At 38.4% G+C, this 144,179-nt stretch overlaps 1 pseudogene; it reads left to right on the top strand.

Annotated features, from left to right (window-relative positions):
* The first annotated feature begins 66,304 nt into the window (after positions 1-66,304).
* LOC133048021 (uncharacterized) lies at positions 66,305-129,079 on the top strand (annotated as a pseudogene).
* Positions 129,080-144,179: the final 15,100 nt, after the last annotated feature.

Here is a 144,179-nt window from a genome sequence, read left to right as displayed (position 1 = left end):
CCCTGTCTCATGCATCAAATCTGGACTAGCGATCTGTTTCACAAATGATAATATACATGTTTCCAAGCTAGTCTCTCAAATCATCCCACCCTCACCTTCTCCCACAGAGTCCAAAAGACTATTCTTTACATCTGTGTCTCTTTTGCTGTCTCGCATATAGGGTCATCATTACCATTTTTCTAAATTCCATATATATGCATTAGTATACTGTATTGGTATTTTTCTTTCTGACTTACTTCACTCTGGATAATAGGCTCCAGTTTCATCCACCTCATTAGAACTGATTCATGTGCGTTCTTTTTAATGACTGAGTAGTATTCCATTGTGTATATGTACCACAACTTCTTATCCATTCATCTGCCAGTGGACTTCTAGGTTGCTTCCATGTCCTGGCTATTGTAAACAGTGCTGCAATGAGCATTGGGGTACACGTGTTTCTTTCAATTCTGGTTTCCTCTGTGTGTATGCCCAGCAGTGGGATTGCTGGGTCATATGGCAATTCTATTTCCAGTTTCTACTGTTACTTCTGTGGCCAAAATCCTTGTAGAAAGGATCATCCTTTCTTGGGGAACTCCCTTCAAATTTTGTAATGGCCAGGGAACTCATTTCACCAATCAAATGCTTCACCAGGTATATGCTATTTGGCAAGTTTTACAACACTTTTATTATGTTCACTACCCTTAATCTTCAGGGCTAATCAAACACACTAATGGTATCATTGACTCAGTTGGAAAAATTTGTAGAGACTCTTCAAATACTCCAGCCAAAAACACTGCCAGTTCTTCCCAATCTCTGGTCTGCCCCTTTTGGAATCCACAAACTCTTACCCTTTGACTCATGACTAATAAAAGTAGGATATGCTTCAATGTTGCAAAAGTGTAATTGCTCCTGTTGAGAATAACCAAGCTTAATTAAATACAGCATACTCCAGGGAGATTATGAATTTAAATACCACACTTTGCAACCTGGAGATTTTGTCTATTGGAAAAGACACTTCTAGAAAGACTCTTCAATCCCATGGGAAAGGCCTGTATTATTAATCAACCTCTGTGCCACAAAACTCCAAGTATTAGACTCTTGAATCCATCTAAATAAAAGCACCAAACCCAAGCTAAACTTGTATACCAACTGAAGACCTAAAAAATAAATTCTAGGAATTGAAGCAGAAGATCACTGAAGGAGACAGCTAATCCAAGATGACCAAACCAGGCTTGTATACCCTTTTCTCACCATTGCTTCTTACTTTAGTTCCTCACCTCTCTTTCTTGGCTCAATCTATTGCAAAAAGTATAAGCCTTTCTGACCATTGGATCTGTCAGCAGAAACTGATTTGTTTACGATGTCAAAAATAATCTTGCTCTTACCTGTAACAAATTACTCCCTTGTCTGTTAATTATACTCAAAAGCCTATGGGTATTACCTATCAAGGAAAGCTGACATGGCCAGAAGTCAAAACTTTTTCCAGCCATTACCATATGAGTTCAACTAAAGCTCTGTGTTTTCCAACTGTTGCCTGACAGTCCATAGTCCTCTTTAGGTGATTGCTTTCAGGTTTGAGCTCCTGGTTTGGCTACTATACAAACAGGGGTCATTATTATGCTCCTCATCTGCATATTTAAGCTTTATACCTATTGCCTGTCAAAGCTTTGCAGAAATGACATACTCAACAGGGTGATGCAAGACCAGAATTTTGAGACGATCTCCAATACTTCTGACCTTGATAAAATATAGGCCATGGACATGAAATGCTTGAGAGTTCTCCCTCTTAGCCTCCTTGTTACTCAAATGTGGCATTAAATTTCCAATCTGTACTTGCCCTGTAACGTGGGACATAATATCCAGGAAAGGTCCCTCCTGGTCAGTCAGTTCCATTGCTCAGTTGTGTCCAGCTCTTTGCGACCCCTGGACTGCAGCACACCAGCCTTCTCTGTCCATCACCAACTTCTGGAGTTTCCTCAAACTCATGTCCATTGAGTCAGTTATGCCATCTAACCATCTCATCCTCTGTCATCCCCTTCTCCTCCTGCCCTCAATCTTTCCCAGCATCAGGGTCTTTTCCAATGAGTCAGTTCTTCGCATCAGTTGGCCAAAGCATTGGAGTTTCAACTTCAGCATCCCTCCTTCCAATGAATATTCAGGACTGATTTCCTTTAGGATGGACTGGTTGGGTCTCCTTGCAGTCCAGGGGGCTCTCAATAGTCTTCTCCAACACCACAGTTCAAAACCATCAATTCTTTGGTGCTCAGCTTTCTTTATGGTCCAAGCCTCACATCCATATATGATTACTGGTAAAACCATAGCTTTGACTAGATGGACATTTGTTGGAAAAATAATGTCTCTGCTTTACACTATGCTGCCTATGCTTGTCATAGCTTTCATTCCAAGGAGCAAGTGTCCTTCCTGGTGCCAAGGGACAAAATATAATTCCACTAAAAATGGATATCCTGATTTAAATAGTTGATGCTTTCAAGAAAAGATCCTGATCAAAAGGGGAAAATGTAAAAGTTAATAAAGGTAACCTCATTTAAAATGGATTCAAAACCTCAATGAGGTGCCATTACAAGCCAGTCAAAATGGCTGCTATTCAAAAGTCTACAAGCAATAAATGCTGGAGAGGGTGTGGAGAAAAGGGAACCCTCTTACACTGTTGGTGGGAATGCAAACTAGTACAGCCACTATGGAGAACAGTGTGGAGATTCCTTAAAAAACTGGAAATAGAACTGCCATATGACCCAGCAATCCCACTCCTGGGCATACACAACGAGGAAACCAGATCTGAAAGAGACACGTGCACCCCAATGTTCATCGCAGCATTGTTTATAACAGCCAGGACATGGAAGCAACCTAGATACCCATCAGCAGATGAATGCATAAGGCAGCTATGGTACATATATACCATGGAATATTACTCAACCATTAAAAAGAATTCATTTGAATCAGTTATAATGAGATGGATGAAACTGGAGCCCATTACACAGACTGAAGTAAGCCAGAAAGATAAAGACCAATACAGTATACTAACGCATATATATGGAATTTAAAAAGATGGTAACAATAACCCTATATGCAAAACAGAAAAAGAGACACAGATGTACAGAACAGACTTTTAGACTCTGTGGGAGAAGGCGACGGTGGGATGTTCAGAGAGAACAGCACTGAAACAAGTATACTATCAAGGGTAAAACAGATCACCGGCCCAGGTTGGATGCATGAGACGGGTGCTCAGGGCTGGTGCACTGGGAAGACCCAGAGGGATGGGATGGACAGGGAGGCGGGAGGGGGAATCGGGATGGGGAACACATGTAAATCCATGGCTGATTCATGTCAATGTATGGCAAAAGCCACTACAATATTGTAAAGTAATTAGCTTCCAACGAATAAAAATAAATGGAAAAAAACTTTTTAAAAAAATGGAGTTAAGAAGCACTGAAGCAGGCAGCCCTCATACATGTTATAACTCACCACAGCTTACAGACCCTATCAGGGGAAAAAGATTTTCTTCTAACCCAGCAACAAGCTGCCCACCAGCGGCAGTCAATTAAGAGCCACCACAGTCCTCCCGAAATCCTTCTTCTGCTCTGTGAAAAGCAAGCCCCTCTCCTCTGTTCTCCAGACTTGCCTATGGTTTGCTTAGCTTGCTTGAACCAAATTGAAATTCCTCTACTATTCCTGAATAAACTCACTTTGTTGGTAAAATAACTGCCTCTTTTTTTGAAGGTAAATAATACTTTTCTACAAAGAAATACTTTCCTCTAGGCCCAGATTATGTACTGGAGAATCCTACCAAGGTCCTAGGAAGAAATAATATCAACTCAACAAATAATACAAATTCAACACAAACTCTTTGAGGAAGCTGAAGAGAAGGAAACACTTCCACCGAAATCAGATGAAATCATTACAAAAAAAATAAAAATACTCCTCATGAAAGAAAATGTAAAACTTCTTAAATTTTTATGAAATCCAATCCAGAAATAAATTATATAATACATCATGACAAATTGAGTTTTATCCTAGAAATGCAATGTTTGTTAAACATGTGAAAAGAATTATATGATTATATCAATAGATATGGAAAAAGCATCAACAAAATCCAACATTTTTTTATGAGCATGAAAAACAAACTCTTAGCAAACTAGCAATAAAAGAGAACCCCTACTAATAAAAAGCAGACCTATAGCTGATATCATACTTGATGGTGAAGGCTGAATGATGTCCCCTTAACATCAGGAACAAAACAGTGATGTTTGCTCTGGCCATTTCTATTCAACATTGTACAGAAGCAATAAAATAAAAAGAAACAAAAGGAATCCAGATACGGGAAGGGAACTATTCACAGGTAACATGCTATATATGCAGAAAATCTTATGAAATATGCATAACTATTAAGCATAGCAAGTCAATATGGTAATTTTGCAGGATAAAGATCAAATGCAAAAGCCAAATGAATGTCTGCATATTAGAAACAAGTAGAATTTGAAGTTCAAAAAATAACACCTAAAATAACAAATTATGAAAGTTTTTAACATCAAAGTTAAAATCTTTTTCTCTTTGTAAGGCGTTGTTTTAAAAAAATGAAAAGATAAGGCGTAGATGAGGAACTGAAGAGCATTTTGATGAAAGTGAGAGAGGAGAGTGAAAAAGCTGGCTTAAAACTCAACATTCAAAAAACTAAGATCGTGGCATCCGATCCAATCACTTCATGGCAAATAGATGGGGAAAGAATGGAAACAGTGACAGACTTTATTTTCTCGGGCTCCAAAATCACTGCAGATGGTGACTGCAGCCATGAAATTAAAAGACACTTGCTCCTTGGAAGAAAAGCTATGACCAACCTAGACAGCATATTAAAAAGCAGAAACAGTCCCTTGCCAACAAAGGTCCATCTAGTCAAAGCTATAGTTTATCCAGTAGTCGTGTATAGATGTGAGAGTTGGACTATAAAAAAGCTGAGTGCCCAAGAATTGATGCTTTTGAACTATGGTGTTGGAGAAGACTCTTGCAAGTCCCTTGGACTGCAAGGAGATCAGACCAATCAATCCTAAAGGAAATCAGTCCTGATTATTCATTGGAAGGACTGATGCTGGTGAAGCTCCAGTACTTTGGCCACCTGATGTGAAGAGCTGACTCATTGGAAAAGACCCTGATGCTGGGAAAGATTGAAGCGGGGAGGAGAGGAGATGACAGAGGATGAGATTGTTGGGTGGCATCCCCGACTCAATAAACATGAGTTTGAGCAAGCTCCAGGAGTTGGTGATGGACAGGGAAGCCTGGCGTGCTACAGTCCATGGGGTCGAAATGAATCGGACAGGACTGAGCTACTGAACTAAACTTGCTTTATCTATGATCCAGTGAATGTTGGCAATTCTATCTCTGGTTCCTTTGCCTTTTCTTTTCAGTTCATGTACTGCTGAAGCACAGCTTAAAGATTTTTTAGTATAACCTTGCTAGCATGTGAAATGAGAGCAATTGTATGGTAGTTTGAACACTTTTCAGCATTGCCTTTGTACGGTGACAGAGAGTAACTAGATTTATCATGCTGATCATTTTGTTATCTATAGAAATATCAAATTACCATCATGCTAACTAACATAGTGTTCTAGGTAAATATAAGTCAGAAAACAAACAGAAATTCATAGTAAAAGAGATCAGATTTCTGGCTAACAGAGGCTAAGAGAGGGAGTAGGAATCAGAGAAAAGTAGTCCAAAGGTATAAACTTCCAGCTTATAGAAAAATAATTATTAAAGAAATAATGTGCAACATGCTTAATATAATTAATACTGCTTCTGTCATATGTGAACATTATTAAAAGTTATTAAAAGAAGCTATAAATCCTAACTTCTCATAACAAGAAAAAGTTTTTATTTTTCTTTTATTTTGTATCTGTATAAGATGGTGGATGTTCACTAAAATTATTATGAAGATCATTTCCTGGTGTATGTAAATCAAATTATTATGCTGTACACCTTAAATGAATAGTGTTGTATATCAATTGTAACTCAAGAAAACTGTATGCAAATTATACCTCAATAAATCTGAGTTAGATGATAGATAGAGGAAGCCAGCAGACTGCCCTGCAAAGTGGTCTCCAAACTCACTTTGTTCTGGCCCCTTCAAGTTCAAGTTTGAGGACTTCTGGCAGCATTTCCCTCGTAATTCACAAAGGCTTATACTTGGAGCTGCTGGGCTGGTATCAACTCTCTATCAGGCAACCCCAACCTGGCAAAATGCAAGTTTTCAAGGGTATCTTTCTGAATTCATTTAGAATCAGAGGGTTGACTGCAAAATACCATAACTGCTAGTTTTTAAATGAACCACTGTTTCCTCAAGCAGTTCTGTAATTTCTGACGTTCACTGTGAGTCCTACTGAAACAGTCATCATTTTATTATTCTAGTACCTTTGTTGAAACGGTAAAAAATATATACTTTTCATAGATGGGCTTCAAATGGACAACCGATTTCTTCCTTTGCCTTTTCTTATTTTGTTTCTAAAGACTCTGGTGAAGTTTGAAACATCTGACTTCCGTTTGCAAAGGCTGACTTTCTTTTTAATTCTCTCCATTTTTGTAAGTCTTAAGAATAGTCTACTGCTTTTATATGTGTATTTCCTTTTTATATTTTAAATGATTTGCCTAATATTTTCACAGCTACTCTTGCAATGTATTATTTTTAAATTAAGAATCTTCTGAGAGAAGTAAAGAAAATGCAAACTTTCTCTACTTTGTAAATGACTTCTTTGAATATAGGATCAACATAACCATGTAAGTAAATATTAAACTGCAATTATCAACAAAATTTTTAAAAAACAAACATAAGCAGAAAATAAACAGCAAAATTGTTAGCAGCATGTATCACATAAAACAATTAATACGTGACCCAATAATCAGTAATTATGAGACATACCATTATGATAGAGTTGAAGAGGGAAATAAAATATTGACTTCAATCCTCAGGAGGCTTGAAATCTGAATGACGAGACAAAATAAACATTTAGTCAACATTTAGCATAATGTGTCATTTCACTTTATGTGATTCAAATTTGCATTATATGAATCCATCTGAGGAAAAAAATGTTTCATCCGCATTTTCCCAGGACATATATGAAGAAAGTTTCTGCTTTTTCACCTCACCGATCAGAAACTGGCATAGAAAAAGATATGTAAAGAAAGTTTTCTACCAAAATGTTATTCTCTGTGATACATAAAAAAATTATATCAAAGCTAATATGAGTAATGGTGAAGTTTCTTTTTCAGTAATTCTTTTAAATTTAAGTAAAAGAAAATAAATGAATTGTTTTAGAATTTCTTAAAATTGTTTGAAAATTCTATGTCTGTGTGAATGTAACAAATATATTATTATTGACATATAGTTAACATGTAACATTATGTACATTTAAAGAATAAAAATCTGTTGCAATTACATACTGTGATTGTCATTGTAGTGATAACACTTGTATCATGTTCCATTATTATCCTTTTTTAGTGGTTGGAATAAATAAGTTCTAGTATCTTAGCAAGTTTTTTGATTATAATAAAATATTTGTGTCTATATTCACCATGTCATGCATTAACTCTCTAGGGCCTATTTACTACTTCTTATAAATTTGAATCCTTAAACAACATTTGTCCCTGTAGAAAGGAATGACAACCCACTCCAGTATTCTTGCTTGGAAAATTGCATGGACAGAGAAGCCTGGTGGGCTATAGTCCATAGGGTCACAAAGAGTCAGAGCAACTAAACAGTAAACAACATTTGTACTATCTCCTTACTTAAAAAAAAACAAAAAACTCTTCATGATTACCCTTTTACTGTCTGTTTTTTTATGAGTTTGGCTTTTTTTTTATTCCACGTATAAGTGATACTATAGAGTAATATTTGTCTTTCTCTGCCAGACTTGTCTCACTTAGCATAATATGCTCAAGGCTCATTTATGTCATTGCAAATGGCAGAATTTCCTCCTTTTCTCATGGCTGAATAACACTCCACTGAATATACACACCACATCTTCTTTATCCACTCATCCATTGATTGGCACTTACAGTGTTTCTGTATCTTGGCTATTATAAATATACTTCAGTCAACAGAGGAGTATATATATTTCTTCAAAATCCTGTTTTCATTTCATTTGGGGATATACCCAGAAGTGGGATTGCTGGATCATGCTAAGTCGCTTCAGGTGTGTCCAACTCTTTGCAACCCCATGGACTGCAGCCTGCCAGGTTCCTCTGTCCATGGGATTCTCCAGGCAAGAATACTGGAGTGGGTTGCCATTTCCTTCTCTGGGGGATCTTCCCAACCCAGGGATCGGATCACATCTCCTGTGGCTCCTGCATTGCAGGTGGATTCTTTACTGCTGAGCCACCAGGGAAGCTCCCTGTTGGAACATATGAAAGATTTATTTTAATTTTCACTGCGGTTGAACCAATTTGTGTTCCCACCAAGAGTGTACAAAGATTCCCTTTCTTCACATCCTCACCAGAACTTATCTCTTGTCTTCTTGATGATAGCCATTCTCACAGGTATGAGATGATGGCTCACTGTAGTATTGATTTGCATTCTCCTGATGATTGGTGATGTTCATATTCTATAACTATCTAACATTCAAAGGTCCTAAAAGACATTAAATAAGACTTATTTCCTCTATACAAAGAGCATATAAAATAAAAAGGTCCAATAGAAGCTCTCACAAATCAATAGTGTTTGTTTGAAGTGACTATATAAAATGATGACTCTTTTGGGATAGGATATAAACAAAATTTATAAATATATAGATGAACAAGATTGGAAGCTTGAAGTTCAATTTTGGGAGCAATGGATAGGAGAAAATAAGTCAAGAAATAGATTGAAAATGAATAATGAGGAGAGAGGCGCTTGCGTGGCACACTGCTAATTTTCTACATGTATTAATTCCACTAGAACCTTGAAAGCAGATACTATCTCACTCATATTGGTTTCTTAGCGATGGGCATGATACCTGGTACCTAATAGGAATAAGTACCCGGGACAATGACATACTTTCTTGTTTTCTTTCTCTCTCGGACCTAGATTTGACAATCAAATCCAGAATAGAACAGGGAAACATGTGGTGGGAGCTTAGGCAAATGAAATAAAATGAGTTATCTTTTGTTATGATCTTAGTGTTTGGAAAGTGTTTCATAATAGACCAAAGCAGCTTTCTTTTTGAAGACGTAAAGTAAAACATTCAGAAACCAGCAATTTCATGGTTTTATAAAAGTGTAATTAATGATTGGCAAAGTATGAAAAGGAGTCACGCTGCTTTACTAAACGTGTGTACTAGTGTGTTAGCCGGGTAACAGTTCCGTGCGCCCAAGTGACCCAGCTCCAGGCAGAGGAAGGCCTGTGCCCCTCCTGGCCTGGCCCAGAAGAGCCTCTTACATGCATGGATTCTGCTTTTTGGAGCACTTCACAGAGCTAATTCCCGCTCTTGGCCACCGGGGCTAAGACCACCACAGCAGTTGGAAGCCGTGCATGGAAGATGGTTGAGCCTCTGTCAGTTTGGGTTATCGATTCACCCCAGAGACGATTTCTGGTCTCTCTGACCAGAAGAGTCACCTCAAACTGCTATATGAGCAAAAAATAGACTTCTATTGTGTTTGAGCCACACACATTTTGAGTATATTTGAAAGGGCACCTATTATTAGCACAAAGTACTACTCTTTAAATACAACTTGAATATCTGCCAGGAGTTAACCAATTCCTTTTCATTCAACAGCTCTATTTTTCAGCTCCTCATCACAATAGTTACAAAGGATAAGGGAATTTGTAAAATATATATATTTTTTGTCACCAATAACTTCTGAAACCGATTGGAAAAGGAAATAAGCAGACAGTGCCAATAGCTGGGGGATACAGGAAGATCCCCTGGAGAAGGAAATGGCAGCCCACTCCAGTACTCTTGCCTGGAAAATCCCATGGACAGAGGAACCTGGCGGGCTACAGTCCATGGGGTCGCGAAGAGTCGGCCACGACTGAACAACTTCACGCTCACTCACTCACAATCTTGTATGCTGTGCAAGCACAAAGGAGGACCCATACAAGATTGGGGGTTAAGAAGGTGACAGATCAAGGAATGTTTCTGGGAACAGGTGATATCAAAGCTATATTTTGAAGGATGAGTAGGAGTTAGCCAACTGAAGAAGAGGAGAAGGGCATTTGAGGCCAAGGTTCCTGTCAGTTAGGCAACATAGTAGGTTTGGGGAACAATCAGTCATTCTGAAGGCCATGAGCCTGGGGTGTGGAGGCAGACCTTGAATGTGAAGAAAAGGCAGCTTCCAGAGTAGAATTGGGGCACCCGTAGCTACAGCAGCATCTATAGTTTATGTCTGAAATGGCAAAATGCAAGTAGCTTTTGGCACTAACCATGAATAGGTCACCTGCAGAGGGAGGATCCAGTATCTGACCAAATGTTCAGAAGCATCAAGCACATGTAACTCCCACACACTCTCCAGTCAGGGCAAAAATGCAACAAGCAATATAAAGTTCTGTGCAAAAGTCACTGTAGTTTTTACTTAGTTTTCTTTTTATTTTCCCTTTTTTGTTTTTTTTCCTTAAATTTTGTATAACATATCAGATCAAATTATTTTGATGCATACCTTCATTTGCTAAAAGAAATAAAATAAATAATTTTATCTATTTGCTACCAAATTATTTCCATTGGCAGATATGTGGATGCAAACAAATCAATGTTAAGAATATTTGGATAACTTGTGCAGTGAATAATAAATACAGTAACATTTTCCGTCAGAAAAATCATTTTGTTTATTCCACTTTAATTATTTGATGCTCCAGGAGATAACATACACGGTATGCAAATGCATGAAATATCTATAAGAAAGAGCAAAAGTGATTGGGACTTAGAAGAATAAGATCAAGCTCCTCTAAACTCTCATTATATATGACAGATTGAGGATCATGCACATTGTTGGTAATGCCATGGTTGTAGGGTGTTCAGAATGTTGGTTGACTTTTCTCTAGTCAATTGTCCCTAAAAATTCCCGGTTTTGTTGATATTTTTTAAAACCTGCTAGTGCTGTTGCCATTTTTCCTTTGGCATCAGTCTTTGTGCTGTCTGTTCTGCAGGTCAAGAAGCAACAGTTAGAACTGGACATGGAACAATAGTCTGGTTCCAAATGGAGAAAGGAGTACTTCAAGGCTGCATACTGTCACCCTGCTTATTTAACTTATATGCAGAGTACATCATGCAAAATGCCAGGCTGGATGAAGCACAAGCTGGAATCAAGATTGCTGGGAGAAATAACAATAACTTCACATATGCAGATAATGCCACCCTAATGGCAGAAAGTGAAGAAGAACTAAAGAGACTCTTGATGAAAGTGAAAGAGGAGAGTGAAAAGGCTGGCTTAAAATTCAACATTCAAAAAACTAAGATCATGGCATCTGGTCCCATCAGTGCATGGCAAATAGATGGAGAAACAATGGAAATAGTGACAGATTTTATTTTATGAGGCTCCAAAATCACTGCAGATGCTGACTGCAGCCATGAAATTAAAAGACACTTGCTCTTTGAAAGAAAAGCTATGACCAACCTAGACAGCATATTAAAAAGCAGAGGCATTACTTTGCTGACAAAGATCCATCTAGTCAAAGCTATGGTTTTTCCAGGAGTCACATATGGATGTGAGAATTGGACTATAAAGAAAGATGAGTGCCAAAGAACTGATGCTTTTGAACTATGGTGTTAGAGAAGACTCTTGAGAGTCCCTTGGACTGCAAGGCCATCCAGCCTATCAATCCTAAAGGAAATCAGTCCTGAATATTCATTATAAGATTCATTTATAAGATTGATTATAAGATTCAGATTCATTCATTGAATCTGAAACTTCAATACTTCAGCCACCTGATGCAAAGAATCGACTCATTGGAAAAGACCCTGATGCTGGGAAAGACTGAAGGCAAGAGGAGAAGGGGATGACAGAGGATGAGATGGTTAGACAACATCACTGATGTGATGGACATGAGTTTGAATAGGCTCTGGGAGTTAGTGATGGACAGGAAAGCCTGATGTGCTGCAGTCCATGGGGTCGTAAAGAGTCGGACATGATTGAGCGACTGAACTGAACTGTTCTGCCTCTGTGTCAATACCAGTGAGTTTACCTTGGAAGCAGAAGGACAGACAGCCATTACCAGCAGATCTTCTTGAGAGCAGTGAAACAAAGAGAGCAGCCTTGTCCAGGAGTTAATACAGAACACATTTAATAAAGAAAAAAGAAATGAAATGAAAGGGGAGTAAGAAAGAAAAGAAATCTCATTTCCTATTGTAAACTTCAGAAGAACTTTCAGACTCACTACTCTGGGTGGATTTGGTTTCAGAAAACAATAAAAACAAAGTATAACTGGAGATATCTAGCTTATAAACAAACAACCTGCCAAGAGAGTCTTCCAAGTTCATTAGATGGAAAATCATCCTTCATTCTTGGAGATGAAAAGTATGGTCTTCTCTAAGGGACAGCTGTAACCCACATGTATTTTGCTAATCACGCATAGCCTTGAAAAGAATCTGAATCTTTTTCCTTAGTTTTGCCACGGCTTCTTGGCTACCACCTGCTGTATTCCTGAGGCTCACCCCAGGAATTCTGTGGCCCCATTTCTTTCCTTAATAAATGTTTTTCCCAAGCCCAGAGATGAAAGAGCCCCTTTTCTGAGTGTGTGCAGAGCAGGTGGTAGAGGCCTCTGCAGCAGCTGCAGGGGGCTGCACTTCATGTCTGAAATGACAAAATGAAGCAGCTGTAGGCCTCTTAGAGGTCTTTTGGCCCAGAGTACAAACAGGTCACCCTGGGAAGTGAGCGCTCTCATTGGGTTAAAATGTTCTATGTTCCCCTTTTGACAATCACACACATTCCACACACTGCTCTGCTCTGTCGTGTTTTTTAAAAAAACACTGGTTATGTTCAAAGGCAGAAAGAAAGAAGAAAAGCAAAACTTCCCATTAGTAACACTGACATTCAAATATCCACCATTTTGGTCATAGGGAAAATCGTAGTGGTTCATTTTATTTCACCTAGCTGGACGTCTCTATGCAAGAAAAGCAGAACCAATAATTCTTTTTTTAATTCTTACTATTTTTTTAATTGAAGGGTCATTGCTTTGCAATGTTGTGTTGGTTTCTGTCATACAACAACATGAATCAGACGTATTAAATACATCCTCTCCCTCTTGAGCTTCACTTCCACCTCACCCTCATCTCACTCCTCTAGGTCATCACAGAGTACCGGGCTGAGGTCCCCTGTTACACAGCAACTTCCCATCAGCTGTCCATTACTCATATGGTAATGTACATAGCCCAAGGCTACTGCCAATTTATCCCATCTTTTCCTCCCCCATGCTGTGTCCACAAGTCAGTTCTCTACATTTGCATCTCTATGCCTGCCCTGCAAAGAGGTTTACCAGTGCCATTTTTCTAGATTCCATATATCACTTCACAATGATCAGAATGGCTATCATCAAAAAAAGAAAAAATCTACAAACAATAAATGCTGAAGAAGATGTGGAGAAAAGGGAATCCTCTTGCACTGTTGGTGGGAATGTAAATTGATAGACACTATAGGGAGCAGTATAAAGGTTTCTTAAAAATGTAGGAATAGCCAATAATTCTAAGTCTATAGAAATCCAGAGATAGTTCTAACAGTGACCTAAACATCACACCATCCATAACCTGAATTGTTACATGAAGAGATGATGTGATCAAGTGGGAAATGTACTAAACTAAGAAATCCACAGTGGTTTCCCTTGAGCTCCATTAACTACCTGTGTGGCTTTGAGACTGTCCTTTAAAATCTATGAGCTCACACACATATATATGGAATTTAGAAAGATGGTAACGATAACCCTATATGCAAAACAGAAAAAGAGACACAGAAGTACAGAACAGACTTTTGAACTCTGTGGGAGAAGGTGAGGGTGGGATGTTTCGAAAGAACAGCATGTATATTATCTATGGTGAAACAGATCACCAGCCCAGGTGGGATGCATGAGACAAGTGCTCGGGCCTGGTGCACTGGGAAGACCCAGAGGAATCGGGTGGAGAGGGAGGTGGGAGGGGGGATCGGGATGGGGAATACGTGTAACTCTATGGCTGATTCATATCAATGTATGACAAAACCCACTGAAATGTTGTGAAGTAATTAGCCTCCAACTAATAAAAAAAAAATAATAAAATAAAATAAAATATAAGACAAAAAAAAAATCTATGAGCTCAAGTCTATAAAATAAAGGAGTGACCATTTTTACCCAAAGAAATGCTTTGTTAAAAAGTCAAGAAAAGTAGGTAGAACAAAAGCTGAAATTCAAGCTATTGAAACATAACTAATCTTCACTTTTATTGAAGCTCTTGACTGTCAAGCTTCATGTTTCTAAATATGGTTAAGACCTAGAGATGACATGGAATTCGTATACTATACTAGATTCCTGTTAACAAATTGCATTTGCAAATAAAGGTTATGTTTAACAAATGAAAATTAGTCAAATCCTGATATCAATTTAAAATGTCAAAGGGTGGAGGAGAAAAATCAGATCTCCAGGTAAGAGAAGTCAAAATATAGAGGCGGAGGAGGAGAAGGATAGGAGGAAAAAGAAAATGTTTATTTGGGGCTAAAATTAAGTTAAACCACTATGCCATTTGAATACCTTAGAATAATAGTTTTCAAAGTATATATTCTCTGGACCAGCAACACCTAGGTACCTAAGAGAAATTTATATCCTCAAGTTACACCCCAGAAATTGGTTGAGAGACTCTTTGTTGATACAACTTGAAGGTGATTCCGATGCACAATGAACTTTAAGGACTACAACTAAGTTTTAAGTTCTACTGTCTAATCCTAAGACTACTACTGTAGTGAAAATGGGGTGGGTTTAACTAATGGATGTTAAGTGTCTTAATGGGATAAAGAAATATTCAGGAATGTAAGGAGGATGCAATAAAATGATTATTTTGAATTACATTATTTAAATGCATATCCATGAGTAATAAAGTATTTTGAACTTGTAAGAACAAAGGCATGGGGAGAGGGGAACTGGAGAGACACGGACCTCCCTAGAGCTTGAACACCAGGATCACCCACCGGGGTCCTTTTTCTGAGCTGGGCGTGTCTCTTTCTCTCTCACCCTCTGAAGATTTTTTGCCATAGTGAGCCCTTGTACTGACTGGAGTATTTTTATGTCCTTCAGTTGAATCCAGGTGGGAAAAAATGCTGAGAGACATTAGATTTAAAAATATCACCATTAATAATAAATTAAAATAGCTGCAAATTATTCAATACCTGTTTTGTACTAAAACCAGCACAGAAACCTTTAAATTTTTTTAGTTTCAATTATTATGACAAATTCTTACAACAAATTAAGCATTATCCCCATTCACAAGTTAGTAAACTATGATGTGGGAAGTTAAGTAAATGAAACAGGATTCGCACAAGGTAGCTAATATGGTTTGGATTTGGGGAGCCCAGTGTAGAGCCTATATCCCTTTCTCAGAAAATAGTGTTTGGATTCAGTAGAGCACTTATGGCTACAGACGTAGAATCGGTCACCACTGACCAACAAGTAGTGGAAGAAAGTAGAGAAGAGACAAGAAGTAAGGACAGAAGTCTGTGGAATAACAACACTTATGGGACAAGTTTTGGGTGACAAAATTTCTTGGTTTGGTGTTTCCTAAAACAGGGGACTTTAGATATTAAACTTGGTATAGTTCGCAGCAAAATAGGATAATGGGTTACCCTACAAGTGGCAAAATAAGAGACAGCAAAAAATAATGGGAAGGAGCAACTGGAAAACCAAAGCAGGTAGCATGGTGTCACCAAGACTGAATGAGGCAACACAGAGCATCCAGAAAGAGTAAACTCTCATGAGTCTCACAGGCTTCAAAGAAGATGGGAAACACTAGGAGGGCACTGCAAGCCTTCAGAGGGCATTTCAAACAGGTGGTGGTGGCCAAAGTCAATTTGTAGGTTTGAAAAAGAAATGGTTGATGACAAGAGTACTAAAAAGTTGATAATTATAGGAAAGAAACAGATATGCATTCAAACAGAAGAAGATTGCAGGCTGTATGTCAAGGATTGGGGAGATACAAACACATTTTTAAATCACAAGGAAAGAAAGTAAAGACACTAGTTCATGTAGGATCATCGGTCAACGATCCTATGTGCAGGGCAGCAAAGGAGACACAGATGTTAAGAACAGACTTTTGGACTCATTGGGAGAAGGCGAGGGTGGGACGATTTGAGAAAATAGCATTGAAACATGCATATTACTGTATGTAACATAGACGACCAGTGCAAATTCGATGCATGAAGCAGGGCGTCCAAAGCCGGTGCTCTGGGACAACCCAGAGGGATGGGGTGGGGAGGGAGGTGGGAGGGGTTCAGGATGGGGGCACACGTGCATACCTGTGGCTGATTCATGGTGATATATGGCAAAAACCATCACAGTATTGTAAAGTAATTCTCCTCCAATTAAAATAAATTAATTAGTTAAAAGAAAGAGACTAGTTCATGATGCTGGAGATGAAGATTCATGGCTAGGGTGACGCACCATGAGAGATAAACATAAGCAACCTCATACCTTTTGAAACAAAATACAATGTGTCCTTTGTGGCTAGGCTCTGTGACAAGTACAGTTGACCCTTGAACAACAAGGGTTTGAACTGCGTACGTAGGTCCATTTATATGCAGATTTTTTTTTCAGTAATAACTACTACAGTACTACATAGTCTGCAGTAGGTTGAATCTGAGCTCACTGTACATTTACTTATTCTGTCACATTAAATCCTGGTGGAAGGAGTCAACCACTTACTCTAAAAAGAATTTTATTTGTGATTGGTGGTACCATCTAAAAGTAAATATGTGTTTTCTTGAGAACTAAAATAAATAAATAAACCAAAGAAATGTACTGTACTAGAAATATTTTCACGTTTCAATTGGTTTTCTTCACATAAATTAACAAAATTCTTTCTGATTTTTGCCTTATTTATATAAATAATCATACATAAAGTTCTTAGCAAAATTGCAATTTCCCCTTCTATTCACTGGTCAACGTCTAGAAGATTTAATCCTAACTGTAAATGTCAGTGTCACATTATTTTTAATCCATTTCAGCTTACAGCTAAACAGAATCAGGAAGAGTGAGTGACCTCAAAAACACTTTTTTTTGGTCTTCTAGTTCCACCCACTCCAGGGGAAGGGGTGGCTGGTAGCCACTTTATATTTTTTAAATACCTTTATCCTTACCTAAAATTATTTGTTGAAGTATTAAAGCCTTTGCCACTTAAGTTCAATTTATGCTTTATAGCTACATTAAAAATGAAATTATTTCATCTGTGAAAAACTATGGTCATACCCTTAGGATAGTGTCAGAACTATAAAAGTTCACCAAAAAGAACTCAAATAGAAAGAATCCATAAAATACACAACTCAGTGCAATTTTTGGCACAGAGCAGGGGTTAAACAAAGGCCAATTCTCCTCAGCTTAGAGATAGATTTACAGACTCATTTATAAAGCACTTTTACACAGAACCAATAATTTATTTTAGTCTTTGTTCCCAAACTCATCAAAAAGTTCACTAATTTTATAGAAAAAAGTCCTTATCATTTTTTTTTTTTCTGGAGAGATTTTTTTCCTGTTTATATTTATACACCAATATATCTCATTCTGCCAAATCAACAGTTTAAAGTATTTTAGATTGTCCTATTTGTCAGTACTATAAGTTTTGGACTAATGGTCATAAAAACCATAGAAAATAAGTATAATATTCGTTGAAAATGGTTTGGGTTATTGCTAGCATGGTTAGCATAGTCAAAGCTACGGTTTTTCCAGTAGTCATGTATGGATGTGAGAGTTGGACCGTAAAGAAGGCTGAGCACTGAAGATCTGATGCTTTCCTTCTGTGGTGTTGGAGAAGAGTTTTGAGAGTCCTTTGGACAGCAAGATGATCAAAGCAATCAATCCTAAAGGAAATCAACCCTGAATATTCATTGGAAGGACTGATGCTGAAGCTGAAGCTCTAATACTTTGGCCACCTGAGTGAAGAACTGACTCCTTGGAAAAGACCCTGATGCTGGGAAAGATTGAGGGCAGCAGAAGGGGATGACAGAAGAAAAGATGTTGGATAGCATCACCGACTCAGTGGATATGAGTTTGGGCAAACTCGGGGAGATAGTGAAGGACAGGGAAGCCTGGCATGCTGCAGTCCATGGGGCCGCAGAGAGTCTGACACAGCTGAGGAACTGAATTGAACGACAAAAGCATGGATATAGGGCTTGGGAATAGTTAACACATAATATTGTTATAATGGCAGTGGTAGTAATGTCCCCATTAAATAATACTCCAAGTTATAATAATCATACTGCTAAATTAATATGTTACGTTATTAACATTTTCTTCTTAGTATAATAGTTCAAAAGAGCTAAATGTCTGGATCTAAAAATTCCACAATATTTTCTCCACTGAATTGTGCCAAAAATGGGAGAGTTAAGACCACACAGAGCTACAAAGTTCAACTGCAAAGTTCAAAGAATCAACTAATGATTAATTCATAAGTAAAGTCAAAGGACATGTTTGAGTGTCATTTTTATACAATAGGCTAGTTTTTTCACTGCTAAAACTAATTTGACTTATTCTATATCCTAAAGGGAAATACATAACAATTTATCATTTAAATGATAAGTACCATGACACGGCTCCTTTAAAACTTCACCTGTTTAATTTAATGTGGTGTATAGGCAGTAATTTCTCTTGACTATTGAGAAACTTGTATGCAGGTCAGGAAGCAACAGTTAGAACTGGACATGGAACAACAGACTGGTTCCAAATAGGAAAAGGGATACATCAAGGCTGTATATTGTCACCCTGCTTATTTAACTTATATGCAGAGTATATCATGAGAAACGCTGGGCTGTAGGAAGCACAAGCTGGAATCAAGATTGCCAGGAGAAATATCAATAACCTCAGATATGCAGATGACACCACCCTCATGGCAGAAAGTGAAGAAGAACTAAAGAGCCTCTTGATGAAAGTGAAAGAGGAGAGTGACAAAGTTGGCTTAAAACTCAACATTCAGAAAACTAAGATCATGACATCTGGTCCCATTACTTCATGGCAAATAGATAGGAAAACAGTGGAAACACCGGCTGACTTTATTTTCTGGTCTCCAAAATAACTGCAGATGGTGATTGCAGCCATGAAATTAAAAGAGACTACTTCGAAGGAAAGTTATGACCAACCTAGACAGCATATTGAAAAGCAGAGACATTACTTTGTCAACAAAGGTCTGTCTAGTAAAGGCTATGGTTTTTCCAGTGGTCATGTATGGATGTGAGGGTTGGACTATAAAGAAAGCTGAACATTGAAGAATTGATGCTTTTGAACTGGGGTGTTGCAGAAGACTCTTGAGAGTCCCTTGGACTGCAAGGAGATCCAACCAGTCCATCCTAAAGGAGATCAGTCCTGGGTGTTCATTGGAAGGACTGATGTTGAAGCTGAAACTCCAGTACTTTGGCCACCTGATGTGAAGAGCTGACTCATTTGAAAAGACCCTGATGCTGGGAAAGATTGAGGGAAGCAGGAGAAGGGGATGACAGAGGATGAGATGGTTGGATGGCATCACTGACTCAATGGACATGGGTTTGGGTGGACTCCAGGAGCTGGTGATGGACAGGGAGGCCTGATGTGCTGTGGTTCATGGGGTTGCAAAGAGTCGGACACAACTGAGTGACTGAACTGAAGAGTGAACGTTACATTTTTATTTTGAAAGCAAAAAATAACAAAGCGTCTTTTACTTAAATGAGAGAAGACTAATGCATTTTGCTAAAGGATACTTTTACTACATGTCTGCTAAATGTCAGGTTGAGACGAAACCTCTCTCTCCCTCCTGCTATTTCCTACAGTCAGCCTGAATCTAATACCTAACTGCCAGTATGTGGTCAACAAAGAGAACTCAGAAATTAGTGTTCTTTTAGTGAGGTGCCATACAAAGATATTCACAACTCTGAGAATTACAAACAACTAATTTCATATCAAAAGCTGAGTGCTGAAAAAGTGGTGCTTTTGAAGTGTGGTGTTGGAGAAGACTCTTGAGAGTCCCTTGGACTGCAAGGAGATCCAACCAGTCCATCCTAAAGGAGATCAGTCCTGGGTGTTCATTGGAAGGACTTAGGCTGAAGCTGAAACTCTAATACTTTGGCCACCTCATGCGAAGAGCTGACTCATTGGAAAAGACCCTGATGCTGGGAGGGATTGGGGGCAGGAGGAGAAAGGGATGACAGAGGATGAGATGGCTGGATGGCATCACCAACTCAATGGGCATGAGTTTGAGTAAACTCCGGGAGTTTGTGATGGACAGGGAGGCCTGGCGTGCTGCGATTCATGAGGTCACAAAGAGTCAGACACGACTGAGTGACTGAACTGAACTGAACTGAACTGGACACAAAAATATAAAACCATAATTATAGTTCAGTCCCTCAACACCTCCGACTCTTTATGACCCCATGAACTGCAGGACATCAGCTTCCCTGTCCTTCACTGTCTTCTGGAGTTTGCTCAAATTCATGTCCGTTGAATCAGTAATGCTATCTAAACTAAAACATCATTATTTGTAATTAAAATATTGTATCAGAGAAACTCTTTGGTCTTCACATTTCAGTCTTACTTTTAACGGTTTGAAATGTTCAAGTTAATGTTGCAACTATCTAAATAGTAAAAGATTGGAACTCTGAGTCTATAAATACAGAATTATGTCAGTGAAATAGTTTACAGACTAAATGCCTTAAAGAGATTATAATCCAGATGTACAGAATATTTTAAAACTCTCATTTCTACTAATGCAATAGATTTCAACATTTTATTTATTCTCTATAGTCATTCACCTATGGGCTTCCCTTGTGGTTCAGTGGTAAAGAATTCACCTGCCAATGCAAGAGACGTGGGTTCAATCCCCGGCCAGGAAGATCCCCTAAAGGAGGGAATGGCAACCCACTCCGGTATTCTTGCCTGGCAAATTTTCTTCCATGGACAGAGGAGCCTGGAAGGCTACTACTGTCCATGGGGTCACAAAAGAGTCAGACACAACTTAGCAACTAAACAACAACTATAATTAAATAATTCACACTATCATTTGTTTAACAGGACCATTGTTTTCTAGCCACTATGATCCGGGCTAAGTGGAATGAAGGGGCACACACCACCATTAGGAAGCCTGGACTGGCCGGAAACCCAGAATAACAACCAAAAAAAGCATAATATTTAGAATAAAAAGGCAACCTATCAGAAAAGCCATCTGTATATATAATTGAGCTAAGTGAAGTCCTCAGCTAGGAAAAATTATGGTTAGGAATTTTGCTAAACAAAAGAAGCATGTGTGTTATATTACACCCTCTCCTCCAAGAAACAAGTGTCATAGAACATCAAAGCTGTAAATTTTCATAGGTATTTTTGTTAGGACACTAAATTATTTTAATATTTTGCAACTCCCATCTGTTATAAATCTTAGAAAATATTCACTGGATAATCCTTTTTTTATTAATGAAAGAGCTGCCAAAGTAGCACTAATTCTCAAAACGATACTACTGAAATACCATAAAATCTGTTATGTAAAAAATGCTTATTTCCCTATACTTCTCCCCAATCAGTAGAAAACCTTAGGAATTAGTTAATGCATTGCCATAGTAGTGCTAAGACAAGAGGATTTACATTTATCTTTCTTTCTCTTATAGGAAAGGACTGAGTTTTGGAAACACTCTATCATGGCTCTTTTCATGGAAGAAAAAATCATCTAGCATCTGATGTGGTTTTTGGAGTTTATTGTTGTTGGTCCTTCTCTTTTCAACTTGCCTCTCTTGCTATTTAATTATATCCTGGACAAATCAGTTATTCTTCTTTCTCTCCTTGAGTCTTTCATGCAAATAACTATATGTTGTCCCCCCTCTAACAATTGTATCCTATCTCCCTCGTGAAATTTAGTTTATCAACTGACTTTGCCACTTACTTTGTTATTTATTTTTCTTCTTCTTCAGACTTCTTGTAAGAAAAGTGGGGGAAAGTCCTGAAATGTTTCTTCCAATCTGTCTCTGGAAGTGAGACCATTATATTTAGATAGAGCATAAGATATAAATATTTTTGCAGCCAAACTTGTCAATTACTTTCAGACATTTTTAGAGCAATAAAGGGCTCAGCATTGCTCTGAGATCAACCCCAGACAAGCTAACTAGTGCTGATGAAGTAACCCAGTGTTTCAGACAGCCGAGAAGAGCTTGGATTGTAATCAATTCACCACTATTTCTTCGTGTGTCCCAAGGATGTCATATTCTAAGCTCATCCCCTTAGCAAAATAGATGCTAATAGATTTAGAATCTGCTCAGGTCTGAAGGCTCCCTGGCCCACCCTCTGTCACAGGTTTTCCGTGCTTGTCTCAGGGAGGACACTCCATTTCTTTGCTGTCTGGCTTACTCAAGGAAGCTGACCTCACTTGGGTTCTCAGTGTCACAAATCTTAGCTCTTGTGTTATTTAAAAAATTTTTCATATGTAGCTGATGCCCTGGGTGCCAGCCATACCACACTTGAAATATTTGTCCCCTTTCCTTCCCCCTAGACTTCATCACTGCCAGGATTAGGCAATTTTCCTTCTGTCCTTTGCAAACCTCAATTGTAAAGGGTTGGTCGTACCTTGTCTGACCTCTTCGTTATACCCAACCTCTAAAAAACAGCTATTCAGGTTGTCTTCCGGGCCCTAAACCTCTCTGAAAATCTCTCTTTTTTGCCTCAGTGGATTCTGTTGGGCCCCTGAAGATCCACTCAGCTCCATCCTATTCCAACTTTCCCCAATCTTCTTTAGAAAATTTGACTTTTATAAACCATAATAACCTGACTCCTCGGTCCTCTAGCTCTCAATTGCTTGGGCAATGGAGCGTATAATAGCCCCAGAAAAATGCACCTCTCAGATCTTAAACTGAAGGGCCAACTGGTGCATTCTAAACTCCATCACCCCACTTCCCATGTGCTAATAAGGCAGTCATTGGCTATAGAACCTAAAGGAGGTGCATGCCTAAAACACCTAGAATTCTTCTGATGGATGGTTTGACTTGAGGACTTCCCAATGGCATTTTCAAGGCTTTATTAAAGCTGCATCCCAGTCTGACTTTTCCTACTAAATCTTCCTTCTTTCCCTCTCTCTATAGGTGTTAGATGGTGGTTTAATGACTCACAGCCTCCTCCAGCTCCCTCGCTATTTCTCTCACAGGCATTTCCCTGATAAACCTACAGCATGACTAATTCCATTTTGATGTCTGCTTCTTGAAGGTTCTGAACCAACATAGAGGATAAGAAGAGAAGAAGACAAGGGTACTCATTTCCCTGAGCTCGTCCCTGTTGGGTCACAGGTTGGAAGCTCCTGTTGGGTTGCTCTCTCTAACAACTGCAGGTATTCTGGGTTCTGGTAACTGCTTAGTCAACTTGTTCTTTCAAGGTAACTGTTTCATCCTGTTGCCAACCCTGGATGCTTTACCATCCCTATCTTGTCCTGTCTTTGTCCCTTTATTAAACTCTCTTCAATCGACCTCTCCTTTCCTAATTTTTAAATCTTATTTTATACAAAGATATGTTTAAGTATCTTTAAATATCAAAAATAATATAAAGATTTCCCTTATACCTTTCACCCAGATTTCTCAATGTTCAGCACCTTATTTATAGGTTCTTTCTCTCTCTGTATAAAACTTTTATTGCTTTTCTCAGTATCTAAAAAACATAAGTTAATGCTTGATGACCTTTTTACCCTAAAAATACAGTGTATGTTTCCTAAAAATAAAGAGTAAGGACATTCTTTTACGTATCCATAGAATGATTATGAGAACAAGAAAAAATGAGCATTAATGCAATATTTTCTAAACTGTATATCTTATTCAAATTTTTTCTAATTGACCTAATAATATCCCCTGTAGACAAAAAAAAAAAAAGGAGAAAAATATCCTGAACTAGATTTGAACTCAGAATAATACATTGCAAATATCACTCTCTTTGCATGCAGCATCTATTCTCTTTTAGGATTCTAAAATTTATAGTAATTGTTATCAGGACAGGCCCAAAGAAATGAAACTTCAAAATTGGGTTTTAGAGTAGGTTTGCTTACATGTTTAGTAGGCATATAGATAATCTTATTTCTTGGTTGGTGGGTGCTAAGTTGCTTCAGTTGTGTCCAACTCTTTGAGACGTTATGGATGGTAGTCTGCCAGGCTCCTCTATCCGTGGGATTCTCCAGGCAAGAATACTGGAGTGGATTGCATACCCGCTTCCAGGGGATCTTCTCCACTTAGGGATCAAACCCATGTCTCCTGCATTGGCAGACAAGTTCTTTACCACCTGGGAAGCCCCGTGGTGGATTGCAGACATTAGGAATCCTGGCATGGAGTAACCTCATGATCACCCAAATTATCAGCAGTGTTGTGGAAGATAGTGTAGGTTGAGACCAAGTCATTGACAAGTGACTGGAGTGTTTAGTTGCTGTGATGATAATGACCATTATAAAAATTATATTATGTGATAGCTTCTTCTGGTAATCTTGGAGAACATCACAGGGCAAAAACAAATTGAAAACTACAGAAAGGTCTAAACTTAGGAAGCTTCCATAGCAGCTTTAAAACAGTTTCTGTATCCCAGCAGATACAGTCAAAGATCAATGCAAAGTAGAAAGAAGAGGCAAGAAAATGTAAATGAAAATATGAGATATTTAACCCAACAGAAAATAAATGAAATGAAATAATTGCTTTATTGGCACATAAAATTTTATATTTGACAATCATGGATAAAAAGATAAAAGGATTTTCAAAAAATAAATTATTTAAAAATCTCCAAATACAGAAGGATAAAATTAAAAATGTACTAGGAATTAATAACAAGATTTTAACCATTAATTACTGTAAATCATAAATCAAGATTGATATTCTAATTAATAAATTGAAGATAAAGACAAAAATGCTAAAATTTTGACAAAATGAAAAATCATTGAAAATATAAACTAGAAAACATCAGCATAAACTGAAGAAATCCATATTATGTGAAGTGAAATTCTCACTGTTCACAGATGACATGATCCTGTACCTAGAAAACCCTAAAGACTCTACCAGAAAATTACTAGAGCTAATCAACAAATATACTAAAGTTGCAGGATATAAAATTAACACACAGAAATCCCTTGCATTCCTATATACTAACAATGAGAAAACAGAAAGAGAAATTAAGGAAACAATACCATTCACCATTGCAACAAAAAGAATAAAATAATTAGGAGTATATCTACCTAAAGAAACAAAAGATCTATACATAGAAAACTATAAAACACTGATGAAAGAAATCAAAGAGGACACAAACAGATGGAGAAATATACCGTGTTCATGGATTGGAAGAATCAATATTGTCAAAATGGCTATACTACCCAAAGCAATCTCTAGATTCAATGCAATCCCTATCAAGCTACCAACAGTATTTTTCACAGAACTAGAACAAATAATTTCACAATTTGTATGGAAATACAAAAAACCTCGAATATCCAAAGTAATCTTGAGAAAGAAGAATGGAACAGAAGGAATCAACCTGCCTGACTTCAGACTATACTACAAAGCCACAGTCATCAAGACAGTATGGTATTGGCACAAAGACAGAAATATAGATCAATGGAACAGAATAGAAAGCCCAGAGATTAAAAAAAAAAAAAAAAAAAAACTTTTTACTGACTTTAAAACATACTTTTCTGTCTCACAGACTTGGGGAATGAACTTATGGTTATGAGGGGAAGGTTGAGGGGATCAATATTTTGTAGCAACCTGGATGGGAGGGGAATTTGGAGGAGAATGGACATATGTATATTTATTGGCTGAGTCCCTTCACTGTTCACCTGAAACTATCACAACATTATTAATTGGCTATACCACAATACGAAAGAAAAAGTGTAAAAGAAAAACCATACTTTTCTGAACATTAAGCACATTCACAATAACTGACATAACACTGTGATCTTTGATTTTGATAAGTTGAATGTTTTGTCTTGCTATTATGAAACAGTTGATTAAAATTTTTACAGGAATTATTATAACATGTTAATGTCACATCATAATTTACAAAAGCTTTTAAAATAATTTAAAAGAAACAAGTGTTTAATAAATTGAATCAATTTAGTAAATGTTGTTAATTTAGTTTTTTCAAACTCATTTTAAGCTAACTGATTTTGAGCTTAGCACTTGATGCTCTGAGTGTAATAAAGAGATTTTATGATCCCCCCAAAACCCTCAATTTTGCATCAGTTCTGTGCTGCTTTGGGCTATGTTTACACAAATTCTAAACATCTAGAGGTGTCAATAAAACAATGGTTAATTCTGAAAAACATGTCAAAATAGTTTACTGCTAACATTGTAATAAAATATAGGAATTCCATAGGTTTCATCCAAATTTTCACTTTAATACACATAAATTCAGTCAAGTGTATTTATTAAATTCTAATGGTAACAGCTGCTAGAAGAAAAAATGTCCACATGATGAGGAACAAAAGGAAGAGAAGAAGAGAGAGCATGAGGAAGACGTGAGGAGGAAAGAGATGAGGAGAAATGAGGAGACCAAGGAGACTGATTTCATGTGGGCTTGGAAGGACCGCTGTCACTGCATTTGGTGACCTCAACAATTCAGTGGTGATGCGATCACTCACCTAGAGCCAGACATCCTGGAGTGTAAAGTCAAAAAGGCCTTAGGAAGCATTACTATGAAAAAAGCTGGTGGAGGTTACGGAATTTCAGCAGAGCTATTTAAATTTCTAAAAGATGATGCTGTGAAAGTGCTGCACTCAATATACCAGCAAATTTGGAAAACTCAGCAGTGGCCACAGGACTGGAAAAGGTCAGCTTTCATTCCAATCCCAAAGAAGGGCAATGCCAAAGAATGTTCATACTACTTCACAATTGCATTCATTTCACAAGTTAGCAGGGCATGCTCAAAATCCTTCAAGCTAGGCTTCAACAATGTGTGAACAAAGAACTTCCAGATGTACAAGCTGGATTTAGAAAAGACAGAGGAATGAGATATCAAATTGCTAACGTCTATTGGATCATAGAAAACCAATGGAATTCCAGAAAAATATTTACTTCTGCTTCATTGATGATACTAAAGCCTTTGACTATGTGGATCACAAGAAACTGTGGAAAATTCTTATGGGAATACCTGCCCACCTTACCTGCCTCCTGAGAAACCTCTACCCAGGTGAAGAAGCAACATTTAGAACTGGTTATGGAGCAGCAGACTGGTTACAAATTGGGAAAGGAGTATATCAAGGCTGTATACTGTCACCCCGCTTATTTAACTTATATGCGAAGTGCATCATGTGAAATGCCAGGCTGGATGAAGCTCAAGCTGGAATCAAGTTTGCTGGGAGAGCAATCAATAATCACAAATAAGCAGATAACACCATCTTTTTTTTTCCATTTATTTTTATTAGTTGGAGCTAATTACTTTACAATATTGTAGTCATTTTTGCCATACATTGACATGAATCAGCCACAGATTGACATGTGTTCTCCATCCCGATCCCCCCTCCCACCTCCCTCTCCACCCCATCCCTGTGGGTCTTCCCAGTGCACCAGCCCTGAGCACTTGTCTCATGCATCCAACCTGGGCTGGTGATCTGTTTCACCCTTGATAGTATACATGTTTCAAGAGAGATAACACCTTCTTAATGAAAGAAAGGGAAGAGGAACTAAAGAGCCTCTTGACGAAGGTAAAGAAGGAGAGAGAAAAATGTGACTAAAATTCAACATTCAAAAAACTAAGATCATGGCACCTGGTCGCATCACTTTGTGGCAAATAGATGGGGAAACAATGGAAACAGTGACAGACTTTATTTTCTTGGGCTCCAAAATCACTGCAGACAGTGACTGCAGCCATGAAATTAAAAGATGCCTGCTCCTTAGAAGAAAAGTTATGACCAACCTAAACAGCATATTAAAAAGCAGAGACATCGCTTTGCTGACAAAGGTCAATATAGTCAAAGTTATGTATTTTCCAGCAATCATGTATGGATGTGAGAGTTGGGCCATAAAGAAGGCTGAGCATGGAAGAATTGATGCCTTTGAGTTGTAATGCTAGAGAAGACTCTTAAGATTCTCTTGGACAGAAAGATCAAACTAGTCAATCCTAAAGGAAATCAACCCTGAATATTCACTGGAAGAACTGATGCTGAAGTTGAAGCTCCAATACTTTGGCCACCTGATGGAAGAGGTGACTCATTAGAAAAGACCTTGATGCTGGGAAAGATTGAAAGCAGGATGAGAAGGGGACAGTGAAGGATGAGGTGGTCAGATGGCATCACCAATTCAATGGACATGAGTATAAGCAAATTCTGAGAGATGGTGAAGGACAGGGAAGCCTGACATTTTGCAGTCCATGGGGTCACAAAGAGTCAGACACAACTGAGTCACTGAACAAAAACAGCAATTCAGTGAGATGTTTAAGGCAGTTATAACTTTAGTTTTCAGACAGGGAATCAAAAGCTGAATGAATTTAACTTGCCAAAGACTATATAGAAAGAGAATAACAGAGTCAGAATTAAAAATCAGGCCAAGTCAGAAGTTTCTTGCTTGGTTGGTTGCTTAAGTAGCATTTGGACCTTAAACCTCCATCTTCATGTATGGCTTCTAACTTTACAAACCGAACATGTGTTTTGTTTTTCTTTTTCTTTTCTTAATCTTCTTACCTTGAATTTAACTCAGAAAACCATTATATCTACTACTGGGGGCATGAATCCCCTAGAAGAAATGGACTAGCCATAATAGTCAAAAAAAGAGCCTGAAATGTAGTACTTGGATGCAATCTCAAAAATAAAAGAATGATCTCTGCTCATTGCCAAGGGAAACCATTCAATATCACGGTAATCCAAGTCTGTGGCCCGAACTGTAATGCTGAAGAAGCTGAAGTTGAACGGTTCTATGAAGACCTACAAGACCTTTTAGAACTAACTCCCAAAAAAGATGTCCTTTTCATTATAGGGGACTGGAAAGCAAAAGTTGGAAGTCGAGAAACACTTGGAGTAACAGGCAGATTTGGCCTTGGAGTACAGAATGAAGCAGGGCAAAGGCTAATAGAGTTTTGCCAAGATTACCCATTGGTCAGAGCAAACACTCTCTTCCAACAACACAAGAAAAGACTCTACAAATGGACATCATGAGATGGAAAACACCAAAATCAGATTGATAATATTATTTGCAACCAAAGATGGAGAAGCTCTATACAAGTCAGCAAAAACAAGACAGGGAGCTGACTGTGGCTCAGATCATGAGCTCCTTATTGCCAAATTCATACTTCAATTGAAGAAAGTGGGGGAAACCACTAGACCATTCAGGTATGACCTAAATCAAATCCCTTATGATTATACAGTAGAAGTGACAAATAGATTCAAGGGACTAGATCTGGGAGACAGATGAACTATGGATGGAGGTTCATGATATTGTACAGTAGACAGGAGAGAGGCAGCAAGACCATCCCCAAGAAAAAGAAATGCAATAAAGCAAAATGGCTGTCTGAGGAGGCCTTACAAATAGCTGTGAAAAGAAGAGAAAAGAAAAGGAAAGATATTCCCATTTGAACATAGAGTTCCAAAGAATAGCAAGGAGAGATAAGAAAGCCTTCCTCAGCAATCAGTGCAAAGAAATAGAGGAAAACAACAGAGTGGGAAGGAATAGAGATCTCTTCAAGAAAACTAGAGATACCAAGGGAACATTTCATGCAAAGGTGGGCTCAATAAAGGACAGAAATAGTATGGGCCTAACAGAAGCAGAAGACATTAAGAGGAGGTGACAGGAATACACAGAAAAACTGTTCAAAAAAGATATTCATGACCCGGATAATCACAATGATGTGGTCACTCACCTAGAGCCAGATATCCTGGAATGTGAAGTCAAGTGGGCTTTAGGAGGCATCACTATGAACAAATTTAGTGGAGGTGATGGAATTCCAGTTAAGTTATTTCAAATCATAAAAGATGCTGTGAAAGTGCTGTACTCAATAAGTCAGCAAATTTGGAAAACTCAGCAGTGGCCACAGGACTGGAAAAGGTTAGTTTTCATTCCAATCCCAAAGAAAGGCAATGCCAATGAATATTCAAACTACCACACAATTGCACTCATCTCATAAGCTAGTAAAGTAATGCTCAAAATTTTCCAAGCCAGGCTTCAGCAATACATGAACCGTGAACTTCCATATGTTCAAGCTGGTTTTAGAAAAGGCAGAGGAACCAGAGATCAAATTGCCAACATCCGCTGGACCATCAAAAAAGCAAGAGAGTTCCAGAAAAACAACTATTTCTGCTTTATTGACTATGGCAAAGCTTTTGGCTGTGTGGATCACAATAAAATGTGGAAAATTCTGAAAGAGATGAGAATACCAGACCACCTGTCCTGCCTCTTGAGAAACCTGTATGCAGATAAGGAAGCACAGTTAGAACTGGACAGGGAACAAGAGACCGGTTCCAAACAAAAAAAGGGGTACGACCAGGCTGTATATTAGCACCCTGCTTATTTAACATACATGCAGAGTACATCATGAGAAACGCTGGGCTGTAGGAAGCACAAGCTGGAATCAAGATTGCCGGGAGAAATATCAATAACCTCAGATATGCAGATGACACCACCCTTACGGCAGAAAGTGAAGAAGAACTAAAGAGCCTCTTGATGAGAGTGAAAGAAGAGAGTGGAAATGTTGGCTTCAAGCTCAACATTCCGAACACTAACATCATGGCATTCAGTCCCATCACTTCATGGCAAATAGACGGGGAAACAGTGGAAACCTGGCTGACTTTATTTTGGGGTACTCCAAAATCACTGCAGATGGTGATTGCAGCCATGAAATTAAAAGACGCTTACTCCTTAGAAGAAAAGTTATGACCAACCTAGACAGCATATTAAAAAGCAGAAACATTACTTGGTCAACAAAGCTCCATCTAGTCAAGGCTATGGTTTTTCCAGTAGTCATGTATGGATGTGAGAGTTGGACTGTGAAGAAAGCTGAGCCCCAAAGTATTGATGCTTTTGAAGTGTGGTGTTGGAGAAGACTCTTGAGAGTCCCTTGGACTGCAAGGAGATGCAACCAGTCCATCCCAAAAGAGATCACTCCTGGGTGTTCTTTGGAAGGACTGATGCTGAAACTGAAACTCCAATACTTTGGCCACTTGATGCGAAGAGCTGACTCATTGGAAAAGACCCTGATGCTGGGAAAGATTGAAGCCAGGAGAAGAAGGCAATGACAGAGGATGAGATGGTTGGATGGCATCACCGACTCAATGGACCTGAGTTTGAGTAAACTCCGGGAGTTGCTGCTGGACAGGGAGGCCTGGCGTGCTGCAGTTCATGGGGTCACAAAGAGGCAGACACGACTGAGTGACTGAACTGTCTGAACTGACTGACTGACCTTGAATTAGAGTCAGGGATAAAAAGAAAATCCATTTTAGGCTTCCTATGGATCCTGAATTACAGAGCTTTAGAAAACATTGTTAGACATTCTGGGTTCTCTACAATCAAATGCCATGCTCTATACTAATCCCACCTTTCATGAAATTTCAGTGGAACACCCACCTGCAAAGAAGTGCATGAGGAAGTTTTGACTCTGAAGTAGCCTTGACCATCCCTAAGAGTCCCAGTTCTGGAGTTAGATGCCTAAACCAGAACTCCGCTTCAACTATGTGGCCAGGGCAGGTGACTCAGCCTTCCTGAATCTATTTTCCTACTCTAGGTGAGTATATAATAATATTACCAATATCACAGACTGTATTGGGAATTTAGTGAGTTATAAAACACTTATTCTCTCTGGCACATAGTAAGTACTCAAAAGTTTTAGCTGTTAGCTCTGCTCTAAAAGGGAAATGTTTTAATTTTTGTCTGGAAGAACAGGCTAAAATCTAATACCATGTAATTTCAAAAATATACACTGTTAACAGACAGCATGCAAAGTTCATTCTGTTCCAAAAACAAGTAGGTAAATCTTCAATAATACCCATATCACACTGTGCTCAAACACATGGAACATATTACATACGACCACTTGGATTATAGGTTTTCTGTTGTGTAAGAGTGCCTGAGTGTGTGATTATAGACATTCCTTTTTTTCTAATCCCATCTGCGTTATCGTCTGGAGAGTGTCATCAGTGACATAGCTTAGAATTGAGTCCAGATGGAAGCAAAAACATTTACTGGTCTAATGGAGGAAATGCCATAAGAGACGAATACTTAGTGTGAGAGTTGGAGATAGGAGGTTCCTTTGAGACCAAACCAACTTTAGATACTTTGCGGTATAAATTTCACCATTCTTTCCATGTCCTACCTTTCCAGTTATTACAAAATATCTAATTCCCAAACCTAGGAAGGACAGTATTATTAAAAATGAATAAATAACTCTGGGTTATTACCCTTATGTCTTCATTGATGGGACAGGAAAATAAAGACTTCTTAGAATATTGCCTGTAAAAGCAGAGACTGGGGTTTTAATATGAACAACAATCCATGAGAATTGGACATCAGTAAAAAACACAACCCAGTACTTTAAAAAATATAGAAATATTTAAAGTGCTATTCTATCAGTATGGTTACTCTTTAACCATTTCTTAAGCAATGTGGTAAACTGACCACTGTTTACCTCTACTTTGTGAGTACATGAACCAGTACATTTCTCAATCCCTTGGTAATTAGGCAGAGCCATGTAACTAGTTTCAGCTGGTAGGCTATGGGCTAAAGTGTTATGCTTCCATCTCTGACTTAACAAATGACCTAACTGAGGGTGCAAAGCTCTCTTCCTCTCCTCACCTTCTCCTTGAGTTCAAGAGCGAAAACTGAAGATGGTGTAGCCTCTATCAGCCAAGGTCCATTGAAAGCAGAGCCTCCCACCAACCTACATGGGGATGCAGCATCACTAACTTATGTTAAGCCACTGAGATTTGAGAATCTTGTGGTGATGGAATTCCAGCCGAGTTATTTCAAATCCTAAAAGATGATGCTATTAAAGTGCTGCACTCAATATGCCAACAAATTCAGAAAGCTCAGCAGTGGCCACAGGACTGGAAAAGGTCAGTGTTCATTACAATCCCAAAGAAAGGCAATGCCAAAGAATGTTCAAACTACTGCACAATTGCACTCATCTCACACTATCAAAGTAATGCTCAAAATTATTCAATCCAGGCTTCAATAATACGTGAACCAATAACTTCCAGATGTTCAAGTTGGATTTAGAAAAGGCAGAGGAACTAGAGTTAAAATAGCCAACATCCATTGGATCACAGAAAAAGCAACAGAATTCCAGAAAGACACCTACTTCTGCTTTATTGACTGTGCAAAAGCTTTTGACTCTGTTCAGTTCAGTTCAGTTCAGTTGCTCAATCATGTCCAACTTTTTGCAACCCCATGGACTGCACCACACCAGGCCTCCCTGTCTATCACCAACTCCCAGGAGTTTACTCAAACTCATGTCCACTGAGTCAGCGATGCCATCCAACCATCTCATCCTCTGTCGACCCCTTCTCCTCCCATCTTCAATCTTTCCCAGCATCAGGGTCTTTTCAAATGAGTCAGCTCTTTGCATCAGGTGGCCAAGTATTGGAGCTTCAGCTTCAACATCAGTCCTTCCAATGAACACTCGGGAATGGTCTTCTTTAGGATGGTCTGGTTGGATCTCCTTGAAGTCCAAGGGACTCTCAAGAGTCTTCTCCAGCACCACAGTTCAAAAGCATCAATTCTTTGGCTCTCAGCTTTCTTTATGGTCCAATTCTCACATCCATACATGACCACTGGAAAAACTATAGCCTTGACTAGACAGACCTTTGTTGACCAAGTAATGTCTCTGCTTTTTAATATGCTGTCTAGGTTGGTCAGAGTTTTCCTTCCAAGGAGTAAGTGTCTTTTAATTTCATGGATACAATCACCATCTGCAGTGATTTTGGAGCCCAGAAAAATAAAGTCAGCCACTGTTTGCACTGTTTCCCATCTGTTTACCATGAAGTGATGGGACTGGATGCCGTGATCTTTGTTTTCTGAATGTTGAGCTTTAAGCCAACATTTCTACTCTCCTCTTTCACTTTCATCAAGAGGCTCTTTAGTTCTTCTTCACTACAACAAACTGCAGAAAATTCTGAAACAGATGGGTATACCAGACTGCCTAACCTGCCTCCTGAGAAATCTGCATGCAGGTCAAGAAGCAGCAGTTGGAAATGGACATGGAAAAATAGACTGGTTCCCAATTGAGAAAGGAGTATGTCAAGGCTGTATCACCCTGTTTTTTTTAACTTATATGCAGAGTACATCATGCAAAATACTGGGCTGGATGAAGCACAAGCTGGAATCAAGATTGCCAGGAGAAATAATCAGTAACCTCAGATATGCAGATGACACCACCCATATAGCAGAACATGAAGAGAAACTGAAGAGCCTCCTGATGAAAGTGAAAAAGGAGAGTGAAAAAAAAAATTGGCTTAAAACTCAACATTCAAAAAACTAAGATCATGGCATCCAGTCCCATCACTTTGTGGCAAATAGATGGGGAAACAAAAGAAACATTGATGAACTTTATTTTCCTGGCTCCAAAATCATTGCAGATGGTGACTGTAGCCATGAAATTAAAAGACACTTTCTCCTTGGAAGGAAAGCTATGGCCAACTTAGACAGCATAATAAAAAGTAGAGACATTACTTTGTCGACAAAGGTCCATCTAGTCAAAGCTATGGTTTTTCCAGTAGTCATGTATGGATGTGAGAGTTGGACTATAAAGAAAGCTAAGCAATGAACAATTGATGCTTTTGAACTGTGGTGTTGGAGAAGACTTTTGAGAGCCCCTTGGACTGCAAGGAGATCGAACCAGTCCATCCTAAAGGAAATCAGCCCTGAATATTCATTGGAAGGACTGAGGCTGAAGCTGAAGCTCCAATACTTTGGCCACCTGTTGTGAAGAACTGACTCATTGGAAAAGACCCTGATGCTGGGACAGACTGAAGGTAGGTGGACAAGGGGACGACAGAGGATGAGCTGGTTGGATGGCATCACTGACTCCATGGACATGAGTTTGAGCAAGCTCTGGGAGTTTGTGATGCACATGGAAGCCTATCATACCGCAGTCCATGGGGTCTCAAAGAGTCAGACATGACTGAGCCACTGAACTGAACTGAACTGAGCTGCACTATCACCAAAATAATCTTGCCTAATAAAAGCATTGAAAGTGGCTGTTGAATGTGAAAACCCCTTGGTCGTGTCCGACTCTTTGTGACACCATGGACTATACAGTCCATAGAATTCTCCAAGCTAGAACACTGAAGAAGCTGTTCCCTTACTCCAGGAGATCTTCCCAACACAGGGATCAAACCCAGGTCGCCCATATTGCAGGCAAATTCTTTACCAAATGAGCCACCAGGGAAACCCAAGAATACTGAAGTTGGTAGCCTATCCCTTCTCCTACGGATCATCCTGACCCAGGAATTGAACCAGAGTCTCCTGCATTGCAGGTGGATTCTTTACCAGCTGAACAACAAGGGAAGTCCATAATAAAAGTGTTAATCAATATTTTCTCTTCCAGATTTCTAGAATGGCTATTTTTAATAGTTTTTATCTTACTATTATTAGTGAGAAATGAAAACATCCACACCCTTTCAGTGTACTGTCTTCAATAATATGGCACTCTTCTTGGGCTATATTCTTCAACATCACTTTACTACTCCAAGAAACTTCTGCCCAGAGGGTAAAAAGGAATTGGAAAGAGATGAACATCAAACTACTCTACTTTCCAGTTGATACCATGAAATCACTCTTCACTCTCCAAGACTTTCTTTGAAAACTTTGCCTCAAAACCTTTACTCAACAAGTGAAGGTCCTAAACTAGCATACCATGAACCTTACCCAAACAGAGTCGATATCAACACAGTTTTGGAGAGAAGCATTATCACTTAAACTTTGCATGTGGATGTTGAAAATTGTTTGCTATTCCTGATTTAGAAGGCTCAGGAATTTGAAGATTCTAGTACCTCTGAAAAGAAAACAGGTGGAGCCAAAAGTCTCAGGAATTGGAAGATTCGGTTACATCTCAAGTCAAGTAAGATGGGCTTAGTTGAAAGTTTCAAGTATGCACTCAAAGATCTAGACCATCACCCCTAGTCCAGGACACAGGATGATCATTCTCTGAAGAGTATGAAAAATAGGGACTATATATTTGAAAATATCAAGAACTGAAGGAAGCACATCTACTACACTCAGGGGGATTTAATGAAAGTCAACATTCAGGAGAGGGAGATGCCTAGCTTCCTCCCTCACCAACCATCCTTTGGCTTCTGGAATGCAAGAGCTAAGGTAACACATTCCAGGAAGTGGTGGATTCAAAATAAAATGCTACTAAGATTGACATCCAATGATCCCACAATGAAATAGCAACATTCTTGGTCTTGTGAATCCCAGGAATTTTAGTTTCTCATTCCCAGGTGTGAATGGCATAGATTGCTAGGTACAGTATTTGAGGAAAGCCTACCCTTTACCCCAAAAGAAAATAATCAAATAAAATGGGCACTATGCAAAGCAGAAAAAAATGTCTAAAACAACCTCTGAAACATAGAATTACTTATTGCATTTGTAGAGGAAAATGAGAAGACAATAAAGGTACCAAATAAAAACAAAAACTCCTTAAAATTACAATTATGATAAGCGAGGAAAAACATCCAATATAAGGATTGAAAATCAAAATTAAAAGTTTTCTAAAACGTTGAATTAAAGAACCAGAGATTACTAGCAGGTAAATGAAAAACATAAGCAGGTCAAGGTAGGGATCTGTCATGATTAATAAGTGTCATAAAAATAGATAACAAGTAAAACTAAATTATCAAAAAATAATAAAAGAAAATTTTCCCAGAACTGAAAAATGAGTTTTTAAATGGAAGTTTCAATAAATGTTTAAAACAATGGATGAACAAAGACCCAGACCACAGGACATCACAGTCTTTTTTAAAGATACCACAGGTAAGCTTCTAGAGAGAAATTTAAAAGGTCATATACAAAGTACTGATGGCAACAATAGGGTGAAACTTCATCAAGGCATTGTTGGAAATTGGAAAACAATAGAAAATAGTCACAAATTTTGCTTTAAAATCTGATTGTGGAAATTTCAAGTATATATAATGTAGAGAGTATACTATAAGGCATCTCAATGTACTTATCACCCATTCAACAATTATTTAATCATTGCAAATATTGTTTCTTTTTACACACTTAGCTCTCCCTTCTCTCTGAATCTTTTGAATAAAATCTAGGCAACACACTGTTTGTAAATACATCAGTGCATATCTAAAAATAAAACAACCCATTTTTATACATAATCACAACACTATTATTCCATCCCAAATAATTACACAAAACTCTTTAATAACCAACAAGTCAATGTTAACATTTCTATGATTATCCTCTAAATGTTCTTTTTGTTTTGTTTTTAGTAGTTTTTGAGTCTGGATATAGATGAAATCCATAAGTTTCCATTGTCAACATATTTCTGATCGCTTTTATTCAATGAGTTTATCTCCATCCCTCTTTTGGATAAAATGGATCTTGCAAAATTTTTGGATAAAAGAGATCTTACAAATATTTTGTTGAGGAGACTGAATCATTTTTCCTTCAAAGTTTCCCATTGTCTGGATTTTGCTGATTGCCTCTCTATCATGTCAGTTATCATGAAGACATTCTCTCTCTTATAATTTCTGTAAATTGGTCATGAGATTATGAGGTTTGAAAAGATTTAGGTTCAAGTCTTTTTTTGTCTGGAATACTTTATAAGTTGTGTTCTGTATTTCAATCAGGAGCTACATGAAGATGTTAGTGGCCATTGGTGAACATAGACTGCATCTATTCATTCATTGGTGACTGAAAAACACAACAACTTTAGTTCTATTTTTTCTTGATTTTGCTTGTTCTTAACTGTCTAGAATAGTTACATAAAAAAGTCCTCTACAACTGTTAAGTTACTTGACATAGTTCCTATCAGAAAGGCAAGATAAATTCTTGATTGTTCTCTTTTTACCAATTTTCACTTTTCTGGTATCTTCCAATAATAACCAATGAATTGGGGAGGCTCGTTTGAACTTATGAACTTAAGTATATTTGATGTGTTTGTGGGTTTCAATCCATTGAGATTATGAGTCTTATTGATGCTCAAATCACTGCATCTTTTCCTTTGTAAGCATTTTTAAATTGGCCCCAAGTCCTTAGTTTTTCCAGCTTCCTTGCTTCCTGGTATAACAAAAAATTCCAGGCCCTCCTTTTAAATTTCCTGATCCAGACTTGGAATAGGCCATTTCTCCAAGGTTCCTGGTTTCTTTAAGGAAAAATGTATTTAAAGAACATAATCTGAGTCTTAGGCAGATACAGAGACACTGGGTTGCTCATTGTGTTTAGACTTTTTCAGTTGACAGGTTGGAAAATATGTACTAAGTAATTTTTTCAGACAAAATACATCATGATATACTATATCAATAATATATCATTAGTACTTTCAATTAAAATTCAACATACAGGTTGTTCCACTTACTCCTATGAATTCCACAAAGAGGAGCCTGGTGGGCCACACTTCATGGGGTTGCAGAGTTGGACATGACTGAGTGACGAATACTTTCACTCTCACTTATTCCTGTCAACTCTTGCAGATGTCCTTCTCTTCCATAACAACAGTAACAAAAAAAGCCTAAAGAACATAAATACTTTATGAGAAGTGTAATAGTTTAAGATGTTTTTGCAGTTCTTTTGTCTTACAGAACTAGGAATGTGTAGCCAAATCATCATGTTGCAAAGTCACTGGTAAAAATTCTCTCTGAGGTTATGACACCAAATTGCTCCAGCAGCAACAGGATTTCCCATAGCCCTCTCATACTCAGCTTAAGAAAATGAATGTCTGATTGTGGAAGTGGTGTTCTCCAGGTCTCTGCATCATCAAAATCTTACTGTCTTCCTTCCCCTTCCTCTTGAATTGCCTCTGATACCACACGGAGCTATTAGTAATTTGTTTTCATTTGCTTATATTTTGTTATTTTCTGGAATACTTTGTTGCCTAGTTTTTTGTAGATGTGGTTGATTGCATTTTAGTTTTCCCTTCTAGATTTTCTGTTTCATTGGGAAAATTCAGTGGCCTTTTAAAACTATGCGGTTTCCTCCAACTTCCAAAACTTTGTGAGCTTAATTTTATTTCCTTCTCTTTCTCTTCAAAATTTTAACTAACAATATTTTTCAACTTAGAATATTGTATACAGTAAACTCTTAATCAAATTTGGAGTTAGAATAATGACATGGCCCTATGTGCCAAATCTCAAAAAAAGTACCTTTTACGTACCCTCTCCCAGAAAAATAATTGGCCAAAATAAACAAGAAAACAGAAGGAAGAATATATTCTAAGAAACAAGAGCTCTCAGATGGGATGTTAGCAAAGAAAATTCTAGGGGAAAGTTCCAGGCTGATACCAGGCCTGGAGAGTAATCAGGCCAATGTGGAGTGAAAAAATTGAAATCTCCCAGAGGGAGTTTTTTAGAGCTTAACACTGACAGGTTATCTAATGTGTTCAAGTCTGTGAAATATAATGTTGGAAGGTTCTACAGTTTTATTGGCCTGCTTGGGACATGCGGCAGAGACTTCTAAGTGTCCTACAATTTCCTTTCTCCTATCCTTACTCACATATCCTCTTGGAATAAGAAGGATGTTTCCTAGCTTTCTTTGCATCTAGGGGAAATTAGAAGACAAAGCTCTGGCCAACAGAATGTAAGTGGAAGTGATGCTAAAACTCCTGGAAATTATCCTCAAAATAAAATGGAGATATGCTCGGGGAGAGCAGCCAAGATAGCAGAGTAAAAGAACCCCCAGCTCACATCCTCTCATGAACACACCAAAATTATAGCAATCTGCAAAACAACTGTTGTTGAAAAAGTCTAAATCCTACCATGAAAGATCTTCTACAGCTAACAGTGTGAAGAAGGAAATACAACAAGATGGTGGGAGGGGTGTATCTGCAATATAATCAAATCTCATATCCCCCTGAATGGACAACCCATAAACTCAAGAATAATTACATTACAGAGTCTCTCCCACAGGAATGAGAGTTTTGAACTCAATGTCAGCACTTCCATCCCAGCCATCGAGCATTAGAAAGATGAGACCCCAGAATATTTGGCTTTGAAGGCCAGCCCAGCTCAATTACAGGAGCTCCAAGGGACTGAGGGAAATAGAGACTTCACTCTGGAAAGGTGTACAGAAAACCTCACATGCACCAGAGCAAAGACAAAAGCAGTAATTTGATAGGAGCCTGGACCAGACTTACCTGCTGGTCTTGCAGGGGAAGGGGAAGAAGCGGTGGTTCACCCTGGGGACATAGACATTGGTGGTGAATATATCAGGAGTATTGATCTGCATGAACTCTCCTGGAGGCTTGCACCTTGCTTGGGTCATTATCACCAAGACCTGGTCCCACCCAACAGCCTGTAGGATTTAGCGCTGGCACACCTCAAGCCGAACAACTAACTGGGTGGGAACTCATCCTCACTCATTACTGGACAAGCTACCTAAAGGCTTCCTGAGCCCACATGCCCCTAACATGACCCTGCCCATCACAGTGCCCAGGACAGCTCCACCCTCCAATGGGCAGGCACTGGTCCCACCCACCAGGAAGTCTGCATAAATCTCTAGACTAGCCTCACCGACCAGGGGGCAAATACCAGAAGCAAGAAGATTACAGTTCTGAAGACTGCAAGGTAAGTCTGCAAATGCAGCCCAGACACTATGCTGGGACCAACTGACCCCTGGCTCTTGGGTGACAAGAGAGGAGTGCCCTGATGGGATGCATATGATGTCTTTTACAGAGGGACACTTCTCCAAGTTCAAGAAACATAACTAACTTACTGCATACCTAAAAATAAAAATAGCAATTTAGGTAAAATGAGGTGACAGAGAAGTATGATTCAGATGAAGCAACAAGACAGAACCCCAAAAGAAGAACTGAGTGATGTGAAAATAGGCAATCTACCTAAGAAAGAGTTCAGACTAATGATCATAAAGATGATCAAAGAACTTGGGAGAAGAATGGATGCACAGAGCAAGAAATTAGAAGCTTTTAACAAAAAGCTAGAAAACATAAAGAACGACCATAAAACATAAAGAAGAGTTGAGAATATAGTAACTTAAATGAAAAATACACTGTATGAAATCAATAGACTAAATGAGGCAGAAGAATGGATCAGTGAGCTGAAAGACAGAGTAGGGGAAATCACCACTGTAGAGCAGAAAAAAAAGAAAAAAGAATGAAAATAAATGAGGATAGCTTAAGAGACCTCTGGGACAACATCAGATGGGCTAACATTCTCATTTAGGCTCCCTGAAGGGGAAGAGAGAGAGAGAGAAAGGGCCTAAGAAAATATTTAAAGAGCTAACTGCAGACAACTTCCCTAATCTAGCAAAGGAAATAGTCACCCAAGTCCAGAAAGCAGAGAGTACCATACAAAATTAACCCACAGAGGAATACACCATGGCACATTGTAATAAAGTAGCAAAAATTAAAGACCTAGAGAGAATAGTAAAAGCAACAAGGGAAAAGCAACAAATAACATATAAAGGAACTCCCGTAAGACTGTCAGCTGACTGCAGCAGAAATTCTGCAGACCAGAAGGGAGGGTCACAATAGTGATGCAAAAGAAAAACTTATGACAAAGAATACTCTATTCAGTAAGGCTCTCACTCAGATTTGAAGGATAAATCAAAAGTTTTACAGACAAAAGTTAAAGTTAAAAGAATTCAGCACCATCAAACCAGCTTTACAACAAATGCTAAAGGAATTTCTCTAGGAGGAAAAGAAAAGGCCACAACTAGAAAAAAGAAAATCACAAAATGGAAAAGTTCACTTGTCAAGGCAAACATACAATAAAGGTAGGAAATCTTTCATACACAAAGCTAGTAGAGATATTAAAAGACAAAGGAAGCCAACTTATTTGTACCCACAATAAGCAGTTAAGGGATACACAAAACAATTAGAGGCAAAATGTAATATCGAAAACATTAATCATTTAGGGAAGATAGTACAGGGTATCTAAAATGCATTCGAAATTAGGAGATCAGCAACTTCAGCACATATATATAGACTGCTATGCAAAAGCCGCAGGGTAACCACAAACCAAAAAATCTATCATAGATAGGCACACAAAAAGGAAAAAAGAATCTGAATCCAACACTAAAGATAGTCATAAAATCACAAAAGAAAAGAAGGAGAAAGGATGTATGCTTTTTATTTTTTTATTTTTCTTTCTCTCCACTTCTGAATATAAGGCAGGCAACTAGATGGAACTTGATAGCTGTCTTGAATCGTAAGGGACAAGCCATGTATTGAAGATGGAAGAGTAAGATGAAGGGAGCAGGCTTAACTGCTGATGCCCACAGTGCCGTCATGACAGCTCTCAGCTGCTCACCGACAAACTCCGTTACTCTGCTTTCCAAGGATAAACAAACTTCAATTTATTCAGGCCTCTGCTATTTTTTTTTTTTCTGTCACTCTAGCTGAAACTTTCCTAAATATATAGGAAGAAATAGATACATAGAAAGCTAAGCAAAATAAATATGAAATATAAAACATGAAGCAATTATTAACTCCAGGGAAAACAAAATTGTATTAAAAAAGCAAATATCCACAACAAAATTCTGTAAAGCAATTATCCCTCAGTAAAAAAATAATTTAAAGAGACCAAATGTCTTTAGAACACATCACTTTACTTAGCAGTAATATGTTGTTACAATGTCATAAGACTAAATGCTGGATATTGATTTAATCAGTAATATTTGGAAGGTGAAACAATGTGGTGTTACTAGAAATAAAACTCACTTATTTAATTAGTCAACATAATACTTAAAATGATAAATGAATAAATAACAGTATGAGTATGTTATTTTAAAATGTAGAAAAATACCAGAATAAGCTGTTTTAAGAGGTGAAAGTGTTCACCACGGTTGTCTCTAATAGAAAAATGAGATGATGAGTGGGGTCGGGTAGGAGTCTGCTGTGCTTTCTTATAAACTTCAAAACATAATTTGTTTTTAAAACTCTGCACATTTACCCCTTTTATAAAAATGTAAGCAATTTTCAGTTGCTATATTGGATTAGATGGTCTACCCGGCTTAGATGCCGAGTAAATTGTCATTTTAATGTAAAGGGTAATGTAAAAAGTAAAATGTCATTCTGCCTGGTGAAGATAGAGATACAATAATAACTCACCACTTGATCTCTGTAACGGCAAAGTGGACTTCACTGAATATTTTGTCTTTGACTATCAGAAGGTTCTTCCTCTTTCATCACTTCAGAAAATATTGTCTATACCATCCTTTAAGACGCTACTGAGGAACTGTATATACTTCTATTGACTCACTCACTGTTGTCCACACTGCCTGGAAAGCATGAGGACTGGTGTTTGGTTTTCCAGTTGCATCTTCAGCTCAGGGTATGGCACATGGCAATTACTCCGTAAGCATCTGATATTTAAGTGACACCAGTTCAGAGCCTAAACATCTAGTTAACTTACTCTTGCCTTCCAATGGTCCGTGTATAATTTGTATTTTATCAATGGAGCATTTCCTTTCTATTTGATGCTCTAAAAGAAATCGTGAATTTCTGGCAAGAGGAGAAGGCATTCCAGAGGGAGGAATCAGTGATATCCAAAACAGAGTAATGGAAAAGTACATAGCATTTGACAAGGGTAAGGGAGAGAGGAAAACAAGAAATTGATGTTGGTCCAGCCCCATATACTTTCAACAATTCATAATGGGAACCTAAGCTCAGAGACATTCATTAACTTGTCCAGGGCACCACTCAGCTTGTGGTAGAAAGAAGATTAATTCCCCAGCTCATGTCCACAGCCACGGACTAGTAATTTTTCATCACATACAGATATAGATTAAAATGGATGCATTTATACTCATAAGTAATTCAACAAAAATGAAACCACATAATTGATCTTTAGAGGACTGTGGTGAACTAATGACATGAAGTTCTTTTTAGATCATTTTATATTATGTCTGTTGTTCAAAGAGTGGTTTTTAAGAACCATCTTTCTGAAGTTTATTCAGTGTCTAGAGACTTGGACAAAAGTCACCATATATAAACTCAGAAATAAACAGATCGATAAATCAGAGATGTCATGATGTGCTCTGAGTGGAATGCTGGATTTAAGTAGAAACCAGTTATTTAGAAATAATAGACCTTGCTTCAGAAATGGGAAGTTTGGACAACTTCTCATGGATTCAGTTTCCCTTTTCTGTCCAGAAGCATGCTAACAATGCACCCCGCCTGGGCCACAAGCATTCATGTTACAATTAGGGGTGTCTCATAGACATGCTCACCAATAACACTGGTAGGAGGACTGATAAAATGAAACAGCTTGTGCTTACACAAGGCTTCCCTTACCAAAAATGTGACTTACTATTTTGTATTCAAAAAATCATTTTCTGGCTCTCAACCTTTTTAAAAATATGAATCAGTTCCCATAAAACATAGCAAGAAATGTAATGATTATCAAGATTGAGAAATAGGGTTTGAAATAATTAAAAAGGGGAGCTCTTTTATTTGCACTTCAATGTTTGTTTAATCTGCTTGATATTACATTTAGCATATCTATACTATACAGCATGAAAAGTCAGCTATTTTAAACTTAATATGTGTAATGTTTTGCCTCTCAAGCAAGCCGCACTATCTTTTCTCCATTCCAGATCTCACACAGTACATCACAAGCTCTTCTGGGGCTGATTCCAGCTTCCCTATGATGGAATTCTGTCTACCATGCTTAGAAATTCAAAAGATGTGTTTCAAAATTCAGAAGTCTGGGGGCAGAGCCAAGATGGCAGAGGAGTAGGACGGGCAGACCACTTTCTCTCCTACAAATTCATCAAAAGAATAACTGAACGTAGAGCAAACTTCGCAAAACAACTTATGATCGCTAGCTGAGGTCATCAGGCGCCCAGAAAAGCAGCCCATTGTTTTCGGAAGGAGGTAGGACAAAATATAAAAGATTATAAGTGAGACAAAAGAGCTAAGGACGGAGATCCGTCCCGGGAAGGGAATCTTAGGCGGCATTGCTTGGAGTAGTGTCCGGGCCTGAGTGCCCTGAGGACAATCGGAGGGAGCTTCTAGGAGTTGCGAACTTGAACTGTGGGAGCCCAAAGGAGAGAGAGTAAATTAACCGGCCTGAACACACTGCCAGCCGTTCGCAGAACAAAGAGACCGAGAAAATCCAGAGAAGAGCTCGCAGGCTGCGGACCGGCCCAGCCCCGCCGGAGGCAGGAGGCAGGGGGGAGGGGAAGGTCGCGGCGAGACACAGGGCGCAGGCGCCCGACCGGTGCGGGCGGGGACTGGGGCTGGGGACGCAGAGGGCAGAAGGCGCGCGCACCCGACTGGCGCCAGCGGAAACTGAGACTGGGACCGCGGAAGGGAGGGGGCGCGCCACACCTGGGGAGAGTGCGCCCACCGAGCCCCTCGCTGCCTGGACCGCTCTGACGGGGAAGGCACAGAGAGCAGGTGCAGCTTTTCGTTCCGCGCTTTTGTGGAACACCCGAGGGCTGGAACCTCGCGCAGCGCGGGGCGCGCTCCATATAGAACAGCTGGGAGCCTGAACAGCGCAGACGGAGAAAGCAGCGTCAGCCCCTCCCGGCAGCGCCAGCCCCGCCCCGCAGCGCCAGCCCCTCCCTGCCCCGCAGAGCGACGGAACTAGCTACCTGAATAAGAGTCCACCTCTGCCCGCCTGTGTCAGGGCGGAAATGAGGCTCTGAAGAGACCGGCAAACAGAAGCCAAATAAACAAAGGGAACCGCCTCAGAAGGGACTGGTGCAACAGATTAAAATCCCTCTAGGAAACACCGACTACACCGGAAGGGCCCTATAGATATCGAGAAGTGTAAGCTGGAACGAGGAGCTATCTGAAACTGAGCCGAACCCACACTGACCGCAACAGCTCCAGAGAAACTCCTAGATATAATTTTACTTTTTTCTCTTTTTTTTTTCTTTTTTTTATTTTTTCTTTTTTATTATTTTTTCTTTTTTATTTTTTCTCTTTTATTTTCCTTTAAAATCCCCTATTACTCCCCCATTACTCCTTAACTTTCATTTCCATAGATTTTTACGATTTTTTTTAATTAGGGAAAAAAAAAATTTTTTTTTTCTTTCTTTTCTTTTTTTTTTTCTTTTCTTTTTCTTTCTTTTTTTCTTTTTTTCTCTCTTTTTTTCTTTCCTTTTTCTCTTCTATTTTCTATTTTTCTTTTTCTCTTATTTCTTTTACAGTCCTCTAGTACTCCTCTAATACTCCTTAATTTTCATTTTCAATACACTATAACCTTACAAAAAAAAAGAGAGAGAGAGAGAAGCCCTATTTTTAAACCGAAGATTATTCTCTCCCAATCTTGACTCTCTGTTTTTCTACCTCAGAACACCTCTATTTCCTCCTTTCCCCTTCTCTTCCCAATCCAATTCTGTGAATCTTTGTAGGTGACTGGGCTACGGAGAACACTCTGGGAACAGACAGCTGCGTAGATCTGTCTCTCTCCTCTTGAGTCCCCCTTTTTCTCCTCCTGCTCATCTCTATCTCCTTCCTCCCTCTCCTCTTCTTCATGTAACTCTGTGAACCTCTCTGGGTGTCCCTAACGGGGGAGAATCTTTTCGCCATTAACCTAGAAGTTTTCTTATCAGTGCTGTATAGTTGGAGAAGTCCTGAGAATACAGGAAGAATAAAACTGAAATCCAGAGGCAGGAGACTTAAGCCCCAAACCTGAGAACACCAGAAAACTCCTGACTACATGAAACTTTAAATAATAAGTGACCGTCCAAAAGCCTCCATACCTACACTGAAACCAACCACCACCCAAGAGCCAATAAGTTTTAGAGCAAGACATACCACGCAAATTCTCCAGCAACGCAGGAACATAGCCATGAACGTCAACATACAGGCTGCCCAAGGACACACCTAACACATAGACCCATCTCAAAACTCATTACTGGGCACTCCATTGCTCTCCAAAGAGAAGAAATCAAATTCCACGCACCAGAACACTGACGCAAGCTTCCCTAACCAGGAAACCTTGACAAGCCAATCGTCTAACCCCACCCACGGGGTAAATCCTCCACAATAAAAAGGAACCACAGACCTCCAGAATACAGAAAGCCCACTCCAGACACAGCAATCTAAGCAAGATGAAGAGGCAAAGAAATACCCAACAGGTAAAGGAACATGAAAAATGCCCACCAAGTCAAACAAAGGAGGAGGAGATAGGGAATCTACCTGAAAAAGAATTTAGAATAATGATAATAAAAATGATCCAAAATCTTGAAAACAAAATGGAGTTACAGATTAATAGCCTGGAGACAAAGATTGAAAAGATACAAGAAATGTTTAATAAAGACCTAGAAGAAATAAAAAAGAGTCAATTAAAAATGAATAATGCAATGAATGAGATCAAAAACACTTTGGAGGGAACCAAGAGTAGACTAACGGAAGCAGAAGATAGGATAAGTGACATAGAAGATAAAATGGTGGAAATAAATGAAGCAGAGAGGAAAAAAGGATCAAAAGAAATGAGGACAACCTCAGGGACCTCTGGGACAATGTGAAACGCCCCAACATTCGAATCATAGGAATTCCAGAAGAAGAAGACAAAAAGAAAGGCCATGAGAAAATACTCGAGGAGATAATAGCTGAAAACTTCCCAAAAATGGGGAAGGAAATAGCCACCCAAGTCCAAGAAGCCCAGAGAGTCCCAAACAGGATAAACCCAAGGCGAAACACCCCAAGACACATATTAATCAAATTAACAAAGATCAAACACAAAGAACAAATATTAAAAGCAGCAAGGGAGAAACAACAAATAACACACAAAGGGATCCCCATAATGATAACAGCTGATCTATCAATAGAAACCCTCCAGGCCAGAAGGGAATGGCAGGAAATACTGAAAGTAATGAAAGAGAATAACCTACAGCCTAGATTACTGTATCCAGCAAGGATCTCATTCAGATATGAAGGAGAATTCAAAAGCTTTACAGATAAGCAAAAGCTGAGAGAATTCAGCACCACCAAACCAGCTCTTCAACAAATGCTAAAGGATCTTCTCTAGACAGGAAATGCAGAAAGGTTGTATAAACGTGAACCCAAAACAACAAAGTAAATGGCAACGGGACCACACCTATCAATAATTACCCTAAATGTAAATGGGTTGAATGCCCCAACCAAAAGACAAAGATTGGCTGAATGGATACAAAAACAAGACCCCTATATATGCTGTCTACAAGAGACCCACCTCAAAGCAAGAGACACATACAGACTAAAAGTGAAGGGCTGGGAAAAAATATTTCATGCAAACGGAGACCAAAAGAAAGCAGGAGGCACAATACTCATATCAGATAAAATAGACTTTCAAATAAAGGATGTGAAAAGAGACAAAGAAGGACACTATATAATAATCAAAGGATCAATCCAAGAAGAAGATATAACAATTATAAATATATATGCACCCAACATAGGAGCACCGCTATATGTACGGCAAACACTAACGAGTATGAAAGAGGAAATTAATAGTAACACAATAATAGTGGGAGACTTTAATACCCCACTCACAACTATGGATAGATCAACTAAATAGAAAATTAACAAGGAAACACAAACCTTAAATGACACAATGGACCAGCTAGACCTAATTGATATCTATAGGACATTTCACCCCAAAACAATCAACTTCACCTTTTTCTCAAGTGCACACGGAACCTTCTCCAGAATAGATCACATCTTGGGCCATAAATCTGGTCTTGGAAAATTCAAAAAAATTGAAATCATTCCAGTCATCTTTTCTGACCACAGTGCAGTAAGATTAGATCTCAATTACAGGAAAAAAATTGTTAAAAATTCAAACATATGGAGGCTAAATAACACGCTTCTGAATAACCAACAAATCATAGAAGAAATCAAAAAAGAAATCAAAATATGTATAGAAATGAATGAAAATGAAAGCACAACAACCCAAAACCTATGGGACACTGTAAAAGCAGTGCTAAGGGGAAGGTGCATAGCATTACAGGCTTACATCAAGAAACAAGAAAAAAACCAAATAAATAACCTAACTCTACACCTAAAGCAACTAGAGAAGGAAGAAATGAAGAACCCCAGGGTTAGCAGAAGGAAAGAAATCTTAAAAATCAGGGCAGAAATAAATGCAAAAGAAACTAAAGAGACCATAGCAAAAATCAACAAAGCTAAAAGCTGGTTTTTTGAAAAAATAAACAAAATTGACAAGCCATTAGCAAGACTCATTAAGAAACAAAGAGAGAAGAACCAAATTAACAAAATTAGAAATGAAAATGGAGAGATCACAACAGACAACACTGAAATACAAAGGACCATAAGAGACTACTACCAGCAGCTTTATGCCAATAAAATGGACAACTTGGAAGAAATGGACAAATTCTTAGAAAAGTATAACTTTCCAAAACTGAACCAGGAAGAAATAGAAGATCTTAACAGACCCATCACAAGCAAGGAAATCGAAACTGTCATCAAAAATCTTCCAGCAAACAAAAGCCCAGCACCAGATGGCTTCACAGCTGAATTCTACCAAAAATTTAGAGACGAGCTAACACCTATCTTACTCAAACTCTTCCAGAAAATTGCAGAGGAAGGTAAGCTTCCAAACTCATTCTATGAGGCCACCATCACCCTAATTCCAAAACCAGACAAAGATGTCACAAAAAAAGAAAACTACAGGCCAATATCACTGATGAACATAGATGCAAAAATCCTTAACAAAATTCTAGCAAACAGAATCCAACAACATATTAAAAAAATCATACACCATGACCGAGTGGGCTTTATCCCAGGAATGCAAGGATTCTTTAATATCCGCAAATCAATCAATGTAATACACCACATTAACAAATTGAAAGATAAAAACCATATGATTATCTCAATAGATGCAGAGAAAGCCTTTGACAAAATTCAACACTCGTTTATGATTAAAACTCTCCAAAAAGCAGGAATAGAAGGAACATACCTCAACATAATAAAAGCTATATATGACAAACCCACAGCAAGCATCACCCTCAATGGTGAAAAATTGAAGGCATTTCCCCTGAAATCAGGAACAAGACAAGGGTGCCCACTCTCACCACTACTATTCAACATAGTGTTGGAAGTTCTGGCCAAAGCAATCAGAGCAGAAAAAGAAGTAAAAGGAATCCAGATAGGAAAAGAAGAAGTAAAACTCTCACTGTTTGCAGATGACATGATCCTCTATATAGAAAACCCTAAAGACTCTACCAGAAAATTACTAGAGCTAATCAATGAATATAGTAAAGTTGCAGGATATAAAATTAACACACAGAAATCCCTTGCATTCCTATATACTAACAATGAAAAAACAGAAAGAGAAATTAAGGAAACAATACCATTCACCATTGCAACAAAAAGAATAAAATACTTAGGAGTATATCTACCTAAAGAAACAAAGGACCTATACATAGAAAACTATAAAACACTGATGAAAGAAATCAAAGAGGACACAAACAGATGGAGAAACATACCGTGTTCATGGATTGGAAGAATTAATATTGTCAAAATGGCTATTCTACCCAAAGCAGTCTATAGATTCAATGCAATCCCTATCAAGCTACCAACAGTATTTTTCACAGAACTAGACCAAAGAATTTCACAATTTGTATGGAAATACAAAAAACCTCGAATAGCCAAAGTAATCTTGAGAAAGAAGAATGGAACTGGAGGAATCAACCTGCCTGACTTCAGACTCTACTACAAAGCCACAGTCATCAAGACAGTATGGTACTGGCACAAAGACAGAAATATAGATCAATGGAACAGAAAGAAAGCCCAGAGATAAATCCACGAACCTATGGACACCTTATCTTTGACAAAGGAGGCAAGGATATACAATGGAAAAAAGACAACCTCTTTAACAAGTGGTGCTGGGAAAACTGGTCAACCACTTGTAAAAGAATGAAACTAGAACACTTTCTAACACCATACACAAAAATAAACTCAAAATGGATTAAAGATCTAAATGTAAGACCAGAAACTATAAAACTCCTAGAGGAGAACATAGGCAAAACACTCTCCGACATAAACCACAGCAAGATCCTCTATGACCCACCTCCCAGAATATTGGAAATAAAAGCAAAAATAAACAAATGGGACCTAATGAAACTTAAAAGCTTTTGCACTACAAAGGAAACTATAAGTAAGGTGAAAAGACAGCCCTCAGATTGGGAGAAAATAATAGCAAATGAAGAAACAGACAAAGGATTAATCTCAAAAATATACAAGCAACTCCTGAAGCTCAATTCCAGAAAAATAAATGACCCAGTCAAAAAATGGGCCAAAGAACTAAACAGACATTTCTCCAAAGAAGACATGCAGATGGCTAACAAACACATGAAAAGATGCTCAACATCACTCATTATTAGAGAAATGCAAATCAAAACCACAATGAGGTACCATTACACGCCAGTCAGGATGGCTGCTATCCAAAAGTCTACAAGCAATAAATGCTGGAGAGGGTGTGGAGAAAAGGGAACCCTCTTACACTGTTGGTGGGAATGCAAACTAGTACAGCCGCTATGGAAAACAGTGTGGAGATTTCTTAAAAAACTGGAACTAGAACTGCCATATGACCCAGCAATCCCACTTCGGGGCATACACACTGAGGAAACCAGATCTGAAAGAGACACGTGCACCCCAATGTTCATCGCAGCACTGTTTATAATAGCCAGGACATGGAAGCAACCTAGATGCCCATCAGCAGATGAATGGATAAGGAAGCTGTGGTACATATACACCATGGAATATTACTCAGCCATTAAAAAGAATTCATTTGAACCAGTCCTAATGAGATGGATGAAGCTGGAGCCCATTATACAGAGTGAAGTAAGCCAGAAAGATAAAGAACATTACAGCATACTAACACATATATATGGAATTTAGAAAGGTGATAACGACAACCCTATATGCAAAACAGAAAAAGAGGCACAGAAATACAGAACAGACTTTTGAACTCTGTGGGAGAAGTTGAGGGTGGGATATTTCAAAAGAACAGCATGTATGCTATCTATGGTGAAACAGATCACCAGCCCAGGTGGGATGCACGAGACAAGTGCTCCAGCCTGGTGCACTGGGAAGACCCAGAGGAATCGGGTGGAGAGGGAGGTGGGAGGGGGGATCGGGATGGGGAATTCGTGTAAATCTATGGCCGATTCATGTCAATGTATGACAAAAAATAATAATAATAATTTAAAAAAATTAAGAAAAAAACAAAATTCGGAAGTCTTAGGATAGAAGTAGCCTTGTGCTGCTGCAAAATAATTATTGGTTCATACCAAAAACACTTCCAAAGTTGGATTTTTTTCCAAGAGAAATCAGTTTAATGTGATATACTATGACATGCTAGAATAAATAAGAGAAAATGGAATTGTGTTTATGTTGTATCTCTTAAATCATAGATAAATTTGAAAAGGGTTTTTCCTTGGGAAGATTTTTTAATGAAAAGAGCTTTGGATTCATTCCAAAAATGTTTGGAAAACATTTTTCCAAATTTCTGGCAAATCAAAGTGGAAATCTCAGCTGCTACAAATAATTAAACTACTTTAAACAATATTTCAGATAAACAAATAACATCTGAAGCATACATATAAGGCTAAAATTCAAAAAACAATCAGTTCTAATTTTCATACTAAGTAGGCAGACTAACAATTGTCAAAAGACTTATTTAATTTTTGTGAATAAAATAAAGACTTAGATATGGCCACTCTTTTTTTAGGATATCATTTATTATATTCAGTTCAGTTCAGTTGCTCAGTCATGGCCAACTCTGCGACCCCATGGACTGCAGCCTGCCAGGCTTCCCTGTCCATCACCAGCTCCTGAAGCTTGCTCAAACTCATGTCCATCACGTCGGTGATGCCATCCAACCATCTCCTCTGTCGTCCCCTTCTCCTCCCACCTTCAATCTTTCCCAGCTTCGGGGTCTTTTCCAATTAGTCAGTCTTTCACATCAGGTGGCCAAAGTATTGGAGTTTCAGCTTCAGCATCAGTCCTTTCAATGAATATTCAGGGCTGATTTCCTTTAAGATTCACTGGTTGGCTATCCTTGCAGTCCAAGGGACTCTCAAGAGTCTTCACCAACATCACAGTTCAAAGGATCAGTTCACTGCCCAACTTTCTTTATAGTCCAACTCTCACATCCATACATGACACCTGGAAAAACCATAGCTTTGACTAGATGAACCTTTGCCGACAAAGTAATGTCTCTGCTTTTTAGCATGCTATCTAGGTTGGCCGTAGCTTTTCTTCCAAGAAGCAAGTGTCTTTTAATTTCATGGCATCAGTCACCATCTGCAGTGATTTTGGAGCCCAAGAAAATAAAGCCTCTCACTCTTTCTATTGTTTCCCCATCTTTTTGCCATGAAGTGATGGGACCAGATGCCATGATCTTAGTTTTCTGAATGTTGAGTTTTAAGCCAGCTTTTTCACTCTCCTCTTTCACATTCATCAATAGGCTCTTTAGTCCCTCTTCACTTTCTGCCATGAGGGTGGTGTAATCTAAGGTTATTGAAGTTCTCTAGGCAATCTTGATTCCAGCTTGTGCTTCATCCAGCCTGGCATTTCGCATGATGTACTCTGCATAAAAGTTAAATAAGCAGGGTGACAATATGCAGCTTTGCTATACTCATTTCCCAAGTTATATTATATAGAGCAAAAAAAAAAAAAAAGAATAAAAAAGGAAAATATGTATGGTAGATCTACACAGTTCAGAGAAAAATACTAATATTAGAAAATATAAGAAAGATATGATGCAAATGAACTTATTTACGAAACAGAAACAGACTCACAGACTTAGAGAACCAACTGATGATTGCCGTTGAGGGGAAGGATGGGAGGAAGGGATAGTTAGGGGGTTTGGGATGGACATGTACACACTGCTATATGTAAAATGGATAACCAACAAGAACCTATTGTACAGCACAGGGAACTCTGCTCAATGTTATGTGTCTGCCTGGATGGGAAGGGAGTTTTAGGGAGAATACATACATATACGTGTGTGGTTGAGTCCTTTTGCTGTCCACCTGAAACTATCATAACATTGTTAATTGGCTATACACCAAAACAAAATAGAGTTTCGTTTAAAAAAACAAAATGCAGTCATCCCTCAGTGTCCAGAGGGCATCTGGAACCCTGTGGGAACCAGAATCTGCCCATGCTCCAGTTTCTTACAGCCAGCAAGCCCTATTCATGGATCTGCCACATGGATGTGAAAGGCTGACTGTGTAAGGATCAGCCTGATCTAAAATACTGACATCCTTGGACTTTGTGATTTATTTGAGAAGTACCAGTGTTACTGAAAGGCTTTGCTGGTGGCTCAGATGGTAAAGAATCCAGCTGCAATGTGGGAGACCTGGGTTTGATCCCTGGGTTGGGAATATCCCCTGGATGGGGACATGGCCACCTCCTCCAGTATCCTTGCCTGGAGAATCCCCATGGACAGGGGAGCCTGGTGGGCTCTGGCCCACGGGGTCGCAAAGAGCTGGACACAACCAAGCAATTAAGCAGAGCACTGTGTTGCTGAAATAATCTTATCAGAAAGTATAACAGGTATGATGACCTATTTTCACAATAAAAAGTGAGAAAATTGTTCTCTGGAGTAGTCCCTGGTAGGGCTGAACTCGATACTCAGTATCTCCCAGGCCTTTCATCACAGGAGACAGCTGATGGGCATGAGCACACACCAATGAACACCTGAAAGGTGCCGTATACCAGCTGACAAGAGGCCTCCTCATACAACCTGTCAGCCGTGTATCAGGACGGCTCTAATAGTGTAGGAAAAAGTTATGCAGGTGGCCACCTGCTCGCTGTGTCCTCAAGGGCAGAGGAAGAGAAAGCACTGGTCTCTCTTCTTCCTAACCCCTTCACAGAGGATCCCTATTCCAAAGGATCTTATTCCAAAAGCCCCACCTCCAAATATCATCATATTGGGGATTACAGCTTCAATGTATGAGTTGCAGGGGGGACATAAAACTTGGAGAAGGCAATGGCACCCCACTCCAGTACTCTTGCCTGGAAAATCCCATGGATGGAGGAGCCTGGTGGGCTGCAGTCCATGGGGTCACGAAGAGTCAGACACAACCGAGCGACTTCACTTTCACTTTTCACTTTCATGCACTGGAGAGGGAAATGGCTGCTCACTCAGTGTTCTTGCCTGAAGAATCCCAAGGACGGCGGAGCCTCATCCAAAGACACCCTCACAGACACACCTAGAAATAATGTTTAATCAAATAATTGGATACTTCATGGGCCAAACTGATATAGAAAACTAACCATCATGCATGTAACCATCTCAAGGGTTGCAAATTATCATACCGGAAGGGAAAAGAGAGACCTACAGGCTTTACATTGACAATTAAATGGGCCAGCCCAGAAGTAACACAGGTCACTTTAGCTCCCAGCTCTTTGGCCAGAATTTGTCATATGACTTCATCCGGTTGAAGTGGGTCAGTTTCATGATTGTGTAGTACTATGTTACTGTGGTTTTAGTTTGCATTTCCATGATGACTATTGGTATTAAACACATTATAAAATGTGCTTATTGGCTATTTGAGAAATCTTTGATGACTTCTGTGTTCAAAATTTTGCTACTTTTACTAGATTGATTATATTTACTATTTTATTATATGTATTATATTATTTTGTTATTTATTCTAAATACAAGTTCTTTGTCAGATAGATGTTTTGTACATACTTTCTCCTAGTCTATATTATTTTTTAATTTACTTTGGGTATTTTGATGGGAAAAATGCTTTTAATTTTGAAGAAAAATTTTACTTTTAGTATTCTGTATTGCTTTCTAAGAAATATTTGCCATCCACAGGTTATATTTTCTCTAAAAATGTCTGGGATTTAGCTTAACATTTAAGTATATCACCCATTTCTTCCAAAAATTGCTTTAGCAGCTTCATCAAGCATCAGTTGATTATATATATATGTCTATTTTCAGACTTGCTATTTGGTTTCATTGATCTCTTTGTCTATTATTATGCCAATATCATACTCTCTTGAATAAGAGTTCTTTATTGTAATCCTTGAAATGAGGAAGTTTAAATCATCCAACTTCATTCTTTTAAAAAATTATTTTGAATATTCCAAGACTTCATATTTTCATATAAATTTTGTAATGAATGAATTTTACAATAATATGTACAAAATTTTCTGTTGATATTATGATTGGGATTTCACTGAATTGACAAATTAAGCTGGGAAAAAATTAACAAATTAGTAAAATTCAGCCTTCCAATTAATGAATATAGTATATTTTGCTACTCCATTTCTTTCTGCATTATTTTGTGGATTTCAGTACAGAAGACATTTATATATTTTATTAAATTTATTCCAGAATATTTTAAGTTTTAATAATTTAAATGTAATGTTGTTTTAACTTGTTTCCTATGTATAGTATAAACGTACCTTTGATTTTTGCAAATTGATCTCATACCTATGAAATCTTTAAATCCATTCATTATTTCTTTTGGAATATATAGGGATTCAAATATTTCTTATAGATTTCTTAGGAATATCTACATAGATAATGATGTCTTCTGTGAATAAAAATTATTTTACACCTTCCGTTATGATCTTTATGCTTTTTGTTTTTCTCTTTTGCCTTCTTGTACTCACTGGAACCTCTTGTCCATTGTTGAAGTGGTGTACACTCTTGAACTAAAATGATGAACATTGTTGAAATGGTGAGTAAAGCGTTCTTGCTTTGTTATTCATCCTAGGGGAAAATTGCAAAATTGTGCCCCATCTAATATAATTAGCTGTAGTTTCTAATTTACAGATGTTCTTTCTTGAACTGAGGAGGTTATCTTCTTGTAATTGCTCAACATTCTTATGGTGAATGGGTGCTGAATTTTGGAAATGTATTTTTGTTGAGATAATTATATGATGCTTCTCCTTCATTCTGTTAGTGTGATTAATTAGATTGGCTTTCAAATGTTAGATCTAACATATATAAACCTCACTTGTCATGATGTATTATTCTTTTTACATGTTATTGAATTTGGTTTGCTAATAGTATATCAATGATTTTACAACTATGTTCTTTGAAGAATACTGGATAGCAATTTTCTCTTCTGTTTTTTTGTTTTTGCTTTTGTTTTCCATATTTTGGTGTCAAGTTTGTTATGACCACATAAAACCAGTAGGGAAGTGATTCCTCCTCCTCTATTTTCTGAAAGAGATTGTAATTATTTATTTATTTTGCAGTTGATAGAATTCACCAATGAATCCATCTAGGTTTGAAGTTTTCTTAATAGGAAGATGTGTAATAACAAATTCAATTTCTTTAGTATATACAGAGCTATTCCTTCTTGTACTCACTCACTTGTAATCACTTTCTTATAATTCATTTGTGTAAATTTTGATATTTTACATTTTTTCAAGGAATTTGTCAATTTTATCTATGCTGTTAAATTTCCTGTTATAACATTATTTGTAGTATTCTCTTTTTATCTATTTAAAGTCTACAGAGTCTGCAGGGGTATCCTTTCTTTAATTCTTGGTATTAATACCTTACGAATCTCTCTCTCTCTTTTCCTTTCTTTCTTATATATTTCTTTACTTATTCATTTTGCTCAATCTTGCTAGGAGTTGATCAACTTTTGCTAATCTTTTCAAAGAACCAACATGTTTCCTTACTGATTTCTTTATTTTTATCTGTTTTCTATTGCATCAACTTTTTTTATCTTTCATTTTAAACTTTTTTATCTTTTGATATAAGTATTCAAAGTCATAAATTTTCTTCAAAACACTGCTTTTGATGCAATCCAACAAGTTTTTATGTATTATCTTTTCCTTTTCATTTAGTTTAAAAATTGCCTCAAAATCCCCTGTTATTTCTTGGTTGACCCATGGGTTATTACAAGTATATTGTTTCATTTTAAAATATTTTGCAATTTTCTAAACTCTCATTGTTATTGATTTCTAATGTAATGTCATGGCCATCAAGGACATACTCCGTAAGATCTGAATCATCTAAAATATACTGAGACTTGTTTATAGTTAGGGAAAATTTGTTCTGATGAGCACTTTTGATCAATATATATGCACTTGAGAGAAGTTAGAGTCTTCATATTTTGGAGTTAATGTTCTATAAATGATAATAGACTCAAATGATTGAAAGTGTTGCTCAAGTCTTCTATGTTCTGACTGATTTTTTTGCCTGTTTGTTCTATATATCACTGAAAGATTGATGTTAAAACAAAGTCTCCATACATGATTGTAAATTTTCCTACTATCCTCTTTCTTCTCTCAGTTTTTGATTTACATTTTCTGAAGCTCTTAGGCACACACACAGTTACAAATATTAAGTCTTCCTGTTGAATGGACTCTCTTATCATTATGCTTCCCTGGTACCATTATGCTTCCCTCTTACCATTATGCCTTTCTTATCATTACTAGGCTCCCCTGGTGACTCAGATGGTAAAGCATCTGCCTGCAATGTAGGAGACCCGGGTTCGATCTCTGGGTCTGGAAGATACCCTGGAGAAGGAAATGGCACCCCACTCCAGTACTCTTGCCTGGAGAATCCCATGCACGGAGGAGCCTGGTGGGCTACAGTCCATGGGGTCACAAAAAGTAGGACACAGCTGAGCAACTTCACTTTCACTTTTCATTTTATTATCATTATGACTTGTTCCTCTCTATCTCTGATACTCCTTGACTTGAAATCCCTTTAGTCTAATACTATTCTTATATCAGTAACCTCAGATTCGCAGATGACACCATCACTATGGCAGAAACTGAAGAGGAGATAAAGAGCCTCTTGATGAAAGTGAAAGAGGAAAGCGGAACAGTTGGCTTAAAGCTCAACATTCGAAAAACTAAGATCATGGCATCCAGTGCCACCACTTCATGGCAAATAGATGGAGAAACAATGAAAATAGTGACAGACTTTATTTTCTTGTTCTCCAAAATCACTGCAGAGGGTGACTGCAGCCATGAAATTAAGACACACTTGCTTCTTGGAAGAAAAGCTATAATCAACCTAGACAGCATAGTAAAAAGCAGAGACATTATTTTGCTAACAAAGGTCCATCTAGTCAAAGCTATGGTTTTTCCAGGTGTCATGTATGGATGTGAGAGTTGGACTGTAAAGAAATTTGAGCACTGAAGAATTGATGCTTCTGAACTGTGGTGTTGGAGAAGACTCTTGAGAGTCCCTTGGACTGCAAGGAGATCATACCAGTCAATCCTAAAGGAAATCAGTCCTGAATATTCATTGGAAGGACTGACACTGAAGCTGAAGCTCCAATACTTTGGCCACCTGATGCGAGGAACTGACTCACTGAAGAAGACCCTGATGCTGGGAAAGATTGAAGGCAGGAGGAGAAGGGGATAACAGAGGATGAGATGGCTGGATGGCATCACTGACGCAATGAACATGAGTTTGGGTAAATTCAGGGAGTTGGTGATGGACAGGGAAGACTGGCGTGCTGCAGTCCATGGGGTTGGAAAGAGTCAAACACGACTGAGCAACTGAATTAAACTGATTCTTATAGTTAATGTTTTAATGGTTTATCTTCATCCATCCAAATAGGAGAAGGTAATAAAAGAGAATAAAGTTTAAAAGTTCAGCTTATCTAATTTTTATATCTAAAATGTCTCTCATAGAGAGTGTATGATTGAGTTTTATCTTTTTATCTGTCTTACAACCTCTTTTCATTAGAATGTTGGTTATTGATATGTAATGTAGTTATTGATACAGTTGCATTTATATCTACTACTATGAATTTTATTTGTACTCTTTGTTTTTTATTCCTTGCTCATATTTTTCTGCCTTCATTTAAATAATTAGAATATTTTTAGTATTCCATTTTAAAATTCTAATTGGCTAAGAAACTATATCTCTGCATTATTTTTTGTGACTCTGTGAGGATTAAAATATTTATCCCTAAATTTTCATGATCTACAGAGGGTTAATGTCATATTATTTCACATCAAATGAAAAAATAACATACTTCTATTTATACTTCCACACTCAAACTTTGTGTTATTGTTGTCATTTATGTTACATGTACATTCATTTTAAACTTCATCATTCTCGGTTATAATTTTTCCCTTAAATAGTTTTATGTCTTTTAAAGAAATTAGAAGAAAATAAGTTGCATGTTTTATGTCCCTGGAAAGGTTCCAGTGTCTCCTAGTCTATGGAAACTTGAATAGAATTTGCATCCTACTGTTGTGTGAGAATTGTATAAATCTTAATTATGTTGAATTGGTTCATAGTGCTGTTTCAAGTCTACTACATCCTTCTACTTATCTCTATATTCATTCTACTAACTTTTGAGAGTTTGATATTGAAACTACAGCTAAAAATCTTAATTTATCTACTTAAACAACAATTGTAATATATAGTGGAACTATATGTAGCCTTCTTCTATATTTTCCAAGTCTCCTGTAAATGTGTTACCATGCTTTCACAATTAAAAATATATATATAACAAGAACTCTGAAAAAAGTCTTATTTGAAAATACAATTAACCCAAAATCTCAACAACAACAACAAAAAAAAAAACTAAAATTCTGAATATCAAATATGTGCTTTGTAACTGTCAGAGATGAATAAGTTTTGTGTAAGGGTTTTTCAGTATTTGAAAAATTCTTTGAATGGTCTCATACTCAATAAGATAAATATTAATTAGATGTGCAGTGAAGCAGTAGCTCAGGACAGAATAAACTGTAAATGCAGGTTGTTTCTCCTCTTTTTTTCTAAAATATGAATTTTTGTTACAAAGAATCCCATGTTTCTAAAATTAATGAAATTATTTTGAATTTCTCTATGATTTTATAATTTATACTACTGAGATCAAAGCCTGATTAGCTTCAATTTTAAAAAATTTAAACAATGAGAAATATCTACAAAATTTAAAAGCAATTAAACTTCTATTTAAATACTTGAGAAAAAAGAACTTAAAAGAAGATTTTTTTTATTTAGCTACATATTTACTCCTTCTTGTGCCATTCTTTTTCTTCTATAGATCCAAGTTTCTAGTCATTTCTCTTCAGACTGTAGAAGTTGCTTTAACATTTCCAGTAACGCAGGACTGATGTGACTAATTCAATTTTATTTTAAGCCTGAAAATTTCTTAATTTTGCCTTCATTTAAAAAAAATTTTTTTTTCCCACCGTTTATATCATTGGACTGACAGAACATTTTCTGCTTATTTTCAGCATTTAAATGTGCTACTTCATTGTCTATGGGTCTTCATTGTTTCTGATGAGGAACAGTTATGTATATACCACCCTCAAGAGCTACACCATCAAGCTACACTTTTTCAACTGGCTTTCAAGATCTTTCCTGTATATTTGGATCTCAACGATTTGTGTACAATTCCTAACAACAGTTTCTAAGTGTGGCTTTATTTTTATTTGTCCTCTTGGGTTTCGCTAAGAGACTTGTATTTTAAGTTTATGTTTGTCACCAGTTTTGGAAAATTTTTAGACATGATGTCATCACATACTTTTTATGGCCCATTCCCTCACTATTTTTTTTTTTTCATTTTGGTCCTATAATTACATGCGTTTTAGTCTATAAGCACTCCTTATTGGGTTTGTTTATTGTGCTTCACAGATCTTGCATTTTTTATAAATTGAAGTTTTGCAGTAACTCTGCACCTAGCAAGTCTATTGGTGCCATCTTTCAATAGCATTTGCTCATTTCATGTCTCTGCATTACCTTTTGGTAATTCTCACAATTTTTCAAAGCTTTTCATTATTATTATATATGTTATGGTAATCTGTGATCAATGATCTTTGATGTTGCAAATTGTGGTGTTTTGGAACACCACAAAGTGTACCTACATAAAATGACAAATTTGACTGATAAATGTGTGTGTTCTAACTGTTCCAATGACTAGCCTTTTCTCCATCTCTCTCCCACTCCTTAAACCTATTCCCTATTCCCTATTCCCTATTCCCTATTCCTTAAACCTATGCCCTATTCCCCAAAACACCATCATACTGAAATTAGGCCAATTAATATCTCTATATTGGCCTTTAAGTGTTTAAGTGAAAGAAAGAATTCCATGCCTCTTGCTTTAAATCAAACACTAGAAATGATTAAGCTTAGTGAGGAAGGCATATTGAAAGGCCGAGATAGGCTGAAACTGATATTAGGAAAGCTTTAGTGGTCTGAATAGATGATCAAACCAGACACAGTAACCCCCTTGAACCAAAGTTGAATCCAGAGCAAGGCCCTAACTCTCTTTAATTCTACAAAGGCTGAGAGAGGTGAGGAAGCTGCAAAAGAAAAGTTTGAATCTAGCAGAGGTTGGTTCGAGGGGGTTAAGGAAACTAGCCATCTCTATAACTAAAAGTGCAAAGGCAAGAAGCTGATGTGGAAGCTGCAGCATGTGGTCCAGAAGAACTAGCTAAAATAATTCATGAAGGCAGCTTTATTAGACAAGAGATTTTCAATATAAACAAAACAGCCTTCTATTGGAAGAAGGTGCCATCTGGGACTTTCATTGCTAGAAGGAGAAATCAATGACTGGCTTCAAAGTTTCAAAGAACAGGTTGACTCTCTTGTTAGAAGCTAATGCAGCTGGTGACTTTAAGTTGAAGCCAACGCTCATTTGACATTCTGAAAATTCTAAGTCCTTAACAATTCTTCCCTATAAATGAAACAACAAAGCCTGGATGATAGCACATCTGTTTACCACATGGTTTGCTGAACAAAATATTTTAAGCTCATTATTGAGCACTAATACTCAGAGAAAGATTCCTTTCAAATCATTACTGCTCATTGACAATGTATCAGGTCATCCAAGGGATCTAACATACAAGAGATATACAATGAGATTAATGTTTTCAGGTCTGCTAACCCATTTATTTTGCAACTCATGGATCAAAGAGTAATTTCAACTCTCAAGTCTTATGATTTAAGCAATACATTTTGGGAGCTGGATTTTTTCCTTTAGTTTTCCTCCTGTTCTATTGCTTTCTCTCCACATTCTCTAATTTCCAATCTGGTATTAAGCCCATCCAGCTCAGATTTTTCATTTCAAATATTTCATTGTCAGTTTTACAGTTTTTATTTGGTCTTCTTTTATAGTTTCCATTTTCTGCTGAGATTCCCCATCTGTTCATTTATTGTGACATATTTTTGTTCCAACCCATGAAAATATTTACAATAGCTTAAAAAGAAAAACATTTTCATTAATTCAAACATCTGAGTCATCTTGTGGTTGGTTTCTCTTTGCTGTTTTCTATCTTGTCTATGAGTCATGTTTTCCTGTTTCTTTACATTTAAATTCATGCTGATCATTATGAATTATGCATCTTGATAGCCTGTATTCTGTCAGTTTTTCCTGTAGTGTTGATTTTTGTTCTAGCAGTCAGTTAACTTTTTTGGACTTGAATTTTGAACTATGCTCCTTCGATAAGCAACTGAAATCTCTACTGAGTTTTCCATTCTGACAGGTCTGGTGCATTCCGCTCTGTATGTGCAGTTCAAGGGCCTATCATGGTAGAGTTTGTCTGCAGGCTTGGGGGCTTCCACCACAGTTATCTCCCTTTCCAGAAAGCTTCCCCTCACTCATCTTCTACCTTGGCAATATCGAACTCCATTCTTTGACTCCTCAAGCCAATAGGGCTACAACTTTGTGCTTGAATTCCAGCCATTCCATGTCACTCTTAAGGAGAATGCCCACCGGCAGAAAATTCGTAACTGTAAAACTCATCCTGTATAGTCTCCTTTTTCAAGTGTCTATATTCCTGTTTATGCCTGCTTTGGATCTCTCTCCAGTGCCTACAACTAGTTGAATTTCTTCACCAAGAATGTATTATTCTTCTCTAAATAATAGCTTGTCTAATAGAATCTGCCATTGTAAAACTTTCTGTTTATAGTTAAGATAAAACAATACCTAACTCCTGACGCAGGCCCCCAGATGGGCTTCTGAGACCCTCCCCTGGCAGAAGGCTGCCTACATGCAACGCAGGAGCTAAAGAGCTAAAGGGCAGGAGGATTTAGGCTAGACCTCGGACTGGCATAGAGGCCTGAAGTGGGGGTCAGTGTGCCTCAGTGTCCTTCCTCCTCAACAACAACTGAATTTTTATAGTATCTGAAAATTGCAGCGGGGGCAGGGGGAGGCTTACCTGGTAGTTCAGAATCCACCTGCAATGCAAGAGACCTGGATTCAATCTCTGGGTCAGCAAGATCCCTTGGGGAAGGGAATGGCTACCCACTCCAGTATTCTTTCCTGGAAGTTCCATGGACAGAGGAGCCTGGTGGGCTGCAGTCCATGGGGTTACAAAGAGTTAGACCCGACTGAGCAATTAATACACACAATACCTAATTCCTGCTCATTTGAATAGAAGACACTTTTGAAAAAGTGAAAAAAATGTTTAAAGTATATGTATTTAACTCCTACAAAGTCAAAGACCAAAAACAAAGATAATTATTCTATTCCATGTTAAAACCACCCTCTTCTCTTTAAAAATACACAGAAATTCTACTGCAGTAACTTCTACTTTATCTTCACAAGTTTATTCTAACTTCCTAGTAGAGCCCTTTTTCCTGCTATACCACAATTGCTAGAATATTAAAAAGTTTATCAATCATATCACTCTCTAGGTGCTGAAGAATATAGTTGGATTCCTTATCATATATGTTATTACTTTTCAAGTGGGAAGGGGATTACAGTAGACCTTATTGATAAACTAACCCAATTTGATATTCCATCCATCTCCATCACAGAAGTTAAAAAAACTAAATACTCAGTTATAGTTCCCATTGCAGCTAAAAGTGGGCATGTGACAAGTTTTGGCCAATAATAAATAAATGGAATTTTTCTAGGTGACATCTAAGAAAGTGTTTGCTTTCCTGATAGAAAGAAAAGATATCATTAGCACAGCTCTTTTTAAAGTAGTCACAATGCCAATGGCTAAAACTTGCAAGCATGAAAAATGACCATAAGAAAGATTCCATCATTTGGTGCCATTGACACAAAACCAGCAGCCTCCTCACTCCAAAAGTCCTCAGGAAGTGAAAACTATTCATTTAAAGTACTAATAGTCAGGTTTTCCTTAATTACAGCCAAAATAACATTTAATAGCTGTACAAATCCATTGCCAACTTAGCACAATTATGTTAATTTATATCCCCAATGCCTGTTACAGTGCCTGGGACATAGACTTTACTAAGTCTTTGTTAAATTAATTAATATATATCTATAAATATAGTAATATTAAGATATAAAGCTGATTCAAATTTAAGATGTAATATTGGAAGTCAATTTTTTTTTTGAAAACTTGCATTTTTCTCAAATACCTTCTAATAAGCTCATTGTTGATGACCATCACATGTTTACTTTACTGTATCATCCTTCACAGAGTGTTGACTTTTGGGTTGGTTTGGAATATTCTTTAAAAATTTTTCCAAAATTTGTAAAACACATCTGCAAATGTTAGATTTGAGATCATGCATTACTGACTGTATAAATCTTTCTTATGATTTTAACGTCCTTACATTTCTATCAATTCCTTATCACATTTGTGAAAATTCAGCTCATCTCTATTAACCTCACCTTAGATACATTTTTTCCATATTTTCTAAGACTTTTATTATTATAGAACATTGTAATAATTGTAAAATTGTCAAAGCAAAACATTGCAATATCTAAAACTCTGAGATTTAGATTCTGTGATTTGAATTCTATTTTTCATTAGTTAAGAAAAACTGAATTAAAAATATTATAATGCATAGAGAAATATAAATCCTTAAACTTTCAGAAACACATTAACTTTATGGAGAAAAATCTGTTTATTTTCATTGATATGTTTCCATGCAGTTTATATTTTTAAAATAAAACTTTTCTATTAATATAATTTCTCATCTGGAATGTAAATATTCTCAAATTAGAAGTAAGAGGTTGTTAAATTTACTGTATTATTCAGCAAATATTGTTGTTAAAACCCTCAGCATTGTAAATCATAAGAATTAGTTATGGATGAACCATGTTTTGGTTGTTTAAAGAACTGTAGGGAACATAATGAAAAGTTTCTCCTAGCACTGTGCTACTCAGAACAAACTGACCTCATCCTTGTGAGGTTTTGTGGTGTGACTGACACCAAGGCTTCTACGTAAGGTATGAAGACAACGCATCAACCCTGCCTGGAGCATGAACATGTCGTTTGTGAATCTTGAGAATGGCCTCAAATGAAAACATGGAGACAGTTGAGTCCAAGGGCTTCATAAAAACTGAAATGAAGACTCCCATGTATCAGAGAGTAGCAAAATAGTTTTAAAAGTAGGTGAACACTTTCCTGGGACAGTGGAGGTCCCTAATTTCCTTCCTAGCCTCAGGGAATTCTGGGGTTGAAGGAGTTTAATAACATGGTTTTTAGTCTTCAGCCCATAGTAACAGACAACAGACATATAGTGTGCATAAAGATATACACATGCCTGTGGTTAAGAGATATGAATCAAAGAGAATAATATTTAGCCAACAATCTCTAATTTGAACCTATAGCTATTCAATTTGATGTGAAGGGCAAGTTATTTCTTATTTAATAGTTAAGTATTCTAATGTATGTCCTTCTATCAGATGGACAACATAGACACTAAGTAGAAAGTATTCCTTACTTACATAAATTATTTCTTTTACTTATCTTTATTCTATATTGAATTTAAACTCTCATGTCTGAAATAACATGATTGAAGGTGGGCAGACCTCAGAAGTCTGAAGTGGAATGTGGGTTTCTCTGAACAATAATTAATATCTATTCCAAATAATCTGCATCATTCTATTCCCCAAATTTCTTAGAAATATTTACCCATCAATCACAAGCCACAAAACAAATTAAAAAGTACAAAAGAAAAAAGAAACAAAAAAGATGATATAAAACCTACCCTGACAATAGAGGACTAGAAAATAACTATACAGTTTAAGTCTAAGAAATTTAAAGCTCTAGCAAAGTGAAAAGGATCCATTTCAAAAAGAATCCAAAAAAAGCATTCATTAAATATAAACATTTTTATATTCTGCTTCTTTATACAAAGATAAGTAAAAAGTTCTGGAGACATTATTCAATGATGACTGTGGCAGAAATTTCTGAATTGAAAGAGTTCCATTTTCTCTCTGTTGGCCAAACATATAGATTTGGCCTTTTGATAACTAAGGCCCTCAAATTATAAGATTTTTCACAAACTTCAAAACTGTGTCCCAACAAAAATACCACATAAGAAAAGAAAACTGAACTTAGGCACAATTCTCCTATTCTTAGACTTTGTTAAACTCTGATAAACGTAATAACTAAATTGGCTGGGAACTGAAGACTTGCTGCCTTTAATTTCAGTTTAATGCAAAGGCAAGAATGTCATTCATTCAGGCATCTTAATTATTACTTAATTAAGGGAAGCAGGGTGTCCTAGCAGATGAGCAAATTGGTGCTCTTTGTGTGTCTCGGTAACATCTGTTTATCACCCATTGCAGAAGCAGTTTTTAGGAAACCTGTAATTGATTAAACCATTTCAGACAGTTGGAGGATAGGCCATGCATTGACAACCACGTGTGAACTAGGAGACTCTCCTGATTATCAGGGGACAGGCTTCCATGAAAAAGCATGGTAGTCCCATGAGTCATGTGCCAAGCAGATTACCTAAAAAGACTGCCACTTTTGACTGTGTACCACATATGGATGAAATCAATTGGAGAGATTTGAATAGAAAAAGTTATCAAGTTAAAAACCTCAAGGCAAAAATTGAACTATTTGGGAGCTATGAGCCACAGAAACAACTCCTTATTGAAGATCGCTATTAGGGTAACAAGTCTGACTTTGAGACCATCTATGAGCAATGTGTGAGAAGCTACAGAGACTTTCTAGAGAAGGTTCACTGACTGGGTCCAGTCCTGCGAGGCCCAGGCTTATTCCCACAGGCCCCTTTTTTCAGTTCAGTGTTACAGTTCCCTAGCTCAAGGTCAGAGCCCTTTCTTCAGTTGACTCACTGTTTCTTACTTAAAAAAAAAATAATTATAGATAAAAATCAGTCTATTTGGCAGAATAATAAATAAGCATGCTCTATTTAGACAGTTTATGGAGTGAAGATGAATCAGAAAGCATGGCCTCCACCGTCCTCTTGGATGATGTGTGATGTTTGCCCGTCTGCTCAGTGCCAGGCAGCAGCTTAATGAGTAAGTGCATAAGTGAGCGTGTTGCTCGTAATCTGTTCATGGAACAAGCTGGTGACCCTGGAGCCGCAGCAGCCTTGCCTCCTCTCCATCTTCAGAGGGGTCTAGTTTCTCCCCCTTGAGGCCGGCACCCCCAAGATAGGACCCCATGTGGAGAACTACATGAGGACAGCTCTTCTTGACTCTGTCTTCAACCCTGTTCAACAGTTGGCTACCCAAAATCCTGGAAGGACTCTGAGTCACAGATCAGTCTGAATGACAGTCGTTCAGAAGCAGAGAGAGTCGAGAGGAACAGCTTCCAGGCCTTAGTATCATGAGGATCCCTGGGGGGAGATGCTGAGTCATGAACCCGCTTGGGCCTGAAGGATGAGCAGGCAAGTTTCCCACCGCGGGTGGCAGAGGCAGAAACTCTGGGGAGGTCGTGGCAAGAAGACTGGGCAAATGTGTCTGGCTCTCTGTGGAATTATTCCATGGGATTCTTATCCTGAAGACTTGAAAGGTTAAGTGAACTGAGAATTTGATAACTATGTTCATAAAAAAGAATTGAGAAAAAATGTTTAACTGAAACTAGAACATAGAAAGTAAAGCACCTCAAAAATTATACCTTAGTGCCCTAACCATTCAGTAATTGTTTAATAACCTCAAAGTGATATCTTACTGTTTTCTGTTCCTTTATGTTCATAAACAAATGTCCAGCTTGTTTTCTTTCATATATATGTCTTAAATATCAGTTATCAGACAAATTCTAGGATTTTTTAAGTTGATTTTGTCCTTACAGCTATTTTTCCAGACCAGGGGTGTGTGAATAGAAAAAGTCATTGCTGAACCCACTTGTCTTTTAAAAATTAGGTTCAGTCAGATTTGTTCAAAATATGTCTACCTTTAAAAATCTGGAGTTTCTTGGAAGTCTTAAGGTCCCTTTTAGTTTAGTGTTTCCATTACAAGGTCACACAGGAAATACAGATGCAAACTTATTTGAAATATTCACTACCAAATCAAGCTGTATCTTAAGAAATATGTTGCCAATATATAGTGACGCTCTCTTTAAAGAGTACTGATTTAATTGTCCCTTATAAGAATTTATAGCCTTCTCATTTTATTTACGTATGTCTTTTAGATTCTGTGACAATCTCCTGGTATTTCAATCTCTTCAGAGACTTGGAAATCACGAAACCTCAATAGTGAACTTTTTCAAAAGTAAAGAGTCACTTAGAAGACATCATTATAACAATGGCAACAAAAAAAAAAAAAAATTCTTACTTTTCATAAGAGGACTTTATTCTACTTTTTAATAAACATTTGTCTTTAATAAGCATTCTAACTATACCAGAGTTTATCCAGTGAGCACATCTTTGAAATTGCAGCTGTCAGTGCTTATTAAAAATCATTTGAGAAAGATATTTTTAGTCTTTAGAAGCAAATATTACCATCGTAGCCCTCATGCCATGTCTTAGTCTTTAATACTATTCCTACTTGAAGAAATAGTCAATTCCAAGACTGGGGCAGGGATGGTACAGATGGTACAGATGATAGTACAGGTGACATGTGTGGTGATAGGAAGCAAGAAGCTGTCAAATGTTAGTGGGGTTGGTCATAAGGTTATGAGAGCTAGTTTGAAGGGACTCCTACTCCTCTGTGAGCTTTTGAACAACAGAAAGAATAATAATTCTAGTAAATCATAGATCTCCTGAAAAGTCCAGAAAAATCATGCTCAGAAAAAGACACCAGAAAATGCATTTGTCATTCTCTAAGATGTCTATTTAGCTACCTTCATAGTTTGAAAGTCAGTAATTAAAGTGAAAGTTGTTTTTCCCATTTCAGATGGCGGAGTAGAAGAAAGTGCACTCATCTCATCCTGCGAGAGCACCAAAATCACTACTAGTTGCTGAACAACCATTGACAAGAGGATGCTGGAACCTATCAAAAAAAGATACTCCATGTCCAAAGGCAAAGAAGAAGCCACAGCAAGATGGTAGGAGGGGCACAGCCACAGTAAAATCAAATCCCATACCCACCAAGTGGATGACCCACAAACTGGAGAACAGTAATATCAAAGACTCACTTTCACTGTTGTGAAGGTACTGAAGCCCACATCAGGCTTCCCAGGCTGGGGATCTTAAGAAGAGACTGGGAATTCCCATGGAATCTGGCCTTGAAGGCCAGTGGGATTTGATTACAAGACTTCCAGAGGACAGGGGGAAACAGACACTCCAGTCGTGGAGGGCACAAACAAAACCTTGCATGCACCAAGGCTCAGAGGAAAGAGCAGTGATTCACCAGGAGACTGACCTAAGACTACCTCCTAGTGTTGGAGGGTCTCCTGTGAGGCATGGGTCACCAGGGACTCACCACTGGGATGGGGACACTGGTGGCAGCAGTCTGGGAAGGCCCCCTTTGGTGTAAACCCTCATGGAGGTCACCATTAACCTGACCACAGAGCCAGATAGACCTGAGGGTTGGGTCGCCTGAGGCCAAAAAACTACCAGGGAGCACCAGGGACTGATCAACCCCAACAATCAGCAGATTATTAGATTAAAACTTTACTGAGCAAGACCTTGCCACCAGAGCAGAGTCTAGTTTTTCCCACCACCAGTCTCTTCCATCAGGAAGCTTACACAAGACTCTTAGCCTCCTCCATCAGAGGGCAGACAGAAGAAGCAAGAAGAACTATAATCTCACAACAACTAAAATAAAAACCAAATAAAAACCACATTACAGATAGTTATGGCCTAGATGAAGTGACAAAATAAAACCCCAGAAAAGCAACTAAATGAAGTGGAGGTAGGCAACCTTCTAGAAAGAATTCAGAATGATAGTGAAGATGATTTAGGATCTCAGGGGGAAAATGGAGGCAAAGATTGAGAAGATGCAAGAAATGTTTACCAGAGACCTAGAAGAACTGAAAAACAGAGGTAAATAATACAGTAGAAGGAATCAGCAGCAGAATAACTGAGGCTGAAGAACAGATAAATGACCTGGAGGACAGAATGGTGGAAATCACTGCCACAGAACAGAATATAGAAAAAAGGATGAAAAGAAATGAAGATAGCCTATGAGACCTCTGGGACAATATTTGCATTATAGGGGTCCCAGAAGGAGAAGAGAGAGAGAAATGTCCTGAGAAAATATATGAAGAGATAATACCTGAAAACTTCTCTAACATGGGAAAGGAGATAGTCAACCAAGTCCAAGAAGCACACAGAGTCCTATGCAGGATAAACCCAAGGAGAAACACACCAAGACACGTAGTAATCAAACTAACAAAAAGACAAAGACAAAATATTAAAAGTAACAAGGGGAAAATGACAAATAACATACAAGGGAACTTCCATCAGGCTATCAGCTGATTTCTCAACAGAAATTCTACAAGCCAGAAGGAAATGGCTTGATATATTTAAAGTGATGAAAGGGAAGAAACTACAACCAAGAATACTCTACCCAGCAAGACTGTACTTCAGATTTGATGGAGAAATCAACAAATTTCCAGACAAGCAAAAGTTAAGAGAATTCAGTCCCACCAAACCAGCTTTACAACAAATGCTAAAGGAACTTCTCTAGGCAGGCAACAAGAGAAGGAAAAGATCTACCTACAGAAGATAAACCCAAAACAACAAAGAAAATAGTGATAGATTATACATATTGATAATTACCTTTAAAGTAAATGGATTAAAAAACCACTACAATATTGTAAAGTAATTAGCCTCCAACTAATAAAAATAAATGAAAAAATAAAAAATAAAATAAAGTGAATGGATTAAATGTACCAACAAACAGATCTATACTGACAGAGCAGATGAAAACATGTGCAATTACCATATCATAATGCTTGACCCCCCCAAATTATGTTATTATTTTATATTGTTAGGTTAATCATGTTCCAACTATGGTTTGCAATTGTAATTACCTTTTGTTTTTTTGTCTGGCTATTGATTGTGAAAGCTGATAAGCACTATCACTATTATTATTGCTCAGTTAATACCACTGTATCATGATAGGTCAACAGAAAAATAATAGAATTCCCATATCACCAGAACTACCATTTAATAGAAAAACTGTAATCACTTTTTAAATTCCACCTGCATAGCAGAATTATCTTTGAATTTTTTGAAAAATGCAAATGACCAGGTATTCCTTTTTTTCCAACAGAACTCGATACATTCCTAATGAGCAGCCATATTTAAAGACAACTAGACTACAGGAAGATCTTTTACTTTTATCTAGTTTATTTCACATTTTCTATTTCATATTCAGTGCTCCTATTTCATTTAGTTTAATTTTCCAATTTTTCCATCCCTTTTTTTAACTTTCTTTCTCAAGCCTTTATCAAGGATAGTAGACAAACTTTGTACACATATATATAAATAATATGCATAATACTTATATTTTAGAAAACTTTCAAATTTTTGCCTAACTAAAAAATTTATGACATTTTCATCCCACTTGTTTGACTGAGTATGAATAGAATACTCTATTTATAATTTTTAAAAAATAGATTTGCAACAAGCAACAAAGATTTGCTGTGTAGCACAAGGAACTTTAGTCAATATTTTCTAATAACTTATGATGAAAAATAATTTCAAAAATAATATATGTGTATATGTATAACTGAATCACAAAAATAATTCTACTTTTTGAAATTTAGTAATGTTTATCTTTTTGCCAGTTTTCTAAATGTCATCATACAGTTCAGTCACTTAGACGTGTCTGACTCTTTGTAACCCCATGGACTGCAGCACGCCATGCTTTCCTGTCCATCACCAACTCCGGAAGCTTACTCAAACTCATGACCATCGAGTCTGTGATGCCATCCAACCATCTCATCCTATGTCGTCCCCGTCTCCTCCCACCTTCAGTCTTTCTCAGCGTCAGGGTTTTTTCCAATGAGTCAGTTCTTCGCATCAGGTGGCCAAAGTGTCAGAGCTTCAGCTTCAGCATCAGTCCTTCCAATGAATATTCAGGACTGATTTCCTTGAGGATTGACAGGTTGGATCTCCCTGCAGTCCAAGGGACTCTCAAGAGTCTCCTCCAACACCACAGTTCAAAAGCATCAATTCTTCAGTTCTCAGCTTTCTCTATAGTCCAGCTCTCACATCCATATATGACTACTGGAAACACCATAGCATTGACTAGAAGGATGTTTGCTGGCAAGGTAATGTCTCTGCTTTTTAATAAACTGTCTAGGTTGGTCATAGCTTCTCTTCCAAGGAGCAAGCATCTTTTAATTTCATGGCTGCAGTCACCATCTCCAGTGATTTTGGAGCCCAGAAAAATAAAGTCTGTCACTGTTTCCATTGTTTCCCACCTATTTGCCATAAAGTGATGGGATCAGATGCCACGATCCTAGTTTTCTGAATGTTGAGCTTTAAGCCAACATTTTCACTCTCCTCTTTCACTTTTGCCAAGAGGCTCTTTAGTTATTCTTTGCTTTCTGTCATAAGGGTGGTGTCATCTGCATATCTGAAGTTATTGATATTTCTCCTGGCAGCCTTGATTACAGCTTGTTCTTCATCCAGCCTGGCATTTCATGTGATATACTCCTTATATAAGTTAAATAAGCAGGGTGACAATATACAGCCTTGACGTACTCCGTTTCCTATTGGAATCAGTCTACTGTTCCATGTCCAGTTCTAACTGTTGCTTCTTGACCTGCATACAGATTTCTCAGGAGGTAGGTCAGGTGGTCTGATATTCCCATCTTTTTCAGAATTTCCCAGTTTGTTGTGATCTATACAGTCAAAGACTTTGGCATAGTCAATAAAGCGGAAGTAGATGTTTTTCTGGTATTCTCTTCCTTTTTCTATGATCCAAAGGATGTTGGCAATTTGATTTCTGGTTCCTCTGCTAATTCTAAATCCAGCTTGAACATCTAGAAGTTCATGGTTCACATACTGTTGAAGCCTGAATGGAGGACTTTGAGCATTACTCTGCTAGCATGTGAGATGAGTGCAATTGTGCGGAAGTTTGAACATTCTTTGGCATTGCCCTTCTTAGGGACTGGAATGAAAACTGACCTTTTCCAGTCCACTGCTGTGTAGCCACTGCTGAGTTTTCTGAATTTGCTGGCATATTGAGTGCAGCACTTTCACAGCATCATGTTTTAGGATTTGAAATAGCTCAACTGGAATTCCATCACCTCCACTAGCTTTGTTCATAGTGATGCTTCCTAAGTCCCACTTGATTTTGCATACCAGGATATCTGGCTCTAGGTGAGTGATCACACCATCGTGATTATCTGGGTCATGAAGATCTTTTTAGTTCAGTTCTTCTCTGTATTCCTGCCACCTCATAATGTCTTCTCCTTCTGTTAGGTCCATACCATTTCTGTCGTTTATTGTTCCCATCTTTGCATGAAATGTTCCCTTGGTATCTCTAATTTTCTTGAAGAGCTCTCTAGTCTTTCCCATTCTATGATTTTCCTCTATTTCTTTGCACTGATCACTGAGGAAGGCTATCTTATCTCTCCTTGTTATTCTTTGGAACTCTGCATTCAGATGAGTATATCTTTCCTTTTTTCCTTTGCCTTTTGCTTCTCTTCTATTTTCAGCTATTTGTAAGGCCTCCCCAGACAACCATTTTAGTTTTTGAATTTCTTTTTCTTGTGCATGGTCTTGATCACCGCCTCCTGTACAATATCACGAACTTCCATCCATTGTTTTTCAGGCACTCTGTCTATCAGATCTAATCCCTTGAATCTATTTTCACTTCCACTGTATAATCATAAGGGATTTGATTTAACTCATACCTGGCCTAATGATTTTCCCTACTTTCTTCAATTTAAATCTGAATTTGGCAATAAGGATTTCATGATCTGAGCCACAGTCAGCTCCCAGTCTTGTTTTTGCTGGCTCTATAGAGCTTCTCCACCTTTGGCTGCAAAGAATATAATCAATATGATTTCTGTGTTGACAAGCTGGTGATGTCTGTGTGTAGAGTCTTCCCCTGTGTTGTTGGAAGATGGTGTTTGCTATGAGCAGTGTGTTCTCTTGGCGAAACTCTGTTAGCCTTTGACCTGCCTCATTTTGTATTCCTGTTTGCCTGTTACTCCAGGTATCTCTTGACTTCCTACTTTTGCATTCCAGTTCCCTATAATGAAAAGGACATCTTTTCTGGGTGTTAGTTCTAGAATATATCGTAGGTCTTCATAGAACTGTTCAATTTCGGCTTCTTCAGCATCACTGGTTGGGGAATAGGCTTGGATTACTGTGACATTGAATGGTTTGCCTTGGGAATGAACAGAGATCATTTTGTCGTTTTTGAGAATGCCCCCAAGTACTGCATTTCAGACTCTTTTGTTGACTATGACAGCCACTCCATTTCTTCTAAGGGATTCTTGCCCATAGGAGTAGATATAATGGCCATCTGAGTTAAATTCATCCATTCCAGTCCACTTTAGTTCACTGATTCTAAAATGTCGATGTTCACTCTTGCCATCTCCTGTTTGATCACTTCTAATTTGCCTTGATTCATGGACCAAATATTCCAGGTTCCTATGCAGTATTGTTCTTTACAGCATCAGACTTTACTTCCATCACCCATCACATCCACAACTGGGTGTTGTTTTTCCTTTGGCTCTGTCTCTTCATTCTTTCTGGAGTTATTTCTCCACTGATCTCCAGCAGTATATTAGGCACTTACAGACCTGGAGAGTTAATCTTTCACTGTCCTATCTTTTTGCTTTTTCATACTGTTCATGGGGTTCTCAAGGCAAGAATACTGAAATGCTTTGCCATTCCCTTCTCCAGTGGACCACATTTTGTCAGAATACTCCACCATCTAATAACAACATATGAGACACAAAATTTTAAATATATCTTTGTAGGATATAAGATTAGTATAAATTGATATAAATATGAATGTATTTTATTTAAATTATTAATGACACCATTGAAGATGCTCCTATTATTATTTTTTTCTTCTCTTGATAAATTATTCTCAAAGAAATGTTAATATGTCTCACTATGACTATATGTTTTTCTTTCCCTTTTATTTCTTCTGATTTTTGCTTTGTGTACCTTTGTTGTTAGGTGTCTAATGGTTTATGATGCCTATATTCTTTGTGAATTGAAACTTTTATCATTAAAAATATCCATATTTGTTTCATTTCTAAAAAATAAATAAAATTGCCTTTCAAAAAAAATTAAATGAAAGAGTTAAGTTGGTATCCTGATTTTCCTATAGAAACCGTACTTCAAGGCATCTAAGTAGACCAACTAAGCCCATTCTTCTACAATCTGGAAGAATATCAGTAGGAACAAATGATAGAAAGAATACTAATTCATTTAAGAATTACAAATTTCATTAAAACCATTAGATAAATCATTGATGGAGAACTGTATTTTATATAGTGATAAAGTAATACCCTACTGATTATTTACACAGTTGAGTGAGAAAACACATCTGTGCAAAGAAGGAATCAGGCTTTCATCACCCTAATCTACAGGTCAGTCTGAGCACTGCTAAGAGTAGGGCAACCATATAAACATGTTTCCTGATTTGATGCACCATGAAGGTGCATAATATTGTTGTTGTTCTAGTCTCTAAGTCATGACCAACTCTGCAACCCCATGGACTATAGCCCTCCAGGCTCTCTCTGTCCATGGGCTTTTCCAAGCAAGAATACTGGAATGGGTTGCCATTTTCTTCTCCAGGGGAATCTTTCCTAGCCAGGGATCCAATCCACATCTCCTGCACTGGCGGGCAGATTCTTTACCACTGAGCCACCCATGTAGAACAAAAACAAGAAGGACATGTCCTATCCAGGTAGAACAACAACAAGAAGTTATGCTACTCACAGTGTATTCCAGCCAAAATTATTTCACCAGAACTCATTTCAATTCATTAGGAAATATAGGAAGTTTTCCATAAGAGAATAACAGCCAGATAAAACTGGAAGATAAACTATTATGTAGGAGAACTAGCACAGTCTCCTCTGCAAGTCAGTGTCATGACAAAAAGCACTGTTCTAGATTAACAAACTTTACATAACATAAAAAGAGTCGATGTATGAAACTGAACTGAATTCTTGTTTCAACAAACCAGTTATATAAAGGATATTTGGGGGAAAGTTGGGGAATGAAATATGGAATATGGACTAGTTTTTAAAAGACATAAAACTTTTTGACTTAAAAAAGTAAATATTTTAACTAAAACTTATCTGGAAAAGGCAATTTACAAAACATTATGCATAATATGACTTTCTTGCAAAATACTGAGCATCTTTTCTGAGGGGGGATAAAAAGGCTTCTTATTTTTCTTACCCTTATTTGTTTGTATTTGATTTCTACAATATCCATATACTACTTTTGTAATAACAAAAGATCATTTTTAATTAGTGAATACTTATGATCTTAAGAATATGTAGTCCATTCACATATGTTGTAACTAGCTGGTCTAACTTTTCCCTTGAAACACACCACATTATCTCAGAGCTAAATATCAGAGCCAAATTATTTGTGCCCACTCCCAACTCTGGCAACAGAAATGCTTTCACTGAAAGATGAGACTGAATTATGTATTCGCTTTACTCCAAAGGATATATTCAAACACTACAATATGCAATTGCCTCAATATGATGTCATTAGGAATTTTAGGGTGTTTATGAATACTTCTGGGAGAAAGCTCTCTCAAGTCTCAGCATCACAAGTATCAGTGTTTCTCATAGATATCAGTGTTACCCATAAGTTGGTTTCTTCATTATGGACACTGACACTTCTAATTATCTTTCACTTTTTCTTTGCTCTCTAGGAAACTTGGAGCCAAATTCTTAGTTATCCTCCACCCACTCTTCAGGATGGTGTGTTACGGGCATCAGTTTTCCTGCTGTCTTTATTAATTCCTTACCCAGCTTTTCTCCTTTCCTGGATTTCATCAATGTTTTATTTTTTAACTGAATATGTTAATTTGGTTAAGAGCTTCTAAAAAATGATATGGGATGCTGATTAGCTAATTAAGACTGACAGGGGAAAAAATCTAAGTATTCTAGCAAATCACCCTGGCTCGATAACCTCAGTCCTATTTCTGACTCAGTCTAGTCATAAGAAAGTTACTTTCCTGGCCTTCATCATGTCAGCTCCCTATGGGAATATCCTCCACACTACAGTGTAAAAATGATTCCCTAACCATCCATTGAAAGCCAACATTGTGGAAACAGCCCCGTAAAGACATTTTCTGCATGACTGGTGAAGCTGCTATGGAAGACACTGCTTATTATATCCTTCAATAACAAAGTCCGAGAATTCAACATTTTCTTTTCATTGCTCCCTAGGGAATTTCTGTGAGAGTCTACTTCAGAGAAAGGTTTCCATCCACTAGAAACTGCTTTTCCCTTGCCAGGAATCATAATACATACATCACCAAAAATTGGATCTAAAGATAAGTGCTTCAGTCCAGTTTCACAAGTCTCAATCTAAACATTTCCTATTTATCATCAGTTTTCAGTGTTGCCACAGAGCCATTTTGGCAGCCCAAGAATATGATCTGGGAATTGAGCTAAATTTTTAAAGGAACTAATATGTGGAAAGTCTTACCTTTGCAATAAATGCAGACTTCAAAATGATCATCATACAATGAAACCATAGTACTAAGAGAGATGGTGAATACAACAAAAACTGATTTATAAACCCTTAGCTGGAACTTGGAAGTTGAATCTTACAGTTGGGTAAATAATGGAGAATGAGGTAATGAAGTTTTCTGTCCAACATGTAAAAAAAAAAAATTAATAAAGTCGCTCATGTGAAAATCTCAAAAAAAAATAAGAACTCATCAGTTGGGAAAAAAAAGGCAATATATAAATAGGGCACACTACTGGATAAACCATTTCTTTGTCATCACTATGTAAAGGTTTAAATAAGTTAATAGTAAAGAGCACTGGTTTGGAGATAGGAAGATACAGGCCTGGATGCTAGCTGTGTACTTTACTAGCTTTATAACCTTAATGAAAACAAATCAATTAGCTTGATTTTCTGCGTTTGGCATTGTAATTAGTAATACTCTTAATTGGAAGAATTATTTTGATGCTTCAATGACAAAATGCATAAAAATCATTTAGTTCAATATCTGGAATATGACTATTCCAGATTGCTATGTGATTAGCAAATAATATTGCATGGTGTCTGTAATGATCACTAAAAGATCATAGACTCAATAAGACCATGAAAGTCCAAGGTATTTATTTTCTTTGTGAACCCAAAACATCTTTCCTTTGATAATATACCATAAAGAATTGTGTTTCTATATCTGTAGTCACTATGAAAGCAAGTGAAGAAGAGCCATAAAATCCCACTCCTGGGCATACACACCAAGGAAACCAGAATTGAAAGAGACACATATACCCCAGTGTTCATTGCAGCACTGTTTACAATAGCTAGGACACGGAAGCAACCTAAATGTCCTTTGGCAGATGGATGGATAAGGAAGTTGTGGTATCTGTACACAGTGGACTATTACTCAACTATAAAAAAGAATGCATTTGAGTCAGTTCTAATGAAGTGGATGAAACTGGAGCCCATTATACAGAGTGAAGTAGGTCAGAAAGAGAAACACCAATACAGTATATTAACACATATATATGGAATTTAGAAAGACGGTAAAGATGATCCTATATGCAAGGCAGCAAAAGAGACACAGATGTAAAGAACAGACTACTGTACTATACGGGAGAAGGTGAGGGTGGGATGATTTGAGAGAATAGCATTGAAACATGTGTATTACCACATGTAAAACTGACGACCAGTGCATGTTCGATGCATGAAGCAGGGCACTCAAAGCTGGTGCTCTGGAACAACCCAGAGGGATGGGGTGAGGAGGGAGGTGGAGGGGGTTCAGGATCTGGGGGACACGTGTGCGCCTGTGGCTAATTCATGGTGATGTGTGGCAAGGGCCACCACAGAGTTGTGAAGTGATTGTTCTTCAATTAAATAAATTAATTTAATTTTTAAAAGTCCATATCATAAAAAATAGCATGAACTGGCAAAACTGAATTTTGCAGAAAATCAATCACCACTTAAGAGAAAATGTTATAAAATTCCTGAAAAAATACTAGAAATGGAACAAGTGTCAAATGTAATCATGACGATATGACTGATACTTATAGTTTACTCTGATAGCATATGGCTGTTTCATACACGTTTAAAAGATGAGTGTGATTCTGTGTGTACTGTGTTTTAACTGTCCAGGTTAAGTAAAAACATTCCTGTAGAATATAAGTCATGGGAACAGATCTTCTATTTCTAGGATACATGTTACTTTCCTCCTAACTTTAAGCTAGCAAACACACCCCCCCCACACACACACACACAATGACAACACGCACATACACACACACGGAGTAGATTTTTGTATCATGAAAGTTCGACAAAGTGCTTTTAGTTAATGACATCTTTATCTAATCCAAGAAACATTACAATGGTTTTATTTTTCTACCTATAGCTCAGTTTTCTAATTTCAGATATTAATCATTCAAAAATAATTTTTACTGAATAAATAAATATAATGCCACTGAGTGGGAGAGCTAACACTGAGGAACAGGTTTGGTGGTTAATCAGGAATTCTGAAGTCTATTCAGGACAATTAATTGTTAATTTGGGGATCCCACTAGCCTTGAATTCTCTTTTCAACATGTTAACCTGGAGATCCTACTAGTCGTCCATGTGGAGTTCTTAAATAGGCAAGCTGGATATGAATCTAAGCTTTAGGTGAAAGGTCTCAATTAGAGATACAAATCTGAGAGTTTTCAGCATATAGTAACAACAGCTAGCATTTACTGAGTACTTAGTACAAGTTGCACACTGTTAATATAACCCTCACAATAATCACATAACTAAAACACTTTCATCTTAATGATATGAATGAAGAAGCTGAGATACAGAAAAGTTAATCTGCCCAAGGTCACACTCTAGGTAATGGTAGAGCCAGGATGTGTATGCAGATATATGGCTCCTCAGTCACACTCTTATTCTCCACTTTACACTAGTGTTCACAAACTTAAGAGATAACGTAAGAATAGTGGGAGAGGGGATCGGGATGGGGAATACATGTAAATCCATGGCTGATTCATGTCAATGTACGACAAAAACCACTACAATATTGTAAAGTAATTAGCCTCCAACTAATAAAAATAAATGAAAAAAAAAAAGAATAAGGCCTGGAAGAATAGTTCAGAAATATGCCCCAGGTTGGATGAAAAAGAATAGAACTTTGAATGAAACCAAGGAGTCACTTAAGGCAAAATAGAGAAATTCTTCAAGAAGGGGAGTACTTGAACAATTCAACTGGGTTGAATGCTATTGTGAGGCTGATAAACACGAGGACAAGCAGGGCCACTTGAATGGGGCTGCACAGAGATACTGACCTCATCAGAAGCACTCTAGGTCTCTGCAGAGGGATGGGATCAAGTGCAGACTGCAAAGGACTAAGCATGATTGGGAGATCAGGAAGTAGGGACAGAGCCTGCAGAACACTGCTTCAGAAGTCTTTCCACAAACAGGAACAGAAAGAGGATATGTATAAGGAGTTTTCTGTTATTGATTTTTTTCAAGTTGGTGGCAGTAGGAGAGCAGTTATCACAGGAGAAGCAGGATCATAAAAGAGGGTGGGGAAGGGATGCAAAGAACATGTAGAAGGACTGGCTAAGATTAAAGAAGGGCCATTTCCCCAGTGAAAATAAGGAGAAAGAAAGAGGAGGGGGGCAGGAGCATTAAAAAGAAATGATGTGGTGGAAGGAAGATGAGAAAGTTTCCAAATTCATCTGTATTGTCTTTAAGGGTCTGTATTATAATTAAGTATGAACTGAGATTATCAACTGAGAATTAGAGTGAAGAGGTGTGGGGTGGGGATAGGGAAAAAAGAAGAAAATGTTAATGTCATCTCCTTGAATGGGAAAGTAAGTTTAATAAAGAACAATAGTGATGACTGGGCAGGATTGAGGGCCAACTTCAGGGATGAAATCATGAATTCAAAGAGAAACCAATAAGCCCAGCTGTGTGATTTTTTCCAGCAGTATTTACTTGTTCTGGTGCAAGCAGGGAAACAAGAGGATGATGATGATCATAATATTCATTGAGAACTTATTCTGAGCCATTTTTCTAAATGTTTTATATGTGATGAACTTAAAACAACCCTGGGTAGAAACATCACAAGCAAAATATTAAGGGGAGGAAAGAGTTGAATGGTTCATGCAGCCAAGTGACTATAATTGTAGACCTGCAGCAAGAAGATGGGGCCTGGTTTCAACTGTTGTAATTACTCCAAATGAACTAGAGGAAATTATCTGGAAACTGCCTTGGGTCATTGGAAAACATTGCCCTCCTTCCTGGCCCTGAGATTCATCACTCCAGGGAAATCGGTGTCCTCAAGGACAGCCAGATTGTTAATTTAGTGAGGAGGTAGAAAGAGCATTTGGAGATGTTGAAGATGCAGTGAGACTGATAAACAGAAATGGAGCATTCCAGAAGATACAGGCACAGGTTTGAGAAAAAGCAAAAGAAAGGAAATTAGATTCAATTTGATGGTGGCTAGAGTAAGTGGGAAGGAAAGTCTGTGTGATAATGTTTGACAAGGATGTTTGAATCTTTGGGTTTAACTGAACCAAATTTGGGTATGAGGAATAATGGAGCTAGTTCTGAATATGTCTCAGTACTGTTAGAACTAAGTTCTAGCACCTGATATGCAGTGCTCAGCCCAAGGGCTGTATCCTAAGTCAAGAGTATGATCAAGAAGACAAGAATTATTTTAGGTATTTTGAGTAGAAAGGGGTTTAATTCTGGGAATCAGAGACAACAAAAACCATTGGGAATCATGGGCAGTGTAGGAGTTGCAGAGAGACACCACTGACGATCTCAGCTGCCTACAGCAAAGAAACAGGTCACTCCCAGGACTCAAAACTTTACCTTGAAATGCTGCGATGGCTTCTCCCTAACTCCCAAGTCTAATATACATGCTTCTCATCAACACAGTTTAAATAGAAGCCTTGCTGACAGGAAATGTGGAAAATGTAGTTTCCGAAATTCCAGTCCCTGAATATAGAAGAGAGGCATGAAGGGGAAACAGCACCAAGTTACTAACATAGAACCCTTCAAATGACATGAGGTGACTGGCATGGACTCTCTCTTCCTCCCTCCCTCCCTTCCCTGGAATTACTGGGGGTAAAGGCTGGCCTGGCTATCACCCATTGCCTTATACCTCCCTAAACCATCTAAGCAACCAATAAATTCTACACATTCTATCTTCTCTATTTGTCACCATGCTCTGTTCTCACTGAGCTGTTCCCCATCTCCATGTTTTCACCCTTCTGTTCCCTCTGGCTTCCTCACCCAATGTTCTTGGCCTTATTCCTACTCTTTCTTCAGGTATCATCTTGGTGTCACTTACTCCCAAAAGCCTCCCCTCATATCCACCTGACAGGTTTAGATGCCCCTCTCACATACTTTCATTATATGTTTCTCTCTTGAGAACCAACCTAGACAGCATATTAAAAAGCAGAGACATTACTTTGTCAACAAAGGTCCGTCTAGTCAAGGCTATAGTTTTTCCAGTGGTCATGCATGGATGTGAGAGTTGGACTGTGAAGAAACCTGAGCACCGAAAAATTGATGCTTTTGAACTGTGGTGTTGGAGAAGACTCTTGAGAGTCCCTTGGACTGCAAGGACATCCAGTCAGTCCATCCTAAGGGAGATCAGTCCTGGGTGTTCATTGGAAGGACTGATGCTGAAGCTGAAATTCCAATACTTTGGCCACCTCATGCGAAGAGCTGACTTATTGGAAAAGACCCTGATGCTGGGAGGGATTGAGGGCAGGAGGAGAAGGGGACGACAGAGGATGAGATGGCTGGATGGCATCACTGACTCGATGGACATGAGTTTGAGTAAACTCCGGGAGTTGGTGATGGACAGGGAGGCCTGGCGTGCGGCGATTCGTGGGGTCGCAAAGAGTCAGACACAACTGAGTGACTGAACTAAACAGAACTGAGAACTTACAGGACATTTTTAGCTAGGTTGCTTGTTAGATTGTATCTCTCTTCCACACAGAGGGTTTTGTTAGGGCAAAGACTTTAGCTTCCTTTTTCTTATTGTGACCTCAGTGCCCTTCACAGTGTAGGTCCTTAAGAAACATCTATGGAAGAAAGGAAGAAATAGGTTTATGTACTGAATTTTGTTTAACACAAATTCATATGCTGGAGCACTAACCCCTAATATTTAGAGATCGAGCCTTTACAGAGGAAATTAAAGTTAAAAGTGTTAAAAGGATGGGACCCTAATCCAATGGAAATGGCATCCTCATAAGGAGAGGAAGAGACACCAGAGATGTGTTCAGCATTGTTAGAAAAGGCCATGTGAGGACACAGCAAGATGCTGGCGCCCTGCAAGGCAAAGAGAGCCACCTCAGAAGAAGCCAGGCTGGAGAACACTTGAATCTTGGACACCACCTCCCATCTGCGGTATTTTTATGGCAGCCCTAGCAGACTAACACAGATAAGGAAGGAAAAGAAGAGGGGGGAAGAAAGGAAGAGAGAAAGAGGGGGGAAAATTGATAGGACTCTGCTTTTATTTCTTGATTAGATTCATTGATGCAATATAATCTGTTTTCAAAATCCACCCATCTGGAACACATCATTTACCTCATTTGTGAGGAATTCCTGATATATTTATTTATGCCACTTTTGTTTATATTCCCATTGGTGTGAAACTAAACCCTAAGAAAATACACTGCCATATCAGGAAAAATTGGCAACTATTTCTTTTTTTTTTCTAAGTAATTTCACAGAATAGTGGATCCATGAAGGTTGAGTTTTCTGATTGGGAGGAAACGTAAAAGTGTTTCTCTATTCTTGGCCTCACCAATATGACCCAATTCCAAAAAAATACAAGTCAAATTATCAAATACACCAAACCAAGAAGAAGCTTTTAATAAGTATTTAATATGTTATTTTTAAATAAATTTTTAATAAATTATTTTAAATGATGAGACCAACCTATTCTTTTTCTAGGTACTTTGCCTTTTAACATTGGAATCTATATTTTCCCTGATCAATAGGATAGCTACTAACTGCATGCTGCTATTTAAGTTTAAATTTGAATTAATTGAAATTAAGTGAAATTTAAGATTCACTTCTTCAATGTCACTAGCAATGTTTCCCTAACGTCTACCATATTGGGCAACCCAAATACAGAATATTTCTATCATGGCAGAAATTTTTGTTGTATGGTACTAGACTAGATCAATAGTTTAACACAAAGGAATATCTCTGAGGGTAGGAATTTTAGACAGGTAGATTAATATACATCTATTGAGAGATGGACTGAGTATTGGCCTCCTTTCTCCCTTCCTCTCTTACCCCCTTTAACAGTAAGGTATATTTTTATTACACATATTAGAAAATTCAGTTCCAATTGACATAAACAATACAAGATTTTATGTATTAATACTTACATAACTTGAAAACTGAAAGAGAATTCAGGCGTGGTTTAATCAGGGTGCAAACTCCATTTTTCTCTACTTCTTTCACAATCTTCTATTAACAGTTTAGCTTAATTCTTCTCCATGTTTCCAAATGGTTATAGCAGCTCCAGGCTGCGCTTCTGTATCCCACACCATTGGGAGAAAGAGATTTTCTCTTTATCGGGCCTTAGAATAGATTCCCTTTATCTCACTTACTCCACTCTGCTCAGCCCAATCAATCTTAAGCAACAACAGTATTCAGGTAAATAATGTGAGCTGAAGTCAAAGAGTGGTTACTGAGCCAGTCATCATGGCAACGGTGTCATATGAGGCAGATTTGCTGAGGTCTGTAAGGATTCACTCTGGGGCCTGAGATGGAGTCAATTCCAAAACACACACACCAAAAAACACTGTGCAGCTGCTACACAATAGGGGTGGGTAGTTCCCCAAAATAAAATACTGTTGTGAAGGGGAAGAAAGAATGCTGGGCAGGCATCCAACACGTGTGCCCCTATGGCCTCATGTAAAGTAGATATATGTTGAGTCCAAAACTGCAAGAGGTCAGATATTTTAGCCTACTTACAGGCTTACAAGTTAGCCTGCCATAGTTACCTGTGTGTGGTGTGCGGGTGTGGGTATCGGGGTGTGTGTGTGGTGGGGGGGGTTACTGATAGATACGTCAGATCTCTAGGTCAGAGGACAGACCATTTATCACTCGCAGCAAGAAGAACAGCCAGAGCAGCAACTTGCTTCTGCGGCCCACAGAGCAACATGGTGGGGACCAGACATTCACCTGTGCAAGCAGCAGGCTTTTCACCATCAGAGAGGATCCTCACAATTAGGAGACAGATAGCTTAAATCACGTTGCTGCCCCGCTCAGCATAGAAAAGAAAAAGCTTTAAAACCCTAGAAGGTAAGCAACTTTCTCCCTGAGAAAGTTTCTTCATCTCTCTGGAGAAATTCAGGCTTCCCTGGTGGCTGGTTTGAACTCCTTCCAGTCCAAGGGACTCATAAGAGTCTTCTCCAGCACCACAGTTCAAAAGCATCAATTCTCTAGTGTTCAGCCTTCTTGATGGTCCAACTCTCCCATCTATACATCAGTCAGTCAGTCAGTCAGTTCAGTGCCTCCGTCGTGTCCAACTATTTGTGACCCCATGAATCGCAGCACGCCAGGCCTCCCTGTCCATCACCAACTCCCGGAGTTTACTCAAACTCATGTCCATCGAGTTGGTGATGCCATCCAGCCAGCTCATCCTCTGTCGTCCCCTTCTCCTCCTGCCCCCAATCCCTCCCAGAACCAGGGTCTTTTCCAATGAGTCAACTCTTCGCATGAGGTGGCCAAAGTACTGGAGTTTCAGCTTCAGCATCAGTCCTTCCAATGAACACCCAGGACTGATCTTTAGGATGGACTGGTTGGATCTCCTTGCAGTCCAAGGGACTCTCAAGAGTCTTCTCCAACACCACAGTTCAAAAGCATCAATTCTTCGGCACTCAGCTTCCGTCACAGTCCAACTCACATCCATACATGACCACTGTAAAAACCATAGCCTTGACTAGATGGACCTTTGTTGGCAAAGTAATGTCTCTGCTTTTCAATATGCTACCTAGGTTGGTCATAACTTTCCTTCCAAGGAGTAAGTGTCTTTTAATTTCATGGCTGCAAACACCATCTGCAGTGATTTTGGAGCCCCCCAAAATAAAGTCTGACACTGTTTCCACTGTTTCCCCATCTATTTCCCATGAGGTGATGTAACCAGATGCCATGATCTTAGTTTTCTGAATGTTAAGCTTTAAGCCAACTTTTTCACTCTCCTCTTTCACTTTCATCAAGAGGCTTTTTAGTTCCTCTTCACTTTCTGCCATTAGGGTGGTGTCATCTGCATATCTGAGGTTATTGATATTTCTCCTGGCAATCTTGATTCCAGCTTGTGCTTCTTCCAGCCCATTGTTTCTCATGATGTACTCTGCATATAAGTTAAATAAGCAGGGTGATAATATACAGCCATGATGTACTCCTTTTCCTATTTGGAACCAGTCTGTTGTTCCATGTCCAGTTCTAACTATTGCTTCCTGACCTGCATGACTACTGGAAAAAAAAATGATAAGTATTGAATATACAAACCTTTGTTGGCAAAGTGATGTCTCTGCTTTTTAATATGTTATCTAGGTTTGTCGTAGCTTTTCTTCCAGAAAAGCAACAAAGGTCTGTCTAGTCAAAGCTATGGTTTTTCCAGTAGTCATGCATGGATGTGAGAATTGGACTATAAAGAAAGCTAAGCACTGAAGAATTGATGCTTTTGAACTGTGGTGCTGGAGAAGACTCTTGAGAGTCTCTTGGACTACAAGGAGATCAAACCAGTCCATCCTAAGGAAAATCAATCTTGATTATTCTTTGGAAAGACTGATGCTGAATCTGAAACTCCAATACTTTGACCACCTGATGCAAAGAACTGACTCACTGGAAAAGACCCTGATGCTGGGAAAGATTGAAGGCAGGAGGAGAAGGGGACGACAGAGGATGAGATGGTTGGATGGCATCACCAACTCAGTGGACATGAGTTTGAGTAAACTCCAGGAGTTGGTGATGGACCGGGAAGCCTGGCGTGCTGCAGTCCATGGGGTCACAAAGAGTCGGACATGACTGAGCAACTGAACTGGACTCAAATGAAGCATCTTTTAATTTCACGGCTGCAGTTGCTGTCCGCAGTGATTTTGGAGCCCAAGAAAATAAAGTCTGTCACTTTTTCCATTTTTCCCCATTCTATTTGCATGATTTGCTCAAAACCAGTCCAGAATTGGTTACCACAGTTACATTTAGACTGTAAGGTAAGGCTTAGGGAATGTAAAATTGTGCACAGGAAGTGTGTGGTACCATTTGGGTACACCACCTGTAGTCCCTGCATTCCACCCAGATCCAGTTTATCATTGAATCTCCATAAGGCAGAACTTACTTCCAGCTTCCCTATCGATGAAATGTCTGCTGTCTATATTCTCCCCTTGCTCCAGGTTTAAATCAGGAAAATCCTCCAGTAACTTCTCTGGAATTTGACTGCTGAAGTTCTATTTCAATGTCACAGATGGATAAGTATGCCAATCAGCATAACTCTGAATTTCTGGCAAAGATTTCAGTGGTTCCTGTGAAACATTTCCAGAGGGCATCATTTTGTTCTAATTTTTCTTTGTTTTCTGTATCTAGACAATAAATTGTACTTATTAGAGTCCATCTGTACGAATAACAAATACTTTTTAAAGATCCTGAATGTACACTCAGACAGTCAATAAAGCCTCATAAGTAAGTTTGAGAAAAGGCCAAACATGCTGCTTTTACTATTTGTTTACAAATTGGTTTCAATTTCAAGATTCAAAGGGATGGAACATACAAATTTAATTGTCATTACTGAAAATTATGTATACCCCTTGGAATGAAGCTCTACTCAAAGCCATTTCCTGCAATAACTCTGTCAGTGACTGAGGTCCAACCAAATACCTCACTACCAGAGTAAAGACCATCTAGTCCCTGAACTAAACTGAGAATCCATTTGGAGAAGTAGAATGAAGGCAAACCTGGAGTTGTCCAATCAGTCCTTCTTTCATACAGACCCAGGGGAATCTTTAACCAAGAAGTACAAGGATTTGCCTCAGGGTAAGGCAGCGCTGGGAGGGATTGGGGGCAGGAGGAGAAGAGGACAACAGAGGATGAGATGGCTGGATGGAATCACCGACTCGATGGACATGAGTTTGAGTAAACTCCAGGAGTTGGTGATGGACAGGGAGGCCTGGCGTGCTGTAATTCATGGGTCAGACACGACTGAGCGACTGAATTGAACTGAACTGAACTGAGCTGAAGGCAGCTTGTCTGAGCCTGAATTCAAGAGGTGAGGCCCTGTAGGACCCTTACAGGGACATATTTTCTTTACAGAATCAGATTTAACAGGGGCTGGTGAAGATCAGTAAGGACTACACTAGATCAAGGCTTCCCCCATTAGATTGCTTTCCGTTTTATGACAGCCCAAGAAAATATGGTTGCCTTCAACTGGGAGGCAATTGAAGCCCAGGCAATTGTCTGAGCTCTCCCTTCTTATTAATAACAGGGCATTTGCAATGCAGGGGCATGGGTCTGATCGAGCATGCAGAACCTTTGTTTGTTCCATGGTCCTCTGAGTCTCACACAGAGACAGTGCACATGTCCAAGAACAGACTCAACTAAAGCTCCGAGCAGGAGCCCAGAAACAGAGGAGAAAAACCCATTGTTGTTGTTTTTTTTTTTCTTTTCAACTGATCGTAAATATGCAGCCTATTTGCTTGCAGGTCACTTCTTAGGTTTTCAGGGATTTCTCCCTCATCCTAAACTAGAGGGCTAATTCAGCCCCACAGCCACATCAGAGAAAGGATGTTCTGGAGGAGAACAGAATCTCTCTCTCTAACTCAATAGCAGTACCATGATTTCAAAGTTACCTACCCTGACACACACACACACACACACACACACACACACACACACCCCAACATAGCCTTCCACCTTCCCTTCCATTCCAAACTGGAAAATTAAAATAAAGTAAATCCAAGACAGAAGGAAGCAAAGATGTGAAAGTGGGGTATTCCTTTTTGCTCTTGCCACCCACACTCAGGCATTTTTACTTGATCATTTATATGGTGCTGGCAAGAGTTCAGTGTATGCATAGGCAGAACCTAGACATTGGATGTAACCTTTTTTTTTTAATTAACACAAATATTTAAACCATTTGACTATGTGAAGTCTGTCATCTCTTATAGCACTGGGGTTTCAAGGGGCTTTGTTGTGCGGTTTTAACTCTGTCTTGACTGAGCTTTGAGGCCCTGGCCAGGAAGCTCCCCTTTCTTGTTTTTCAGTTGCTCAGTCATCTCTGACTCTGTGTGACCCCATGGCTGCAGCACACCAGGCCTCCCTGTCGTCCTTCACTGTCTCGAGAGTTTGCTGAAACTCATTGTGTAGGTGATGCCATCCAAACATCTCAACCTCGGTCGCCCCCTTCTCCTCCTGCCCTCAATCTTTCCCAGCAACAGGGTCTTTTTCAATGAGTTGGCTCTTCGCACCAGGTGGCCAAAGTATTGGAGCTTCAGTTTCAGCATCAGTCCTTCCAGTGAATTTTCAGGGTTGATTTCCTTTAAGATGGACTGGTTTGATCTCCTCTTAAGTCCACGCTCCCACCCTCTTCCACTAGGCTCTCACAGTCGGGCCCACTGTACACTAGCCAGACAAGCTCCCTGACAGTTCCAGCTTGCTTGGGCCTTCCCCAGGTGTGGTCCCCTTTGTGACATTCCCCGAGGGTAACCTTCTCTCCTGCAAGTTCTGCCTTTCATCTATCTCAGTGACAATGCTGTTTCTTGCCCCCCAAAGAATCTTTAATCTCGGTAGTCACACTACCAATCAGAGACAAAATGCAGGCCTTTTCCCATCACATTTTTGAAGAACTAAAGAAACCTTACTTTTAAAGGAAAAGTCATAGCCCATTTCCATTTTCTTTGAACAATCAAGAAAGGCACTGGAACCAACCAATTTGAACCATCACAGCTAAAATAGTTACCTCACCCACACTTCGACTCCCATTTCCCCCTTTATAAATAAATATTTTGAAAAGGAATCTCATTAGGTCATCTTCTTTTCTTTTTTTTTTTATTTATTTATTTTTTTATTAGTTGGAGGCTAATTACTTCACAATCTGGAGATTAATCTTAATCTTCTCCAGATTAGGAAGATGACATAATAATGCATTTTATTCATATGGGATTTAAGTCATAAAATAAATTTTGAATTCTAAAAATAAAAATATAAAGAATATACAACCACAGAGCCCTCTCCATTAGCCCTTCCAAGAACAGGAACTCACCCAGTGAAAAAGCCCGTGGAAAGTGTTCCCAGAATTATGCGGTCCTAGTATCTTATTTGGCAGGTGTTGATCCTCTCCACTTCCCCTGAAACTTTCCGCTTTCTCACACACTGTACTGTCTTGACAGAGAACCATGAGGAATAAATGCTTTTTAAAAGCAACATCCTATAATAAAATGTATTAGCTCATTTCTGCCTTTGGACACCATCCATGCATTCAACATGCAATGCCACTATGCAAAACCCCCAAGTGGGCTGGCAGCCTGTGTGGCTCCCCATGTGAGGCTGAAACCAAATCACCTTCCCCAGGACTCCAGAGACTAAATAAACACAAAGCCAAAACAGCAAAAGGCAGGAGGGTGCCTTCTCCTTGAAGGTTGAGTGAAGAGCTCTCCCTTTGTTCTCCTTCCTGGGCACCTACCTCCACAAGGGAAGAATAGCTCAGCCATGTTGGCCTTTCTCTCTCATCAAGTCCACACAATCCCATTGCACATTTCTTTAGTATAAAGACACAAGTAGTAGGGAGCAGAGCTGCGCCGTCAGTCCCCCATTGTTCATATTTTTAAAGTCTTAAATACAAGAAGAATTCATTTGAATCAGTTCTAATGAGATGGATGAAACTGGAGCCCATTATACAGAGTGAAGTAAGCCAGAAAGATAAAGACCAATACAGTATACTAACGCATATATATGGAATTTAGAAAGATGGTAATGATAACCCTATATGCAAAACAGAAAAAGAGACACAGATGTACAGAACAGACTTTTGGCCTCTGTGGGAGAAGGTGAGGGTGGGATATTTCGAGAGAACAGCATCGAAACATGTATATTATCTAGGGTGAAACAGATCGCCAGCCCAGGTTGGATGCAAGAGACAAGTGCTCGGGCCTGGTGCACTGGGAAGACCCAGAGGAATTGAGTAGAGAGGGAGGTGGGAGGGGGGATCGGGATGAGGAATACATGTAAATCCATGGCTGATTCATGTCAATGTATGACAAAAACCACTACAATAAAAGAAAGTGAAAGTGAAAAAAAATAAATAAAAATAAAGTCTTAAATACAGAGGTTGGAGAGAGATAAAAAAAAGGCATTTCAGCTAGGGTTAATGGAATGAAAATAGTGAAAAGTAAATTTCAAAGTGAAAACCCTAAAGACTAAAGATTTGAACTGTTAAACTTTTCTTCCCCCATTAGAAGGAAACATGGTGAAATTTTATATGGTTTCCCCAAAGTGTCATTCTCATCACTCTTTTGCTTAAAGAAAATGGTCAATAAGGATTATAACCGTCCTTGAATAAACAAGAGTGGACATACAGTGTTAAGCACAGCATATTACTATTATCATTTCCCTGCAGGGCTTTTCCTACCCACATAAGCTTCTGTAAAGGCTTTCTTAGGCTCAAGTATACAAATCAAATCATGTCATATCAAACTAGCACTGGCCTAAAATTCATTGATTTTCAGGCCATGACCTTTAAGCAATTAACGGAGGATTTATTTACCATGGCAAATTTTTCTATAATTCTGTAGTGAAAGATAATTGTTATGCATCAAAAAATGTGCTATAAAGAAAAGCAAGTAAGAATATTTTTGCTCTAGTACCCTTATATCACAATTTTCCTTTACAGTTCAAAAAAAAAGTTTATGAAAAAAGTCAGCACCTCTGTCTACACTTGTCAGCATCTCTAACTTTGGCAATCAGTAAATCGGATAGACTCAAGGGTATACCAGTCACGAAATGTGTTTTGTACTCCCCTATGTATGAAAAGACAGCATGCTTGCCTATTAACAGAAAGTCAGTTGTTGACAGGCAGAGCCATTAAAACATAAGTGATCTTTCATTTCAGCTTTCCTTGAAATTATTTTGCCAAAAAAAAATGGAACTACAGTATCCTCTACAGTTAAGAGAAAGGAATGTAAAAGAGAATGTAAAAGAGGAAGAGAAAAATCCTTTGAATTTTTAAAAATTCAGAACACCCTTTTTTTAACTTTTTATTTTACATTGAAATATAGCAGATTATGGGCTTCCCTCCAGGCTCAGACAGTAAAGAATTTGTCTGCAGTGCAGGAGACCCAGCTTCAATCCCTGGGTCAGGAAAACCCTTTGGAGAAGTGAAAGGCAACCCACTCCAGTATTCTTGCCTGGAGAATTCCATGGACAGAGGAGCCTGGCAGACATGACTGAGTGACTGTCACTCATGATTCATAGCAGATTAACAGTGTTGTGATAATTTCATGTGGACATTAAGGGGTTTGACCATACATATGCATGTATCCATTCTCCCCCAAATTCCTTTCCCATCCAGGCTGCCACATAACTCAGCAGAGTTCCCAGTATGTTCTTCTTGGTTATCCATTTTAAATATAGCATTGTTGGACCTCTCTCTCTCTCTTATATCCAGCATTTTCTTGGAGAACAATTGTACAAGCACTCAGAGTTGATTTGTTATAAATTCTAGCTTCCATTAGACTTATTAAAGAGTATCCATTTGCAGATTTAATTCAGAATTACAAAACTGGAAAAGTTTCTTCCTTACTAAATTCTAAAAGGCAATGACAGTACCTCACAGTTATATTAGAACAAATTGAACAGGGAATATATCAAACCAAAGACTGGTTATGCTAATGAACCCAGAAAACCATTTAAGCTTTCAAATTCATCTCAGGGCAATCTTCCGTTATGTTAAGCACTTCATATTCTTTGATTCAGAGCACTGATGTTCGGTTTTTCTTAAACTTTGGCAACATACATCTAAGGTTGTTTTACTATAAAACTAGTAAATGTCAAGAACTCAGAAATAAACTATGGATTCCCCAAATGTCAGAGTAACTGAAACAGGATATAATAACTTTCACTGAAGTAGTATCACCAAAACTGTAAAGATAGAAATCAGTGCCTAGAGCAAAAAAGACAGGTTTTCCTTAAAATGTTTCCTAGAGACTAAGTCTGTAAGAAAAAGATGGCAAATTACTGAAAGAAAAAGATGTTGCAGAGACTACTAGCTGCCCCCCGAGAAAGAGAATGAAGTTCTTCCTTTCTTCTCTCTAAAAGTTGCCTTTGTGAAATTGTTGTCCAAGCTGGGACGGAGCTACTGCCAGCCTCCATTCCCTTTGTGTGGTTCTGTGATTAGACCCACAAGTTTGCCAGTGGACTGGAACGAAGGTTATAGTTTGATTCCATATCACTTGCTTAGACTTTTTCTCTTCCCCCTTTTTCTTGCTAGGAGATCCTGAATGTCACCTGTTGGCTATTGCAACACCATGCTCACCTGGCTCCCCAAATCTCTGCACAGAGCAAGAGCCAGCTGCCAGTCTAGAGCACTGACCCCAGAGAAAATAGGAAAGCAGAAAAAGTAGTCTTTCAGCCACTGAATTTTGGAACTTCTTTGTTCAAGCAGCTTAGGTGAACCTAACTTAACACAGAACAAAGAAGAGAAAATAAAGGGGAAAGCAACAGGAAAGAATTGGAGAGGATCATCTAAAATCTCGGCATAAAATCTCTGATAAATATGAGATAACATCCTCAAACTATTTGAGCTAGACTTTTTGACAACAAATAATTATTGACTATCTAACTTTCCCAGGAACTCTGGGAAACATAGGTGAAACACACATAGTCCTGCTCTTGGAAACATACTATCTTGAGGTACTTGACAGCATCACATGGAAGAAAGCAAAATCTAGAGACACAACAGCCTTCCTCTTGCTACCCTTCTCTCTGCCTCTCTTCCTCATAAAAATAGAACTGCTAACACATTTGAGTTGTACAAAGGAGAGGGAAAGCTTAGATTGCTTGAACATAATGGTGTCAGGTTTTTACTATCTTGATGATTTTTTTAAATGTATGCCCTATTACTAATGAGCTTATAACTTATGCTTTGCAATACAACTAACTTTGTGAATTTTAAAGGCTGGAGGATGATATTTCTACTTATTAGAGAGGCATTGTCTTCTGAAACATTGTTGGCAGTGTATTTATATCCTTTGTAAATTATAAAGTTTTTTATAAGTAGTAACTTCCAAGGAAGATGTTCAGACTCACAGTACTGTTTCTTTATGATTCTCCACCACGTTGAAAGTGGAAACCAAGTCTTATTTACTAAATATTCACCTTGTACCAGACCTGACATCCAGCAGGAATTTGAAGAGGTTATTAGAATTACAAGTAGGTAATGCACATCTATTTCTGCTTTATTGACTATGCCAAAGCCTTTGACTGTGTGGATCACAATAAACTGTGGAAAATTCTGAAAGAGATGGGAATACCAGACCACCTGACCTGCCTCTTGAGAAACCTGTATGCAGGTCAGGAAGCAACAATTAGAACTGGACATGGAACAACAGACTGGTTCCAAATAGGAAAAGGAGTATGTCAAGGCTGTATATTGTCACCCTGCTTATTTAACTTATATGCAGAGAACATCATGAGAAATGCTGGGCTGGAAGAAGCACAAGCTGGAATCAAGATTGCCGGGAGAAATATCAATAACCTCAGATATGCAGATGACACCACCCTAATGGCAGAAAGTGAAGAGGAACTAAAAAGCCTCTTGATGAAAGTGAAAGAGGAGAGTGAAAAAGTTGGCTTAAAGCTTAACATTCAGAAAACTAAGATCATGGCATCTGGTCCCATCACCTCATGGGAAATAGATGGGGAGACAGTGGAAACAGTGTCAGTCTTTATTTTGGGGGGCTCCAAAATCACTTCAGATGGTGACTGCAGCCATGAAATTAAAAGATGCTTACTCCTTGGAAGGAAAGTTATGACCAACCTAGGTAGCATATTAAAAAGCAGAGACATTACTTTGCCAACAAAGGTCCGTCTAGTCAAGGCTATGCTTTTTCCAGTAGTCATGTATGGATGTGAGAGTTGGACTGTGAAGAAAGCTGAGTGCCGAAGAATTGATGCTTTTGAACTGTGTTGTTGGAGAAGACTCTTGAGAGTCCCTTGGACTGCAAGGAGATCCAACCAGTCCATCCTAAGGGAGATCAGTCCTGGGTGTTCATTGGAAGGACTGATGCTGAAGCTGAAACTCCAATACTTTGGCCACCTGATGCGAAGAGTTGACTCATTGGAAAAGACCCTGATGCTGGGAGGGATTGGGGGTAGGAGGAGAAGGGGACGACAGAGGATGAGCTGGCTGGATGGCATCACCGACTCGATGGACATGAGTTTGAGTAAACTCCGGGAGTTGGTGATGGACAGGGAGGCCTGGTGTGCTGCAATTCATGGGGTCGCAAAGAGTCGGACACAACTGAGCAACTGAACTGAAGTGAACTGAATGGTGTCAGGTTTTTACTACCTATCTTGATGATTTTTTTTAAATGTATGCCCTATTACTAATGAGCTTATAACTTATGCTTTGCAATATAACTAACTTTATGAATTTTAAAGGCTGGAGAATGATATTTCTATTTATTAGAGAAAAATTCTCTTCTGAAAAGCTTATTCATATCCTTTGTAAATTATAAAGTTTTTTATAAGTAGTAACTTTCAAGGAAGATATTCAGATCCACAGTACTGTTTCTCTATAATTCTCCACCATGTTGAAAGTGGAAACCAAGTCTTATTTACTAAATATTCACCTTGTACCAGACCTGACATCCAGCAGGAATTTGAAGAGGTTATTAGAATTAAAGTAGGTAATGCACCTTAGCTACGCATTGCAAACGAATTGATAAGACCTAGAAGCCCAAACCCAGAAAGACAGTAGCGAGGCTGAGAAAAGAAAGTATGGTCTTGCCTCTTAATACAGTGTTCTTATAATATTTGCTGATTAATAAGTATGCTGCTTCATGAATCAAATTGCTTAGTATTAGCTGTCATACTTCTGGTTAAAAAAAAAGAAAGCACAATTTTTTTTCTCTGATGTTTGCCTAACTATTGACCATTTCTAGCTCACTAGTTATATTCAAAAAACTCAACTGAATCTAAAATTTTATGTATGAAAATATGATTAATCATAATGAAATTGAGTCTCAAAATAAATCCAGTTACTGAGTTGTTTAAAGAGTAATATAATTTGATGATTAGTGATTCTTGGCAGTGTGGCCAGGAGAGATATGACCTGGGGGGAACAGATCATAATTCTGAAAAACTGTCTTCAAACTCTTCAAACTGAAAATGTGTTCCTGCTCCCCTTGAAAATAATAAAGTCGCTTAGGGGGTGTTGAGCATGACCACTCTGTCTAGCCTTACCATCATATCCCCCCACTCATAGCCTTTGAGATCTGTCAGAGAAGAAAAAAAGCTGAGCTCTATGCAGGAGATGATTGACAATGAGAGAGTTAAAGGCAATCAAGGTCTAAAAATATATTATCAGAGAGATATGCTCTTATTCATCACTTCTTCATTCCTTAAGAGTTTGTGGAATTTACAACATCTACCAATATTATCAAACATACCCAAGATGCTAAAAGACTCAGTCTTTACCTAATCTGAGAAAAGGAAAATAAAACATATATGAATAACAGAATAAGTATGAAGTGTATGCTAGATAAATATATATATCATATTTTATGTGTGTATGTGCTTATGTATATATAGGTACTTAAATTCATACCTGAGTGTACTCAGAGTAAAGGTGGGCAGGTTAATAAGAAAATACACTAGCTAAAATAAATAAAATATTTTCCAAATGGGGAAAAATAGCACGCTGTTGTTATTCAGTTGCTAAGCCATGTCTGACTCTTTGTGATCCCATGAACTGCAGCACACCAGGTTTCCCTGTTTGAGAAAGACTAAAAGGAAAAAGCTGCATAGCAAATAACTAAGGATGTCTTTGGCCATGTTGCAAAGTATCCAGAAATGAAGCTAAAAATGGTTAGATGGTGATACATGAAAGTAGGAATTAGAGGGTCTTGAAGATCAGACTCAAAACTTTACATACGTGATAACTGATAACAGAAAAGTACCATTAAGTTCCTGACTGAAGAAAGCACTGTAATAAAAACAGTTCTTATAGGATATTTTCCTCCAACTGTAAATAAGAATCTGAAATGTCCAAATCAGAGATGCTAGTACACAGTATAGACATTCAATAGGAAGTTTGTAGTGCCTGCAGAAGAGTGATGAGTGAATATGGAAAGAAAAGAATGACTCCCAAGTTATTCCAGAGGAAAATCTAGAAGGATTTGACTTATAAGAGGAGGTGTGTGCCAATGGAAAAGAAATAGTCAGAAATAACTCTGAAGTTATGAGACTGGAGAGTGTTTTCCATTGCTGTAGAATTATTACCAAACAGAAATCAATTTTTGTCTTGGCCTCTTTATAAAAAAAATGAAATATTCATGGTCACAGAGCTTTTTATAATAATTTTCTTCTGTTTTTCATGCAGAATAAAATATATCCAGATCTTTTTATTTTTACACATGCAACACACACACACACACACTTCCTTGAAGAACATATTTTGAGAAGTGACATATATTTTTACATTCAGCACAACCTATATGCAAGGTGAATTTATATGTCATCATGTCTTATTCCTCAACACCTCCAAGGACAATAAACTCTAGCGTTTCCAAATGACCTTCACCTTCCTGAGTATTTGGTCATGCCTCTGTGATCTAATGTCATGCCTCTGTGATTCTAGAATGCACATGATTCTAGGAGATGGGCCTATCAAATGTTCATCCTTCTTATTAACCTGGGAAGTACCAGCATATCCTTCAAAACCCACATTTTTTATTCCTCCCCTGTGATTCTTTTCCCAAAGTCCTCTCCTCTCCTCAGCAAGCATCTTTGATACTATTGAGCTTAATAAGAGACATTTCAGGTACAAAGACAAAATGTCATTGTCTTTCAGGGAACTCACAATCTAGTGAACTGACAAACATAGAAACAGTTATAATAAGAGAGGTTTTATTTTTTTTTTTCAGTTGTTTTATTTTATTGGAGTATATTTTATTAACCTGGTTTCTTTTTTTTTCCATTTGTTTTTATTAGTTGGAGGCTAATTACTTTACAATATTGTAGTGGTTTTTGCCATACATTGACATGAATCAGCCATGGATTTACACGTGTTCCCCATCCCGATCCCCCCTCCCACCTCCCTCTCCATCCCATCCTTCTGGGTCTTCCCAGTGCACCAGCCCTGAGTAATTGTCTCCTGCATCCAACCTGGGCTAGTGATCTGTATGACCCAGCAATCCCACTCCTGGGCATACACACCAAGGAAACCAGATCTGAAAGAGACACATGTACCCCAATGTTCATCGCAGCACTGTTTATAATAGCCAGGACATGGAAGCAACCTAGATGCCCATCAGCAGACGAATGGATAAGGAAGCTGTAGTACATATACACCATGGAATATTACTCAGCCATTAAAAAGAATTCATTTGAATCAGTTCTAATGAGATGGGTGAAACTGGAGCCCATTATACTGAGTGAAGTAAGCCAGAAAGATAAACACCAGTACAGTATACTAATGCATATATATGGAATTTTAAAAGATGGTAACAATAACCTTATATCCAAAACAGAAAAATAGACACAGATGTACAGAACAGACTTTTAGACTCTGTGGGAGAAGGCGAGGGTGGGATATTCTGAGAGAACAGCATTGAAACAAGTATACTATCAAGAGAGGTTTTATAACAAAGGAAGAGTTTGTACAAAGTAAAGTAGAAAAAATGAAAGTGTTAGGCTCTCAATGCTGTCTGACTCTTTGCAACCCCATGGACTGTAGGCCACCAGGCTCCTGTTCTCACAGAATTCTTCAGGCAAGAATACTAGAGTGGGTAACCATTCCCTTCTGCAGGGAATCTTCTTGACCCAGGGATTGAACCTGGGTCTCCTGCATTGCAGGCAGATTCTTTACCATCTGCACCACCCGGTAAGCAGTAGAAAACATAAGTAAAAAATATATCTAAGTCTTTTTGTGAAAGGCAAGAAAAGATTCCCTCTTAGTCTGCACATTCTTCTAATGAAAATAGTTACATTTTTTATAATTATTTTGTGTACCTGTGTGTTATCAGTTCAGGTTCTCTGTTAGGCAGATGCCAAGATAAAGTACAAGACAGGTATCGGAGGTAAAGTTTGAGAAACACAAGACAAGGAGCAGGAGTTGGCGGGGACAGCTATTATATCATGAGGCAAATCTGCAACCTGTGAGTGGAAAAGAGGAAGGGAGCAGGGTTGGGTAGGAAGAGCTTCAGACTGCAGGACAATGTTTAGGAAGTCTTGGGACACATGTGCCCCAATGTTTATTGCAGCACTGTTTACAATAGCTAGGATGTGGAAGCAACCTAGATGTCCATCAACGGGTGAATGGTTAAGAAAGGTGTGGTACATATACACAATGGAATATTACTCAGCCATAAAAAGGAACACATTAAAAAAAAAAAAAAAGGAACACATTTGAGTCAGTTCTAAAGAGGTGGATATACCTGGAGCCTATTATGCAAAGTGGAGTAAGTCAGAAAGAAAAAGGCAAATATTGTATATTAATGCATATATATGAAATTTAGAAATATGGTACCCACAATCCTACATGCAGGGCAGCAAAGGAGAAAGACTTTTGGACTCAGTGGGAGAAGCTGAGGGTGGAACGATTTGAGAGAATAGCACTGAAACATGTACATTACCATATGTAAAATAGATGACCAGTGCAAGTTCAATACGTGAAGCAGGGCACCCAAAACCGGGGCTCTGGGGCAACCCAGAGGGATAGGGAGGGAAGGGCGGTGGGAGTGGGGCTCAGTATCAGAGAGACACATGTATACCTATGGCCGATTCATGTTGATATATGGCAAAAACCATCACAATATTGAAAAGTAATTATCCTCCCATTAAAATTCATTAATTAATTAAACAAAAAAGAAAGTCTTGGCCAGGCCAATGGGGAAATGCAGCCCAAAGATTACCTGTGGAGGAACCCTGCCTTAGACAAAAGGGATCAGGCCCAACACCTCCACCGTCTCAGTCATGGACTGGGAGACCCTTGGGGAGAGCTTCACCTCAGCTCAAATACTGCTGTGAATCCAACAGGCACAGGGGAGGTCAAGTAACTGCAAGGAGTGGCAAGTTCTCTCTTGAAGGGACAGCTGACAATTGTGCCTGCATGACTGCTCCTGCCTGATCGCTCCAACACTGAACTCTTTCAAGTTCTACATCAAGTCATCGTCAATGCCTGTCTCCAGCATTTGTTACAGCGTCTGAAACTCAGCAAGTGCACAAGTGCTTAATAAAATAACAGTTTTATATTCTCAAATTTTGTCAGCATAACATTTTTTACTCAAGTATAGCTGCTATACAATATTGTATAAGTTACCTATCTACAATAGAATGATTCACAGTTTTCAAAGGTTGTACTCCATCTATAGTCATTATGAAATACTGGCAATATTCCCCATGTTATAAAATATATTCTTGGAGCTTATTTTATACCTAAAAGCTTGTACCTTGTAATCCCTTCTCCTATACTGCACACCCCCACTTCCTCTCCCTGTCGGTAACCACTAGTTTTTTCTCTACATCTGTGAGTCTATTTCTGTTTTATTATATTCATCCATTAGTTTTATTTTTCAGATTCCACATATAAGTGGTGTCATACAATATTTGTCTTTCTCTATCTGACTTATGAAATGACATTTTTGAATGCAGTATGGTATGTTAGGAATCATGGATACAAAATATGTTATTTATTTGACCTTATAAATCTTATTAAAATATTAATGACACTGTTAGGCAACAACCTGGATGACAAAGGAAAGGATAGGAACAGAAATTGCTACAAGACTATAAATCTTACACAGAATGGACCCAGTGGCAGTTCTAAACGCTTGCCAAATTCCAGATTCCCAAAGCCATCTGGATAATAGACTTTTGTTACAGTTCCACAGAAATTAACTTAGGAATGTGCTTGGCCCAAGCTAGGACAGCTCAGGAGGTTGGCAATGATGGATGCTACATAGCCCTGAAAGATGTTCAGGACTTTGTATATACTGCTATATTTAAAATGGGTAATCAGCAAGGACCTGCTATACAGCACAGGGAACTCTGTTCAATGTTATATGACAGTCTGGATGGGAGAGGAGTTTGAGAGAGAATGGATACATGTATGTGTATGGCTGAGTCCCTTTGCTACCCACCAGAAACTATCTCAACATTGTTGACTGGCTATATACCAGTGTAAAGTAAAACACACAAGAAATAAAAATATTCAGGACTAAATGTACCTTTACAATCATATTGTACATTGTGCAACTGTGAACTTTATGAGACCTAATGTTACCCTTGCTCCCTCAAACTTAACGTGTGCAACTCTTGTGCTCAATGTGAGGATCTCACAAGTTTGCACCATCTTCCATCAAACAACGTTGTGATTTCTCAGCTAAGTACTCTAATTGAGCTGACTTCCTTATGCTTATTTTAGATAATTAAGTCATTTAGATTTACCCAAGTGGTACCTGTATATGAATCCTTTCAGCCTTCCAAGCCTATCATTAACATCTTCAATATAGTGATTATGCAAATTGGTGACAACAGTGAGATAGATGCAAAAAGTCTTGAGATCAATTGTGCTTACATCTCTGTGGAGGAAGTTCTGGGATAATGGAGGGCAGGGGAGTGAAACTGTGGTGCCCAGCTGCTTTGCTGACCCTCTGTGATTTGAGCTAAGATCTTAATACAAGTGAGGTAAGATAAAAAAATTTCTGTGAAGAATAAGTAATATGCATTTATTCTTCAAGGTAATAAAAGGTCTGACTATCTGCATAAAAATTAATTAATAATTAAAACTTACAATGCCCTAGTAATTTCCTAACACAATGACTAGGGACTCACTAAAACCTGGGGCATGATAGGAGGTGGAGGTAACAGAACAAATCTTACAAACAATATAAAGGTTTGAATCACATTAAAAATCATGTGATGAGCTGGGGAAGGCAGAAAATGCTTGAAGAAGGAAATGACCATCGCAATCTAGTTCTCAAAGAAAAGAAGGGAGTGGATATTTCAGGAAGGCATTAGAGCCAAAAAAAAAAAAAAAAAAGAGTTGCAGAAATAAATAAAAGAGAAGTTAGCATATTCTAGGTATGGTATGGAAGCCTTTGCAAATTAAAAGAAAAGTTGATAAATTATGTGTTCATTTGTTTATATTTTGTCTTGCTCCAATAAGGATTCATGGCCACTTATGAGAATATTAGATTGGTGTCTTATTGTATAGGACCTTAAATTCTGGGCAATAGAATTTATTTTCCAAGAAGGATGTTGATCATAATTGAGTTTAATGAATTTCCATCTTTCAACAAAGTGTGAATGACTGAATGTAAAGAGAGTGCATGTATACAAAAGCAGATGAACAAAGATTGATCTCTGGGGCCACCTTTAAGAGGGATAAACATCTTTTCCATCTATAGTAAGTAAAGCAAATGTGTTTGTGTCTATCTGTAGTACAACATTTTATGTTGACATTTGTGAGAGTTATAAATATTAATGTGCTTGTGAATAATCACTCAGTTGTGTCCAATTCTTTGTGATCCCATGGACTGTAGCCCACTAGGCTCCTCTGTCCATGGGGATTCTCCAGGCAAGAATAATGGAGTGGGCTGCCATATGCTAGAAAGAATAGGTAAAAGCAGGCTCCAGACCAAAACCATGATGTCAGACATATTGGTCCACTGGCAGGTGACCTAAGTGGAGCAAAGGGATCTCAGGGGACCATACCAAAAGAGGACCAAGAATACAGCTCACCTTTCCAATGTCTTCATCCAATGCATACTCCTTGAATCCTGTGTGTCTTAGAGGCAAGCTAATGGAGTGGGTGTATAATCTCATCACAGTTTTTCAAAAACTCAAACAGTGCAGATGAAGAGATCAATTAGAAAACCACTGACATGTCCAAGTAAGGGTAAATGAGGGGGGGAAGCTGGAAACAGGATAAACAAATACCAGATGTATTAGGAAGAGTTGGCTGGACCTGGGAGATATGGGCCAGATGTGGGAGATGGCAGGCATCTAGAGAATCCAAAGACCAGGGGTTTTGGATGATGTTGATAGTAGGATGGCAGTGTTGTTAGGGTATAAAAGAAGAAAAAAATGAATAAGGAAATCTGAGAAAGGACCATTAGTTGCCTACCAAGAGATCAAATTGTGCTCTTAAAAGGAGCATCTTCAACTGCTTGTGGGAAACTGAAGCAATACTGCAGAAGGATAGGAAGGGAAAGGTAGAAAGTAGAGGCAATAAAAGACAATAAATGTAGACCACACTTGAGAATTTTTGTGAAGAAAAGGAGGAGAATGGATAATAATTCAAGAGATGAAGAACCAAAAAACTTATGCAAAGTCAGAAGAGAGTGATACTTCTGGAGGGAAGAAATAAAGGCCCTGGAGGAAAAGGGAGTGATTGCTGAAGTAAGGCATGAAAGAATTGAGAAGTAACTGAACCCTGAGCATATACTGACAGAGTCCTAGAGAAAGAATAAGCAGCTTGCCTCTGAGAAAGAACAAAAAGTTTGGTGAATGCATATGCTGAGATACTCTGAGAAAGGGAGTCACTTCAAACTCAGTCCAAATTCTCTTAAGTCTTTATGAATGGTTGTCGTTAATAAACCAACTATATCAAGTGTAGCTCATGCATAACAATCTTATGCTTCATTTGAATTTCTCATTTACATGATTTTGTTTGAATTCTGCTTCACATCTGATGCCTTGTCTCTATGCTCTATTTGCATTGGATTGAGAAAAAATAGATTTAAACAACTTAAAGTGAGAGCCGGGAGTCATAATGATGAAGTAAAAAAAATCACAGTAATTTAGGGACTTGCTCACTGCAGTAAACAAAGCCAAGAGGAACAAAGACTCTGTCTTCTTTCTAACAAAAATAAAAGAGGAATGATGAGGTTTCAGACTACAAAGGGGGATATTTATGTTCACTGACATCATACTGCAAACTTGACACATATCTTCAGAGATGCAAGTCAAAACTCTCTGTGCAGTGCCAGTCCAGGTAATGAGACTCTTAAGAGAAGCCTGAGAAGGAAGAATGTAGTAGGCATGATATTGGTAAGTAGATTTCTTCCATATCAAATCTGCTCTATTTTTATAATCTGCTTGCATATTCTGCAGGAAGTTAAAAGTTTGGTTTCTCAGACCCTTTTCTGCTACTGTTCTGGGCGTGACTCAGGCTCTGCCAATCAGATGAAGGTGCATAGGACTTAGTTTCAAAACTGAACTAAATGGAGAGAGACAACACTTAAAATATAGTTAACTGGTGCTGATTAGCAGACAGTGGATAACTCTGAAATATACAGTTCTGGCAGTGACTTCCAGACTCCCCCATCAGAGGTAAGATGCTATGTTCCTGGAGTAGAAAAGGAAGGAGTTGTGGAAATCACATACAAGAAGTTAAGTTGTAAAAAAAAGGAAGAGAGTATAGATATACTAAACTTTCAAGAACATGGAAGTGAAGGCAAGGTGAGAAACATATAAAAACTTGTGGAGGAATCAGTTCAGGAGAAGGATTTTCTTCAGAGGGTGAGGAGCTTAATACTGGAGATAGACTGAGATGGGACTCTCCCTGGAAAACCCATTCTGCCGTGTTGTTCTGGGGTTCATTTGGAGGTCAGCACAAAGCCTGCTCCTCCGAATAGTCCAGTGAGTTTTAAGCACCTATGTCTCCATATTATAGCCCTTTGTGCCAGTGGTTTCCAGAACCTGAATGATACAATAGATTTGTTGCTGTTGTTCAGTTGCTAAGTTGTGTCTGACTCTTTGCGACCCCATGGACTACAGCACACCAGGCTTCTCTGTCCATCACTACCTCCCTGAGTTTGCTCAAACTCATGTCCATTGAGTCAGTGATGCCATCCAACCATCTCATCCTCTGTTGTCCCCTTCTCCTCCTGCCCTCAATTTTTCCAGGCATCAGGGTCTTTTCCAACAAGTCAGCTCTTCACATCAGGTGGACAATGTGTCAGAGCCTCAGCTTCAGCATCAGTCCTTCCAATGAATATTCAGGGTTGATTTTCTTTAGGATTGACTGGTTTGATCTCCTTGCTGTCCAAAGGACTCTCAAGAGTCTTCTCCAGCACCATAGTTGAAAGGATCATTTCTTTGGTGCTCAGCCTTCTTTATGGTCCAAATCTCACATCCATACATGATTACTGGAAAAACCATAGCTTTGACTATATGGCAAAGTGATACAGTGATAATCTCTGCTTTTTAATACACTGTCTAGGTTCATCATAGCTATTCTTTCAAGGAACAAGCATCTTTTACTTTTGTGGCTACAGTCACCATCTCCACTGATTTTGCAGGCCAAGAAAATGGAATCTGACACTGTTTTCACATTTCCCCCATCTATTTCCCATTAAGTTTTTAGATGTTGAGGTTTTCACTCTTTTCATAGGCTATGCTAATTGACTATGCTAATCTTCACAAAAGATGCCATGACCTTTGTTTTTTTGAATGTTGAGTTTTAAGCCAGCTTTTTCACTCTCCTCTTTCACCTCTTTAGTTGGGAGTAAACTGAAAAATATTGAGGCAACCAGAATGGCCAAGGGATGTCCCTTGGTAAAGGGTGCTGAAAATGAAGGGAGTTAGGCCTCAGTAGCAGGACTCACTAACAGAAATCAAGATCCAAAGGAAAGGGGGACCAGGGACATTTCTGTCTGTGAAAAGGTTTACTGGTTCTGGTTTTGAAAGAGCTATAACCAACAAGATAGTCTCTAGAGCAGAAACATCTCTGACATGTTATCTTGCTATATTCTGCCTGGAGTTGGAATGAAGGACCATGTCAAAAGCCCCCAAAGATCACTGTGGATCCACTATAAAGGTTGAAACTATAAAAAATTAATAAAGTAAAATCTCAATTAAATAGATTCGGGGGGACTTCCCCGGTGGTCCAGTGGTTAAAATTTTGCCTTCCAAAGCAGGGGGTGCAGGTTCCATCCCTAGTCAGTTAGCTCAGATCCCACACGCCTAATGGCCAAAAAAACCAAAACATAAAACAGAAGCAATATGGTAACAAATTCAACAGACTTTAAAGATGGCCCACCTATAAAGTAAAAGAACAAGAAAAAGAAAAGAACACCAAAGAAACTTAGAATCAACTGGAAAGAAAGGATTAGAATGGGAATAAAGGACTTCCTTGGCACTCCGTGGCTAATACTCTGGGCAAGCAGAGTAAAGGGCATGAATTCAAAGCCTGGTTGAGGAACTAAGATCCCACATGCCACACAGTGTGGCCAAAAAAATAAATAAATTGAAATAAATACATTAAAAATGGTCCACATGAAAAAGATTTTTTCAGAATAAATGAGTAAATAAGTAGAGTTGGGAGATCAGAAAGGGGAGCTCCCAAAAGCTGTGAAGACAGCAGAGCCCAGGTAAAAGAAAGAAGACTCCTCTTCTTTCCTGGCAAGGACTCACAATGAAAAGCCATGGACCCTTTGTTTCTTACAATTCTCCCACCTTCTTTTCCCCTCTGTAAAAGTCTTCTCTGTCTCATGCTATGCAGGGGATTTGCACAGAGCTCACAATGGTTGCAGATCCCAAAATTCAGTTCTCAGTCAATCCTGAATAAACTCATCTTCCCTAGAGAAATATCTGGCAGTCTGTTTCAGGTCAACATTTTGAAGGTGCCAAAGGGGTGCAAAGAGGACCTCCACAAAGGCTCTATCGCTGGTGAGCAAACAGGGGAAGTACTCACAATTGAACCCATTGCCATTCACTGTTTTTCTCACTAATCCTAGAGCTTGAAGTTATGTCTTTCTGTCTTTCACGTGGATCTGAATTCACACCCCTCTTTGCATTTGAATCTCTTCAGATTTTATTCCAATCTATTTAAATTTTTTTCTTTCTGGTTAAGACCTTGTTCTGTATGCGGGTACTTGTTTAGCATTTCAGTCTGATATTCAGATCAGACTGTTTTGCTGAAACTGATTAGCCTTAACCCATTCCTTCAGCACCAGGGATTGTTTCTCTAAACTGCTGGTTTTTCAGCCTTTAGCTTATTCCTTTAGAAGGGATTGTCCTCAGGAGCCCGGCTGAAAAAACCTTCAGGCTGGCTCCTCTGAAACTAAGCTCTCTCCTTAGGACTGACTGAGATTAGCTTGCAAAATTGAGCTGTTTGTTCTGTAAGCTGTTTAAACTATTTGGAAATAGTTCTTTAGAGGGAAAATCTCTTAGAAATGGAATCCCACTTATCTAAGCATTTCATGGGTTCCCCCCCCCCCACACACACACACAAGGATTTCAGCCTAGTTTATGCGTTAAAATTGTGGTTCTTTCACATGCCCATTCCTAACTAAACTGACCAACCTGACCAAAGGCAATTTAGAATATCAATCACCTTTACGGGGAACATTTGAAATTTCCAAAATTAATTTTTTTTTCAAACGGAACTGACTAAAATGACTAAAAAATTTCCAGGACTGAGTAGAATTCTTATCTTGATTGTTATTTTAAGGCTTCCTAACGTCGGGAGTCTAAAATTTACTCTGAAAAATAAAATTTTAACAATAATGGAGAATAATATGAAGAATAATGTCATTCCTATAAAGGAATGACAAAATGGCTGCCTAAGCCTCAGGCTCCTCTTTCTTGACTTCTTTTTCTCAGGGCTCTGCTCTGGAGCCATCTTATCTTCTCTCTCAGCTTCTCATGGTCAAACTTCACCTCCTGAATTATCCTTCTCTTTCTTGTCTAAGCTGTTTATGCCTCCTCCATAACTTCAGTCCCCCCAATATTAATTATCTTGCCACACTTCTCATTTTCTCTGAAACTCTCCCCACTTCCCTCTTGTCTGAGCTTGTCAGAACCTGTCCCTTTAAAGGGACATTTAAAATCATTAAATTTTCCGATATAGAGAACAAGCTCGTGAGTAACAGAGGGGAGAGGGTAGAGAAGAGGGGCAAGGTAAGGGTAGGGAATTAAGATGTACAAACTATTAGGTATAAAATAAGCCACAAAGATATATCATACAACATGGAAATACCAATATTTTATAGCAACCATAAATGAGGTGTAACCTTTAAAAATTGTGACTCACTATGCTTTACATCTGTAACTTATACAATATCATATAGCAAGTATGCGTCAATTTTAAAAATAAAATAAAATTTAGCCTTCTGAGACTCCAGAGGCCAAAGCTTTTAATTTTTTATATTTTCTGGACTAAAGCTGAGAGTATAGTTGAAGATTTTCTCAAAGTAATCAAAGATCTTCACTGATTTAGTGAGGAATTTAGTAGTCATTCAAACTTATCAACCTGGTTTCTCTGACTTATATCAGCTAATTTGTAGCCTTGTTAGTAAAGCTCAGGCCCAGTACAGAATGGAAACTGCTAACTGGGAAAATCCCATCACAACCATGAGACCAGCCTGCTAACTTGTTATATAAACAGGCTCAGGCAATGACTAGGTGACTTCATTGAGCAATTCCTTGGACTTTTCTATTGCTTGTTGATTTGAATAGAGTTTAGGCTTGCATGCAAAAATATGATGAACCTATCATGATAATTACAACTGACTTTGGATAGATTTTAAAGAAAATTCTGGTCTTCCTTCAGACATTGATTTTTCACCCTGGTAGCTTTTAACTCTATGTTTATCAATGAGCTGAACAGGGACCTTTCGTTTCTAGTAAAAAGAACCAGGATGAAATGGGAAACTATGTCCACTCCAGAATTAGTTAATATGGCAAATCTAGCTCTCTTACACTGTAGATGAGTCACCTCAAAGAAAGATTGTCAAAATTCTTCATCTGCAAGTTCAGCAAATAAAGGCACCTGGATAAAACCAAAATTCATCTGGTTTCTGCTATTACTACAAAGAGACAGGACATTGGAAGGAAGATTATTACAAACTTAAACACTTCAGGAATCTTCAATCCACTAACTAGAATTTCCAATGTCCTCCTACTCTCAGTAATAGGGCTCCAAGGAACTACTGGTGTGTGCATGCTAAGTCGTTTCTGTCATGTCGAACTCTGTGTGACTGTAGCCTGCCACGACCCTCTGTCCATGGGATTCTCTAGGCAAGAATACTGGAGTGGGTTGTCATGTCCTTCTCGAGAAGATCTTCCCAACCCAGGTACCCAACCAACACCTCTTATGTCTCCTGCATTGGCAAGTGGATTCTTTACCACAAGCACCACCTGGGAAACCCTGGGAACTACAGGGGCTCTTACCAATCATGCCTCCTAATGGGCGTGGAGAAACATTTCTCCAGATCAGGGGTGAATCTCTTCTAGTCCTAAATGACAGCAGAGCCACACTCTTGGTGCTCAGTCCCACTGTTATAAAACAGTCCCTGCCTCCAAGTACTAAAACAGTATAACTAGCAGGGATGTCTAATGAACCTCAAGAGGGCTTTGTCTCTGAACCTATTCCCTTTTGTTTAGGCTCTTTGAAAGATACTCTCTCCTTAGATCCTCTATCTTTATTCATTTATCAAGCTGAGATTTCTTAGAAAAGTATGAATGCCTTGAACCAAATGCCAGAATTTCTTTCTTCTGAAGGGAGAAATAATTTTAAAACTTGACAGTAGTCATAAAAATAACTGACCAAATGAATTAAATGACCCCTTGACATTTTTAATTTGTTTCATCTCTAACAGTACTAGAGCAGAGTCTGAAAATACTGATAACTGGTTCTTCTTAGGTCAGCTACCATTTTGCTTAGGGCTTTCCGGGTGGCCCAGTGGTAAAGAATCTGCCTGCCAATGTAGGAGATGCCAGAGATGTGGTTTCAATCCCTGGGTTAGAAAGATCCCCTATTTTAACAAATGGCAACGCATTCCAGTGTTCTTGCCTGGAAAATCCCATGGATAGAGGAGTCCATGGGGTTGCGAAGAGTCAGACATGACTGAGCATGCATGCACCACACTGTACCATCTTGCTTATGGGCAAAATCTCCAAATGACGTTGGCAATATTCACATCATACCTCCCATCAAGACTCAAATAAACCCCGTTAAACCTCTCCCCAGGATTGATCGATACTAATAAGTAAAGAAGCCCTTCAAGGCATAAAACCCATAATAGAAAACCACAGGCTCAAAGTCTCATTATCTTTGTACTAAACCCCTGGAGCACTTTACATTTTACCCCTGAGAAAATCTGAGGACTGAAGGTGGAGATTTGTCCAGGATCTCAGAGCAGTAAACACTGTTTTCCCTTGTCACTCTGTTGTTTCTAACCCTCATATGCTACTAACATCCATTCCCACCAGAAACAAATTCTTTACTATAACTGATTTATACAGTACATTCTTTGGTTGTTGATGGAATTAGGCAATACCTTCACTTTGCCTTTTTGCCCTCACCTTGGAAGAAAAACAATTCACTGAGACAGTAATGACTCAGGGCTTTACTGAGAGTGCTTATTTCTTCCAAATCTTGAAGATTTATCTGCATGATATAAAGTTCCCTAGAGATATGCCACAGTACATAAGTAACTTTGCTTCTTTGCTCTCTTTCTCAAGCCTCTTCACAAGAAGACAGCATCTACTTGCTGAAGCTTTTAGCCTTAAAAGGAAATAAGGTCACCAAGAAAAAGTACAGATTGCCTAAACCCAGGTTTGATCTTTAGGGCATCTGATATCAGAACACCTATATCCAGACAGACTTCATTGTGTCCTAAGTTTCCCAAAACCCGATACTAAGTGCCAACTTTATAGTTTTCACAGTCTTGCTGGTTATTGCCAAGATTAGATTCCACATTTCTCATTTATGGCCAAACATCTATGTTTTACCAAGCAATAACAACCCAAAACAAATTTTATGGAAAGAATTAAACAACATAGCCTTTGAGCTATGGAGAGCTTAAACTAAAGGAGAGTGTGATGAACCCTCCTGTCCCTGGGTGGTCCAACTGTCAGATTCCCCTTTTCCTTTTTGTATATGAAAAGGAAGGGGATGTCCTTTGGGTATGCATCCAAAAACATAATGAAAACCACCATCAACCCATCAGGTAACCTAGCCTTCAACTGGACAGAGCTATCTCCTTGCTTTAGGGCCATGATGGTCACTAAGGCTCAGTTAAGACCAATGAAGAAATTGTTGTGAGATCCCCTTTAACCACTTTTGTACCTCATGCAGTAGAAGCTCTCTTGAATTTTCATCATACTCAATATTTCTCAGTCAACTACCTCACCTCCTAGGAAGTCTTTCTGTTAACTGTCCTTAAATAACTATTTTACATTGTGGTAACCTTAAATCTGCAACTATTATCCCCAGTTTAATCAAAAAAGTCCCTGGTGACTGCCTAGTGCTGACAAACACCTCTTGATTCTTTGTGGCAATCTACGGGAAATTCCACTGGGCAATACTGACTTCTCATGGCTCACTTATATTTCTTATTTAAAAGGTGACAATATAAAAAGGTGATTTGCCAGCCCAGGTGGGATGCATGAGACAAGTGCTCGGGCCTGGTGCACTGGGAAGACCCAGAGGAATCGGGTGGAGAGGGGGATGGGAGGGGGGATCGGGATGGGGAACACATGTAACTCCATGGCTGATTCATGTCAATGTATGACAAAACCCACTGCAATGTTGTGAAGTAATTAGCCTCCAACTAATAAAAATAAATGAAAAAAAATAAAAATTAAAAAAAAAAACATTCAGAGAAAAAAAATAAAATAAAAAAGTAAAAAATAAAAAAAAAATACAAAGGTGATTTGCTTTTACATGCTGTGCTATCACAACGTTTTCTGATGCTGTTGGGGCAGCATACCTACTATCAACATAAACAGTGGCATTTTGTCCTTGGCTAAAACAAACCTGTATAAAAGCATATGATTCAGCCTGTTGGACTGAAGTAGCCATGGGTAAAGATGCTGCCCCAGTCAGACATGGCTGGAGTGACTTAGCATGCATGCATAAGTTCTTCAGTTCACATGAACTGAAGCCTTTCCTTGCACCCAGGCTACTTCTTTTTTTTTTTTTTTTTTTTTTTTTACCCAGGCTACTTCTTGTTCTGTGGCTAACACCCTTTTGGAAAAGATTATCCCTTCCTGTGGAACTCCTCTGGAACATCATATTGATTAAGGAACCCATTTTACTTCACCAGGTACTTTGACATGTCTACACTGCACAATGAAGCTGGTTTTACAGCACTTTCACTATGCTTACCACCCTCAGTCCTCTGGTTTAAACACACTAATATATTGGAATCATTAAGAACCCATTGGCAAAATTTGCAGAGGCCCTCCAAATACCTTGGCCAAAAGCATTGCTGTTCGTTCTTCTACCTGCCAGATACTCCCTTTTGGAACTCAAGCTCTCACACATTGAGATAGTCACAGGATACTAATTGCAACTGGCTCCTGCTTCTTTTGACCCACAACTGATAACAGAAAAGCTACTCCAAAATTGCTAAAATGTAGTTATTTCTGTTAAAAATAATCATGCTTTGATAAAGCAATCATTTCATGGTGCTCCCTTGAACAGTGAGCATCACCTTATAACCTGGGGATTTCATCCATTAGGAAAGACACCTTCAAAATCTCCCCACATCTGTAGAAAGGCTTCTATCAGGCACTACTAATCAATCCTTGTGCTGCTAAACTCCAAGGAATAGCTGTGTCTTGGATTCACATGACACACCTAAAGAAAACATCAAAGATTGACTAGAATAGCATATCATCTGGTGACCTGAAAATAAACATTTCCTAGAACTGAAGGAGACAACATCTGATGGGCCAGCTTTACCAAGACCAGGACTGCTGGAAGTTTGTCACTAAATCTCTAATGATGACATAATGCTTCAGATGATCTCCATTGTTGATGAGACATAAACATTTTAAATAAAAAGAACCTAAGAGTTCTCCCTCCTACCCCTTCTTTTTACCCAAGTTAATCTTAATAGGTTTCCAATTTGTACTTTTCCTCTGATGTAAGACCCTACTCAGGAAAGATCTTTCCTGAAATTGAGGGACAAAAAGCTGATGAAACTAGAAAATCTGACTCTTGATTAACCAAGCTTCCAGAGAAAGATCTTGGTCAAAAGGGGGAAATGCAAAAATTAATTAACAGAAACCTCAATTAAACGGAGTTGGGAGACCGGGAGGGAGCTCTCACACCCTGTGATGATAGCAGAGTCCAAAGAAAGAAGAAAGACACCTCTTCTTTCCTGGCAAAGGTTCAGCCAATGAAAAGCTATGGACTTTTTACTATACCCCTCCCAATTTCCTTTTTCTTTATAAAAGTATTCTCCTATCCTTACCACATGATGACTTGCACATGGTTCACCATGGTTGCAGACCACAAATTGCCACTTTCTGCTGATTCTGAATAAACCAATCTTTTTTGGAGAATTATCTAATTGTCTATTTTCAGTCGAGAAGACAAAAAACTAGGCATTCCTGAGAGAGTCAATTCCTAAGTAGGCTGATAAGAAGTCTGGGGTCCCGAGGAAGAGAGAGGGGTCTGGAGTTCTCAAGGAGGAGAAAAGGACAAACGTTTTTCTTTCTCTAAGCCTGGAGCTAATGATTACATGACAAAACAACTCATCTTGCTCAAGGATACGTTTTTCCTTAGACTCTGTAGCAATGATTATATAACAACAATGTATCCTGCTTGAAAACGTGTTTCTCCTTCTTAAGAACCTTCTGAATAATCCTGTCATGGTAAAGTGTATGTTGTGGGAGTAGGTCTGGTAACATCTTTCTGTTGTTTGTTCTAATCCTGTTATCTTAAAATGTATACTGTGGGAGTGGATCTGGTGAGACCTTTACAACCTTGAAACATTCTTTTGATTTACTGTAATAACCAATTGAAAAAGTATATAGCTCCCTTGCTAAGACTAGAGAGGGAAGCATTCTCCATCCCCCTTCTGACGTCTGTGTCAGAAGCTTTCTCTGTCCTCTATTACTTTAATAAAATTCTGCTACACAAAAACTCTTAAGTGATCAAGCCTGGTCCCTGGTTCTGAAGCTAAATCTTCTTCAGAGATCATGAATCCAACACCATCACCGTAAGCTATCATTCCCTTACGGGAAAAAAAAAAATGGTGCATATGGTGTTCAGTTGTTCAGTCATGTCTGACTTTTTGTGAACCCATGGGCTACAGCACACCAGGCTTATCTGTCCTTTATCATTTCCCGGAGCTTGCTCAAACTCCTGTCCATTGAGTCAGAGATACCATCCAACCATCTCATCCTGTCAGCCCCTCCTCCTCCTGCCTTCAATCTTTCCCAGCATCAGGGTATTTTCCAATGAGTCTGTTCTTTGCATCAGGTGGCCAAAATATTGGAGCCTCAGCATCAGTCTTTCCAATGAATATTCAGGATTGATTTCCTTTAGGAATGACCAGTTACTATATTAATATTTCTCTCCCTCACTCTTTGTCATGTGCTCTTTCTTTCTGAATTATTTTGTGTATCTTCCACTTACATAAATTTAAGTCATTTCTTATGACTCATTTGACTCTCTGAAGCACTCATCATGGATGATTTCTTACTTTTTCTTTATCAACTGTCTTACAGGACACACACTCTCAGTTCTCTTCCAGCACACTGTCTACAACTTCAGTTTCTACTGCTGATTATTCCTCCTCTGCTCAACTTTTAACTGATGGAGTGCCCCTGATTCAGTTTTTGAATCTTCTCTGTTTATAGTCATTCTTCTCACTTCCTAGGTTATTTTAGCCAACCCTGACGTGTCAAATGCCATTAGTATGTTCATGAATTCCAAATTTACATACAAAACCCAGAAGCCCTGACTCTTCCCCAATTCCAGCTTTGTTATACAACTGGCAACTCAATACCTCCATTTGAATATGAACTTTTGACTTCCCAGTAACACTTTCACTACCTCTTCTGAAACCTCCCTTCCTTCTCCAGTCTTTCCCGCCTAATTAAAGCACCTCCTATTCCCTGTTACTGCTCCCCTTCCTTCTCTTTGGAGCCCCTAACTATCTGCAAATCCTGACATATTTTATCTGACCTAACCTTCCTGTCACTTCCTATCCCCTTTACTAGCTTCTTTCTCTTCATAGAACCTTTAACTATATAAATATTTATGCTTGTATGTATATTTTGTTTACTTTTGAGAAAAAAAAAGCAAACTAACAACAACAACAACAAAACAAGAATATGAGCTTGTCTCTTGCCCATAGTTATTTTTCTAGTGCCTAGAACTGGACCTCATCCATAGTAGGCATCACAAATACTTGTCTGATTAATGAATGGCTGAAAGAAAGTAAACAAAACAAGGCATCAAGGAAGAGTTCTCTGCTGCTTTTGATGTTACCTAGTTTCATCCCTCTAGTACTTAGAGTATCACTTCTTGCTTGCAATAGAATTACTCACTGAGAGAATTTCAGTTAATATGTTAATATGAAACTATTAACATAACAATAGTAATTGCTTTTTACTAACATTTTAAGCTCTTATTATTTTATATTTCACAGATATTATCTGCAAAGTGAGTAGGGTAATAGATGCACTTCTATTTTCAGGATTCCTAAACACTTACCAAAGGCACTGTTTCCCAGATAGCTATCAGCTGATTTCCAAGGAAATTAAAATCCACATAAAAAAATTTTTGAACTTGTTTTTTTCTGCATTATTCTTTGTTGCTGTTGCTCAGTTGCTAAGTCATGTCTGACTCTTTGCAACCCCATGGACTATCACCCATGAGGCTTAGACTTTGTCCATGGGATTTCCCAGGCAAGAATGTTGGAGTGGGTTGCCGTTTTCTCCTCCAAGGGATCTTTTTGACCCAGAAATCGAAACTTCATTTCCTGCATTGGTAGGAGGATTATTCACCATTGAGCCACTGGGGAAGCCCCCTGCGTTGCTCTCAACTGTCTCTTAAAAACAATCGTCTCCTCATTTTCTTGAAATAGATTATTTATTGATTTATGATCAATGTCCTAGAGCTTTGAACTTCATCATTTATCATTTATTATGTCACAGATTGCCTTGGCCCTCTTCCCTTAGTTGTACCACAAAAACCCATAAGATATATCTTTTGTCAGGTCAGTTTATTTCTCTTCCTGGGTTCTTGTCTCATCACAACAAAAATTTGGAATGATGGACATAAGCGTTTAAAACAACAGACAAGTTACAGCTCAGTTCAGCTCAAACAGACAGATCTTTTGTGAGACAGACACTCCCAAGACATGGGAGCAGGCTGACCCCAAAGGAGTCCTCCTTCTTCTTGGCTTCCCCTTTTTATATTTCCTTTCTCCCCCTTTTGGCTATGTCAAAAGGTGGCTTGTAACCACCACCAATCAAAGAAAAGTGAAAGCAAAGTCACTCAGTCGTGTCCGAATCTCTGTGATCCCATGGACTGTAGCCTACCAGGCTCCTTCATCCATGAAATTTTCCAGACAAGAGTACTGGAGTGGGTTGCCATTTCCTTCTCCAGGGGATCTTCCTGACCAGGGATCGAACCCAGGTCTCCCACATTGCAGGCAGATGCTTTACCTTCTGAGCCTCCAGGGAAGGGAATGTAAATAGGCATGTGCTCAAGGCAGATTGACAATTGAAAGTTATAAAACAGCAAGCTCTGTTGTTTTTGTCTTCCCATAATTCAGTCTGTTTAATCAGATGCATATATATGTAGAATATTTACAAACCCTTAATTGGCTCCTAGCTGCCTAAGAGAAGCCTCTGTGGTTAGCTTATATCTAAAAACCTAGGGGTGCATGTGCAGGAGCTGGAAAAGTCTCTGTGGTTATTTTTGTGGCATATCTGTGCGCTCTCCTGGGATCAGTTGCCTCCTTTTTAGCTAGGCCACTAGTTGTTCATGCCTAACTTCCCATCTAACACTTTTAAAGCACTTCTTGCCAGTACATTTGATCCACACTAGTACATGTGTAAAGTGGTTTTTTTTAAAGGCAAAACTACTTTTTTTCTAGAACCACCAGTGCCCTGAGCAGATAAGCCTATGTCATGAACAATCATGTTGTTCTGTGCCATGAACAATCATGTTTTAGAGACATCTACAGGTAAAGAAGTCTGAAAGCAACATTAGAAGGGTCTGTATGCCTTCCTGGCAAATGATTTTCCTGAGAGAATTTGGTTGAAAAGCCAGTCTCTCCACTGCAAGCTTATGGGAGTTTCGGGGGAAAATACTCATCACTGAACTGTTAGAAAATCCTTAAGGAAGTGTTTAAAGAAGAAAAATCGAGACCTGTAATCATGGAAAGTGCTTTAAAAGGAAAAATGTAGTCCCATCTTTGAAACAGCAAGCATTCTTTACCCAGAAATTATTTACATGCTTACTTTCTGCAGAAAATGATGGATGCTAGCTGCAATTGAGTGATTAAGAAACTATTAATGAACAAGGCCTAGTGTTCTAAATGCTTCTCTTAAATACAGCTTGCTAAATGGACAAGAATGTGTCCTTTGTGAGAATGGTTCCTCTTGTTTATCTTATGCTAGCTACAGAATATTAACTCATCAAAACTAAATTTATTCAGATTTTACAAAGTTCAAATAAAGTTAAAAGTAACTTTTATCCTCAACAGGAGAAACTTAAAGTTTTCTTTAAAAAAAAAAAAAACCTAGATATTTTGTATATGACTTTAATTTCAGCTACACTTTTGCTGCAAAATGCAAATACTTGGGTTGAGAGCATTACAGATATGAGATCCTTGATTTGATTGTTTTCAGCTGAGGTTATTTTGACATTTGACTTTGTTCCTGTAAACCTCCAACAAGACAAATGTTATTCTCCATTCTGCAACTTTTTATCTCTATATGAGTGGGAACGTGTTATACCCTGAAAGGTCAGAGCCTTGAGAAAGGCCTATTCTGTATGTTTCAGGTTACAGGCAACTTTCTTTTACAAAAAGCGCAGAGACAGCATAACTAACGCAAGCAGCAGAGCACAAAGGTTAAGGTAAAAGGAAGAGATTTAATATGCAGTCAGATTTGTTCTCCTGTGTTACACTACAAAAGACAGGATTTCACTGTCCAGTTCTTTTCCATGCTTCTCCTTTCTTCCCCCATCTTTTCCCCTACTTGCCACAATGCCACCAGTCCTATCAATGTTCTCACATCAAGGTTTCTTGTGTTTCATAAAAGGAAAACCCTTCCTCTAGTGCTGTAATTAACAGTGAATGGCAGACATCAGGCTTCCCCATCGGAAGAGAAGACGCTTTAGGATTGTATGGCTTGGCAGCCAGCCATAAAACAGAATAATCCCCAGAGCGAAATCAGCACTGCTTACTTTCTCTTTTTTCTTCTTTTCCTTCTTTTTCCTTAAACCACTTTGTATCTCCATTATTTTGATGAAATATGTAAGCATTTCATGTAACCTTTTTTTCTGTTTTGTAGTTCATGGCAATTGCTCCCAAAAGGGTGAGAACTGTGTCATTTGTGTCTCTTATCCATCACTTGGCATATTACATGGACTTCATGAATATGCTTCCATGAAGACTTTTTGGAACTTTACTGTTGAAAATCTGATTTGTACACATTTACCAAAGTACCTTAGAAACTCTAAAATCTTGGCATGTTAGTCAGAGCATATAGTCTACTATCCTCTATGGAAATACTCCCTGAAAATCCATTTTTTAAAAATGACTCCTGTGACCAAAGCCTGAAGACTTTTCTTCTTCAGTTTCTATAGAAGTTTCCTCTTTCTTCAATCAAGTAGGCCTGACACGTACTCAGCATCTGCAACCTTCCTTAGCCTGTGTTCTTTGGAAACACACAGTTATTTCGGACTGGATTCAATCCTAACAAAACTGAAATCTTAATATAAAAAAATCAGAGTAGTTACAAAGGGGAAAACTTTATGTAAGATGCTTGTAGTAAATTGTCATAAGTTTTTCTCTCCAAAATATACACATTCCCCTCCCATAGTTATTTTTTAAATTGTTTTGAAAACTGCAATGAACACCTTATAAAAATGTAAGATTATCCTGCCTTTTTATTTAAGATTATCTTGCCGTTTTATTAAGGAATGCTAATATACATATTGTTGATAAAAATTCAAAATTTAGTAGTACAAAGCCAATGATTAATAAACTTTACATGGTCCAAGTTTTTTACATTGTTACAGCAAAGACTTCAGAATTATTATGGTAATAAACTAATAGCTGAAAAAAATTAAAGTTAATATCTATATTAATAGCACAGAGAATATAAAGCTAAGTTTAAAAGCTGAATTAGAATTAAGCATCGGTTAAGTATGGTAGCTCAGGAAGAACTTTTTTCACTTCCACATACTTCACAAAATAACTGTCCTATCTTTTTTCACTTTTTTTCCCCCTTTCTCCTTAGTCTCTGGAATTATGTTCAAATCAGTAGTTTCTAGATTTAGAGATTTGACTGAACAGAAAAATTACCTTTCATTGAGAGAAAATTGTGTTACTTTTGTGCTTCAACATGTTATATTTACCATTTTTTGTTTCAAAATCTTTCCAAGAATGCGTCTATTGCAAATAACGATGGAATCTCTACCTTAAGAGTACCAAAGGGCAGGCCTGCTTGTTCTTTACTATGGAAGATTCAAGTTCCCTAAGTTCAGGGTTCCTCTTCTCTCATACAACTCTGCATGTGATTGTGTAATCTGGTCCTCTGTACATTTCCCTTCGGACTTAAGAAACTAATGTACATGTACTGATACCCAAGCTGCATGTTTTATTACGAAAAATAAAATCATCTGTCTCTGAATGAAGAGTTCTTTGTCGTCACACAACATCCATAAAACTACAACATACTTTTTAGCTTGCAAGTATAGTAAAATCTCAGAACCTTCAGAGTTCTCAGCAATTTTTTAAAATTAAGACCAAAATAATTGCCAACTCTTTTTTCCCTAAATTTTAATTTTAAAAAATAAAAACTTCTACCATTAACTATCATCATTCTTATATATAAGTAGTTAGAAAATATATAACCTCGTAATAAAGAACAGAGCAAGAAAAACTTGGTCGAAGACTGGTAACCTCCCAGGCCAAAGACAACATCCTACATAGTGTTGCCTCAATGTCAGCTCTGCAGAGACCTAAAGAGTAGTGCTTCCGCAAGTTCAGAAGGCTTTTGAGTAAAACATGTTAGCTTCCCTACAGGAGAACTGCACAACTCTCAGCAGAGCCTTTCATAGTCACAAAGGTAGTTTCTAGCAACAGTGAAGGAAGAAGACATGAGGACCGCCCAGAGATCAGGAAAGACACTGGCTTCCCATCCACAAGGCTCAGTAGTCTCTGAGATGTAAAACACAGAAAAAAAAAAAAATCCTGTAAGGATGGGGCCTCCTGCCATCTGCTTCGTCTACTACAGTGGCAGAAGCAGGCAGTCATTCTGGGGAGCCACAATATCAGGTGGCAAAATTCCTCCAACTTCTGCCAAGTCTAACATTTGGTTATAAAGGAACAGCATCTGGAAACACTTTCTTATTCTACTGGATGGTATTACATATGGACAGTCACTTCAAATATATGTTGAAAAGTCAAAGCTTAAATCTCCATCAGCATTAAGGAACAAGGAAGAAAAAGGAAAACTTGGCAAGATTTTGTTCCTAAAATAAGCATTCTCTACTCTAAATCCCTAGAAGGAAGTTTGGAACCTATCTCAATTACTCCATCTCTCCATACAAATTGGACTCAGTTGTTCTTTGGAGCCAGTTAAAGAGCTCCTCAAATCAAGCAATGTTCTTCAAATTTTGGCCATTATAGTTAGAAGTAAGGCAAAGCTTCCTTGTTGCATCTCAGATCCTCCTTCAATGTCTTTTGTCTCTGTTCACATTGCGTAGCAAATTCAGTGTAAGGAATCTGACCCACTAGTAACGAAAACAGTAGGGAAAACATCTAATTATGATCATGATTGCCAACGACTGACTTCAAAAAATCAAGTTTCCAAATTCTTCAAGCTTGATAATAGCCATTACTTCCTATTTGTCTCACCACACCACATTTTTCCTCTTATTAAGTAACTCTGAGCCCCATCTATGCACTATTTCCACGATTTTAAGGTTCCATTCCACAGACAGTCAAGTTCTCTTTCATGGGAATAAAGTCCTGCTGCAGAAGCATTCCTTTCCAGAAATTTGGCTCAGTAACTTTCCACCGTAATTGTTGTTCATGTTCCCATGCTGAAAAACTCCCTGAGTCTGGAAGAAGGACACAGTCCTTGACTCTTCTGATATACAGAATAAACAAGTTCTACATTTAAAAACGTTTGACTGGTAACTTGGAGATAACTTCCTTAAATTCTTAGACTGAAAAAGTAAAAGCAGGAAAGTTTCATTGGAAAGACTTTCCCTTTGTAGTTCCAAACTTCTCCAATATGGCTAAATCCAGAATGCCCTTGGAACTTCTCCAGCCTTCAGACTTGCCTTTCCCTCCATTCCTGCCCTTACCTCCCCGTTCCTAAATTCCAAAACAGTTTTCTCAGCGTAGGACCTTGGCACCTGCTGTCCCCTCTGAACAACACCTCACTGCGGAGGTCATCTTCTTCCGGAAATCTTCCCTGGTGCCTAGGTTCAGTGTATTCCAGAGCCCACTGTAGCTCTTCTGTCTCACCCGATCATCACATGTGTGTGCTGTAATTTCTGGATTCCCTTCCTTAATTTCCTTCTTGCCAAGGTTCAGTGAGGTCAGGGATTTTCCAGGAATTAATGCAGCGTATGACACCTGTAATCACTTAATAGATATCTGCTGAAGTAATGAATGAGTAAAATTTTAAACCTTGTTTTTGCATTTGAGTCAATCTAAAATAAATCTGCTTACACTCAGTTGAATATAATTCTCTTTCAGTTTTGAGGAGCTACAAAATAATCAAGTAATACATTAATCTTATTGTATTTCACTAAAGAAATAATAAGTAGCCCAGAAAGTCAGTATTAATCAAAATAAGTAAGGCAGACTCTGATTTGATGCAACATGTTTTTCTAAATTCAACAGAGTATAGGTAGAGTAGAAATAGACATCCCAGCACAGTATATTCTTTCTGTTCTTAAAAATGTTTTTAGTGAAGAGGAGGGATTCAACTCACGTAAAAATGCAAGGCAGTTTAAAATATTTCCATAAAACATCTTCATTAATAACAGACTTTTCTTTCCAAAATACTAAAATAACTTATTTATCTGTACTACAGCAACATATGTAATGTAGTCATCATTTTCTTATTTAAAAAGTGATTTATTCCTCAAATAAGAGTATGTACTTAACTAGGCTTATGCATATACTTTATTTACTTTATTTAAAAGAAAAATATTTTAGAAAAAGTTTGATAAGTTTTAGCCTAAAATAATAAAGGATTTAGAAGCCATAAATTTTGTTTAAATGAAACTTTTACTATTCTGGAGTGCTGACAGAAGCATATACTACTTTTGATAACAGCAATATGGCTCATCATTTATTGTATATCTTATGTTTATAGAAGAAAATGGAGATCCAATTATTTTAGTTCCAGCTGCCATAAAAAATTACCTTAGACTGGGTGGCTTATAAATGGCAGACATTTATTTCTCACAGTTCCGGAAACTGAAGGTTCAGGAAGAAGATTCTACATGGTTGGGTTCTGGTGAGGGCACCTTTCCAAGTTGCAGGTGCCAACCTCTCTGGACAGCAGAGCAGAGCAAGCTCTCTCCTGACTCAGATAAGGGCACCAACCAGTTCATGAGGGCTCTGCCCTCACGGCCTCATCTGACCGTCATCACCTCCCAAAAGCCCAAACCTCCTAATATCATCATCACATTGTCGGGGGAATGTTTCAAGATAGGTTTGTTGTTTTGTTTTGTTTTGTTTTTTATAAACTCACAAAGCCACTCACTGGGGGGAAATAAAGTGAAAGTGTTAGTTGCCCAGTTGTGTTGACTCTTTGTGATCCCATGGATGTAAGCCCACCAGGCTTCTCTGTCCATGGGATTCTCCAGGCAAGAATACTGTAGTGAGTTATCATTTCCTTCACCAGGGATCTTCCTGGCGCAAGGATCGAACCCAGGTCTCTTGCATTACTGCCAGATTCTTTACTGACTGAGCCACCAGGGAAGTTTATTTAACCAAAAAGATAAAACATTAATAAGCCTAGTGATTAATAAAGCTGCCATATGATTCAGCAAACCAAAATTCAAAAAGATACATACATCTCAATGTTCATTGCTGCACTATTTACAATAGCCAGGACCTGGAAGCAATCTAAATATCCCTTGACAGAGAAATGGTTAAAGAAGATGGGGCACATATGCATGATGGAATATTACTCAGCCATAAAAAAGAATAAAATAATGCCATTTGCAGCAACATGGATGGACCTAGAGATTCTCATACTGAATGAAGTAAGTCAGAGAAGGACAAATACATATGATATTGCTTATATGTGGAATCTAAGAAAGTGGTAGACATGAACTTACTTACAAAACAAACAAAAATAGAGTCACAGATGTAGAAAACAAGCTTGAGGTTACCAGGGAAAGAGGTGGGATGCGAGATAAACTGGGAGCTTGTAATTGATACACATAGATGACTATACATACAGTAGAGAACTAACGAGACCTACTGGATAGCACCGGGAACTCTACTCAGTAAGAGGGGCTATACGTATATGTGTAACTGATTCACTTCCCTGGATACTTGAAGCTAATACAACATTGTAAATCAGCCATACTCCAACAAAAAATTTTAAAAAGAGAAACTCCTTAATCTAACAGTGAAGAATAGTTTGCCTTTTTATACCTAGAGAATATGAAAATCCTATTTGCAAGAGCTATAAACTCTAGTGGTAGAGTATTTCTCTCTCATAAAACTTCTCTAAGGGGGAAATGCATGTGTGTGCTTGCCTGTGTGTATGCTAAGTCACTTCAGTCGTGTCCGACTCTTTGCAACCCCATGGACTGTAGCCTGCCAGGTTCCTCTGCCCATAGGATTCTCCAGGTATGAACACTGGAGTGGGTCACCATGCCTGCCTTCAGGGGATCTTCCTTACCCAGGGATTCAATCCATGTCTATTAAGTCTCCTGATGCTGGGAAAGATTGAGGGCAGGAGGAGAAAGGGACGACGGAGGATGAGATGGTTGGATGGCATCACCAACTCAACGGACATGGGTTTGAGTAAACTCTGAGAGTTGGTAATGGACAGGGAGGCCTGGCATGCTGTGGTTCATGGGGTCGCAAAGACTTGGACATGACTGAGCGACTGAACTGAACTGATTAAGTCTCCTGCATTGGCAGGTGAGTTATTTACCACTAGCACCACTTTGGAAGCCCCGTGGAAAATGTCAGTTGTGATACCTGATATGTGAGAGCTAGGCTTTCATGAGGAGGCCTTCAGAAAGAGCTTGTGATAGGTAAGCACATCTGACAGACCTGGGAAGGATGGTCTGAGCCCCCACACTGGCCTCCTGCATGTCTGGACCAGAATTGACAAATGCATTCAGCCTCCACACTTTTCTTCCTTTACAGATCAGCATTTAGCTGCCATACTCATTCTGATATCTGACATCTAGACACATTTTATCAAATCTGAAATATCCTTAGCCAAATTCCCTTGCCTGTTGGACCCTCTAACTTACATTTCTACTACCCCAACCATTTTCTACCTTCTTATCCATGCCAGGGTTGATAGTTTTTACTATCCACCTGCTACCACTAGGCCCCAGACAGAAAGAAGCTGTCAATGAAACATGTTTCTAGCCAATGTTTTAAACACTCTAAGCTAATTCATTCTTCCAACAAGTGATTTATTAAGAGTCTACTGTACGCCAGGCACTATAAATGAACAAAGAAACAGTAGGTAGGAACAGGTGTTAAGTTGAAAATAATACAGAGCGATACTACAGGTTGGGTGGTTAGGGAAAGTTTCACTGAGGTGGGACTATTTAAGCTAAGTTCTAAATGATGGGGAAGAATCACCTGCATGAAGAACTGGGGGAAGGAGAGAGGCCTTCACAGCAAAGGGAACCTGTATGCAAGGCCTTAAGATAGGCATGAGCTTGGCGAACTGAGTAACAGAAAGAGCATCATGACCAGAACTCAGGGAGATTGTTGGAGAGAAGGCTAAATGCATCTGGAAAGTTAAGGTGAGGCAAGGAAGAAAAGGTAGTATAGACTGGAGTGGATGCACTTGGATTGTACTCTAAGGGTCATGAAGGATTGTAAGAAGTCAAGTGACCAATATGACCTATATTTTAAAAGATGGTAGGGTGCTAAAGTAGAGTAGAGGGGGTCCATTACAAACCCATTGTAATGGTTCAGGCAAGATGCATCAGTAACTTAGACTAGAGTGGTAACTGTGGAGATAGAAAAAGGTGGGTATGATTTGGAGGTAAAGGTGGCAGAACTGGGCTTCCCTGATGGCTCAATAGGTAAAGAATCCACCTGCAATGCAGGAGATGTGTGTTCGATTCTTGGGTGAGGAAGATCCCTTGGAGGAGAGCATGGCAACCCACACCAGTATTCTTGCCTGGAGAAGCCCATGAACTGAGGAGCCTGGAGGGCTATAGTTCTAAGGTCACAAAGAGTTGACCCCAACTGAGAGACTAAGCATGCATGTGGCAGAACCTGATAACTGGTTACATATAGCCTATAAGAGGAAGAGGATTCAAAGGTGACCCCTAAAGTATTTAGCACCTAGGTGCATGATCATACCGTTTACTGAGGTAGGTAAGTCTGTGAAAGCAGTGGTATACTAGTAAATGTGTAACAACCAGCTCTTTAGAGGAAAAATCTCTTTAGAGGAAAAATTTGTGTTTCATTTCAGGATGTGGATACTCCCACCACTGCCTAACTCATTCTACAGACATGACATCAGTGAATGAGAGATGGTCCCAAGTCAGCCTTCAGGACCTGGGAGAAGTCTGCTCCAGCACATCATTGTTGGAACAAGTTTGAAAAAGGAATAAAATCAAGAATTCTAATGTAGTCTGGACTAAAGTTAAAAACCGTGTTAGATACCCAAGAATCAAGACATTAATTACATTTACATATGAGATCTAAGTGGCAGTTTTTGCAACCAAGGTACCTAGACTACCTTATTTTAATTCCCTACAGAAATATCTTCACCAATCTCTTTTCTCTTTCTTCTCTCTTTTTCTGCTCTTATTTTAGTAGCGGCTGTGTAAATTTCTGTGTGTGTGTGCATTAGTTTTCTATTGAAATGAATTCCTACAAATTTAGTGACTTAACATAAACCCATTATCTTTTAGCCATGTAGGTCAGAAGTCTGACATAGGTCTTAGGACTAAAATCAAGGTGTTGGCAGGGCTGTGTTTCTTTCTGGAAGTTCTATGGAAGAACCCACGCCCTTGCTTCTTCAGTTTCTAGGTACCATCTGTACTCCTTGCTTTATGGTTCTCTCCCTCCATCCTTAAAACCACGACAGCAAATTCACTCCTCATTGTGTCACTCCGACTCCTCTTCTACCCCTCCCTTCTACTTTAAAGGACCCTTCTGATCATATTTAGCCAACCCAGAAAATCAAGTATAATCTCCTTGCTCTAAAGTCATATGGTTAGCAACCCGAAATCCATATGGAACCTAACTCCTCCAATCAAACATATTCACAAGTTCCAGGGAATAGGAGGATGTAGAAAGCTTTGGGTTGTTCATCTGTCTACCCTAATATTCATGCATGTATGCACACACAGGGATTAATGTTCATGTGTTAATGTTTGCATATCTGTACATATTGTCTATATATGTTTTAAAAGCAAAGTTGTATCTATACCTTCATCTGTTTCTGATACAAAAGCCCACACATTTTGTCTACTAGAATTTTGGTCCTGGAAGAATTCTTTTCTGCAAGAACAACTTCCATTTTCAGTTCAAAAATACTGTGAAATCCATTATGTCATCCTTACCTTGATTTCCAAGAATCTCAAAGCTAAATTTAAACCTCAGATGTAATAACTTACTCATCCCGGATAATCACGACATCTATTTACCCTCCTCAATTTAACTTCAGATCTCTATCTGAGTGTTTGCTGATAATTGAGCTGTATTATATTTATTTCATACTGAGAACCACCTCATAGGGATTTTTTGAAAGTAAGTTTAAACTTTTAAACAATAATAGATTTGAAGGAAATCTCAGGAAAGCAAAGTGACAGCATTATACATTTCTGAGCTCCATGTAGACCACAGCATTAAAAACCAAGATGTGGAAAGCTAAAAGCGTACAGTAATAAGACTCCAAACCCCTGAGAAGGGAAAGAGCGTTCACACCAGCTTTCCATTTTCCACCGAGTGCTAAAGCATTCCAAGAAAATCAAAATGTGATAATCCCAGTCAGATAGAGTATCCAAAAGAAAAAAAGAAAGAAAACTTTCCAGACGGAGCCCAAGTGGCCGGAAGCTCTCTCCTATGAAACTTAAAATTGCCCCCAGGCCTTGCTACTCCCCGACCTTCACCCTTTCCTAAATACTTCACCTCAGGGCTCACAGGCACCTCTAACGATTTTAGAAGAGCCATTGAGCGTGAAATACTTCACACACATTGAAAGCCCCCCACTCTCCAGGGCAGAGTTACCTCCATCTTCTGCCTCTGGGTGATCCCGCACCCCTGCATGAGCTGGACGCGCGCCAGGAAAAGGCTTGTAACCGGGATGTGGAAAGAGGCCGCAGATGTGTGTGCACGGAGGAGCAGTTCTGACTGCCGCACTCTCCACCCCAGGGACCAGCTCACCCTCTTGAAAACACTTCTTTTCAAACACAGGAGGCAGAACTGAGCTCAAAACCTGGAACCAAAATCTACAGGATGTGGCCTTGGGCAAGTCACTTAGGTCTCAAAACGTAAGCATCCTTGTCACTGTTATTAACACAAAATAGAGTTAATAACAGTGTCCACCTCACAGATTTCCTGTGAGGAAGGAATACCATGGTGTATACAAACTCCCTAGCATACCTGCTGATATGGTAAGTGGCCCCTAACCAACAGCTATAGGTATTGATGAAAATAATAATAAAAGTTAATAATGCTCCATCTAGTATGCCAAAAACATACTGCATATCAGGCCATCCAATGGGATCTATTTGTATGCATTCTCAGAAACAGAGCCCTAGAAAGAAATCTGGTTCATAGAAAACAACATAGCAAACAAAACACAACAAAAACAAGCAACAAAAAAAGAAAACAACATAGCAAGCATTTAACCTGCAGACAGCTTGCAATAATAGTACCCATCATTTATTGCAGGTATATTCTGCATCAGGCTTCACTGGTAGCTCAGTAGGTAAAAAAATCCACCTGAAATGCAGGAGTCACAGGAGACATGGGTTTGATCCCTGGGTCGGGAAGATCCCATGGAGGGGGATGTGACAACCCACTGCAGTACTCTTGCCTGGGAAATCCCATGGACAGAGGAGCCTGGTGGGCTACAGTCCACAGGGTTGCAAAGAGTAGGACATGACTGAGCAACTTCACTTTCACTTTTTTCAAGAACTTTAGGTCAAAAGTTAGGTAAACTTGGTTTTAAATCTTGACTCCAATATCTATGAAATGTGTGATCCTAGATAAGTTATTGCATAACACCCAGCTTTTCCACCTGTAGAATGGAAAAAATAATGGTGTTTATCATATTAATTTCTTGAAAATATTAGACAATTGAGAGAGAGAGAGAGTGAAGTCACTCAGTTGTGTCCGATTCTTTGCGACCCCATGGACTGTAGCGTACCATGCTCCTCCATCCATGGGATTTTCCAGGCAAGAGTACTGGAGTGGGTTCCCATTTTCTTCTCCAGAGGATCTTCCTGACCCAGGGATTGAACCCAGGTCTCCCACATTGTAGGCAGACGCTTTACCATCTGAGCCACCAAGGATGCAAATGAAGATTAAATGTACAGCTTTTAGACAATACCTGGCACAAAGTTAGCATTCAAGATATGTAAGATATCATTATAGCACTCATCACAATCTTAACATTCAAAGTCTACTTTCCTGACAGACTGCAGGTATCAAATAGTATCCCCATCACAGCATCCAGCTCTAGTTGAGGCTTCATGAATACTGCCTGATTGAGTGAATGGAAGAACTCCAGAATGACCCCTTTACCAAGCATATCACATACTCTCACACTCCCTATCATTCTCCCTAGTGGTTAATTCCACTACTTGGGGATTCCTCACATTGGTCTCCATTGGGATACTTTGAGGGAGAGAAAGAGATGTAGAAATATTTTTAGAAAGTTTTCTGCATGGAGTGTTTTATAAAACCTCTGCACTACACTCTTTCAGAACATGTAAAGCTCAACACTATTTGTCTTGGTTTCTGGAGCCAGGCTGCTGTTTCCTTGACAGTGATGTGACCCAGACCCTGGGCCACCTGGGACCCCAGTCGTATTCCGATTATGTAAGTTTCACAGAGCTTGCCTTCCAAGGAGGCTTCTCATCCAAAGAGGTTTCAGTACTTGCTTCCATTGCCTTTTGGTTTGCCGTGGCTGAGTAATCTCCTTAGTGGAAGAAAACAAACCAGAAAGATAGAAGGGAGTGAAAAGAAGAAGAGCCGTTGAGAGTTGAGTTTGGAAAGCGAATGCTGTGGAGCTTTGGCAAAGTATTATGAGAGGCTAAAGTCACTGCCAGACAGTAGTGAGATACAGTGAGACTGATACAGAAAGCATTTTAAGGTAGCTTTCTGTGTGACAAATGGAATACCCATTTAAAATCTTTTCATCAGGCTTTAGTACACAGTTAAATATCTTTCCAAAGATTTTTGAGATATCTAAGTGCCATTTTTTTTGAATATGTCACCTTACTAAGATTGCCCAAAGGGGGTCCTGATTCTTTAGCTTTCATACATGCTTATCAGCTTCCCTGGTGGTACAGTGGTAGAAAATCTTCCTACCAATGCAGGAGACACAGGTTTGATCCCTGGGTCAGGAGGACCCCCTGGAGAAGGAAATGGCAACCCACTTTAGTATTCTTGCCTGGGAAATCCCATGGACAGAGGAGCCTGGCAGGCTACAGTCTATGGGTTCACAAAAGAGTCAGACACAACTTAGCAACTAAACAACAAAAACATGCTTGTCAATGAATATCCATCACTATATACTGAGCTGTGTAGACTGAATAATTTCTGCTTTTTCAACTTCCTTAGCTGTATACATCATCATGTGGAGCCATGTACAATCACCTTCTCTTTCAAAGCTACCCATTATGTCCAATTTTTATTTATTTCAGCTGCATTAAAATGCCTAGTTGAAAAATCTAGCCTATCACCCAAGCATAATTCCCTTTTAAGGACAGATTTCCAATCAAACTGTGGCCCATGCCTCCTTTCCTGAGTTCTGTTGATGAATAAGCCATGACGAACTCCCCCAGTTTCCACGGAACAGTAAGGAGGGTGAAGTTTGTGAGATGGGTTCTCTAGGCTGAAGTGCTAGCCCACTCTCTCAGCTGCTATCAGTGTGACTTTAGTAAAAATCACAGAAACTCTCTGGACCACTGAGTCTTCCCTGTCTCTGTCTTTACATACTCTGTGCTTCAATCAACCTGTTCCACCTCCGCAAATAGCTGTCTATGAAAATTCCATCCACCTCAATGCTAACACATGAAATTTTTCTGATATTCTTTTCCACTTTTGAGTCTCCAAAGCATCTTATTTGTGCTAAGTCATGTTTTCTCTCAGCTTTCTCTTATCCTCACTCCCTATTTGCTAGAAATGTATTCAGAAAAATGAATTATTCTTCACCTATGTGCCCCATAAAATAGCACACATATAAAATAAGTGCTCAGTGAAGACAAGTATTTAGTAAATAATTTTTACAATGACATGAACCTTCAATATTAATGTCTATGGTTAGAAGTCATTGATCCCATGGATAGTAATATTTTCAATGTTTCAAAAATCACATAGTTTCCACTTGAATTTTATTGTGAAGGCAAATACATAAGATTTTCCACATGTAAAAAAGAAAAGATAAAGTGATTTCACCAATTATAGTCAGCTCTTTGTCACTTCTCTGAAGACAAAAATAATTGAATATTCTTGAATGTTGATATCCACTTAATCTTATATGCACTTGAATAATGGCCACAAATCTAGCTCAGTTTAAACTAAAGCTGTAGCATCAGAAGCAACATATACTTTTCTATCTATTAAAAGTAGAATTGTAGGGAATTGTTGAGATGGCAGAGTAGGAAAACTCTGAGATCACCTCCTCCCAAGGACATATCAAAATTACAACTATTTACAGAACAACTATTGATTGGAACAACCTGAAGACTAGCATAAAAGATCTTGTATAACTAAATATATAAAGAAGGGATCACAACAAGATGAGTAGGAGGGGTAGAGACAGAGTATAGTCAAATTCCACATCCTTAGGTGGGCAACTCACAAGTGAGAAAATAATTACAATTGCAGAGGTTCTCCCCAAGGAACTAGTATTCTAAGGACTACACCAGACTCCCCAGTCCAGGGATCTGTCACTGGGAAAGCAATCCACAAGAATGTTTGGTTTTGAAGACCAACAGGACTTTTGGGAAATCCAGAAGACTGTGGAATATAGTGACTCCATGCTTAAAGGACACACAAAATCTCACACTCTAAGACCCAAGGTAGAAGCAATAATTTGAAAGAAGCCTGGGTCAGACCTACCTGCTGATCTTAGAGACCCTTCCTGAGAGGCAGGGGGCAACTGGGACTCACCCTGAGAAAAAGGTCGCTGGTAGCAGCAATCTGGGGAACCTCATTCTACCACAAGGACACTGGTGCTGGTAAGCACCATTTTCAAATCTTTCTCTACCTTAATAGTGCCAAGGCCCAGACCAACCCACCATCGGGGCTGGCTGGCAACAGCCCAGGATCCGCAGAGACCCACAAGCCAGACTTTGGGGTCCAGTTCTGTCCACCCAGTTCTGTCCAGGACTCCCAGGGCCTGCCCAACAGCTAGAGAGAGTGGGACCTGGCTCTGGCCTCCAATGGGGCAACAATAACCCTGGGACATATTCTCAACCACCAGTGTGTGAATCCCACAGACAGCTGTGTCAGAACTTGGCCCACCACAACAAGACTGACACATTGGGCTCCTCACCTAGCCACCCAGAATCCAGCCCCACTCACCATCAGACCAACACCAGCTCTGAAATACGCCGTACACTGCAGCCAGCCAAGTCAGAAACTGACCCTGCCCATCAGCACTCTGTCACAACCCCATAACCACAAGGCCACAACTCAGTCTACCACCAGGACCCCAACCCCACAGTGACTCCTCCTGAGATATGGTTCTACCCATCAATGAGCCAGCAACAGCACCCTAGTCCAGCAATGACACCCTAGTCCACGAAGCCAGTCATTCCAGGACCCAGACCTAACCACCAGCAGCCAGCAGTCTCCACGCTAAGTGGGATATGGAACCAACCAGACTAAGGGCCAGCCGCACCTACCAGTGTCCCCACAGTAGTCAGCCTACCACAACAGAAGGGCTCAAGCTCAAAGTAGGGAGCACCCCACAGCTCTGGGGACCAGAGCAGAGGGCACTGTAGGAGCCTTTATGATGTCTCCAATATATGACCACCTTACCAAGATTGGGAAACATTGCCAACCTACCAGATACACATAAATAAAAACAGCAAGTCAGATAAAATGAGGCAAAAAGGAATGTGTTCCAAAATAAGGAACACAATAAAATGCCAAAGAAGAACTCAGTGAAGATAGGCAATCGATGTGATAGTTAAAAGTAATCAAATAATGCTTATAAAGATTGGGTGAGCAAAGTGGGAAGTTAGAAATTCCTAACAAAGACTTAGAAAATACATGAAAAACCCATGCAGAGAGTAACAGTACAATAACTGAAATGTAAACACACACCAGCAGGAATCAGTAGTAGTTTAGCTGACACTGAGGACCAGATCAGGGAACTGGAAAACAAAGTAGTGGAAATCACTCAAACGGAACAGAAAAAGAAAAAATAATTTTAAAAAATGAGCACAGAAAAAATAATTTTTAAAAATGAAGACAGTTTAAGAGACATCTGAGACAATATCAAACATGCTAACATTTGCATTATATGAGTCCCAGAAGATGAGAGAGAGAAAAGGGGTCATAGAATATATTGGGAAACATAATAGCTTAAAACTTCTATAACCTGAGAAAGGAAATAGACACACAGGTCCAGAAACACAGAGTCCCAAGCAATATTAACCCAAAGAGAAATACACCAAGACACATTATAATTAAAGTGGCAAAAATTAAAGATAAAGTATTAAAAGCAGCAAGGGAAAAGAAACTGGTTAACGTACAAAGGAACTCCCTTAAGACTGTATGCTGACTTTTCAGCAGAAACTCTGCAGACCAAGAGGGAGTGGTGTGATGTATTTAAAGTGATGAAAGGAAAAAAAAACTTACAACAGAGAATACTCTCCCTGATAAGGCTACCACTCAGATTTGAAGGAAAGCCCAAGAGTTTTACCAACAACCTGAGACTAAATAAGTTCATCACCAGAAAATCAGCTTGACAAGAAACAATAAAGGGAGTTTTCTAAGCACACACACACACAAGAACACAATTAGAAGTATGAAAATTACAGAAAAAAATACCATTAGTAAAGGTGAACATACAGTAAAGTTGGTAGATCAATCAGTTATGAAGCCAGTGGGAAATTAAAAGACAAAACTAGTAAAAGTCATCTATATCCACAATTAGTAGCTAAAGAATACACAAAATAAAAAGATGTAAAATATGATGGCAAAATCACTAAATTTGGGGGGAATAAAAAATGCAGTAAACTTCACTTGAACTTAAAGCACTGACAACTTAATAATCTCATATATATGTACATTGCAGATATAAACCTCTTGGTAACCACAAACCAAATATCTATAATAAATATACACAATAAAAGAGAAAGGAATTCAAATATAACACTAAAGATAGTTATCAAATCACAAGGGAAGAAAGGAAAAGAAGATAGGAACAAAAAAAGAGCTATGAAAGTGACCAGAAAATAATTAACAAAATGGCAATAATTACATACATATCAACAATTATTTTAAATCTAAATGACTAACCATTCCAATCAAAAGACATAGAATGCCTGAAGGAATTTAAAAAAAAAAGACTCATATATATGCTCCCTATAAGAAATTTACTGCAGATCTAAAGACACAAACAGACTGAAAGTGAAGGTATGGAAAAGTATCAAATTGCTAATGGAAACAAAAAGAAAGCCAAGGTAGTAACACCTAGACAGAACAGACTATAAGACAAAAACTGCAACAATACATAAACAGGACATTCCACAATGATCAAGAGACAAATCTGAAAAGACTCAACAATTGTAAACATCTGTACAACCAACGGACAGGTCATGGTGAAGAGGTCTGACAGAATGTGGTCCTCTGGAGAAGGGAATGACAAACCACTTCAGTATTCTTGCCTTGAGAACCCCATGAACAATATGAGAAGGCAAAATGATAGGATACTGAAAGAGGAACTCCCCAGGTCGGTAGGTGCCCAATATGCTACTGGAGATCAATGGAGAAATAACTCCAGAAAGAATGAAGGAATGGAGCCAAAGTAAAAACAATACCCAGTTGTGGATGTGACTGGTGATAGAAGCAAGGTCTGATGCTGTAAGGAGCAATATTGAATAGGAACCTGGAATGTTAGGTCCATGAACCAAGGCAAATTGGAAGTGGTCAAACAGGAGATGGCAAGAGTGAATGTCGACATTCTAGGAATCAGCGAACTAAAATGGACTGGAATGGGTGAATTTAACTCAGATGACCATGATATCTACTACTGTGGGCAGGAATCCCTCCGAAGATATGGAGTAGCCATCATGGTCAACAAAAGAGTCCAAAGTGCAGTACTTGGATGCAATCTCAAAAATTACAGAATGATCTCTGTTCATTTCCAAGGTGAACCATTCAATATCACAGTAATCCAAGGTTATGCCCCAACCAGTAACACTGAAGAAGCTGAAGTTGAACGGTTCTATGAAGACCTACAAGACATTTTAGAACTAACACCCAATAAAGATGTCCTTTTCATTATAGGGTACTAGAACGAAAAAGTAGGAAGTCAAGAAACACCTGGAGTAACAGGCAAATTTGGCCTAGGGGTACGGAATGAAGCAGGGCAAAGGCTAATAGAGTTTTGCCAAGAGAACACACTGGTCGTAGCAAACACCCTCTTCCAACAACACAAGAGAAGACTTTACACATGGACATCACCAGATGGTCAACACCGAAATCAGATTGATTATATTCTTTGCAGCCAAAGATGGAGAAGCTCTATACAGTCAGCAAAAGCAAGACTGGGTGCTGACTGTGGCTCAGATCATGAACTCATTATTGCCAAATTTAGACTTAAATTGAAGAAAGTAGGGAAAACCACTAGACCATTCAGGTATGACCTAAATCAAATCCCTTATGACTATACAGTGGAAGTGAGAAATAGATTTAAGGGACTAGATCTGATAGACAGAGAGCCTGATGAACTGTGGACAGAGGTTTGTGACATTGTACAGGAGACAGGGATCAAGACCATCCCCATGGAAAAGAAATGCAAAAAGGCAAAATTGTCTGAGGAGGCCTTACAAATAGCTGTGAAAAGAAGAGAAGTGAAAAGCAAAGGAGAAAGGTAAGATATTCCCATTTGAATGCAGAGTTCCAAAGAATAGCAAGGAGAGATAAGAAAGTCTTCTTCAGTGATCAATGCAAAGAAATAGAGGAAAACAACAGAATGGGAAAGACTAGAGATCTCGTCAAGAATATTAGAGATACCAAGGGAACATTTCATGCAAAGATGGGTTCAATAAAGGACAGAAATGGTATGGACCTAACAGAAGCAGAAGATATTAAGAAGAGGTGGCAAGAATACACAGAAGAACTGTACAAAAAAGATCTTCACGACCCAGATAATCACAATGATGTGATCACTCACCTAGAGCCAGACATCCTGGAATGTGAAGTCAAGTGGGCCTTAGAAAGCATCACTATGAACAAAGCTAGTGGAGGTGATGGAATTCCAGTTGAGCTATTTCAAATCCTGAAAGATGATGCTGTAAAGGTGCTGCACTCAATATGTCAGCAAATTTGGAAAACTCAGCATTGGCCACAGGACTGGAAAAGGTCAGTTTTCATTCCAATCCCTAAGAAAGGCAATGCCAAAGAATGCTCAAACTACTGCACAATTGCACTCATCTCACACGCTAGTAAAGTAATGCTCAAAATTCTCCAAGCCAGACTTCAACAATACGTGAACCGTGAACTTCCAATGTTCAAGCTGGTTTTAGAAAAGGCAGAGGAACCAGAGATCCAATTGCCAACATCCACTGGATCATCAAAAAAGCAAGAGAGTTCCAGAAAAACATCTACTTCTGCTTTACTGACTATGCCAAAGCCTTTGACTGTGTGGATCACAATAAACTGTGGAAAATTCTGAAAGAGATGGAAATACCAGACCACCTGACTTCCCTCTTGAGAAACCTATATGCAGGTCAGGAAGAAACAGTTAGAGCTGGACATTGACCAACAGACTTGTTCCACATAGGAAAAGGACTACATCAAGGCTGTATATTGTCACCCTGCTTATTTAACTTACATGCAGAGTACATCATGAGAAACACTGGGCTGGAAGAAGCACAAGCTGGAATCAAGATTGCCAGGAGAAATATTAATAACCTCAGATATGCTGATGACACCACACTTATGGCAGAAAGTGAAGAGGAACTAAAAAGCCTCTTGATGAAAGTGAAGGAGGAGAGTGAAAAAGTTGGCTTAAGCTCAACATTCAGAAAACTAAGATCATGGCATCTGGTCCCTTCACTTCATGGCAAATAGATGGAGAGACAGTGGAAAAAGTGTCAGACTTTATTTTTGGGTGGCCCAAAATCACTGCAGATTTTGGAATCACTGATTGCAGCCATGGAATTAAAAGACGTTTATTCCTTGGAAGGAAAGTTATGACCAACCTAGATAGCATATAAAAAAGCAGAGACATTACTTTGTCAACAAAGGTCCATCTAGTCAAGACTCTGGTTTTTCCAGGTGCTACAGACATTTTCCCAGGACAAATAGATGGCTAACAGACACATGAAAAGATGCTCAACATCATTAATCATGAAGAAAATGCAAAACAAAATCTCAATGAGATATCACCTCACACCTGTCAGAATGCATAAAAAGAAAAGAACACAAATAACAAATGTTGGTGAGGATGTAGAGAAAAGGGAACTTTCATACACTGTCGCTGCTGATGTGCTCAGTCGTGGCCGACTCTTTGCGATCCCATGGACTGTAGCCCACCAGGCTCCTCCATCCATGGAATTCTCCAGGCATGAATACTGGAGTGGGTTGCCATTTCCTTCTCCATCATACACTGTTAGTAGGAATGAAATTAATGTAGCCACTATGGAAAACTGAATGAAAGTTTCTCAGAAATCTAAAAATAGAACTACCATATAATCCAGCAGTCCCACGCCTAGATATATACACTATAGGAAATAGAAAATACAAATTTGAAAAGGTACATGCCCTCCAATATCCATAGCATCATTATTTATAATAGCCAAGATATGGAAGCAACCTAAGTGTCCATCAACAGATGAATGGATACAGAAGATGTGGTACAGATATATATATACACCATATAATATAATGAAATACTCTTCAGCCATAAAAATGAATGAAAATTTGACATTTGCAACAGGATGGATGAACTTGGAGGGTATTACTCTTAGTGAAATAAGCCAGATACAGAAAGACAAATACTATATGATATCACTTATATTGGAATCTAAAATATACAATAAAGTAGTGAATATAACAAAAAAAGTAGAGTCACAAATAATAAAGAACAAACTAGTGTTTATCAGTGGGGAGATGAAAGGTGGGAGGGGCAAGAAAGGAGAAGGAGATTAAAAGGTAAAAACTATTACATATAAAATAAATAAGCTACAAGGGCATATTGTACAATATAGGAAATACAGCCTATAAATGTCATATACCTATAAAAAAGATGTGGCATACATATACAGTGGAATATTATTCATCTATGAAAAACATGAAATCTTGCCATTTGTGACAACATAGATAGATCTTGAGAGTATTATGCAAAGTGAAATAAGTCAGGCAGAGAGACAAATGCAGCATGATTTCACTTACATGTAGAGTAAGTGAAGAGAAAAAAAAAACCATAACAGTCTCATAAATACAGACAACAAATGTGGTTGCAGAGAGAAAGGGAAGGGGAAATGGATTAAATAGATGAGGGAGATTAAGAGGCACAACTTTCTAGTTATAAAATAAATCATAGGAATGTAATGTACCACATACAGAATAGAGTCAACAATATTGTAGTAGCTTTGTATGGTGACAGATGGTAACTAAACTTACTGTGGTAATCATTTTGCAATGTATAAAAATATCAAATCACTAGGCAGCACCCCTGAAACTCATATAATGTAAATCAATTACACCTCAATTTAAAATAATGTAATTAAATTTTTTAAATTTAATTAGAAATGTAGCCTGTTAACCTCCTTATTCAGCATCAATGTTTTTTTTAAATAAATAATGACATACACTCATCTTGCTAAAATTGTGCAGGGAAACAGAGACCTCCAGTGGCTGAAAGACTTTACATAGAAAAATACAAAATGTGAATAGCATACAGCAGATGGAAAAGACATAAAAGATTGTTCACCCAAGAGTTTTTCAGTCTAGCCTTTTCTCCTGCTGTGCATTTTAGTACTTCATCAATGCCTGTTCAATTGTCTGAGAACTGTGTTCTCACTATCACACTAGGAAATTATTTCCCTTTCCAATATAACTTGTTACTAGAAACTTCACCTGTTATTTATTTTAAATTATTGTTATTAAATTATTTTATATAAATTAATTTAGGTTATTTTATATTCCCTTTATTTTCTATGACATTTACTAGTTTCACTACTCATAAGCATTGAAACTTAAAAAATATGTTAAAAACTGTTCTCAATTGATTTTTCTTAGATGAATTACACAGACTGCACATTTATAGGAGAAAATTACCCATGTAAACAAATATAACAACTTTTTAATAATTCAAGTTAATGGGATTAATGTAAGAAAATAAGATTGGACTTTGAAATGTATTTTCTAAGACAAAATTTGCTATATTTATTCTATAATTTCAATTAAGCTTGAAAAGTGTTTCAAAGAATGATTAATATGATACAAGTTTTAGTAAAGTCAAAAACACAAAAATTGTTTGAATATATAGAAGAGTATTTTGAAAAAGACAACAAATTTTCAATAGTATGTTAATTTTTTCTCCTAAGGAGTAAGAAAACCATAACAGCTCATTATCCTTTGTCCTACTTATAATATCAGAGAACCACATAGCTCCACTCATTCAATGTATAAGGACTTTGCTAAGGGCTGAGAACATAAAGATAAACGTATTTATTTTTTAAATGTTTGGAACCACCTTTCACCAAACTTCAAAATAGAAATAGACCTTTTTCAGTCACTCAACAAAAGGAACAATATATGCCCAATGCCTAGTAAGGCAGTGTGGTTCTAGCTGAGAAGTTATTTCTATCTAGGTCTGATTTTTAAAATAAGGTTGGGAGAATGATAAAAAAAAAAAAAAAAAAAAACACCTCTTTTAAAAAGCAGTTTCCTCACAAATACACACACAAGCTCCTTTTCCACATTCCCACATAATAGTGGTGTCCTCTCTAAATCCAACACTGAAGCCAAATGCACAGAGGACAAAATAAAGAGAAGTTTGGTTAATGCAAGATATTAACAGGAAAAGGAAATTAGTGTGTGTTTATTCTTAAGATCGGGACTCTTGAGGTCAAAATTAATCAGGACAGAAGCCATAACTTTGAATTCACCATGAAGGGAAAATGGCAGCCATTCAGTCAATGTTCTGCCAGTGAATGACTGGTATAAAATTATATCACCCATCCCCTTCTTTCCTGAACATATCAAGAGGATAAGTGTGTAATCCTACCCTAAAAGCAACAGAGAGATATGATTTTTATCAAGTGAAAACTTGCATTGTATAAATCTGAATTGCAGATGCTGTCAGTTCAGTGGGCTACTTGGTTCAGATGCACACTGTCAAGGCACTAGCGCAACCAATTCTTGATTCAGCTATAAAAAGGAGGGAAGAGATTGCATATTTTTTTAATCCCCCTTCTTGATGGATGATGATCAAAACAAGATTGCTCTCTACTCCCAAGATTTTCCTGTTGGTTTTGTCCTCTAAAGGAAATACTCAGAGCACTGAAGTAAGCAGAGGAGAATCTGCAGGGTAGAAAGTAAGGGTGGTGAAGTTATGAGAGAGAGTGATGGTGCAAATTCTGTCTAATCTACTTCTAGACAAATATGAAATTTTATCCAAACGTTGTTCATGTCCGACTCTTTGGCAACCCCATGGACTATAGCCCGCCAGGATCCATGGATTTCCCAGGCAAGAATACTGGAGTGGGATGCCATTTCTTTCTTCAAGGAATCCTCCCGAACCAGGGATCAAACCCACATCTCCTGCTAGGCAGGTGGATTCTTTACTACCGATCCACTTGAGAAGCATTATTTGCCCAAATAGCTGTTATTCAAAAGGCAGAATATCCAATTTCATTATTGCAATGTTAGGGAGGCATAATTTTTTTTAATGAAAAATGATCATAAGATTCAAATAACACTCTAGTCATAAGTGAGTTATGACTACAGAGTCAATAAAAATGTGGTCTTTTCCAAAATTATTTTCTTGCTTTTAAAAATGGGAAGTTGTTTACACTATTATTTTGCCTCCTACTTCACTCTATAGTTTTTTAAAAGCTGTACACATTTGCTCTTTTCTCGGGTATTTCAAACTTAAGAGGAATGTTTCTGTCCTTTCATGTGAGTCCAAAGTGCCAGATTTCTGGGTTTTGTAAATTGTGAATGAGCACTTGATGTCACATTTCTGAAAGATTAGGATAACAAATTGCTTTTTCCCTTTAATGTCTCATATATCATATTATAATCCAAATTCTCTTGGCAATTTCTAGATCTTGATATTATAAAGACACTGTGTATCTAAGACTTTTCCATTATAAAATGAACATTTGGTTCATATGCTATAAATAAAGGAAAGTGAAGGAAGTCTGGAAAATAAGATACATTCATAAGAAAATATCATCAATGAAGCAATTTAAGCCTCTAAGCTAAAACACCTTAACAAAAGTGCTCTACCTACTAACACTACAAATACAAATTTTCAGGTTATTGGTACTTTCATACATGTGAAAACCTATGAAATTAGGGAAGCAATATAGACTAGTCATTAAGGATAAGGACCAGGATATGGAGCAAATTGTTCAATTACCAATCATGATCTTAAACAAGCCACTTAATCTCTCTGGGCTGTTCTGTCAAATGGCAGAATAAAGAGACACACTTCATTTTTAAAATTAAATTAAAACAATGCATATGGTGCTCAGCCTTAGCATGAAACCTGTCCATAAGAAAATTTAGCATATGGTTATTATTTTTAATGAATTACTTGAAATGAAATTTGGTCATTTTGTTGTCCATTCACTAAGTAGAGACCGACTCTGCAATCCCATGGACTGTAGCATGCCAGACTCCTTTGTCATCCGCTATCTCCCAGAGTTTGCTCAAATTCATGTCCATTGAGACAGTGATACTATCTATTTCATCCTCTGCCACCCCCTTCTCCATTTGCCTTCTGTCTTTCCCAGCATCATTGGTCTTTTCCAATGAGTCAAGTCTTCCCATTAGGTGGCAAATTATTTGAGCTTCAGTTCAGCATCAGTCCTTCCAATGAATATTCAGGGTTGATTTCCTTTAGGATTGACTGGTTTGATCTCCTTGTGTTCAAGAGACTCTCACGAATATTCTTCAGCACCATAATTCAAAAGTATAAATTCTTTGGTGCTTAGCCTTCTTTACAGTCCAACTCTCACATCTGTACAAAACTACTGGAAAAACCATAGTTTTGACTGTACAGATTTTGGTTAGCAAAGTGATGTCTCTTCTTTTTAATATGCTGTCTAGGTTTGTCATAACTTTCCTTCCAAGAAGCAAGTGTCTTTTAACTTCATGGCTGCAGTCACTTTCTGCAGTGAATTTGGAACCCAAGAAACTAAAATCTATTACTGCTTCTACTTTTTCCCCACCTATTTGCCATGAAGTGATGGGACCAGATGCCATGACGTTAGTTTTTTAATGTTGAGCTTCAAGTCAGGTCTTTCACTCCCCTTTTCACCCTCATCAATAGGCTCTTTAGTTCCTCTTCACTTTCTGCCATTAGAGTGGTATCATCTGCATATCCAAGGTTATTGATATCTTTCCTGGCAATCTGGATTCCAGCTTGGGATGCATGAAAGTGAAAGTCACTCAGTTGTGTCCGACTCTTTATGACCCCATGGACAATACAATCCATGGAATTCTCTAGAATTCTCTAGGCCAGAATACTGGAGTGGGTAGCCTTTCCCTTCTCCAGGGGATCTTCCCAACCCAGGGATTGAGCCCAGGTCTCCTGCATCGCAGGCAGATTCTTTGCCAGTTGAGCCACAAGGGAATCCCAAGAATACTGGAGTGGGTAGCCTATTCCTTCTCCAACAGATCTTCCTGACCCAGGAATCGAACCAGAGTCTTCTGCATTGCAGGTGGATTCTTTACCAACTGAGCTATTAGGGAAGCCCAGAATACTGGAGTGGGTTGCCATGCCCTCCTCCCGGGATCTTCCCAATCCAGGGCTTGAAGCCAGGTTTCCCACATTGCAGGAGGATTTTTTTACCATCTGAGC

This window comes from Dama dama, chromosome 28 (assembly GCF_033118175.1).
Source record: "Dama dama isolate Ldn47 chromosome 28, ASM3311817v1, whole genome shotgun sequence".
NCBI lineage: Eukaryota > Metazoa > Chordata > Mammalia > Artiodactyla > Cervidae > Dama > Dama dama.
The sequence above is the reverse complement of the archived record's forward strand: the minus strand, read 5'-3'. Positions and strand labels throughout refer to the sequence as shown.